General features: G+C 38.0%; 3 protein-coding genes across 3 annotated transcripts; 1 reads left to right on the forward strand and 2 right to left on the reverse strand.

Annotated features, from left to right (window-relative positions):
* Positions 1–19,561: 19,561 nt before the first annotated feature.
* Positions 19,562–23,408, forward strand: LOC140234904 (putative defense protein 3). Its single transcript, XM_072314945.1, has 4 exons — positions 19,562–19,799; positions 20,779–21,004; positions 21,700–21,770; positions 23,275–23,408. Exons 1-4 carry the CDS (start codon positions 19,562–19,564, stop codon positions 23,406–23,408), a joined length of 669 nt encoding a protein of 222 aa, XP_072171046.1.
* Positions 23,409–26,327: 2,919 nt separating this feature from the next.
* LOC140234908 (uncharacterized) lies at positions 26,328–46,003 on the reverse strand. The gene is made up of 9 exons (XM_072314948.1): positions 45,876–46,003; positions 38,188–38,282; positions 37,127–37,284; positions 33,737–33,921; positions 32,925–33,059; positions 31,078–31,187; positions 27,868–27,978; positions 27,619–27,641; positions 26,328–26,503 (listed from the first exon to the last, which is right to left on the reverse strand). The coding sequence occupies exons 1-9, from the start codon at positions 45,963–45,965 to the stop codon at positions 26,328–26,330; spliced, it is 1,083 nt and encodes a 360-aa protein (XP_072171049.1). The 5' UTR covers positions 45,966–46,003.
* A 16,528-nt stretch (positions 46,004–62,531) lies between these two features.
* LOC140234909 (uncharacterized) lies at positions 62,532–107,504 on the reverse strand. Its single transcript, XM_072314949.1, has 8 exons — positions 107,425–107,504; positions 86,060–86,194; positions 83,876–84,019; positions 79,370–79,515; positions 73,718–73,929; positions 68,964–69,011; positions 67,123–67,527; positions 62,532–62,658 (listed from the first exon to the last, which is right to left on the reverse strand). Exons 1-8 carry the CDS (start codon positions 107,496–107,498, stop codon positions 62,605–62,607), a joined length of 1,218 nt encoding a protein of 405 aa, XP_072171050.1. The 5' UTR covers positions 107,499–107,504; the 3' UTR covers positions 62,532–62,604.
* Positions 107,505–144,179: the final 36,675 nt, after the last annotated feature.

Raw genomic sequence — 144,179 nt, forward strand, 5'->3', positions numbered from 1 at the left:
GATGTAGAAGGGAAATCTCCACGGAACTGGTCAGCGCAATTTCTCCTCCTAACCCTTCCTGTCCGGATGAAGATACGCCTATCTCCGTGCCCCAGACGACGACACTAAAAGTGTGCACGTTTGCAAATTTTACGTCAGATTTGTAGGATGCTGCGGCCACACATACATGTACTGTATTTCGTCAGTGTAGAAAGAAACCAATTTTCTAGCCTCTCCTAAATCCATAGCTCGATCATGGTAGTATGTCCATGGGAAGAGGGAAGAGGAATCATTGGCAACAAGGTGAAGTTTCCTCTAATCGAGCCAGGTGACAAGTGAAATAGAACAGTCCCTATGCTACTTTCGCTTGTTGTTGTTGTAGCAATTAGTGTCTTGTAAGTTTATGACGTTTTCTTCATTCAGATGACGCGTACGGGTCCAACTTCATTCTAGTCTTTGTTACAGGCCCTCTCTCTGCATGAATTGCTGGCAAAGTGAGCAGAGAGCCACCACGGACACGGAGACGAAGCCAAGAAATAACCAAGAGGGACTTTAAAACAGGCTAATTGTATTCTCGCCTTTGACTTTGTCCGCCGAAGTTTGATCTCGCCAGGTTCACGTACAGACCAGCAGAGACGACCGTGTCTCTCCCACACCTTACTACTGCAAAGACAAGTCCTTATACTTTGTTGGCGATTTTCCCATGACATACTAGTATAAGATTGTCTATAAAACAGCAATCTAAATTAGTCAACAAAGTACCATACTTTTTTTTTGAGAATGGACTCCCGACACACTTTGCAAACAAGTACCACTAGATATACTCAAGTGTATAAAAAAAAAAATACCAGAATATAAAAGTGGAAATTGAAATCGTGTTCTAATGATAGGTAGATCCTCTTAAGCCTATATACCAGCTTATATCACTGTGCTTGTGGAGATATACTATAAGCTCCATACGGCCGTTTTCAACAATAAAGACACACATATTGTGACGTCATCCTAGGGAAGAGGGTCGAGGGGGCCCCTGCTACCTCCCTATATATTCAGTCACGTGTCTGTACTTCGCATTGATATATTATCCCTTCAACCATATTCACAGAATACTCTTATTCCACAATCACGTTCATCAAACGTTAATAGTTGACTCATCGTGGCTCTATGGCAAACGCATAATAATACAGCGTGAAACCAGACGAAGCCCATATCTCTACAAGCTTGCCTTTTATTTGCTCCTCTATTTTCCAATAACACAATGATTTTGAACTAAAGAAAAAAAAATGTTTTCTTAATAGGTAAATATGCACATGCTCATTTTCTCTTCCACTCAAATGTACAGGTTGTAATCGTTGTATGTGAGAGACTTTGTGATATTGGAGATAAAATTTGATTTATAGATTGATTTGAACAAATTGTAGAAATAAGGATGATGTAAACGTAGTGATAATTACGATAACAAAAGGAAAAAGGGAAACATAATTATGAAGAGAAAAAGAGCATAAACCTGTATGTCACATCAAAATACGAAAAATTATGAAAATTATGATGTTCGGGTACTCATGTAAAACCGTGGAAAGCGGAAATAAAGAAAAGAGAGTAAAGTTTACACCTTGTAGCATCAAATTTCTTGGCCTACAATCGGGTTGCACGCAGTGAGCGATGTACTATAGGTTTCATTATATCCGCGTTCGCATTTTTTCCGTCCTATGCGCAATTACTACCGATGTAAACGCATCTAAATGCGATTACACGTGCGGCAGCGTGTCTATTCGCTTAAAATAATTATTTCAATCCATCAGTACACATGGCCCGGATGTAAATATAGCCGGCGTACGATGGGAGCGTTTGGTGCCTTTCAGTAAATGCTGGTAATTGTGGAAAAAAAAAAACAACCACCAATCATTGATAACTTGAATAACATCTCATTTCGTATAATTAAGTACACATCTCATGTGGTGCCCCTAATAATGCTTCATGAAAACATTCGACATTTCAAACTTCTTTAACTTTGAACATACATCACGTCCAATTTTAATTACACATTTGACGTTCCTTTTGATCGTTTGATTGTACTAAGTGTTTGTTTGTTGTGGTTTTTTTTTTTTTTTTTTTTTTGGGGGGGGGGTCGTTTGTTTGTTTGTTTGTTTGTTTTTACAGGGAATTTGAATATGGAATTGTCCAAGTTGGAGTGGAATTGTATTTCATGTACCTAGATAGATAGTGTCTGTACCACAGGTAAAATTAATTGCGCTGTTAAAGATTTAAGAGCTGTTGACGGTTGACCCACTCTGCCCTGTAGTTTGCCCTACTGCAGCTTATATGATGGGGTAAATATACGCCTAGAAACTGTTTTTTTTTTTTTTGTGTGTGTGTGTATAAAGTATTCAAATTCTATGAATATGGTAGCAGCTTCGTTCACAAATGATCGCTTTAACAACAACAACAACAACAACAACAACAACAACACAGCTTGCCCTGCATAGCAACAACTGGAGAATGCAAAGTGAATTCCTGCCTATGAAACTTAATTGTTCTATTGGAATGAGAAGGTATGAGGTGAATGAGATGGTTCGTCACTAGGCAGCAGGAAAAGAAACGGCCATGAATTTAACATGATATGAATAGAAACGGTTTAAATAATGTCTTATTTGTTGAAGTCAACAGAAATTTCACCCCTCCCACCACTGCTTGTGTTTTTTTTATGTGTTTATGTGATGTGCTTATAGCTTGCAACGTTTTGCATAGATGATATTCAGGGAGTCCATTGACTATCGCACACATCAAGTGCATCTAATATTGTAAGTGTTTTTAACTTGATACCCGATCCATAGACAGTCGACAGTATACTAGTAATCGCTCCCATGCGTAAAATGCTTCCTGATAATGGTTCACACCTGCACATCACGTGCCTTTTAACACAACTGGTAAGTTGGTAATCAAGGTAATTGATAGCCGACCAGACGCCGCGCGAAGTACGGCTTCTGTTCAGGGGCAGGGCTGTGTATTAGTTTATTAGGTAATAGGATATTATTGGTGGTTCTATCTACATAGACATTTCTATTGGGAATCGAGTGCCTACCTCAACGCGGATTTGGCGCATTTTCTGCGCGTATTCATCGTCGTGGTCGAAGTCGGATCCGTGTAGACTTCCGTCCATCTGGCTGGGGGAGTACAACGAAGTCACCATTAGCATACAGGTGAGGCTGAGAACACAGATAACCACTAACACGGTGTTAATCCGGTAGGGACTCCGACAAGCTAATCCCACACCGTGTAACAGCAGACGACACGCCACTGTTTCTCTAATGGCAGCCATAACATTCCGCCACATGTTACTCATAAATCCCCGACTCCGGTTTGAAAGAAAGTCACCATAACCAGCAGCGCTTGTCCACTTCTTGTCGGCCTTCGCTCTCACAGGCTGCAGAAAGTCTATCCCTTGCCCTTCCTCGTCGGGACGAAGGTGCCTACCTTGTGTCATGCCCGTCCCACGGTTTCCCCGCTCGCTGTAATAGGGATATCGATGTGCGGTAATAAGTCCATTGTCTATGTGCGAGTTTCTGTCACTTTCACGCTGATACCTCTCTATTCGATTCGTACACACGCGCGAGTATAAACCTTCCTCTGATAAGTTGGATTGAATTGGACAAAGAGCGATTAAACATCGAGTTTTCAAGATAAGTTTCACAGTCACCGGTCATCCTTCGTTTTTGAAGAGGTACACGTTGTCCCAGTGTACACACAAAGTTGCGAAAGTGTGAGGAGGAGGGTGTACAAGAGAGAAGACGGGAGAAGGAGAGAGAGCTAGAAAGACAGATTTGTTTAGGGTCAACCAGAGAGTGACCTTACGTATCGCGCTGACTGCGCAGTCTACCGCTTGTGCACAGCACGGCCTGAAGAACGGGCGTGCTGCAGTCTGCTGAATTCCCGTGCGTTTTGTGCACGAGCTGCCGCACGAAAAGACGCAGTACGGTTTTCCTTTCTTCTAACACACAGGAAGGCTTGACTCACGCGCCCATTTACTGCGGTAAATGTGAGTTGCTGAGTAAAGCAACAGGCAATAAGTTTCCTCATTGTGACGGATGTTCCACTTCTAGTTATTCTGATGGGGGTGGGGGATGATATGGTCTGAGCTGTGTCAAGGGTTCACATACTAATTTCCTCAGTAATCTCCTCCTATTCACAATGTTTATAACGACTTCATATCGCTTTCATGGGTGCTATCATCTTAGTATTGACATTGTAAGATGGAGAAATAGGGAGTTTATACCTTAAAACAGAACAAACCTCATGTAATTTATAAGTGTCTCTTGATTGACCAAGTTAAGAATTTATCCCCATTTCCTGCCCCAATTATACTGTCTAGATATACGACCAGTCCAATCCAAACCCTATGAACACTTCCCAGCTTTATAGTCTCATATCCTTTTATTAACAAGACCATCAAACCTCCAATGAAACTTCCATTCAGAACCCAACCATCTTTGTTATTACTTTGGTTAATCTCTACTCAATAGTTAATCCTTCCCTTTGTCCTCAATCAAGTTTAAGTAAATTCAAACCAACTGTGTTTACAATTCCCACCACCAGTCCCTTACACAGTACTGTTCAATGAACCTATAATCCCCACATCATAGACCCTCTCCTACTAATCTCTTAACTTCTATTCATGTCCCTATATATCTTATGCTTCTGGAGTTGAGGAATCAATCTTACTCCGGCCCCGACTCTGTTCGGTCATGTGCCAAGAAGGAGTGGAACAGTATTCTTTACATATACTATCGACAATATTCCATCGTCAGTATTATGCACCATTCTGGAATTCCTGATCATTATATCTAATAAACTAAATTGTATGTCTTGGAACCACCACCTTGTCTCCTGCATTAACTAATGTTCGACTGTGGCTTGACATCGTATACTATAGTTGAGAGTGCACACCACGCTACCAACACCATAAAACCAGCACTCTTACAGTGGTGGCAGCGGTAAACTGGGGCCATCGCTTCCCGCTCGGAGATCGAACTTGTGAGTTCATCTTTCTACATTATATCAACATTGCTGCCCTGGTGTTTTTGGAGAATCCTGTTTCACACCTTTACCTTGTGAGCTGCCGGATTCCATTGCATTTCTCGTGGGTAATGGTCAGCTCCTAAAAACTGCACTCGGTGGACGCTTTGCTGTTTGTGACTTTACCATAATAAATTATACATATGCATACAGAACTCAAGTTTCTACATTGCGTTGTGGATGTCTGCACGCTTCCTTTACCAGTTTCTATGACATCCTTCATACCTGCACTACCTCTGCCCTCTTCTTTTTCTTGGAACGTCCATCGCTAGTGGCCTGCCCAGTTATATCTACTTTGTCATCGAATCCTGTGCTGGTGTGAGATGCTTCATCCTATCTGATGTCATTGTACCCTATATCATCTTCTTCTGTCTCGCTCACGGCCTGTCTTCAGCTCATTGGCGTATCTACCTGATCAGGATCTCCACTACCTCCATATCTTTTATCAGACGGCGTCCATGTTGGTTCCTCCTACACGTGTCCTCCAGATTCTCCACATCCCTGCATAATAATTCCAGTTCTAAATGGTTGCAGCTAAGTTCACTGATTGAGTTATTTTTTTTTTAATTTGGGACTCTGAACACTATCATTCCCACCCCCTCGTTTGCATTCGAATTGCATTGGAATTTTCTTGAACCATATCATGTTGATCCCTGAATCAATTCATCTACACAACACACTGTGTTGTAGATACACTTAATAATTGTAACATTTTTTTTTTTCTTGAATTCCTTGAGGTAACGTGCCCTGATTGACATTTTTGTGTTACCATTGTGTAAATAACATTTAGATATTTTTTTGCCATCTTATTTGTAGTTGGTGTTCTTATCTTTAGTTGGCTGTTTTTCCCCTCATTGTCCTTCTTTTCCACGTACTTTTTTTTCAACACAATGTATTCTTCCCGGGATCATAATTACTCTCGAGAACGATCTCACAGTTTTCGACCCCATTCACCTTCCTATCATTCCTATCGCTCCCCCTATCATTCCCGTTCTCCCTCCCCGGAACGCCATTCATCCTACTCCCATTCCCGTTCACACTATCGCCCTCGTTCTCCTTCTCATGGCTATAGTTCTTCCTATTCCCGACATCATCGCTATCACTCGCGTTCTCCTTCTCCTGATCATTACTCTGACTACTCTAACCAGTCCATCTCTTCAACCAGTCGGTATGGTTACGATCATCGTTATGATGATTCAAGTCATTATCGCTATGGCCCCCATACATTCTCTCCAACCTCCACCAGACTTCATTCTTCACCTCCACCTCCACATGATACCCACGGTGTGAGAAAGCTTTCTTCTCCACCCCCGCCTCCTTCTCCTGGTGGTCATTACAAAGGTGGCCATGACGATTTACCTGTATCTTCATCTTTCCCTTCAACAATAGACAGAGGTCATAATCCATCCCCTCCCTCATCTCCATCACCAGATATACCGATTGAAGTAGCTTCACTTCCGTCATCGGCATCAGCATGTGCCGATTCATCGTCAATTTCATCTCCTCCCTCTCCTCCCGCACCTCCTACTAACCTGTCCTCCTTTTTTAGTGTTCTGTTAGAACATGGTGTACGCCTTCATCAGGCTCAGCACCAGAATCTAATCATCCGGCAGGTCGCTGCCTGGATCCGTTCTGGATATGTACCCCCAAAATCGGCCATCCCTCATTACGAGGAATGCTTGTTCAAGTTCCGGCATCAGTTTGAACGTTTCATAATTCGTGATGGATTGTTGTATCGGCGGAAGAGACATCCGTCTGGAATAATGATAGAACAGGTTGTCATTCCCTATTCTGTGATCCCTACTGTCCTGTCTGTCATGCATACTTCCATGTCAGCTCTTCACTTCGGTACAGCCAAAACAATTGAGCTTATCGAAGGGCTCTGCTACTGGCATGGGATGCGCAAAGACATTGCGCACCTCTGCTCTCACTGTGAGGCCTGTAATTCATATCGCACCTCAGTTTTCCCGCCTCCCTCACTACCACAAACATGTGCAGTGATTTCCCACCCCTCATCCCCATCTCCCCCAACTCCAATCCGATCTCTAAAGTGCACTCTTCCCATCTCTAGCCCACTTTCCCCTCTTTCTATTGACTGCGACATTCTTCCCCTTGCCTCTGACTCCGACGCCCCTACATCATCCTCCACTGGGACTGATTCGGACAGTTCCACCCCTTTCTCCACCTCTTCTCCTCCTGATTTGCCCGAGTACCAACCCCCTCTTCAAGCTCACTGTACTGTTTCCTTGCAAACCCACACATTTCAGCCCCTTCCCCCATCTCTGCCCCATTCTCACTCTCCTCGGCCCTCTCCCAGCCACTTCACGAATTTGGACTCTGTGGTCCCCTCTCACATGTCCATTGCCTCATCACACCTCTTTTTCGATCCACACGCTGTGATCCATGCCGATAGTGTTCGGACACACGGCGGTCAGCTTCCTAATCCCCAAACTGATTATGATCCATCATAATTTATGATGTCATATTTGTGACAGGATATAATGAACCTGTTTTCTTTTACTTCCAAATTTCAAATTTCAAGATTCTCATTTATTATTTAAACCTCATTGAGCATTTGTGGCAAGTTCCCTTATCCCTTCCGATTCGTGGGCACTTGAATTCCTATTTCTTAGTAGTGAAACTTTGTTTTTAATGTCATCTCTATTTTATACATTATTTTTGTACCTTCAATGATATTTTGCTCACTCCTCCCCGTCCCACATGGCTGTTCATTCATTTTTCTGCATTGTCCATACTTTCCATTTTTTCCTTCTCACTCTCTGTCACGTTCAATTGCCCCTTTCTTGACCGTTTTATATCCCAATTTCAGCTTCTTGCTCAACAATAATGTCAGTTTAACTTCTGATGTGAATTTGTAGCATTATTTGGTATTTAGGTTTTTCATTGTTAGAATGTGTATTGTGTTTTATTTCTGAAAGAATTTTTTTAACATGATTAATAAGTGTTTTTACTTTCTAGCATAAATTCCTTAGTTAAGTATGGTTGTAACTTTTGATTTTTGTGAAAAATGTTGTTTTTCTGATCAATTGCTTTTGTATAGAAAAAAAAATGTACCATTAGTAAACTTGTTGCAGTCTAGATATATATGCACATTTTCACCACATATAAATGTCCTGTTGTTTGCCCAACTTTTTTCTTATACATATTATCTGCACAATTTGAATTACTCTTGATGCCAGATATCTTTTTACATGTTGTTCATCAACATCATTATTTACAAGTTTGTTGCATGGTGCATTTCAAAGACACCAACTCTGTATAATTTAGGTCATTTAATCTAATTGCTTCATTCTCCTTTGTCCTCTGTCTGTTCCTCTTCTTAAGTGTTTTTTTTTTATGATTATACTGTTCATTTTTCAACATATTTGCTGTGCACAAGACTAGATGTATGCAATCAGTGTATTCTTCTAGTTTGTAGTTTTGTCATTTATGTTAAGTGTTTTTTTAACGTACGGTAATATAATTTTTGTCAATAGTTGGACCTCTGATTGTTCTTTGAGTTTTACATACAGTTTGTGGATTACTATGATGATCTCTTATTTTCCTATCACTTCTATTTCCATTCTAAATTTAATGTATATTGTTACTTCGGTATGTATTGGTTACTATGCTATGTGTAGGCCATGCTGTTTTTCCTACACCTCTCAAGACAATGATACAATGTATGTCCCCTGGAAAATAGTTTTCTTTGGTGATTTTTTTTTTAGATACCTCATCTGCAAGATTTATGTACACATCAATCTTCTTTTTAATTATTTCACTAATTTGTTAATTATTAATATGCTACTCATTTTGATTATGTTTTGTGTAGCAATCATTTCTATTATGTTTACATGTCAACAGTGTTTTTTATAGTTTTTTTCTCGCCGTAAATGTATTAGAGTTTCTTCATTTGTCAATCGTTTGAACTCTTTAAATATTGCAGTATATAATTATGAAACGAGGACGTTTCTTTTTGAAAGATTGGACGAATGTAAGATGGAGAAATAGGGAGTTTATACCTTAAAACAGAACAAACCTCATGTAATTTATAAGTGTCTCTTGATTGACCAAGTTAAGAATTTATCCCCATTTCCTGCCCCAATTATACTGTCTAGATATACGACCAGTCCAATCCAAACCCTATGAACACTTCCCAGCTTTATAGTCTCATATCCTTTTATTAACAAGACCATCAAACCTCCAATGAAACTTCCATTCAGAACCCAACCATCTTTGTTATTACTTTGGTTAATCTCTACTCAATAGTTAATCCTTCCCTTTGTCCTCAATCAAGTAAAATTCAAACCAACTGTGTTTACAATTCCCACCACCAGTCCCTTACACAGTACTGTTCAATGAACCTATAATCCCCACATCATAGACCCTCTCCTACTAATCTCTTAACTTCTATTCATGTCCCTATATATCTTATGCTTCTGGAGTTGAGGAATCAATCTTACTCCGGCCCCGACTCTGTTCGGTCATGTGCCAAGAAGGAGTGGAACAGTATTCTTTACATATACTATCGACAATATTCCATCGTCAGTATTATGCACCATTCTGGAATTCCTGATCATTATATCTAATAAACTAAATTGTTTGTCTTGGAACCACCACCTTGTCTCCTGCATTAACTAATGTTCGACTGTGGCTTGACATCGTATACTATAGTTGAGAGTGCACACCACGCTACCAACACCATAAAACCAGCACTCTTACAACATGATGTACCTACCATAGTACCAACGAAATCATTTATTTAGGACCTACATGCATTTTTGGTGAATTATTTATTGATCTACTTTTAACATTTTTACCTGTTTCATTCGTTCAGGATAAACATAGTATTATCAGTCATCTAAACGCGCGTTCATTGATTTCATCAAAATAATTATTTCTTTAACTCTTCTCTATGAGTTATGTATTCACATTTACGCATTTTTGATGCGATGTTGTTGATATCAATAAACCATTTCAATCCCAATTAATTCTTCTTTGAGTTGTAAGCTCTTTCATATTTCATAAGATGTCTCTCATTATGTCACAAAAAGTTGGAAACTCGAAGTCCCATCTCAACTAAAACTAAAACTATACCATAAAGCCAAAGGTCCACTCCGTGGTTACAATGCCTGCCCGGCGTTTACCAGGTTTGTCATGACGAATTTGTGAGTTTCGGTGCAGAAAGATATACAAGCATCATGGATCGTCAAAATTTCGCAACGATATCGAGTGCAACCACGCCTATTCAAATGAGATCATTCAGTAGCCCTACCTCTTCATAATCTGTACACAAATCTTCTCAAAATGTTCATGTTTTGACATGAAATAAAAAAGGACTTGATTATAATATCTATCACATCAACAGACTGCATGACAGGAAGTACTTGGTAAATCATTGACAAACACAATCGTTTTCGATTTCATTGTGTTAAAAAAAGAAAATGCTGCAGGCATTATCATTTCGTGACCGTGCACCACAAAACGAACATAAAATCGCACACACTGATTTTGCGTGAGGACTGAAAATAAGTGAAATGGGTCAACCGCTAGCCGATCTTGACTTTTTCACATTTTCTGAAAGAGCAGGTCTTCTTCTACATTATGCTAAAATTTGGCATCATAAAACGGACGGGAAAGTGTGTTTTTTAGCAGTTTATCTCGAACATTTTTGGTAGAATAGTGATTAGGTGTGTCTTTAGAGTCCCTTTTTCATTTTTGAAAAACCTTGTACACACTCTTCACTTTCAACTCTAATAACTTTTGAAAGGATAGTGCTACTGCTTTGAAAGTTGGCATTAATTATGGACAGAATGTGTTAATGAGGCATGCTAAATTTCAGTTTAATCTGATAATCTCTTCATTGTTGTTACTCTGGTGGTTTACTTGTTTACCTGTTTATTGTCCCATTCATCGCACAGCCAGCACGGTTTGGTTAGCGCTTGAATAGACCAGGGAGGTGGCCACCTCCCTGAATAGACACTGTACTTCAGAGCCTCTTTTCTCAGTTCACACTTTTCCTGAGTTTGTGCTTTCTTTCCAATATTTAGATAGGTTAGGAGAGTCTATTTGATTTGAGTTATATCATTTTAAAGCTTAAAGTCTGCTCTTTCAGAATGAAATATGGTCTTAAATAAAATTTCATGTCTGGCGACTTTTTGTTTGTTTTGTGGTGCATGGTCACATTTACAGTATACGTGTAGACGAACATTATTTCTTCAAAGTCAGTTAATATCATTAGTTTCGTTCCACTGGCTTCACATTCTCTATTGCAATTAACTATAGAGTGTACAAATTATTGTAGTCTGCGAACCGTCACCCATAGCAACCAACCGACCTTGTGTGTGCCCGTATCAATCATGAAACAAAGTTAGTTCGTATAGGGAGGAGACAGGGGCATCATCTCAATAGTTTGTAGTTGCAACGCTGCCTGGTAGTCTGCTGATGTGCGAAATAATAATGTTCGATCTGGTTTCAGTTTCAGCATCAGTTTGATTTCAATTCTGATTTTTTTTTCTTTTAAATCGAAACGATACATAATAGTATTATACATGTAGACTTTGTTTTGAACAAGTATGCATGATAGATTCACAGTATAATAATCACGATAACCTTCATAAAAACGATGAAATCAAAGAAAATTAAAACTCGTGTTGTACTAACTGAGAGAGAAAATGCAGGAGTCTGCCATCTTAAGCAGGTGCATGATACAATCAGAAAAATAAAGACAAAAAGTAACATACACAGAGATGAGCAATGCCACTGAAACTTGACTCGTAGGCTCTACTGAGTCTATAAATTCAACGATGGGAAGCGAGGTGGGAAGGACAGAAAAAGTGTATATTAGATGGAGTTCCGGATGTTTGTTTGTTTGTTGGTTTGTTTGTGTGTTTGTGTGTTTGTTTGTTTTTCTAGCTTGAATGGATGGAGTTGAATAATTTGCTGAGAATTTCTTAGTGCACCTGTTGTGTTAGCCTAATGGGTTATGATTCAATATTACGTCAAGCAGTGATTTGCGCATGCGCACTTGAGTGGAGTACAGACAGGTGCTGTCAGCAATGACCTTGGGGAGCTAGAGGCACGTATTGTTTATCTCCTCGAGAGTCGAGGGGACGACTTTGAAGAGAAAAGTTCAAAGGATAGTCTCTCTTTTCCAGACCGCCATTATGAAGGAGACACCTGCTGATCACATTAATGTTGGGTAATTGAACTTTGACGGAAACGAGTAGTCCTTACAGAAATGAACAGTAAAGAATGACAAACCTGACGTCACCGCTATGAAGCAAACATACAAACAAACAAACAGACTACAGCATGGTCGATTAATGAATAAACAAGGGTAGTTATAAACAGATCTAAAGGAATTTACCAATTTTAGTGGGGTCCTCACATTGTATTTATCTATTTGTTTGTTTATTTTGTTTATATTACCATGCAGGGTCGGCATATTCACCTGCACAAAATAAAAACTGCTTTCCAAGGGCACCGCGCGGATACATGTTCAGTTCAGTTCAGTTCATTTCAGTTTTTATTTCTGCATTTCAAAATCAATACGAATCAACAAATCAACAAAATACTTACATAGTCATTTACAGAGCTAATATTCGTAACGTTTGGATAATACATACATTTTTTTTTTCAAGAACGAATATCATATATAAAAGGAAGCAATAGGAAATGATAAAAATGAAATGCAGGGGATCATCATCATAAGCTAAGCTTGACGAGGAAGATTTGCATGATGTATTCGTACATCATGCAAATTAATGTCACATAGGTCCTATGTACACGTATTCATACATCATGCAAATTAATGTCACTTAGGTCCTATGTACACGAATAGGAAGTTATATCAGGGAGGCTCACCTCCCTGGTAACAAAACTAGAGAGTGTATCAAACAAATATTATGCATGTATAGGCCCATACCATGCAGCTACAAAGTCAGAATATCAAATGTATTGGTTGAAGAGGGGAAAAATCCAGATATCTGCATACACTATAGAAAAGACCATAATTACGAACAGCGCTTTGCACTGACTAAACAATATATTGTCTTTAATAGCCAAAAGTCTGCACACCTGGTACCGATTCATGGCCAGACAGCAATATTATTAATCAGCGAGTGTATAGAGAACAGCTGGACACGCGAACAAAAACTATTAAAGGGATCGAATTCCAGGAAAGTAATAAGCTAGTCTGGTATAGGAAATAGTAAAATCTTGCTAACTGTACAACAGTGACAATTTGTTAGAAACAAGAATCTCTCCTTTTTACCCATGCTCCATGCCGTGGAAAAGTTATGCGCTCTATATCAGAATAATTGCTTTACAAAAGACACAAACCGAGCGAGCTGTAGCTCGCTGTCCCTCTCAACACTTTTGGCAGCATTATTATTTAATGTGTAGAGAACAGGATCGACACACGAACAAAAATCATTAAAGGGGAATTCCAGGCCAGCAATAAGCTAGTCTGATATTAAAGAAATAGTAACATCTTGCTTGTACAACAGTGACAATTTGATCAAAATCGGATAAAAATTTGGGAAATTATGAAATTGTGAAGTTTCGCTATTTTTTGCATGATTTGAGAATGGGGCGTAACTGCGTTTGAACGAAAAAATGGAAAATTCTAAACTTTATGTACAAACGACTTAATGGCAAGTTCTGAGGGGATGACACCACCACTTTACCATGTGCATATTCATATTGATTGCTCAAGAACTGTTTCCAGAAAAATTAGCAAAATATTCAACAAAAATTCACTTTTCTAGCATAATGAAAGAGGACTTGACTTCAGAAAGCAGAGGGAATGAATTATGTCAGTATCAAGTTGATAGAATGTGGAATTTGCATGAAAAATGAATTTTTGTGGAATTCCCTTTATATTTTATTTATATTGTTGTCCCACACATGACGTCATAACCTCTAGTAGTGTCCTCATCCAGCGGTTCCAATACCAAAACTTTAAAAATTCATAACTTTTGAATCGATTGTCCGATTTTCCTCAAACTTTCACTGATGCATTCTACTAATGTTGCTGCTTTCGATCAATCCACATTTTTTTTTTTTCGGGTTTTGGTTTCCTTAACTCACTGAGTTTTAGTTAAAATTTGACACATATATCATTTTAAACCACACGTCTTAAAACGGAAAGCACCTCTTTACGGTATATGTGCCCTAAAGGCCGAATTTATCATTACTATTTCATGTTTTGTTTGTTTGTCGTTTTTCTTTAATTCGAATATAAAGTTTACTGTAATATCATGGTATACCTTTCATGCTGTTCTGTTGAGCTTATACATGTCAAACATGAATTCATTTGTGAAAAGAAGGCTGATCCATTGTTGTGAAAACTTTGCTCGGAGAAGTCCTATAAACGCTGCTCCTCCTAATATGCTATTTTGATGTGCTGGAGACACAAACAGGATCCATGCGAAAACACTTCTTCACAATACATGTCTCTATGGATATCTAATTCTAAGTTAGTGACTAGACGAATCGTGTTTGTATATACTGAAGCCATTTTGGCAGCATTTGAGAAGGACAACCTTCCAGAGACAAAATGTAAACTACATTACAAACAACACGAAGCCTTTGAAATGCGACCAGCAATCTCTCGTCCCACTTCGAGCTAACATCTATAGATTCGATTGCAAGATTGCCGAATGTGCTTGTGGCAACTCTCACCGTCCTCCCTACATACTCATACAAAGGCGGAAGGTGAGACCATTGAGCTACTGTATAGCTCAAGGAATGATGAGACAGAAGACATACATGTTTACATACACGCACGCACGCACACACACACACACACACACACACACACGCACACATACATAAACACACACACACACACACACACACACACACACACAAAATACTAAATTATGTAAGTCTTGGTTTGCGACCGCGAGCAATCAAAGCATGCACAATAATGTGCAGTAATGCAGCGTACGATATCTCGTCTCCATGACGACTCGAAAAGGGACAGTTCTATTCCCCCTTGTATTGACTGTAAGGACAAACCACTGAACCCCGTGCATGCACTAGGATTTGTCACCCTTTTTTCGTAGCTTTTCACAGTTTTTGAGAGGAAGATATCCACCTCGTTGATACTGCTACTACTACTACTACTACTAATAGTACTACTCAGGGGCGGATCCAGGGAGGACCAGAAACGGCGCACGCCCCCCCCCCTTTATTTTTTGTTGAAACAAAAGAAATAAAAAGAAAAAAATGGGGGAGGGGTGCGTGCGCCCCCCCCCTTTATTTTTGTAAACACGCCCCCTCTTTACGAAATTCCTGGATCCGCCTCTGCTACTACTACTACTACTACTACTACTGCTACTACTACTACTACTACTACTACTACTACTACTACTACTAATAATAATAATAATAATGATAATAATAATGATAATGATAATAATAATAATAATAACAATTGTCTTCTTTATCCAGGGTGGCCTCTTCAGTGTTGCCACTGTTCTACCAGAGGGCCGTGTTATCATTATTACCCTAGCGATGCAAGGTACCAGATCATTATCACTCACCAGAGGCTGACGTTTCCAGAAATAATAAAATTGATTGAGTTGATTTGAACAACATTGAACAAAACAAAAAAAAAAAAAAAAAAGTATGCTCATGTAATGTTCGTGTAATGCTGGGTTTCCACTGTCCTACGATCCGCCACGAACGCAACGATTGACCAATAGTAGCTGAGCGCAGAATTCTGTTTAATCACGACTTGCGCCACTCGTAAACTAATGGTGATCTTCAGATCTTGAAGTCATTAGTGGCAATCGCATTGATTGTAGACAATTTTTGAACCGTCGAAAACTTGTCTACGATCAACGCGATTGCCAGGACTGACGTCAAGATCAGACAAGATTACCACGACTACTTCGCGATTAAGACCACGATTTCAAAAGTGGCGCAAAAAAATAATTTGATAAGCATAAATAGAAATTCCACAATTAGCTGCTGCTAACGGCCAATCGTGACATGCATAGCAGCTTCCACGACAGGCTGTGCGAATCCAGCATTAACTACGAACTCTTCAAGCTCCAAACTTATCATCGTCATTACGACGAAAACCTGAAGTTCGCCTCCAAATATTGTTGAGACAAAGAGAGAAAGAGAAAATAAGAGAGAGTACAAATTCAAGGCAGGAGAAGAAAATTACTGAAATTTCAATTATCAAACAAGTTTAATGTAATCTTTTTGTTTTGTTGAAAACGCAAGAAGCATTAATCTAAGCTGCATAACACATTTTATTGTAAGTAAAGATAAAAACTGCTCAGAAGGTTCAGATCAAAATTTAGATTTAGGCAAATAAGAACATTTTTATCCAAAGACTCCATTCACTCTGTAAACAACAAGCGATCAATCCTTTACCTGTTTAACACTTGGGAAAAGCCTACCCACGTCTTATGGGTAATGTCATGGTATGTTTTATGTCTGCGGCATAATTATTTTAGGGGAGTTCAGCGGTGTTTCTCATGATCCTGGGACTTCTTCGCTGGATAAATATTTTTCACCCTCGACTTGACATGAGTAATTTGCGGTCATCAAACCCTAGGTAGACTAACGAGTCTTTATATTAAACACGCGGAAACGAGGGTAGAGGGACATGTTGTAGGATTGGTTGATGGATTAGTCATGCAGATTCATGTTAGTTCTCATGAACATGAGGAGGACGTCAACATTCCCTAACGGCTTGTGCGTGTAGGGCGCCCTCTTGCGATATCAAGGGCAAAACATAAATCCTAATTCAATCTACGCGTATGTGCGTATTCCAGCCTCTCATTTCTATACTTGTCCGCACAGAGCCTATCCCTGTGTCATTCACTGACATAATTATAATTGGAGATATCTGATGATTGTTTTCTGTGAAGCTTTCCCAAAACTCCGGGTTTTTTTTTTTTTTCTTCCTCGATTAAAGGGACATTCCAGACAATTTTCATAATTTCACATCATGTAGTACAGAAATCGGCAACTCCATGTAGAGATTTGTGGAATTTATTGTGGTTTTCGAGCAGAAACAATACTTTGAAAAGCCTAAAACAAATTACACTGAACAAGGATGATGACATAGGGGGTTCACATATTTCGGATATATAGCAGTGTAATTCCATTACAATACCGCTTGCTTTCGAGTTCACTTGTGTATAATCTAAGCATGCCTTCTTCTTTTGTTCTGCTTCCTTGAGCCCCAACTCATGCATTCTTATGGTGACTCTGCCATGTCATCATCCTTGTTCATTGCAATCTGTTCTAAATTTTGAAAATATTCTTATTCTTCATCCCAATTATCTTAAATGCTGAAACTCTGTCCTCAGTATAACTAATTTATAGTTGTTCAAATGTAAAAATCTGAAAACCATCCGCAGGTCTCCTTTAAAGGGTGTGTACAGTTCTGGTTGAGGTTAGGATTAAGCTTTAAACGTTTTGCGAGAAATTCACAAACCACTCTTTAAGATGTCAAAGAGCATGAAATTCTAAGGGTATCAAAAGTTTATTTGATAAAAATCGGTTTTGAAATGGCTGAGATATCCAAAAACAACGTGAAACAAAGAGATCCTAAGAAAAGGTGTTGCCTGTTGCCTTTTATTATCATCACTTTTTTTGGATATCTCGGCCATTTGAAAACCAATTTTCATCAAATAAACGCTGAATCCTTCTTAAAATTACATGCTCTTTCATATTTCACAGGAGGTTTCTCATTATCCCACTTAGGAATGTTCAAAACATGAATCCCCACCTCAACCAGTACTGTACAGTCCCTTTTAAGACTCAGTTCTCACTTTGGCTTAGGACAAACTGTGTTAGCGTCAGAACGGATAGCATCGACAAGTCTAGAACTGTCACTTCTTGCCAAGTCAACTTCGGATGAAATATCTAGTGAAGAAACAAAGATGAGTGAAAAAGGAGGAAATGCAGATGATTCCACCTTCTGACAAAAGAAAAAAAAAAATGTACACGTAAATTTCATCGCAATCTTTCTTTCATGCCATGCCATGCATGTACTGCATTGTCATGCGATAACCATAAGATGGCGCTCGTCATGACATTAATGGTAACTGCACACTTCAGCTTTCCCGTTACACCATAATATTATTCACGTTGAATTGATAACATACTAGTAGATTAAAATCAAAGAAGCATGATGGTTGAGGGGTTAATCAAACCCAACTAGTTAGGGGTCCATACACTTAATAAAGTAGGCACCCAACTGTTTCAATCACCTGGAGCTGATGATCAAAGGCGTCGCCTCACAAAGGTCAAACTTACCTACTTTGTGCATTTTTACTGTGAATGAAAACAAAGTCATTTTAAGAAGGAAAGCCTTTATCCTTAAACTTGTGTTATGTTACAATTTGATTAGCAACACTGATACCAACTGGCAAAAGGGTTGCAATTGCTATCTTATTCATCAGAAACACGGTTTTTATTTCATTCTTTTTTTGTGGGGGGGGGGCAATTGTGTGTTTCTCTCTATTCTCTTTACTGAAAATGAACTTAAGCATGCTGTTAACAAAAACATGAGTAGAACGATAATCAATTTTATTATCATGTGGGCCTATAAACGAACTTTAATGATACTCTTTTATTGATCGCAGATACAGGCTCTGTCTTTGCACGAGGGTCACAATGGTGGAGCATTAGGCTTCACATACAAATTAAATATCCCTCAATAAAAGTTAAAATATGCCTAACTTAATGAATACAAGCAGTTACAATGTGTGTAAAACCATATCTAGGTGTCATAAAAGATGAAAACACTATAAATTCTCCCCACATGGTCAAATTGGGTTTTATAGATAGCAGCTTATCATCGTCAGCAAATTTGACCGGACTTTGCCATACTCTATTTGTGTATTTTACTTCATAATCCACAGAGTTCATCAAGACTTCTGTACTTAAAAATTTCTTGTTTATATTAGCACCCAATATAAAGCTACTCTTAGTATCGTTGTAAGCATCATGTTTATATCTATAGAACATCCATGTAAGAGCCTATATCATATCGTGTATGAAGAACTTAATCGCGAAATCGGCCGAGAGCCATTTTTTATTGTATTTTTAAAGAAGGCCCATCGTCGGATAGAAAAAAACAAACAAACAAACAAACTCTCTAGTAACACCGACCAATCATGTAACATAACAAGGACAGAGAGAGAGGGGGGGGGGGGGGGAGATTGAGCATATATGATGTGTCAAGATAATATACATATAAATATATAAATATAATATATAAATATTAAAAAAAAAACATAAATATACCGTGATTTGACCTTTGCAAGACGTCCGTGATTATTAAGAAGTTACGTTCGTTTGTATAATGGTACAGATTATAGAATGTCTATCTCATGGTCCAAAGGTGAAGTTTTGCACCTCGTGACTCCAGCACAAAATTCCATTGCAGGACCCAAACTCTGGCCGTGTCCATTCTGATTAGATTGAATCCGTTGTCGATCCTTCACGCTTTGAAATCAATGATCTCAACACCATGGCGGTTTCCAGAACCTGGGACCTACTTCGACTTGTCTGTATCTTCTTGCTTGCTATAGGACTGGTAGGCAGGGAGAGCTGGGCCTACCCCACCGGGGCGCCAAAGCAGGCCTGTGCCTTGGCTAGGCCGTCCCATCACGCCCAGGACAAATCTCAGATATCGCCGCAGCCGAAACCTTCCCCATACTCGTTCGTAGTGAACGCTAAGGAGTACAAAGTGGGACAAAAGATCGAAGGTACTTCACTGAGTATTAATAATTAAGTCATACATTCTATATCAATTTGCCGTCTTTACTGAACGAGATTTGTAGTGATTTTGTTCTGTGGTGGCATTAATTTCCTACTAGCACTTTACGGGACGAATTGCAGGGTTAGAAAAAAAAATCCATGCGAAGAGATTTCTAATTTCTAAATAGGGGATGGTTAAGAGCAACTTGCAGACTTGAGAAATTGAGAATGACTTAAGTTTTGTTGTTTGTTGTTAATGATACTCTGTATTTATATGAATAAAGCCCCATGCTATCATTGATTTTGCAGATGAGAAAAGAAAATCCAGTTTTAGTGCTTCAAAATAGTTCTAAAATGTGAATTAGGGATAAAAACAACCAGCATATTATAATGATTGCAACATGAATATACTTAGTGTTTGTGGACACTTCACTGAATGACGAGGGTCAACACCATCGACAACTTTGTGTCCTGGGCCTCGAGACAGGAGTAATCCAAACATCAAATTCTTTATTAATTTATTACTTATTATTCTCTATTATGAACTTTTATTAATTCTTGGGATTATCTATTACTCAAAGAAACAAATTATATTGCTGTTAAACTCAAAATCTACTGCTCCGTGTAATACCGGCCTACCCGACAAAGTGACAGAATAATCAACATGTTGATTGCGGTCACTCACCAGGAAGAAGAAGAACTGTACCCCGACTTGTATGACCTACAGTACAGTGCTTCTCAACCTTGTATAACCCGAGGCCCACTTTGGTTCCTGTAATATGTTGTCAAGGCCCAGCATAGATCGAATACAAATACGGAAAATCTTTTCCAATTAATCTTTGGCCGATATCGCGACCAATCGGATGGAACTTCGCGGCCCACCGGTTGAAAAATATTGACCTTCTATAGTCAATAGTATATACGGAGTAAGTAATGATATGCTAAAGGGCGTCACGTTGTTTCTCCCGCATACTCCGTTCATCCCAGTAACCATAGAGACCAAGGAAGTCTTCACAGGGTTTATGATCCAGGCACGGCGGGCTGGTGGCGGAGGGACTCCGGTGGGTAATTTTACCGATTTGCCGCCAAACTCCAAACTCCTCGGCTGTAATGTCTCAGACGACAGCGTCACCCACTCCAACCCTGGTCCCAAGCAGTCTGGGATGACTTTTACCTGGTCCACCAAACAACCTGTCGGCACCATCCAATTCTTGTGAGTACACACTAAAAGAATACCTAAGGCATCATTATGGCGACAAGTACCCTTGCGTATCTTTTCTGTCTTCATTTCCTATGTTGATAGCATTTTTTTTTTTTTTTTTTGGGGGGGGGGGTTTGTTTTGATATTCCTGTGATTCGTTTCATTCATTTGTACTTTAAAGTGGAAAATGTTATGATTTTATGCACGGAGCCTTTGGAAAAAAAAAAAAGCTTATGCTGAATGAGTGTTACTGTGTTGAAAAGTTTAAAATGAACCGAATAATTAACTGTGTAACATCAAGACTTGCAACAGTCCTCAAATGGGAAAATTACTCGTAAACTAACTAAAACTTACAGAAACGTGCTGGGAATGCTGAATATCTTCAAAATTTTACATGATGTATATATACATATATATATATATATATATATATATATATGAAAACTCCGTGTAAAAACTTCTTTTTACATTATATATATATTATATATATTATATATATATATATATATATAATATATATATATATATATATATATATATATATATATATATATATATATATATATATATATATATATATATATATATATATATATATATATATATATATATATATAATGTAAAAAGGCTTATATGTGACCCTCAGATACTCTGTCGAGCCCTCTTACCCTAACTAATTATAATTAATCCCTCTTGTTTCTCTGCAGTGGATCCGTGGCCAAAGATCACGACACGTTCTGGGCAAACATCACATCATCCAACATCACGCTAGCATCGGGTGAGAACTCCTTACTGCTTAAAATACGCACCTGTTTTGCAAATGATATTAGAATAAATTGTTTTTTTTTATGAGTTTGTATTTTTCAGATTATTCTGTGATGTTTGTTTTGTTTGTTTGTTTGTTTGTTTACATTTGTTTTAGGGGAGGATGATTATCAGTTACCTGTGTCATCAGCCAAGAAACTTTTTCCTCAGATGATTAAAATTGTCACTTCGTTAATTTCCTATTTCACTCTTGAATTTTGATAGAATCATTAATGGTCCTGAGTTTGTGTAAAGTTAATGAAAAACAACCAAATAAATCTAACCTTTTTATATATTATAAATTAGAGGTAAGATTCCGAGGTGCCATTTTGAGAATGACACAAGATAATTTCCTGCAGCAAACTTTTCCAGAATTTGATGGTTAACAGTAAATTATAACGTATTTGGAGGTATACGCGTGACATCATTGCATATCCATGTGTATCATGTATTCATCGAGAGAAATAAGACCTACAATTGTCATTCGTTGGTTGTTGTTTTTTATATTGGAGATTCAAACCACTATAAAAACAAAACAAAAAAAATAGTTATGATTTCAAATTCATTCAAGTAAAAAAGTGTCTGAAAAAAATACTAGACAGGCTCTTAAAATCGAGCATCGGAATTATGTTCATAATTATTCAGGCATACTATAGGGCGCTACTGAGGGAAATAATTAAATAATGATATCATGAAAGTTTTACTGGCAAAGCTCCGATGTTACTGCGGGTCTTGACTTGAGATATCCAAGTTTTGATAATCTTCCTACTGACAAATTTCGTATATAAAAAGTCCCACACCCCCATCGCCCCCTGAATGAGGAATATGGTTCAAATTCTTGTAGTGCGATTATCATCAGACGTTAGAGATCTTCATCTTCATTTTTACGTCAGTACTATATAGGGATGGTACAGTATTGGTTGAGATGAGGATTCAGCTTTTGTCTTTTGCGAGATACTTAGAAACCACTTTTAATGTTAATAAACTTTGAATTCCTCTCAGTGATATATATGCTCGTACATATTTCCTAAAAGGTTTCTCATTATTTCAAAAAAAAATATCATCAAACAATGTTGAAAAACTTAAACCCCATCTAAACCGAAATTATACCGTCCCTTTAGGATGATATTCATTTCATATGTGACTGACATATCTCAATCCATATAATAGATCATTTTCCATATTTTGGGATTGTAACCGCATATTGAGTTTGCTCTTATACTTATCCGATGTGTGTATGGGCACGTGTGAGCGATTGTTTGTATGTGGGTTGTTTATGTTTATAAGTTATGTTGCATGACACGTAGGCCGCGACTGGATGACATAATCGAGGGAAGTAACCCGCTTTGTATTTATTACTGCTAACTTGTTGACTTCAAAATTAGAAACATCTTTGATTGATATGTATACAAATTGCGTGAGCGGTCTGTGACAAGACGATACTAAACTAGTTGTTATTGTTATAATTCATAATGCAGATACACGAGGCGGTCATCTTTTGTTCGATGAGGTTGAGGACCAGTCTAGAATGGCCTGGGTGACCACTCTGCACAACAGGACCAGGTCCCTGGTTGGACTGGACCAGGAACTATTAAAACGACGAGGCCATTGAAACCCAACATGACAATTCAATTCGCCATTTGTGACATTTAGAATATCGCGTTGAAAGAGGTTTCAAAGAGTATAATAACACACACTCACACACACGCGCTCAAAGTTTTGCTTTTTGAACACTCACGAGTGGAGTCAGTATAGGAGTCAAGAATTATCACCTCTACCTCCTTATACAAACATGTTATGCGGGGTGACGTTCGTTATTCCGAAGGTGCGTAAATTCGAAAATGATAATAACGTTCATTATTTCGAAGGTTCGTTATTCCGAAACACACAAATTCCCTATGCCTCCATGTTCGTCTTTCCGAAAATGATACAGGACTTGTAATCTGAACATTTCTGGCGTTATATTTCCAATATTCGCAATTCCGAAAATGAAAAGAGGGCGTGTATTCACGAACCTTATTTCATTTTCGGATTAACGAACCTTCGGAGTAATGAAGCTTATTTCATTTCGGATTGATGAACCTTCGGAATAACGAAATATATTATAATCCTGATCGCTTGCTCTACGCAGAGCGTGTTATCACGTACGCTAAAGACAAGCCAATTCATTCATGTTTATGCTAATGTTTTCTTGTCATATTTGTGCTTTACATTTGCAATGTACATACAGAGGTACTTCGACTGACATAAATACAATCACAGACATAATTCTGATGAAGAAGAATTTTTGTAACAAGGCGGAAATAATCATTTCGCCACTTTTGCCCCCTTGGATTACAGAGTACACTTCATACTGTGTCTGAAAATTGTGCATAGTATAGTATATTATGAGTTGATATAATAAAAGAGAAGTATACCGTCAGTCACTAAGACATGGCGATTATCTAATTCAATCATGCAGTTATTGCTACATTATTCAGGCAACTATCTATTTCACCAGTACTGAAATGTCTACAGCAATACTTGTTCTTCCGTCATGATTTTTATAATTCCATGCAATCTTTTTACGTCTATCGTGTCTATTGACAGTATTTTATCTGTAAACGGAGCATTTTCATTATAAATCAAAAGAAATGATCATTTTCGCGAGCTCCTATAACGTGGACTCAGTTGAATAACCTTGTTTGTTTAGTGTAGTATAGAACACGCATACTTAAGAACTACAGTCCAGTGATGTTTAAGGGTTATAGGGTATCTTAGTTTTCATTTGGGTGCTAATAGTAAGGAACAATTCAAATAAAGTTATATATTTACAAAATTCAATATAGTACAAGATATTCCAATCATAAGACTTGATGATTATGGAGGGTACAAATATATACATTTCCTCTATTTGGACAATAAAGCGTGAGAAAATCCTTCAGTTGTCATGGTTGTCAAGATTTCTTGTTTGTGCGACTTTCGATATTTCTCATTACTTAATAGCAAGTGCCGAATCAACTTTTAGTTCAAATGATTGACGCCATTTATCAGTGACAAATGAAAGAATTCTTGAAACACGCTTTAATATTCCTTGAATACAAAATGCGTCTTTCAATAAGCCAGTTCGGGGTTCCACTTTGAGCATGAGCAGAAAAAGGTCATCTGTACCGGCAGAGCATGTTGGTTTTTTATTCACTGAGATAAGCATCTGTGATGTAATGATTATTCAAGTGATCATTATGAGTGGTGCTTGCCAGCACATCCACCTGACAGCAAAAGTGGTATTTGACAATATCAATAGAAAAAGATTGTTAATACATTCAATGCAAAATAATGAAATGGATGCTTTCCAAAGTGCTAATTGATGGATCATTCTGGTCACCTTGTCTACGCAAGTTCATTCTTTGTTTGAACATGACTGATGAATTCCATAAATTGTTACGTCGGGTAAGCTGAAATACCTTCTCTCGCTTGAAGAATTGTGGAGTGCCTAATCAACTGAGAAAGAAGAAAGGTCATTTGTACCGATGTGTCCATGAGCTAACCCCGAACTGGCTTATTGGCTTTACCATAGGGTCAAAGGTTACTCTTTATCTTGGAAGTGCGCCATCAGGGGCTAAGACTCGAATGTTTTCGAACGTTTCAAGAACAGATCGTGGTCAAAGCTACTCCCAACTTTTAATGAAGTCCGGACCACTATCAAAGCGTAATTTGAAACAAGAGGAGAGCGATCTGCTTAGAAACATGAAATCACTTTTGTACGAGAATCCAATGTCTTTATCAATGACATGAGGAATTTATGCGGATTTACCCCTTTTCCTACCCTCTTATACGCTGATTGCCGTAATATATTTATGTTAGCAATATTAAGTGCAACCTTAAAGTCTATTAACCCTTTGTGTGTCAAGGAATTTGGACACTGTTGATACCCACATGGGTTTTTTTTGTGCCGGCTAGCACTCAAAGCACATATATAGGGTTAATGAACTTTTTCGAGGAGGTCTTGTATTGTAATATCATTCTCTGAGAGTAAATTAACCGTGAATCTCCAAAAAAAAAAAAAAAGACTCAAGAGAAATAATAATAATCATGTCCTTGCATCTGGGAGTAATTAATGTATTTGTTGTTGGTTGCTATTGTTTTATTTCTAATGTTAACTCCATATTGCTGTGCAGTCTCTGTGTGATAGAGAGTGAGAAGGAAAAGAAAAATTGCAAAAAAGAACAGTGTTGTCATGGTTTCAAATCTGCACTTTTTTTTTTCAGGAAATCTATTCGGTACAATTACGTAAATGTTGTCACTATAAACAGAGTAATAGCATCATCCTAATAGACAATAAGAACTGAACTTGACTCTATCCAAGCATCAATATAATATCACATGCCCTCCAGCCTGTTCCATGTTGCGCTGTTGATGGGTGTTTGTCGTAAATAAGAGATTCCTGGCGGGTTTGACGCAAGTTGGCCGCCAGCGCGCGAACAGCACACATAAAACCCACTCTTGTTCGTCTGTATAATGCTACCACACTGGCTTTCTTCTCGCCATTCGATCAGGTCTCTTCAGCAGAGATGCGGGGAACAGCAAACAGAAATGTCCTATTAATACTAAAAAGCATTCGGTTTAGTAGATCGAGTCTTTCCGTAGAGCGATACCACTGTTTGTCCTCTGAAAACATCTGTGGGTTAAGACCTGACGACCCCACGCCTTCGTCTCTTCGATAGACACCTGGCAAAGAACAAAGTGAACACAAATCTTATAATTTGGCAGTGTTCACGTGTCTACGATGTCTTTAAAAAAATAACGAGCTGTAGATCTGCGTCGCGAACGCTAACACGACGCTGATTAGGCAAAAAAAAAATAAAAAAATAGTGCTTTGCACAAGCGCGAGACAGCTGTTTCTGTTGTCCAACCCGGGAGACAGCGTCGTCATAGCGTTCGCGTGGCAGATCTAAAGCTAGCTATTGATAAACACACACTTTCATCGTTAGAAGACATGAGGTATCACAGCACATGTTTGACGTCATTTCTTAGCCTCGTGAACCCATGAACCGTATATATTTCTGATAGCATAATTATAATAAGATATCTACTTAGATATTTATTTAAGTAGAGAGAGAGGGAAAGTCATCAGCATCACTGAGACAAATCCCTATAGACTCCGTGTTTCTCATTTGAGGGATCACGTTTATAAGGCTTTCTCTAATCATAGATATGTGGTTTTTTCTTTTCTTCTCATTGGTATAGGCCTACATTGAAATTCGTGAAAATCCTGAATGTAGTAAAAACATGATTGCTTTATCTATAATATTCGATCAGATATCGAGTGCTGTTAAGGGATGAAATTAATTTGTATCTAATCAAAATAACAACCAACTTACTGCAAATCATGTGATAAAAAGATTTTATTTTTACAGGATGACCAGAGGGAATTAATTAATTTTAGTTAATGTTGATCAATTTACTATCACCAAAAAGAATTTCATCATTATGGCGAAAAAGATGATGTATCGAAACTTATACTGCAAATACCTCACTACCCTAGATACGGATACATATAATTCACTTTGAAATGTTTAACAAACATTGGGAATCCTATGTTTATAATGGCCCATAAGTAAACTTTCAGAGTTCCTTAACATTCCATCTTTGGAGTTAAAATAGTATCTGTCTTGTTTCTGGGGATGGAGAGTTCAATACCAAATTTCTATACCCTCTAAACTTGTATTGCTCTGTGTGTTTTTTTATTTATTTGTCATTTTTTGTACAGTTCATCTCTGACGTTCTTTCATAGAAATATTTACTATTAAAACACTATTTTTTTTTTTAATTGGAGGTCTCACCTTTCTGCGCCAGGAGTGTCTCCCTGTGACAGACATGGCGCATTAAAAGACTCCATTTTTATGATGATTATCATTATTATTATTATTATCATTATTGTTGTTATTGTAAGTATTGTTATTATTATTATTATTATCATTATTATTATTATTATTATTATTATTATTATTATTATTATTATTATTATTATTATTATTATTATTATTGTTGTTGTTGTTGTTGTTATTGTCATCATGTTGTTCTTTACTCACTTGCATGTGTGTGGATCTAACGTAGAGGGAGGCAGACAGCGCTCATGATGCTTGTCTAAGCATTTACACCCACACAGGTCCTCGTCGAAATGTTGCCGCCTCCGACAAGTTCTGGGGACAAAGTAGCACAGAGTATTGAATGTGAAATATCATTTCCTAGATAACAACATTTCAACAAACAACTTGAAATGTAACACACTGAATATGATAAAGTTCCAAATGGAATAAGAAAGTTATGACATTTCAAGGTCCCTTGTGTTTTCATACTAAAAAGTGATATTGATTTAGCAGCAATTACTAGTAATAGTCACATTATTTGAAGTTGTACGTGTTAGCGCCTGACAAGTTTTCAAATAATTTGGAAGCTAATGCTATCTCAATTGATTTGCTTGTTTACATTAAATAAAAAGAACAAAACAACTTCCGTTGCATCAAGTTAATGTAGAACAGAAATAACAAAGCGATGATAGCTTTAGGGGGAGAGGTTATAGAAGCTGGTATCATAATCGGTATTACATGTAATACATTTAGGGTTGACTCGATTATTACATTTAGCGTTAAAACGTATTACATTTAGGGTTGTTATTACATTTAGGGTTAAGGTGTATTACATTTAGGGTCGATATTACATTTAGCGTTAATATTACATTTAGGGGTGATACAAGGTGAGTTACCATGGTTACAGTCAGTCCGGAGAATGGAGTTCTGCGTTTTCGAAAAGTTTGTCGGAATGAGTCAGATAAATGAGTAGTCAACTCAGGAGTCAAAAAGCGAGAAATGTCGAGTTTAATTGATTTTTTTTTTTTTTTTTTGGTGCATGCATTTGAATGTTTGTTATTATTATCATTGTTGTGGTCATCATCATCATTATCTGTTTAGGCTTATTTACAAAGATATCTATTTATTTATTTATTTATTCATTTATGTTTTTATGTTATATTTTATTTATCTATTTATTTGTTTATTTATTCACTTGGCCATACAAATTCAATATATCTAGCGTACATATAATTAAGATGTCACGGAGTGACACATGGCCTATTCTGGGCCATTGCCAATGATAATTATCATTGTTGGGTGTGGTGAGATGTGATGTGGTGTTAGTGGTATTAGTGGCGGTAGTGGCGGTAGTGGTAGTAATATTGGTGGAGAGGTGGTAGTGGTGGTTTTGTGGGAATGTAGAGATTAAATGTGACGTCATGGGGTTGCCCGGATGCAGTGTGGAAGCGGCGTAGATAGATATCGAGGCATAAGGTCGAAAACCGTGCGCAGTATTTTACAAGTAATGTATATATGTACGTATGTTATGTATAATGTTTATAATGTTTTGGTGAGATAGTGAGAAACTTCTCATGGAATATGAAAGAGTATGTAATTCCATGAGCATTTAAACGTTTATTTGATGAAAATTGATTTTGAAATGGCTGATATCCAAAACAGAGTGATACTAATAAAGTGTGGGACCCACATTTTATTAGGATCGTTTTGTTTTACTTTGTTTTTGGATGTTTCAGCTATACCAAACCCGATTTTCATCAAATAACATTTGAATTCCTCTTTACATGGTATGCTCTGTACTATTTCATAAGTGTTTTCTTGGAATCTCGCAAAAAAGTTAAAGCCCAATTTTCATCTTCACCAATACTGTACCGTCCCCTTAAGGAGTTTGGTTGCAAAACGAGTCAACTCCACTCTTATCAATTTGAGATAATTATTTGCGATTAAACCAGCTAAAAAAAAAAACAACAACATGGGATATTCTTTAATCATGGAATATACTTCAAGAACTTCCCATTTTATGCAACAGAAGAATCATTGAAAGAGGGAGACAAAGTGAAGAAACTCGCACCAGAAGAATCATCATTGGAAAGATTTTACTTTGTTCTGTCTGATGATGGACTAACTTTAAATTGTTTGAAAATGATCGTACGTCACCCGTTTTGCGGTCAAACTCTTTATTTGTATGTACATTCAGTCAATATTACGTAAATTACATATATATATATATATATATATATATATATATATATATATATATATATATATAGGCCTACATACATATGGAGGAGATGCAGTTTCATTTAAACTGGACAATCGCTCCTAAATGCTTGTGAATTGTAAAACTTGTATCACTCTTCGTCTTATTTCCAAAATGAAAGTTAACCTCAACATGAGTGGAGTTTCTCTTTATTGTTTTGTGTGCTAGGAGTGTCAATTGACGCAGAAAAAACAACAAAACAAAAACATATCATTGTGCACACTGTCCAAAGTCCGTGACACAAAAAGGGTTAACCGCTGAATATACCACAGTTATAACTCTTATGCCAAGCTCTGCAGATGTGATATAGACCGAACCGTTGAGAGCCAGCTTGAGGCTCTTAAGATTGGAAGACAGTGCCTACTCCCTCTGGGGTCGGGTCTGGGTTGCTCATTTCGACTTCATATTGGTATTTGGTAAACACAGCCAAACTCAGTGGTTTGTATCCTACCAAACGTTTCTCGAATCATAAATCAGTGTCCCATTCACTTGTCAGGGTATGACATGTCTCGACCTCTGAATATAACCTGGGACTCCTCGTATAATTCGGAATAAGAAGTATGATTTTGGAGAGAAAATTGCATCAAATGAAGTCTCCAGGCAACGGGGCATGGGACCGCCGAGGAGTGACCTCTCCGGTAAATGTCAGGGTTATGTGGGTCGCTGGATGACAGAGGGAATTGTATATAGTCGTTTTTGTTCACATGGAGTTTTCCCAGCCCGTCCCAATATTATGTACAGATGTGTACAGATATCTAACATCCCATTCTAGTGGTTGTTATCAGCTAAAACGGTTGTTACTCATTCAGTAGTCACGGCAACCACATTCGTCACTCTGGGAACCGTTTATGTGGACGTTCGCAGTGTTTAGATTCTGCTTGTCAAAGTGATCTCTTCGTTTGCTTCTTGTGCGCAACACCACAATAAATGAACATATACCAAAAAAAAAACCCGATTGTTAGAAAAATACAATCTTGTTTCTTCAGAACGAAACCTAGTCGTAATATCAGTCACATCTTGACAAGTGATTTAAGATACCCTGAAGTGGTTTATGTAGCCATTTGACTACAGTTAACTGAACGTAGTCTTTACAGTACCCACGCGATTGATTTCCTGTTCTCTGTCTATCAGAACATATCAAACTCTGACTGAAGAACCCCGATCAAACTTACCTCTCGTTCAAGGGAACGTTACAAACGCAGTCACACCGTAGTGGATCCCACACCATTCCCGCGGGACACTCGTATTCTACGACGCATTCACATTGACAATTCCTGTACACCTGCAATATCAGCAATGTGTCAAGATTCAGAATGATTAGAATGAAAATTGAAAAATGAAAATGAAATTAGAATGAGAACAAACAAAATTCGAGTACACACACACACACACACACACACCTACACACACAAATGGCTTTTAATGTTGTAAAGGCAATTGTGCATTTCTATCGATAGCAATATTGAAACAGTAGAACACTTTTTATGTTGTAATCTACATTGTACATAGGATAAAATGAGAGCAATGAGAATGGCTGAGGCGCCAATAGAATTAAACATTAAGAAAAATCATATTTCCTTTTTTTTTTTTTTGAACGTTTTTGACGTTTTCTCTCAACAGTTTTGCCCTTCACTAAAGCATGACGTCTGTGGGAAAATTTCCCTTTTTCTGTTTACACCGTTTTACTTCAAAAAAAGCGATATGGACGTGAGGTAGCCTGTTTCTTTAACCAGGTTGATACAACAATTTATCAATCGCAAAAAATAAGTGACACAAGCTGCATTTATATAGGAGACAGTCTATTCTTAAGAGCTCACGTGCAATTCAAGCACGTCGCCTCCTCTGTACAGATGACACTGCCGATCAGCCAATAATAATTTTTTTGTAAATCTAAGGAGGCAGCTCACCTAGAATCTCATTGCTGAGGGGATGGTAGTTTTAGTTGAGATGAGGCTTCAGGTTTCCGGTGGGTTTTGTTTGTTTGTTTGTTTTTTGTTTGTTTTTTGGTGAGATATTATTGAGAAACCTCTTGTGAAATATGATAAGAGCATACAATTCTAAGAGGAATTCAAAGTTTGTTTAATGAAAATTTGGCTTCAAATGGTTGACAGATATCCAAAAGCCGAGAGGTCCTAACATAAGGTGGGACCCATCTGTCATTAGGACCACTTTGTATAAATTTATTTTTGGATATCTCAGCCATTAAAAAATATGATTTTCACCAACAATTGACAATGTTGAAGTAAATTTTGAATTCCTCATACTATGTGCTCTTTGATATTTCATAAAGAAGTGGTTTCTAATCATCTCACGAAAAGTTAAATCTGAATCCCCCGTCTCTACCAAAACTACACCATCTCTTTAAAGGGGAAATCCAGTCAAATTAATGTAAGTTAGTCTGATAAGAAAGAGTAGAATATCATGAGTTCAACGGTATAATTTTGATCGAAAGTGGATGAAAAACTAAGGAAGTTATGTCATTTTGAAGTTTCGCTTTTTTTTGGGGGGGGGGGAACAGTTCTTGAACAGTTAAATTGATATGCAAATCGCAAAGTGAGCATGTCATTCCCTCACATCTTGCCATATCAATTATAGTTTGTACTTAAAATTTTGAAATGTCCAGTTTTTCAATCAAACGTAAATTATTATGCCCGAGGCTTAAATCCGGGTATATTTAACTGATCACTATTCAGAAATTATACAACCAGGAATAGCATGTTTCACGCTTCAATGACAGAAGCATTGAATTTTCGTCATTACTTTTGGACATGATCAATGGAAAATTGTGAGAGTATGACATGGTTAGCTCACTCATTTGCAAATTCATATCCACTGTGTAAGAACTGTTTTGCAGAAATTAGCAAAACTTCAACATTTCATAACTTCCTTATTTTTCATCCGATTTTAGTCAAATTTTTACCGTTAAACTCGTAAGATTATACTCTTTTTCATGAGACTATCTTATATTTGGACTGGATTTTTCCTTTAAGACCAGCCAAACAAGCAGATTAATATTCACCTCTCTCGTAGGATGACAGTCGGAGGGCTTCGTGCGGCATTGACACTCACAAGACACGTCCTCGTGGACCTGTAGATTCACTACACCAGCAAACTGGAGCTGGGTAGCGTCTGGGTTCGACATCAGACTTAACACCTGTTGATTTTCAGTCATAATGAGAATGAATAATAATAATAATAATAATAATAATGATAATAATGATAATAATAATAATAATAATAATAATAATGATAATAATAATAATAATAATAATAATAATAATAATAATAATAATAATAAATAATAAAAATGAAAAAGAAATAGTAAAAACTCACAGAGGTAATAGTAATAATAACAATGATCACTATAACAACGATGGTAATATATCTGATCTTTTCTATAATTTTGGTATTCAATTTTATATATCATTCAGATGACTTACAAGTCTGATCATTCAAATTAGCGATTCCCTCTGACTTTCTCTTTCATAAATGGTAATTCAAATACTGAGTATAGGAGCGCTATTTCATGTTCGGTCTTGACGTCTTTAAAGAAACAATCAATGATATACATAATACGTATGTAAACAATCAAACACTTATACACGTAAGAGCAATGTAATGATATGCGTAAGCAAAACCTCGAACCCTAATGGTGTAATCTCCTACAGGGTAGGTTGTGAGGTCAAAGTTCACAGTATGAGGGCGGCACTGCCGCTTCTGTCGAGGAACTCGAACCGCTGTCCTCAATTTTGAGTTGTTCGTCTCCCCTTCCTCTAAGCCACAACATTCCAGTGGTATGATTGACGGTGTGCTACCATGCACCCCCCTCACCTGTACATCAACCTGTCTACTGCTGTTCGGGGCGCACTGAAGAAGCTCGGTGGAACAACAGCCTCCGCACCGATTGACCGTGACACAGGGCGGCCAGTATACCGCATTCCCACTAGTATCGACCGCCGTGCCAACCGGTAGTTCGACAACCTGCGGCCTGGGAATGCACGTCGGTAGCTCGGCCACTGATATTGTTGTGGGTAATGTCGATCAGGGAACGATGAAAAAGACGAAAAAAGAGAAGGACGTGTACGTATTTATGTATCCATTTTTTTTTTTTTTTTGATTGAGTTAATTATTCATAGGAAAATCTTTTGTCGTATCTATTCTATCGGGATCCCATAAAGAACAGTAGTCTTTCTTTAGATACAGCTGAATGGCACAATCCTTCCGTATTCATGCATATAATATTCTTTTTACACGTACTGTCTCTGCGGTATGCCTGACATCATAAGATTTGTTTAACTATTCTTTGTATTTCTCTCTTTTTTTTTTTTGCTTGCATGAATACTGACATAAATAAATACAAATCTAAACATCTGTAATTTAGAGCGAACAATATTTTTTTTTTTTTTACTCACCACGCCCCCCTTGATGAGATCATAATCTATATTTTGTTATCATCTGCGGTAAGAAACAATCTTATTTATCAGATAACTAAGCTGAACTAAGTATTAGAGTTGAATTGTAATCAAAGGTAGCGCGTACTGCGAAAAAAAAATCCATACGAATAAAAAAGAAAAAAAAAAGAATCGCCGAGTATTCTTTTGAACTTTAATTCTAATCAGAATATTCTGAGCCTATATAAGTCTATTCAACTCATAAAAATTGGATGTCGAATCGGAGGAAAAAATGCAATATTGAACATGTACTAATCTTTATTTTGCTTATTCTGTGCTTCGAAACCCAATGCTTTCTTTCAGACTAACACAATAACTTAAGAGTACTAAAATTGCATAGTTTCCGACTTTAATATTGTTGGAAAATCAACCTGTATGAGAGACTATGAGTTTCGTGATGCACAGACCATTCGACGAAATGAGAATTAAACACGGGTTTATAAAGGGTCATGATAATGGAATCAAATAGAAATTATTACACCTCGTTGGAATATTGTAATGAATGGAACACGATAGCGATACGCTCTATGTCAGTTGATTCCTCTTAATATTCTGATTGTCATCATCGCTGTTTACCTCAAAAGATATATAATTCCTTCGGGGAAATAGAGCGAAGAGACATCAATGCGACATTAGAACAAAAGTAAAAGTAAAGAAAGAACCCACCCACTTGACAAATCCCATCCTTTTTTTCATTGATAAAAAACGTTTCAAATGTCTTTATTTTAGGGGTAGATGAGTGTCACTCTTTCATAATTAAATCTTTTAGCCCCCTTGACACCAAACGTGACACGATTTATTAGACTATCGTGTCCCCCCTAAAGACGAGTCGATTTCATTTGTCATTCCGACCGCAAACTAATACGCCCACTCCTTTTCGCGCCACAAACAAACATCAGACAGGGCAAAGCTGCTTCTTCTTAGAGGGTTTTTTTGGTGCAGTTGCGAACTCGACTTGTTGATTATTGGTATGACAGCTCATCACAAGCCCCATACATGATTAACTCTCATCCAGCACGTGGGCGCGTCATTCGTATACCCGTGAAATTATTTACGTGACACTGTCTCATCGTCTGGAACAGAAATAGAATATCCCTCTCGAATTTTCACTGCATACCATTTTAAATAAATAATTTTGCCCTGCAGCAATGTATAATTACAATGATAATGTGAACAACATTTTATATCATAATTAAAAACTCCCAGTTCAGAAACAATTTTAGAATAAAAGAATAAAATATCGATAAAAGTCGCTGGCTTATCGCTAGTTACCCCCGACCATTGACAAGCTGACTTTAAAAAAAAAAATCCTGGACGCAGTCATACTGCTTTCGGTTGCATTCAGTATTATGTCGCAGCGATTCGCGCGTTTGCAAACATGTTCACAAAACCAACAGGTAAGGGTTAATATCAAAATTACAATCTCTCCTAATCGGTTATTACATTGCATTATGGCAAGTGCAGATATATTTCTGAACGCACTCAAACAGCAGCAGAAATGACTTAACTTCGTAATATTTACTCAATTTCCCATTTGCCTTCACATCGACATTGTAAGTTCTTTCCCCATTATATTCCTACAGCGCTTTATTCAAAATTTGTCACACAAGCTGTCTTTCACATCCAGAAACTACTTCCCTTTCTCCCTAAAGATTCCGGACATTGGCGTGCGAGATTGAAAAGGTGACACCGAGGGGGCATTTCATGAAGCATTTTGTCCGACAAAGTTGTCGGACAAATTTGCTCTCAGCCAATCAGATGCAAGGATTTCAGTAGCTTGTAACAGTTTGTGAGAAAAATATCCGACCAAACTGCTTCATGAAATGCCCCCCCCCCCCCCGAGTTTCTGCTTAACTGATGTCGTGTAGTCGTGTCCTTACGACGTCAACACAATGGACAATTGACATTGACATTTATTTCTATACTTTCTCTTATAAACATGACACAAAACACATACATTGATATCTGGAATACGTGGTAATTGTTTACACATAATGCAATTATAAGCAAGATAGTGTAAATAGTCTTGAAACAAAACTTTCAAATACAACCTTATGCAATTCAGGTACGTGACTTTGAATATAATTATGACATAATTCTAGAAAACAAAACAGAAAATATTAAAAGCGTCTATGCAATGAACTAGATCTTAAAAAACAAACAAACAAACCAAACAAAACATATGTCTCCCAGAAGAAAGAGAGAGAAGAAAATGTATAGACTATAAGAGAAATTCAAGATATGAAGTAAGGCATGGATGTTCTCACCAGCTGATAAATCGGTGCTGGAAAGCGATGATACATGCCGTGGAAGACCTGCGAACGAAAGTCGAAATTAATTAACATTACATTGGCCAGATTTGGATGAGCTCATTCAAGAAATCAAAATGGAACGAATGAACATAAAAAAACATCACGGCTTTATGCGAATGCAGTGGAAAGTTGAAATCAAATTAATGTTTTCTACTACTCATATAACCGACCCACTGACAGACGTATCCGTAAGACCATTCAGACACAAACTCAATGGCATTTGTGTAAAACTATAATGCCTATAATAATAGATCATTTTATGAACACACAAACACACACATAATACATCAACGCAATCATCATTTTCGCACATTTAAGTTGCCTTGTCGGTGTTTGATTTAAGAAGCAGAGGGCAACAGGCATTTAATTGGACGTATTCATAGGAAGACATCACCATTTTATATAAAAGTGCATAAGTGCTTATGTAGGGTGATGTAAGCAAGTGAGGATTTACCTACCGATTTGATCCTCTTTGAGAATGGACTGTGACGGCGTGCGAGTAATCAGGTCTTGGATGGGGATATCTTCGTCTTCTCCGGACTCTTCCGAAGACTGCCGACTGGTGATCGGCACTGTCTTCGGCGGTATTCGTCTATCTACCGTAGGGTGGATGATGCGAGATGGTGCAAGAGGAACTAGGGGGTTAAAGACACAAAGTTTCAATGTTATCACAAAGTCCTTCCTTCGGCTCTCACGCACAAAATACCTGAATATTCATTGCGCTTACAAAGGAATACTTCCTATACAAGTGGTAGAGTTCACTTGACTAAAGCTATTGACCGGTTCACAATCACAATTATTATTTTTTTTTTGTGATGTATGTGCACACCTTTATATTTTTCCTGACAACCACACACACACAAAAAAAAATCCCGAATCTTTTATTATTATTATTATTATTATTATTATTATTATTATTATTATTATTATAATGATTATTATGATTATTATCACCATCATCATCATCATTATTAACCAATTCGAAGGGTATATTCAAGCAACTGTTCATGGCTGCTTAGCCAAATCACAATAGTTTTTCACAAGATACATGTAGATTAGGTAACAATGTAATGTTTCACTGTTGTTAATGTTTCACAATACAATAGTGCATTTAAATAATTTGCATATGCATTTCAAGTAATGTCTAATAAAGAAGCAAATGACGGCTGCAAATTCGATTCCATACAATGAAATCTATAACAAACAGATTCAACGCATCAAGTTTATTGTCACTCAGTTGGCATGACATAATCTTAAAACATGAAGGCCTATCAAAATTTATAGGAAGTGTACAATACTACAGAATTGTAATCATGTACAACTTCTGTGCTGATGAGCACTTTATTTCTCATGTACATTCCTCGACTAATAAATCATGTCATACATTACATTACATTACATTACATTACATAGATCGATACCAAGAACGTAAAATATCAACGAATATGAAAATTATAGCATTATTTCCCATACCAGTTACCCCACTGATGGTATAGTGAGTGCGTAAAATATGCAGTTTAAGGCCTCACCTTCGTTCAGATGTACGTCAACCATCTTCATAAGATCGTCCACTGAATGAACATCCTTTAGTTGATACAATAAAGAAGATGGTATCTACAACAAACAATAGAGGAAAAAAATAAGGAAATGTCAATCGTCTAAAATAAACATTTGCAACAAACTTGCTGTTGGCAAGAAATGAAAAAAAGAACAAAACAAACCAAACAAACCCGGAACGTATATTGTAAACTTGAGGTTGAAATAATTGCGTTTCACACTGCAGTTTTCTTCAGTGTATTACCTCTTTGAATGTTTGTGTTGAGTATTTTCATTTCAAACTATACTGATTATCCCCAGTGGGAATATAATCCAGTGGCGGATACAGGGAGGACCGCTCCGGGCGCACGCCCCCCCCCCCCGTCATTTTTTGTTGAAACAAAAGACATAAAAAGACAAAAATGGGGAGGGGGTGCGTGTGCCCCCTTTAATTTTCTGCTAAACGCGCCCGGTCTTTACGGAATGATATTCGTGGATCCGCCCCTGTAATCAGTGCTCCAATTTGCATGAATAGGCCTATCAAAATTGAAAATGTGTCTATAGTAATCCAGTGTTGGTGTTGTCGATATTGTACCTGTAAAACAATATTTATGGTATAATAAATCATTGTACTTCTTAGGCACCAAAGCACCCAAGCAAAACAACAAAGTGATTCTTGATTTGACTGACTTTGGATTGATTAATGTCTCCGTCATCACTTCTTTATCTTGATTTGAAAGAGAAATCTATGATATCGAAAGCAAAGACAGACTTGCACAACCCTGTGTGTTATCTTGTGAAAAAAAAAAATGGCAAGGCTTGTAACGATTAATTTGATGATTTAATCATTATATCAAGGTGAGCTACACTAACCTTTCAATGTTAAGTCTTTGTTTGTAGATACATAAGTGTATCGACGAATAGAGGATAATTTTTATGATAAAACGGTTGCAATCATATCCGCGCGCAGCAGGGGCGGATCGAGGAATTCTGTAAAGTGTGTGTGTGTGTGTGGGGGGGGGGGGTTGGGGAGGGGAAGAGGCACAAAACAAGGTGCCACTTCCTGGTAAGCTGCTGACAAGCCCCCCCCCCCCCCCTACAAAAAAGAAAGACCTGAGCGCAATCTTCTGATGCATACTTTTAGTTTAAAAATAGGAAAAATTTGAAGGGGGTGCGCCCTCCTTATTTATCGATTTTATCTTTTAAAAAAGACAACAATTTACCCCCCCCCCATCTACCACTGCGCAGAGAGTTATATACAGCAATTGAAGATGTGGACTTGGGATATGATAAGTAATGGGTATCCTATCTCCGAAAGGTTTCTCATGCCACTCAAATGAGCGTATACTCAGTGTTATGATTATTACGACAGCGAAACGAAACACTGATTGCGATAAAAATCGTGGGAAAACAACGGAAAAAACAGGATGACACATCGGAGAAAAGAAGGATATGAGTTCATTATCCGGATACATGTTTTATTTCGTCAGTTTGAATTATCAGAAATCCTGTCGTTATGTTTATCACACTCATTAACGGTCATGACGGAAGTAGAATTTGCGATGAATGTATTTGCAGGTAATGGTATGTTAGCAACAACTCGGTCTGTTGGGGCAGCTAATACAACATGGATACACCTGTTTGGTGTGACTGAGGAAATGAAATCCATAAAGAGTTTAAGCCCCAGCATCTTTTCCGCGTTTTCCGACTAGCTGACATGTTGTTATTAGAGGAACAACTTGTGATTGTATTAAAGGACAAGTTCACCTTCACAGACATGTGGGTTGAGTGAATGCAGCAATATTAGTAAAACGCATCAGTGAAAGTTTGAGGAAAATCAGACAATCAGTTCTAGAGTTATGCACTTTTGAAGTTTCTGCTCACTGAAGGCTGGATGAGAAGACTACTATAGATTGTGATGTCACATGAGTACAACGACATAAAGAAAATAATAAAGAAAATTCAACATATTTTCACTTTCCTCGCTTAATAAAAGGTCTTTTGACTTCCCTCTTTCAGAAGGCAAGGGGAATATTATTACCCTTAACATACGCATGGGTGTATGCAAGGGGGGGTCGGGAGGGTCGTACGACCCCCCCAAATTTTCAAAAGGTCCACTTTTTGTAAAAGACATTTTTGTTTTTTGAGGGCTTTTTACTCTATATAGGCCTACAACAGGGAAAAAAAAAGTGACCGGTGTTCCAGCAAATTGTCAAAAACCTCGTAAATTTCGTAACTTAGTTTTAATATGCCATAATTTACCTTATTTCTAAGCCGCACTGCCATGCCGAAAAAGTCACTTTTGTATGCACCAAATGGCCCCATTTTAAGATATAAAATTCAAAAACTCCCTACCGTGGCAGGGGGGACACCCCCCTCCCACACCCTCCCCCCGCTCGGTCGCTCCGCTCCCTCGCAAAGGTAAAGGTCCAAAAATTTTGATTACGACCCCCCCCAGAAAAAATCCTGGATACACCTCTGATACGTCTGTGACAAGTTAAGGAAATGAAGAGTTTGTTCGCAAAAACCGATAAGTCCATTTTTGAAGATTTTGAAATACAATCACTGTCATCAAGTACAGAATAATACCTTTTAAGTGATATATTGGTCATTACATATAAAGGTAGATTTTTGAAGTTATGGTCAAAAGAATCAAAAATTTTATTATTATTATCTTTATTTTTCTTGACCTTTAATTGCAAATATATCCATTTGGCAAATATGGACTTATGGGTTTTTGCGAACAAACTCTTCAAATGTACACTTTTTCAAAAAGTTAAATTTTGTGAAATTCTCTTTTTATTTTCTTTATGTCGTTGTACGCATATGACATCATACACTGTAGTAGTCTTCTCATCCAGCAGCAACTGCGCAGATACTTTAAAAATTCATTAATTTTGAACGGATTGTCCGATTTTCCCCAAACTTTCATAGATGTGTTCTACTGATATTGTTGCATTCACTCAGTCCACATGTAATGAAGGTGAACTTGTCCTTTAAGTCATGTATAACAGGTTATAGTTCTAACCACATTTAAAGATTCCGACCTATTTTGTATATCCTGGTTCTCCAATATTATTTTCCTGTAAAGACCTTCTTTTTTAATACTCGAAATAACAGCTGTATTAAGAAAACATTGCTGGCCTGTTTTCTTGTTTGCATGCTTGCTTGTTTTGTTTTGTTTTGTTTTTCTTCAGGTGACCCAGAATGAGAAACTATGACTTTGCCAAATCTTTACGACGGATGTGAAGACAAAATGGATTTTGCAGGGTCTTTCCCTGAAGTGACTGTATATGAACGTATAAAGTACGACAAGAACGCTATTGATGTTTGAGAAGCAAAAGGGATTAAGTTCATGGAATTATCTAGTGTCAGCACACAAAGGTGCTAAATGTTGCGTTTGGTATCGTATTGTCATCAATATTCGTACTCATCACTTTTGTACTTTGATGTCATTCAGCATCGTCTCTGGTCTTGCCTTGTATCTCCTGTTTAATCCAGGAGGCAACCTAGGCCTTTTATGTCACATTCATTTCTTTATTTATTCATATAGATAAAGAAAGTTGAACGAAAATAACTTTTCTTCTGATGAAGTTTCTCAAGTGAGTCGTTGACCTTACCACAAGCTATGCATCATCCGAGACCCTCGGATATTTATTTCTCCTTGTTTCTTTAACTCTTGGACCAAAAGTGACTGGGAACAGTTCATTTTCACTCGTCCAAGCACCCACGCATCTAACCTCTTCATCCCAATTTGAATCTGAACTCAGCTAGAAAATAAGGTCCTAAGTGACATGTGTGGGAAGATCAAGCTGTTGGTGGAAAGCTGAAATCGTCAGAGGCAAAATGGCGCATCAACCAATGTCAACACGAGGGAGCAACCCAAGCTTCCCGCCCCACAGAGAGCAAAATGTTTGCCTGTCTTCAAGTCCTCTTATCCCATCAACCCTTAAAGTCTCCTGGGTCCTGATCTAAAGGGAGTGAGATTCTACCAACACTTCCATCTTGATTCTCTTCTCTGCAAAGTAATTTAATTCTGGAGAGTGTTAACAGATATTCAATCATTTTGAGTAAAATCGTTGTAAAGGTTTCAAATGTGTGGTCCTTTTGGACATAATCGTACCATATTCCTCTTTCCCTTCATCCATAGGAGCCGAAAGCAATACAAAAGAGCTAAAGTGAACGCAAGGCACACTGGCGTCGCAGGTTAAGAATGGTAATGAGAAAGGTCTCCAAAACTTCAGTAACATTGTTGGCGGTACGTGTGTTAGCTGTACGTAGCACATGTGGAAATGTTTAGCTGAGGCATAAATAACCATACCAATGCCGTTGATTTTGTTTTGTTTTGGGTTTTTTTTTTGTGGCAAGGTCTAACAACATGTGTTTACAGTTCAAGGGGACAAAAAGGCCGCATAGCCTTTCTTCCCACGAAACAAAAGTACGGAAAAACAGGAGGGAATTAATACGTAATCATTTTACCGCATTTTGTCAAAAATTTTGTCAAAAAAAATGTAGATGTGTTTTAAAATAGATTTGACGTTATTAAAGTCAAGTTGCTATTACCCGAGACGTTACTTTCAAGTCTGTTTTGAAGCCATACTTTTTTATCTAAAATGTTACTGACTGCTGACAGAGTTAGGAATTATTTAATGAATCAATGTTCTTTTGTGAACCATTATTGTCTCGATGCTGTTTAATAGAATGCATCGCTGTAATTTCATGATTCCACTCTTCATAAAAGTGATTCTTTTGCTTTTTCTGCGAACTGTTTACAAGAAGCCCCTGATGAGGGTGGAATATAAAACGAACCGGAAAAATGGAAGCCAACAACTTGACTCATATAATCATTATTTCTCACTGTTTCAACAAACACATCGATTCTCACAATCTATCATCTGATATTTGCAGACGGAAAGGGAGGAGGAAGAGGCAGATCAGCCATTGATAAGACCCCGAACTTTGATAATCCCATCATTTCATTCGAAGATTTTAAAAAAAGGAGAAAATCTCTGACGACATAATGAGTAACGATCGAGCAAAGATCGCGTCGTGCACAACGTAACGAAATGTTGCCATATGTTCATCCCTGTTGATTGATAAAACGGCGTCACATTCTTATCCGACACATAATTATACGACTCATATACAACTCTCCACGGGTCATTGAAGGATGTCGCTGCCTCGTTTCTGCAAGGAGTTACGTCCCTTGGTCTTTATCGCGTCGTGATGAAGTCGGGTCGTTTCAGACTCTCTTCAACCGTATGTGAACGTTCCTATTCGAAGTTTTAAACTAAATGAAAGAACAGCAAACTAACTGCTATAGAAAATATCTTAAATATTCTGTTCAGAAACTTAGATTGTGAGATTGTGGAAATATTATGTTTTCCAAATTACAAATCTGAAGAGAGGTTACCTCTATTTTGTTTATCTTTTTTAAGTTTCGAACTTGTCAGCTTACACCATACATTGTGTGACAACGTGTTTGGAGTCAATTCATGGTGCTTACGGTCGAATTTCATACATGTTTGATCGGATCTGAACCACTCCCCCCCCCCCCCCCCCCAAAAAAAAAAAGAAGAGTTTATTTACAGGGTGGCTTCCTTATTATTCATAGTGGTATAACTTTGGAAACATTTTTGCACACATACAGACCTACTGGAATAATTGGAATAAGAGTTGGCCTGTTCTTCTACACTACTTTAAATGTGAGCAAGCTTAATTCTTCCGTGTGAACAGGGTTAGCAGTTTCTCACAGTTTTGGTTATCTATCCGCGTTTTCCCGCGTTTCCGCCAAGTCTTTTTCCAAGGAAAGCTAATTCTCCATTCGATCCGTTGGACTTCGATCTGCCTCGAATATCTACGTAACAATCTCAAAGGGGTCTATCTGCCTATAAGACGAAATCTATATCCTAGAAGCGAAAGCGATAATCTCTTCGATTTGTGGGATAATGGGATTAATCAACGATTAAAATCATCTCCCGACAAACGGATTATTTTGTTCTTTCATTATATTGAATTCGGGGATTGAAGCGTATACTGTTCATATAGGTCGTATCAGTATACAAAGTGTCATGAACATTGAACAGGACTAATCAAGAATTAATGATCGTCTGAGCTCCCGCAGAATATGAACGAAAATTTTGCTGGAAAAAAAAAATTGCGAGAGTTTTTCTTTTCAGGTCTTTGTTCATTCATTCTCCACTCGTGGGAAGGATTGCCCTTTCAACCATTAGGGCTGATTTTCAAAGGGGTCCGTGCCGTACATTAAAAACAGCAACAACAACAACAACATAATTTAGCATTTTATCAGTGCAGACAAAGTAGATTAGGGTGCATATTATGGTTATTTTCACAAAGTTGACACAGAAAAACAAAAGATAAATACAATGACGCAAATATTCATCAACACTAAAATCGAAATTAACCTTTGCCATTATGAAAGCTTTACTATACAAACAAAGTAGAAGTGAAAAACAGAAAGGCTTAAATTCAAAACACTTATAGAGTCAATATGAGGATGAATAATGAACGAGCCATTATGTATTTGTTAAACTTCTATAGTGTGCATAATTGGATTGTTTGTTTGTCGTCAGGCCCTATCAGACGGACGATTTGCCCAAGACGACAGATTATACGCCAAAATATGATTTCCTTCGCTGCTTTGATCTGAGCATGTGCGTGCATGTAGGCTACGGGATGCAAGCTTGCGACATGTTTGCAAGTACACTTGTAAAACATGCAGATTGGGGGGGGGGGATTCCACAAAACTGTGATGATAAAAGGTGAATGTATTTTATGTAGCAAACAGCCCCATATACACACACTGTTACAAATTTTGAAATCGTTCCGAAACTCACTTCCTGCCCCGCTTTAGCACCCGGAACTGCAGACATGGCAGAGGAGTTCCTAAAATCGGCAGTTGAGTAATATCGGGACAGTGTTTATATATATATTTTTTTCACAGTTGTACGCTATATATTTTCTTGTTTGAGATAAAGGAGATATATGCGACTTCTTGTATGTTCATTCCAAGCACGAACTGCGAACGGTATCATCGTGGGAATATTGTATTGTGACAACATCCAGTAGCCTCCCTGATAAACGGGCAAGGCCGCGGCCTCACCAGACGTACTTGGCTCAAAGGAATTGAAAGTGAATATACAGACGATCAAATCCTGTCTAGGTACATACACACACAAAGACAAAAGATGCTGACACCAATTAGCCAGATAACCGCCACAACGATTAATGTGTTTGGAACCATTTTTAAAGAGTTTTGATCTCTCTATGTAGAACCCTCTAGAGTTCATAGTTCTGCAGCCGCGGCTAGCAGCAATAAAAAGCAACGACTTGCTCTATCGACTAATTATTATTTAGTTATAACACAAACTTGATGGTGAAAGAATACAAAAGGCAAACTCTCAGCTTATGCAGGCCACGAAGGACAATGGTCTGTAGTTAACACCTTGTAGGCTCGCGAAATACCAGATTGTATTTCTCTCTATCCATCTCCCTTCCTTTCTGAGCATATTATTTATATCGGAACTTGGAATAAGATGTCCAGAGTTCTTTGGGAATGTTGGTGTAAACAGAATTAAGATTGCCCTGGCCAGCTTTGATCGAAGTAAAATACAAGTACCTGGTATAGACAGGACTAAAAATGGAACTCACCTTGCTATTCACACATACTATGTTGAAGAGAAGCAAAAGTGCAAGAAGTTTGCAAAACCATCCGAGAAGGTGGGCGTTATGGAAATGCATGATTCCCAAAGTGCTATAGTGAAGCTTCGCTTTCTGGATGTCCAGGGAAAATGAAATCGGTCAAAGGCAGTGTCACTGTCCGTTGACTGTCTCGTAGGTCTCTACCTATCACCTGAACTAGTCCAGTCACTAATAAAACTGCGAGAGTCCAACGCACTTTAAATCAATAATCGGAAAACCAACTTCAGCTGGGTACAACGCACACCCGAGGCCGACAATGCCATTCCGCAGAGTTCCGTTCATCGAGCAACCCACGCAACACGCAACACGCGCAACGCTGCTCGCGCGTAACCCTTACGAATTCCCCAAGTTCCTTTTCGCCGAGGCAGACATATAAATCACACAACGCGAATAGACCGACATGTTCCCACGTGATATAATTCTATCCCTTGAACTAGTGAAAGTATCATATCTCTGATTAGATGTAATTATCGCCTTGTGCTTATTCAACGTTTCCTACTGTCCTTCCTATCTTTGTGTATGCGGACCTTCCAATAGTCATGCAGTGCGAGGGAGGCATGCAGAGATAGGGAGAGAGAGAGAGAGAGAGGGGAGGAGGGGCGGGCAGGTTGAGTTGCTGTAACAGAGTTGCTGACTTAACCGATGCGATCCTATTTCTGCGTTTTCTTTTTGATTTTTACTTATCATTGTTAATGTTTCATAGGGTAGGTAGGCCTATAATTATGTTCTTCATAACTTCACAATGTTGAATTGATATTCATATATTTGCTTTTGAGCCCTTTGTACATCAGCCTATAGTTCGTTTCTGCTGGAGAATTCTTAAAAGCCTCTTAATCGATAGTTTTATGATTACATAGTTTTTTAACATTCTTTTTCTCTGTTATTGTTGTTGTTGTTGTTGTTTTATTTTTTGTTGTTAAAGCACATTTAATGAATTTAATCAGTCCGGGCTCCTTAGAATGCACGACTCGTATCAGGACAATCAGTACCCCCGGAGGGCAATTACCCATAATGGCTAAATACTTTTAGTGATAAGGTTAGAGTAAAGATTAGTATTAGGGTTAGGTTTAGGGTATAGAGTTTGGGTTAGGGTTAGGAGTGTAGGTTCAGGATTTGGATTAGGGTTAGGGTCAGGGCAAGGGTAATTGCCAAAGGGTAATTGCCCTAAACCCTGCATTCGATGCCGATATGGTAGCAGAACAAAAGAAGAAGACGTGCATAAATTCAACGCAGGTGAAGTTGTTATGCAATGGTACATCCCTATATCAATACCAGTCTCCTATGTCATTGTCCTTGCTCAGTATTTGTCTTCAGCTTTCAGAGAGTTGGTTTATCTGCTCAAGGAACACACAATAAACTTCACTTAAATATTATTTACATGGCACTATCGATGTACACGTGTATGTACTACATGATGTGAAATTCTAAAAACCGTCGAGAATTCCCCATTATGATAAAAGGAATTTCAATTGCGTGAATAAAAGCTGTGAGACAAGCTCAGGGCAAACTTATTCAATTTCTTGTTAGAAACATAGGTCAGAAGTAAACTCGTTTCAGGCATGGGATTGTGTCTGCAGTAGTTTTACATTCTGCCATTTGCTTGACTCTTTCGTAATTTTTTTTTTTTTTGGTGAGGTCAACTGTGTCGCACCTTTTTTTTTCTTATTCTGTTCTCTCACACCAACAAGTTAAACTAAGCAAGGAATCCATTAATTGTCGTCCATTTGTACCTCAGTAATGAGAGTCAACGACAAAATGCCTAGAAAAAAATGGGACAAGGATGACGAATCATGTTAAATATTTCTTCCTTTTTTTAAAGGGGCTGTACAGTACTGATTAAAGTGGGGATTCATGTTTTTTACATTTATTTCCTAAGTGAGATAATGCGAAACCTCTTGTGAAATATGAAAGAGCATATTTTAAGAAGGATTCAACATTAATTTGATGAAAATTGGTTTTCAAATGGCTGAGATGTCCAAAAAAAGTGATAATAATAAAAGACTACATGCCCAACTTTATTAGGATCTCTTTGTTTAACCTTGTTTTTGGATATCTCGGCCACTTCAAAACCGATTTTCATCAAATAAACTTTTGATACCCCTTAGAATTGCATGCTCTTTGACATCTCATACTGAATATCTAACAAAATGTTAAAAGCTAAATCCTCACCTCGACCAGAACTGTACACACCCTTTAATCATGTGCAATCCAATTGTCCTTAAATTTCTTTCACCCGTTTGTCACTTCGCTCGCCGACATACATGATATTTGTTTTCAATCAGATACGTTACCTTTGTGGCTTAAGATGTAATGATAATGTCTTATTTATTCAGGGTAGCCTCTTCAGTGTTTGCCACTGCTCTACCAGAGGGCCTTGCCATAATTATTACCCAAACATTGCTATAAGGTACCATTTTTTTCACCTGAGTCGAGAGGGCCATGGTGGGTAGGGTGGGTAAAAACATCTTGTCCAGGGACGCAAAGCACTATATAGCCGGGATTCGAACTCGGGTCCTCCAATAGGGAGTCGGGAGTCTTATCCACTAAGCCACAACGACTCCCTCCCCCTCCTCCAGCTCTTAGCTGATGGTAAACGTTATAGGCCTACTGGATACATCTTAAGATATTTTAGCTATTCCATACCTTGCATTTAAGATCTAGGTTCTATAAACCTAATAAAAATGGATAAGGTTTCATGAGGCATTTAAAAGCGTAATGCATGCTGCGACTAATTTATACCATAATCTTGTTCCGTCTCGCTTTTTCTGACTTTTTCTGACTTTCTGACTTTACCATCAGTATGTGTTGGTGGTCAATTCACAAAATACCTGGGTAAACTTCATTATGTGTTCACATCGGTATATCTATCTCTTCATGGTGAATCCCGTACTATCTATAGGAATATTTTGCGATGACGTCACCGCGGCAGAGCTGAAACGAGGATACCCCGGAAAGAACATGACGTCATACTTACCTGTCATTTTGTTTTTACTCCGTGGGCAGTTGGGTTAGATCATCGATAAAGCATGTGACTCATTCTTTGTTTGCATATAACAATCTCTCCAGCCCACCCAGTAACGGAAACAAGCTTGGCATTGGTGGACAGCAAAAACATTAATAGAATATTGATTACCGACATAAATCGACTAGTGGCGGTAGCGTCCTTTAACAATTTCCCTCTATTTTCAATAAAATACATAAAGTGAGCGTTCACTACTTTTTTTTTTCATGCGAATGAAATCATGTCATTCAGAGGTGAGTCCACCTGTGGAACACAATGGAGTTAGTTGATACCTTCCGCTGATTTACCATCCATTTATACATTTTATCAAAATTGTTTATTCTGTAGACCGATTTTGCAGGATAAGAGTTGTACCATGGAATTAAAGTTCGGAATGAAATGCTTAAAGCTCACTTTATCTTTTATATGTTGAAAATTGCTCGAAGCATTGTCATAGAAATTAGTGTACAGGTTGTGAATATCTGTTAATTATGTAAACCTGCTGTCTCGTGTTGAAGAGATGTGAATGTATAGACTAAAATAATGTAGGAATAATATGTGCGAAGTGGCGGAGGCGTGTCAGCGCCATATAGCGACAATATTCTTAGATTTATGTTCAGTCATTCCTCTGGTGCAGCGCAAGGGCATACATGTTCAATCTGAAGTCATGATTATTTCAGGAATTGACATTATGATATTATCTCTTTGCGTTTGAGAAATTTCCTGGTTATTATTATTATTATTATTATTATTATTATTATTATTATTATTATTATTATTATTATTATTTATTCGGCTTTCATTCACAAATATCATAATACATATTTCAAAATCAAAACATGCACTGGAGTGGTAAGCGTGCACCAGGTTGGGCAGTCCGGGTCTGGAAAGAGCCAACTAAATGACTTGGGCCCTCAGGCCATCCTCCCCAACCCAGCTGGTGCACCCAAAACAGTCAGTTTACAATATGAAAAATGATATGGTAGAAAAGACCCAAGGGCCACATTAGTTTTTGATTGCTTTTATCCCACCAGAAAACTAAAGGATGCACATCAGTCAAAGTCTGATTTCTTGTATACATACTCTTGTATTACGCTGTATAGTTTCGTTTTTTCTTTGTTGCTTGATTTTTAACTTTTATTGTCTCTTGCAAATGCTGAATGAAAGAATGAATGAATGAATGAATGACGATGATGATGATGATGATGATGATGATGATGATGATGATGATGGTGATGGCGATAATAATGACAATAATAATAGTAGCAGTAATAATATAATAATAATAATAATAATAAAATGATTTACTATGAATAATTGTTTGTGAAACACTGGTAAAGAAAATATTAAGCGCAATATCATTTTGTATCATCATCGTTATCATCCATCGTCTTGGTGTTAACAGTCATGTTTTGCGTTGCACACAATATTATGGTCACAGGAAAAGAGCTGAAACACTCAAATTTCAAGCATTGTTAAGAGCATGAATATCTGTCTTTAATACCCTTCCTTGTCAATTTATCGTGCTGGGAAAATGTAGAATTTGATTTTTATCAATTACGTGGCATGAGTGTTGTGTGTGTAAAGTTGTGTGTTTAATTTTCTTTTAAGGAATATCTTCACAAGTTGATGTTGTTTTTTTTTTTTTTTTTTTTTTACCAATGCATGATCCTACGCATGATACAGCGTTGCATGAAAGCATGCCTTACTATGTTTCAATAAAGATGACTACCTACTTTTGACCTACTTGTTCAGCTGGAACTCCCGCCATGCTTAACTATTTTCTCACTGAAATGCTTATAAAAGTCATGTATCAATAATAAGGATACGTCCTTCGCAATTTCCAATGCGGTTTAATATATCATGTGAAAATATTCACCGAGGGATATGAATTATTAAATTTGAACCACGATTCGATCTTCACGGCCAAAACAATAAATCTTGAGCCGCCGCGTTGGAATTAGTGGCCAATCAATATAAATGTTATACATAAAAGATGCGCCTCGCCCATCCATTAAAACATAACATGTGATGACGCATTTATTGTTCTTAGAACAATGTTAACATTAAATGTGAATTGTTCAAATTGATGACATTCTCCGGTCGAGTTGTTGTTTTTTTTTTTATTGCAACTGAGAGACAATATTTACGTCGATGTAGAGCAATTTGTCAATCATTTACAATGTGAAATAATTGAATGTTACGTTTGGTTTTCTTACCTTCTATACGTCGTGAATTAAGGTTAATTGAAACCACCGGTTTGTTATGATATTATTATGTGTGTGTGTGTGTGTTTTTATATCGTTATCATTATATCATATTCATGACAAAATGTTTTCTTCATATCCTGTTAAATGAGAGGTTAAGGCTTCTACCAAACTTGGGTAATATTTGCTGGTTAGCTTTCGTCCACTCCTGTGGACTTCCTCAGGCCAAGTGGTCACAAAGTTCCACTTATTGTCTGCTTGTTTCCTGATCATTGGACGGAAGATCGGTGATGAAGTGCGCCCTGATTTTTTTTTTCACTTTTCTCGGCAAAAAAACAAGCAAAAAAAAAAAAACAAAAAACACACACACACACACACAACAACAACAACAACTTGCAAGCAAAATCCCTTGAGGTTGGTATAGAAGCCTTAACCTCCTTTATTTTTTTTCCCATAATCTTTTATTGATTCCATATTCAATACAATTTCATGATAAATCAAATCATATTTATTATTGTATATAACCGATCATCCTCAAGTGATGGAAGTTTTCTGTATGATTTCTTCTTTTATCGTAAAATCTCACGAAAATGAATAATATCTTAGTAAGACTGATTAGAACTAAGCATTTAGAAATTATTATTATCAGCGGAGGAAATCATGAATATTTTATTTCTTTTATATTGACAATGATAATCATGATATATCATTTTTAAATAGTTATAACAATAGATCATGATAGAATAATGTCAATGAGAATGTTGATGACAATGGTATGATAACGATTTTTAAATTCAGTTTCAGCTTTATTGTGTTTCATTTCTCTTCTTGTACAAAGGAATTCATGTCAAAATAAAAAATTGACATCAACATGTAAGCAAGATTATTGTTTATATTCAACAGAAATGAATATAATAATTATATGTATCATCTTAGGGTATACAGGTAGAGGAGACCGTTATCGATAAGAAATTCACTTGACACAGGCATCTTTATAGGTGATATTGTTTTGTTTTGTTTTTTTTTTTTTACAATCCTCCCTTGTCTTCAACGGAAAGACCAGAACACTTATACACAGATAAACAACTTTAACTTTTGAGTGTTGGTCGTTTGGCAGAGGACAACACAATATAGCACGACAGAAATGTAATTTAGGGGACAAAACTTTTTTATAAAAATGACACGTAAAGTATTTACAAGACTTTAGATAACAGTAATACAAAAAAGCTTAAATTATTATAACAATGACTGGATATCTTTAGCACCAAATCCACTTTGTGAGATGCTTATATAGCACTGTCAGTAAAGTCGGAATTCAGTGTCATTCTTGTATTGAATCCGAGTTATGATAAATCTGTCATATTGAATTATTCGATATCGGTACTTCAGCATCGCTCAAAATAATGTATGTGAATTTCCTCACCAACATCATCTTCAAAGAATTTCATTGGCGCCACCTTTGATATTGAGAGTGTTTTGGACCTAATACAAGTAGTTCTTGCGGATGTATTTTTTGTAACCTCTGATATTCTTATATCTGGTGTGCTTAATTATGTCAGTTCTACTACCAAATGTTGCATCAAAATAAAGCTGTGGCGATTAGTAGATGGTGGTTTTGATATTGGATAGTAATACGTTTGTATCAATTTCCCCTTGCTAAACCATAAACCTGATACACATTTTAGACTGTTCACTATGCATCTTAATGAGTGCATTCAGGTGTCCGGACAATAACGATTGTGTGATCATGTATCGTCACTAACAAAAGAATCGTTTCCCTCATTTCAGTCTGGTTTCGGTGATGTGCCCTTTTCAGACGGAAATGTCTTTGAATAAATACAGATAATGAGGAGCAGCAAACCTGAGATCATAACACATTTTGTGTCAAAAGATGGGTAATTGCTGATTCGCAACTTTTCGCACACGCATAAGACCTTGCCTAAAATGGCAAGATATATCTATTCTCTATACCATTACCGTCCCTTTTTGCTCTGGAATAAGCTGGAAAAAAGTGAAATATTGACATCACAAATGATAATCATTCTGCCAAAATGTTAGCTTTCTTTTAAAAACTGCCTGCTTCTCTCAAGCGAAGTTTGAGGTATTATTTCCTGACATACACCACAACTGTACATTCACTTTACTTGATTTTGGTGAGTTATCTTCTTCTGCGCATATAGTTTTAAATTTCTCGAATCTCCGTCTTGTGCTTCTCCCGGCTTACTGGCGATGACGATCATGAGATCAAAGCAGTGAATCATGCTATACAGTGGCGGATCCAGGGAGGACCGCAACCGGCGCACGCCCCCCCCCCCCCTTTATTTTTTGTTGAAACAAAAGAAATAAAAAGAAAATAATGGGGGGAGGGGTGCGTGCGCCCCCCCCCCTTAATTTTGTAAACGCGCCCCTTCTTTACGGAATTCCTGGATCCGCCCCTGCTATAAATGTCTTTGTGGCACTTTTGAGATGTACGGGTGCATGAATTATTACCGATTATACGATGAATGTCCATGTGTATTAGGTCCATGGCTGAAACAACGGCACTGACGTAATAATATGTTGCAATCATATCAGTGTGCCAATGGTAATAAGAGAGTTATGCAACGACGCTGCTTGGTGCTGGTCGTGTAAAATAGCAACTCTTGCTGGAATTGCAACTTCCAATAGCAACAGCCAATCAAGAAGCTGGATTCTTGTCATGACCATGACAAGTACCATTCAAGCAAGAGTTGCTATCATATCAACTTTTTTATGAAATGGCCGGGGGCCCTGGAGTCCGTAATGACAAATACCCTATGGAAGAGTGGAGTAGACTGCACTTGAAAAACGGATATGGAATGAATAACCGACTGCAATTGATTATTATCTATAATAGACATGATAGAGGAAACACAGAATTGCTGTTAATGATCAAAATATTTTTTGTTACATGTTGCATTCTATAATACAGTGTAACGTATAACAGTATTCCTGGAAGTATGATACAAACTGTATTACTTCATTTATCAATGGCAAAACTGGCAAAACTGGCAAAACAAACGTTTGTACGTCTCGTGTACGATACTGTTTGAACACAGCTGAGTCATATCGAAACAAGAAGACGAAGTCATAGAATACTATGAGCACTCTTTTTGTTTCGTTGTTTTTCCACGACATTGAGTTGCATAATTCCCAGGTTCGCTGCGGTTTTATACAAGGGCAGTACCCTCGATGGTGAATCAGTGTCTGTACTATTTGTTTGTTTTTTATGCACGATGGATATTTATTAGTTTTTGTTTTTATTGTTAGATAATGATTGAATAATCATCCTGGATTCGCACGCAGCAAAAAACAAAAACAAAAACAAACAAACAAACAAAAAACAAAAAACGAACACTTCCGGGTATATTCCAATTCTTCCTCTGGTCTGTGTTCAAAGTCTTTGTGTTCAAGGCTTTGTTTTTGGCCGAGTACAAAGTTGTTCATTGTATTACTAAATATGTAGCTGCAAGATAGATGTCATCAGAAGAATACATTCAGTTAGTCATGGCACTGCAATAAAATTGGAGGGATTAGGCTTATCATAATATTATCCACTCTGGTTGGTGGGTGGGTTGGTTGATCGATCGATTGATTGATTGATTGATTGATTGATTGATTGATCGATTGATTACGGAGTGTAGTTTCAACAGTGATCGTTGTTTGTTTGTTTGTTTTTTGTTTGTTTGTTTGTTTGACTGTCAGTCAGTATTACTATGAAACCAAGTTAAAATAATTTGATGGATGGATATCACTTTTTCTTATGGATTTTATGTTAAAAGAGATAAATCTTAGTGGAGATCTGTCTATACAGTTTGATATAAGGCTTGTAAGGTAATATCTACATTTGCATATAATCAATTATGTGGTGACATTGTGGTTACACTGATATAGTGTGAAAACATGGGAATTTGTAAATTTCTATGTCTTTCTTCGACTTCTAATTTTTGCTTTATTCATCGAAGCCAACTTGTATTATGCTACCGGCGAGGGCGCTATTCCAAATATACGACGATTTCAAAGAGTGCAGGGACTGTTACACCACTATTTTTCAGACCTGTTGGATATACGTGTACATTCCTACATTTCTCTATAGGATCTACGTATATCTATTATTATAATCATCAAATAACAAAACGAAAACATAACCTCCTCCCTTGGCGGAGGTAATTAGGCCTACATTCTGGTTTCATGTAATACATTTCAAAGATTTTCTGTACATGCATTTGCATGCCACGTTCACAAGTAACGCATTATTATTCCTCTTGCATTAATTCAAGAGTGATGATTGGTGATAAGCAGCTGGTTGGTAGAACGTCATTCAGTTTAGTTCACATACAGTTAAGTGTGCTACTTCAGGAAAACCTCGCCATAACGACAAGAGGATTTAGTAAAAGATCATGACAATCACGCTGTCTAGAAGATTATAAGCATAGATTCCTCGCTTTACCACGGTATACACACAAAATAATAGATGAGTCGGGACCTGAAATAACTTCCACATAATGGGGTATTATAACAGACGTCTTCAAAAAAAGTTCCCTGTGATAATAATTATTTGCTTGGGGGCGATGCTACCATTTTTTGCTTGTTTGCTATTGTTTTTTTTTTGTATAAGATCTGTCCTAAACGAGGAATAGAAATCATCATTCAATGCAAACCAAATCGTACTTGTGTTTATTGGTTTTCTACATTGTATTTGTTTTGTTTCTTCTTTTTTTTCAGGAAAAAATTCCATGGAGTCTTGTTTTAACTCTCTGCATATCACACTTCTTTCCAGTCCATAGGAATATGTGTGAAATTTGTGCACATTAGACTCATTGGCAGAGAAAGGGTTAAGTGACATTCCATGCGCTAATCTTCTCTACTGATATGGGTTCATCTATAGTCAGACCTCTCCTATCCTGACATGTCGGAATAATATGGGAGACTAGATGTTTAAAGGGAAGATAAACCCCAAGAACAATGTGGATTGAGTGAAAGCAGCAACATTAGTAGAACACAACAGTGAAAGTTTGAAGAAAATCGGACAATCGATGCAAAAGTTATGAATTTTTAAAGTTTTGATGTTGGAACCGCTGGATGAGGAGACTACTAGAGGTTATGACGTATGAGTGGACAACAATACCAAGAAAATATAAAGAAAATTCTGCAAAAATCCATTTTTCATGAAAATTACAAATTCCATCAACTTGATATTGATATATGTTAGGGGTAGCAATTATTCCCCCTGCTTTCTGAAAGCGGTTGGTCCATTGTTTTTTCATAATTCTAGAAAAGTGAATTTTTGTTGAATTTCCTTTATATTTTCTTTGTATTGTTGTCCACTCATACGTCATATCCTCTAGTAGTCTCCTCATCCAGCGGTTCCAACATCAAAACTTTAAAAATTCATAACTTTTGCATCGATTGTCCGATTTTCCTCAAACTTTCACTGATGTGTTCTACTAATGTTGCTGCTTTCACTCAATCCACATTGTTCTTTGGGTTTACCTTCCCTTTAATACATGTACACGCAGCTGCCTACGCAACGGTAGCTTCATGTAACCTATTGCAGGCAGCGTACAATGAAACTCTTCTTTCATATCAGCGCAAAATCTGGGAGTACGTGTATTGAAAATGTCTGAAAGCATGTTATTTTAGATGGAAATTTTATGTATGTTTAATATGTTGCCAGGAATGATATGTAATTCATGTCAGTTTGTGTACGAATTTTGTTTGAATTTGAAATCCCTCTCTTCGCGTAATCATTAGATTCAAATAAACTAACAAACAAACAAACAGAGCAACACAAACACACGGCGAAATCGCATCCAGATAACAGATTCGGATAAAGGTTGCCGGATAAGAGAGGTCTGACAGTATTTTGTCCTCACAGAGACACTTTCACACTTTCTCAGTTTCAAGGGGAAAACATGAAAACATTATGCACATCTATGATGAAGGACTATCATGTTTTAATACTAAAGTTGGATGCATGTCCTCAGTAATGATATAGCTTACCATGAGTCACAACTACAGTGTACTATCAGAAAGACAGAACTGATATTTGGAAAAATTATTCACGGTCAGCATGCTCACCATTCTAGCACGAGTGCTTGCTAAAAAATGCCAGCATTACTTTGAAATAATAAATCTTTGCTTTAATACCATTTTTATACAAATACATATAAATATATCAAATAAATATATGCTGGATGGGTCAATGCCAGGCATCCATTTTTGACCCATACTCATGCATTCCGTAATTCATATTAAAACTAGAAATGTCACTATGGCAACTGGTATGCCTCCGCCATAATGCATGGTTCTCATAGGTCTAATGTACAATATCTTGACAATGTGTGATGACAGTTTCACAAAATTGGCATATTAAAATGACAGGTTTGTGACAAATGTGTTGATTGTCCATTTTCCTTGAACTAGGTTCAATTGGATGAATGGCTATATTGTCTAAGAGGGCAGGTATTTGGGGATTTGAGGATTTTTACTTGACTTTTTTCCCTTTCATAAGTTTAAGGAAGAAGTGAAATTTAGCACTATCACTTGACCTTTGACCTTTTGCCCTTATGGAAAGAAACTTCCAAGAGAATTTCTATTGGGTAATACATGCATACATTAAGTTTCAAGAAAAATCCTGCAGGCATTACATAGATAAGAGGAAAAAAAGTTAAATTTTGACCATGATCTTTGACCCTGACTTGGCCCATGACGCCTACATTCCCTAGATAATCACTGCCAGTCAATGCATGCATATGTATTAAGTTCCATGAAGATCACTTTAACCATTCGTGAGATATGGAAAAAAAAAAAGTGAAATTTTAACATTTTCACTTGCCCTTTAACCTCACCACCCAAAATATTACCCAAAACTCTCTCTGGAGAATCTTTATTTGGTAGTTCATGTATAGACTAAGTTTCAGGAAAATACCTTCAGGCATTGCATAATTATATATGGAGGAATATAATATAAATTTTGTGCATTTATAAAATAAATTTTGTGCATTTGACCTTGACCTTTGACCTCGAGCATGTGTGCCAAAAGTTGATAGGCACAACTTCGCCCACTCATACATATACAAGCCAGGTTTCATTAGGATGCCTCAAACGTTTTTTTTTTTTTTTTTTTTTTTTTTGTTACGCTGTCCACAAAATTGATTACGGACAGAAACATAATGCCTCCGGCAACACTTTGTGGCGGAGGCATTAAAAAAGTCATAATAAAAAGACAAGAAAAGGCATAAAACATGATCAAAAATGTGCGTGCACTCCCAGAAGGCACAAACATACTTAACAACAAAAATAAAATATTTCCACTAATTTTCACTCACAATGTTTGCATATGGTCAGGATTGGTATGTCCAATCTCCACTGTATATCAAATCAAAGATAGCTTCTCTGTTGACAGGCCTACATCCCCAGCCTTTCAGCATGTATTTGGGTAGTCCTATTCTCAAGATTTGGAGTGTTTAATTAAACTTATTTTAAAGTAAATCCATCATCAGATCGAGAGAAATGATCTTTCCACTGATTTGTCACTTGTTACAAAAGAAGAAATATTTCCAAAGTTATGATAAAAGAAGTCCCATACATTAATATTATTTTCCTTGTTTTGTTTTGTTTTAGGTTTTTGTTTGTTTTTTTTTGCATTATTTGCAAATATCTCAAATTGATAAAAATGGAGGTAACACATTTTGTGCTCAAACTATTCACTTCCAAAAACATATGTGACCAAAAAGAATGTATATCTTGAAGGAGACCTCTGGACGATTTTCAACTTTGAAGTTTGGAAAACTATAAATTGGTTATACTGGGTACAGAGTTTCAGAATTTGTAGTGATTGGGATGAGGAATAAGAATGTTTTTCAAAATTTATAACAAATCACAATGAACAAGGAAGCAGAGCAAGGAAGCAGAACACAAGAAAGCATGCAAAAATTCTACACAGGTGAACTGGTTTACCAAGTGCCTGTGTGTGTCTGAACCTTTGGCCGTCAACTACTGTATACTGTCTATGACATATAATTGACATTTCCTTGTGGTAGTCATGACACTTTGTGCAAAATCATTGACATCTCAACCCTCCAACAACTTTTACATGCTGTAGACACCAAATACCAGAACACAGCCAGCAGACGTGACAAACATTTTCTTCCTAGAGTGAAACTTGGACAGTGAAGGCACATGATTTTAGAAAGTTCTTAAGCATGAATTAGTAGGAATATTTATCATCATGTCATGGAAATGCAACTCCAATTCCCCCAAAGAAAAAAAAAAATTCACTATGGTGATTAGACATCTGGTATGCTATTTGTCTGGAATCTAACTCTTTATGTGCCACATTGGCAACCCCAAACTCAGTCAAAAGCGCGCCAAGTTCGCATATTCTGCTCAAACGCACAAAACTGTCCAAGCCGATCGACAAATCACCAATATGCCACATTACAATGAAAGCGTTTTTCGTGATTCCATTCCTGTCACATGTACATGTAGTTTGCATTTTATGTGGTGATTGACTATCAAGCAGTGTTCCCTACTGGATTTGCGAGTAAATTGTGAGTTTCAGTCACTGTTTTTGTGCGCAGAAGAAATGTCTCTACAATATTTGTAGCTACTGGTCATTTTAAAGAAAAACAATCATAGATTTGTCATATAATCTAAATCAAAGCAAAGCTAGGCATTTTCTCTACAACTTTGCTCATTACATGTCAAGGACAACAAAAAGTCATAAAAGTTACATATCATAGAGATCTGAAAAACAGAATGTTTTCCCAAAGCATGGTAACATTGCTGTCTCTAAAGCACACTGTCATGCAAATTCTTAATACAATTCAGCAAGAAATGTGGTTGGCACAGCACACACAAGGAATGTGACAAGGGAGCCTCATTTGGTGAATCCTCCATTTTGATTTGTGGAAATTGGGAGCAAAAATTCACAGATTGCCTGTAGTCCCATAGTACTTAAGTGTGCCATAGTACTAAATCAACCATACAGTACTAATTTTCTTTCTTTTGGTTCGAAGTAGTATGTACGTACATGGACCTACTACAAATGGACATTCATCGCTCGTTAATGAATTCATGCACCTGTTTTTGTCAAAAGCGTCACAAAACCATTTTAAGCGTGCTTTCCTGCTTTGATCTTATCATCACCGCCGACAACTAGTCTGGATAAAAACAAGACGACGCATTGAGAAATCTAAAAACTACATGCGCAATCTTCCCTTAAATCAATAAAAAGGCATGTGCAGTTGTAGTGTGCATTGGGAAATTATCGCTCAGGTAATTCCATTTGCGAAATGCGCGTACTTTACAAGAGAAATCAATTATTTTGACAGATTGGTTGTGATTTGTAATCTAATTTCCCCATTTTTCGCACATTGTTCCAGAGTAAACATGGACAGTAACCGTAGATGACATGTATGCCCTATCATTAAGCCATGTTACATTCTTGTCCACAAGTGTCCACTTCAGTACTTTTAAATTTTGTGGCAGGAAAACTGTCATGTTTTCGGGTTTGCTGCTCCCTTTCATCGGTGTTTATTCAAAGGCAGTTGAGTCTGAAAAGGTACCTCAGCAAAATAAAACCGCAATGAGGGAATTGGTTCTTTTGTCAGTGACGATGCACGATTGCACAATCGTCATTATCCAAGCACCTGAATGTACTCCTTAAGATGCACATAATCGGGTGGCGGCGGTGTTGATGGGATCAAAGAAAGACCTTCGTTTCTAGTCCATGTATAGTAGGTCCATGGTACGTACAATTGTACATGTATTGTACACACTCTTGGTACACTCTTGCGAGGTGGATTGCATGTGCAGAGTGGTGAGTGCATGAAAGTGGCAAGGCCTTCAGTGTGTTTTGGAGATTCAATTAAAGTTATTTGATGATTATAAGATGGAATTAGGTAATTCTTAAGCTTTGTCTTAAATGTTCTGACCAATTTTGACTGTTTGATGTGATCCGGTAGGGGGATTCGATACATCTGGCCCGCAGCGATTTATTGATCGTGATTTATGGAAATTCTTGGATTAGTAACATGAAAATTGTCAGACATTCAGGTTGGATATTTATGTACATTTCTTTTGTAAAAAAATAGAGTATCCGTGTTGGCAAGATAGTGGGAACCCGTACAGATATGACAGGTTTTCTTTTGTAAATGTAAAATCATATTAGTGTTCAATTTAGAGCTATTCCCCCAGACTATATTACAATAGGAAATATGTGGAAGTACAAGTGAATTATAAAGAAGAAAAACTGTGTGAGGTGGGAGATAATCTTTAAGTTTTTAGAGAATACCGATGACTCCAGATATTGAAGAAACAAACTTTTGAATGTGTATTTTCCAATTAAGATTCCTATCCAAATAAACGCGAGAAATTTAGTGGAATCCTTTTGCTCAAGCGGTATAGAATCAATTTTGATGGTTAAATTTGTAGAATCTGGTATGGTTTTTGTTGTAAAATGAATGAATGAAATTCATCTTATCAATACCTATTAATGACAATTTTTCCCCTAATTATCTTATGCACACAATTCCGACTAATGCACTCAGACCTGTGCATCATTTGTACATTGTCCCATTCAATGCACAGCACGCAGCTTGGCGAGATTAATTAAAGCACTTGAATAGACCTTAAAGGGGCATAGTCCCGGTAGTGTAGAGGGCGCTGTTGATGATACTGCCGTTCACCGTTAGCATTGATACGAAGATTACCGAAGTTGAGCTGTCCTCAAGAGTAAAGTGCGTAGGTGTTGCTAAGTAACGTTGCCTTCGTTGTCTTCTCTGCGCATCGCGCAGTCTGTAGTAATGCCAGGGTGCGTGCATATGAGCCTGTTATTATGACATCACAAAAGAAGTTTGCTAAAGCTGTCGTCCCCCTCAGCCGAATCATGAGCCGAACTGTGATCCGACCACTGCCTACAGTGAATCGGACTTCTTCGGACTCGGGGAAGTGGGCCAAAGCGTAAGCGCTAAAGAGGAGTCGATAGCGTACACGTGTAGGTCTCTATAGGAAACCTGGGCCGTGCGCCCGCGTACGCATTTGACTAAAACACCGGGACCATGCACCTTTAAACTTTACCGCCTCTTTCCTCAGTAAGCACTTTTCTAGAGTGCGTACACTGTACTTTCTTTCCATTATCTATCAAATATGTTAGGAAAGTCCATTTGTATAATGACTCTACATATTACATCAACTTCAAGCTTAGAGTCTGCTCTTTGATCAGAATCTGCCCTCAACTAAAAATTCCATGTCTGGCAACTTTTTGTTGCTTTTGTGATGTAGGGTCACAAATACACTTCTCGGTAACGATTTTCCATCATTACTGGCTGCCACAAGTGCAGTGGCCCTCCTCCTTGCCATTAGGCGCAGTTGGTGGAGGCCCTATGGGGTGGGACTGTAGAGATCTTGGGGGAGATAGGCCGGGAAGCTCGAATAGGTCGGTATACTAGTCTTCCTCATCACTTTTAGGTGGCAACAGTCCAGAGGTATTCTGGTTTTCCTGCAGAACAACATAAATCACATTAAAAATCACATAAATATGATTCTCCTAATACACTTTAGGTCTACAGTATGTCTTGACAATGCGAGATGATAGGTTCACATTCATAATTGGGGGAAAAAAAAATAAATGACATGTTTGTCACACAATGTCTTGAGTGTTTACTTCCCTTGAACTAAATTTCATTTGGAAGGATGGCTAGATTGTTTAACAGAGCAAGTACATGTATTTGAGAATTCAAGCAATTTCATTCGACCTTTGACCCTTGCCCTTTGATCCCATGACACACAATTCTTCAAATATTCACTAATTGGTAACATCCATTTTCATGACAATACTTTGAGCAATTTTCAAAATATGGGGAAAAAATATGACATTTGAACATTTTCTCTTGACTTTGACTCCATGGCCAAAATCTGTCCCCACAGAATCATTGTGCAGTAATACATGTAATAGTAAGCCGACCGCTATTCGACCACCTGCCAGAATCCGTTCACATCACTTATTACAAGCCAGCAAATTCTATTGTCACAACACATGCATGCATTTCACATCACTTCACACAATGGCATTGTCATTCACAACAATAAAGTCATTTAGACACCTTCAAAAATCCATCAAAAATACCAAATTTTGCAATAAAAAATACAAAATTGGCGCCATTTTTCCAAAGCATGCGGTGCTTAAGTCCAGTGTTAATGTAAATTAGGGTCACCGAAAAATAGCAAAAAATCAAGAAATATGCTGTTCTGTTGCAAATTTTTTCGCTTACCGCAAGCTTAGAGTGTGATGGTATCGGCAAAAATGCAAAAGAAAAACGAAACCTTCGTACATGCTGAAGCAATGACTACAAACAGGGATTGAATGCAAGTGCCGACTTGCCAGAATTCTGCCATCAGCGTGCACCGCTACATCCCCTTTACGAACCTTACGCCAACAAGGTATGCTGTGCCGCATTTTCAGTGGCCCTATATGCCCATTGACATCAAACGCGCATATAGCGCCCATCCGAATTCTGGCCAGGGCAGACGGATTCTGGTTGGTTATCACAGCGATATATTTTGGGGTTTTCTGAAATTCTACAATTTATTAAACGCAATCAACATTGCCATAAGAGTAGTTTAATATATCTAACATACATTGTGGTAGATACGATTTTGTATGAATTATATTAGTTGAATAAATATTGCAGAAAAGCTTATAGGGAGGGTATAGTTTTCGTTCAGATGGGGATTAAGATTTTAACTTTTTGCAAAACGATTAGAAACTACTTATATGAAATACTAAAGGCATACAACTGCCCCCCCAAGGAAAAACGCAGTATCTAACATTTTTGGCGATTTTCACTTTTTTGCATAAATATAGTCAGTGGGCAGTCCTTCTTCATATGACATATTCAGATTTTTGAAAAAATGTTTAGAAAGCCACTTTTCCGTAACTGCCAAACGCAGTATCTACACTTAACTTGCACTTTCCCCAAGGAAAAACGCAGTATCTACATGATGAATATTTCCCCAAGGAAAAACGCAGTATCTACAAAGCTAGTCTTAATTACCAGACACTGTTATTTATATATGTGAATACTTTGCCGGTTGTTCTGTAATTTGAACGTAAATTACTTTCTTTAGATATACTTACTCAATAATAAGACATAATGTTCAAAATATCTAACCGAAACAATACTGATTAGTAAATATTTTGATGAGATCGTGATCCTAATATAAAACACAGTGTGTGATTAAGACTAACCGAGTGCACATTAAACAATACAACACAACACTGACAGCTTGCAGCTAGCTGCACTGATGCTGTGCAGCAGTCAGCACAGGGCCCGGCTAGTCAGCATACAGTGGGAGTGTGTACTTGGAATAAAACAAAATGTTGTCGTGGGGAAAATTACTCGTGAGCCTAGCCCTCAAGAAAAATTTATCTGCAGATAATGAGTAAGTTATTCAAAACTATTTCAATATTGAAAGAATAAAGCTGATTGTTTGTCACACGAAGCGAAGTAAACACAAATGCATGTTTGTCACACGAAGCGAGGTAAACACAAATGCATACATTTGTGTTTACTTCGCTTCGTGTGATAAACGATCAGCTTTATTCTTTCATATTCTACCTCAATGATGAACATTATCCGTACTATTTCAATATTAACTTGTTGTGAAGTAACTTTGTTATGCCTAGACCCTTGTCAAAATTCCTCAGGCTCCGAATCCGAAAGTTTCGTCGAAAGGCAATAGATCTAGACTCTATTTGTGTTGTATTATATGTATCGGATAAACGTCAGGTTATGTAACATGTTACACCCTCCCTTAGATCTAAGTCTAAGTAGGCCTAGGCCTATTTTAGACTTGTCTAGACAGTAACGTTTGAGTCTTGCGTCTCTTTTCTAATGTTAGACTTAACGTTAATCAGAACTTTCAGGGTCCGTATTCCGAAAGCCTAAAGAAAGATCTAGTGTAGGACTTGAATAGGCCTACTCTAGGGCAGGCCTGTAGTAAAAGAAGTCTAAAACTTAACCACTTTTTAGAATCCTAGACCTAAGTCTAGTGAAGTGTCAATGTTCAATTATCTACTCCATACCATACTGACTGTCTTAAAATTACATAGTTGACAATAGATTAGGGTCCATGTGAAAAATAGGTACCCACGGTAAATGGACAAAATAGAGACAGTTAAGAATAAGTTGTATTTTAATTCTTATCGGATCTAGACAGTATCTAGACCCTAGTGAGACTGGGTTGCGTAAAATGCATGCATGATCCCATGCTGCATGCTACATAACTTACAACTAAAAAAAAAGTTACATTACAAATTTACATGACATTAAACTTAGGTTCAATCCAGAAGGAATAGGCCTAGAGTCAGAGAGCGGATGTCACTTCATTCTACACCGGTTCTAGATGTATTTTTTTTTTTTCTAATCAAAGAGTCCTGGCTCGTGTAGGGCTTAAACCTTCTGCAGTTCTAACGTTAGGCTATTTTTGTTTTTTCTGTGAGCATCGTGCATGTATAGCCTGAGGCGGTAGACTCGTGTAGCCTGCTACGTAGCCAGCATAGAATAAACGATATAAAAACTAGACCTAGTCTAGATCGATCTAGGTCCAGACATCCGATTTAGATTTATTTTGGTCTAGACAGACTGTAACCTAGACTGTACAGATCTAGATCTAGTATTCTAGATGCTAGTTAGCGGCTAGGCCATGTAGCATCACATTACAGCCCTGGCAAGCTTCATATTAAACACGTATCGACGTAACGTTAGGCCTACAGCAAGATCGGTCTGGGATACACTTTTAAGCAAAACGTTCCAAGAACGATATGTTATTTAATAATCTTATGAAGCCTGTTCTGTAATTAGGGCATAAATGGGGGGGGGGGGGGTGGAGGATGCATCCCCCAGGGCCCCAGGAACAATGATGTATACATGCATACATAATTATGGCAGAAGATTAATCCTAGTCATTCCGCTGTAGATACTGCGTTTTTCCTTGGGGAAATTCGTTCCATTGTAGATACTGCGTTTTTCCTTGGGGAAATCAGTCAATTGCGTGGGGTTTCCCCAAAGTATCTACATTTTCATCAATAACTGAAAAACAAAACAAAAACACAAAATGATATTTTCCAGGAAAATTGGTAGCTAGATAGACTAAAATTCCACAATGAAGGAATTTTTCAAAAGAGTATATTTTCCAGGGGCTTTGGCAAAAATATAAAATGGTGAATATCTCGGTTGTTTAGAAATGGAGCTGGATGTAGATACTGCGTTTTTCCTTGGGGGGGCAGACAATTCCACGATGAATTCAAAGTTTATTTGATGAAAACTGGTTTAGAAATGGCTGAGATATCCAAAAATGGTTCCATGACATTTGCTCCTGCGACAACTGCTCCTACGAAATCTGCACGCTCACAAACATAACCTTAAACCTCATCGTAATCCTCCCATCAAACTATAAAACCTAAACCCTATCACAATCCCATTAACCCTAACCCTAAGTCCTTGGAGAAAATAAGACAGGAGCAAATGCCGTGTCATCTACCCTCCTACCCCCCCCCCCCCAAAAAAAAAAAAAAAAAAAAAAAAAGACGACACTTTGTTTTACTTTGTTTCTGGATATTCCAGCCATGTCAGAATCGATTTTCATCAAATAAACTTTTGGCTCCTCATAGAATTGTATGCTCTTTAATATGTCATATAAGTGGTTTCTAATCATCTTGCAGAGAGTTAAAATCTGAATCCCTATCTCAACCAAAACTACAAATCCCTTTAAGTAGCCAGATTCTGGTCCGCTTACATTATACTTAGTTTGATTTAGTTTATGCATTGAGTAAATGCCAAGGTATGGAGAAAAAGTATACTGGTACATTTGTACTTTAAGCATTGATTGTGTAGTAGAATTTTAGCATGTTAACCTGACCTTTGACCCCATGACCCAAAAATTCCCAAGAGAATCATCTGACCTGCGTGGTGATGAAGGCTGGAGGACTGAGCAGGGTGTCCTGTGCTGCAATGAGCACAGTTGATGCCGGTGCAGACAAAGCCCTGCCAGGTAGTAATCTGGTGTTGGAAGTGGGTCTACCCATGTGTTGAGGCACAGGAGGACTGGATGTGGATCCAGATGAACAAGGACCATCAGCAGATGGGTATACATGGACCATAAAGTCCATGGAATGACTACCCAATCCTGAAGTGGATCGCATCCTTGGTGTGGGCTTTCTCCACAGGTGGGGTGGTGGCTGCCATTGCTCTTGGTTCCTCTGTTCGTGCTGCTGTCTGCAGGCCTTCCTTCTGGCCAGCCACTCCAAGAAAAACCTCTGAAAGTCCTCATATTCTTCCTCAGGACACTTGCTAATCACCTTCCTTACCTGAAAAAACACAAACAAAAACAAAAACAAAAAAATGAAATGACATCATTAATATATGAACACGACTACAATTTAAAGGGTGTGTACAGTTCTGATCGAGGTGAGGATTTAGCTTTTAACGATTTGCGAGATATTCAGAAACCACTCTATGAGATGTCAAAGAGCATGCAGTTCTAAGGGGTATCAAAAGTTTATTCGATGAAAATTGGTTTTGAAATGGCTGAGATATCCAAGAACAAGGTGAAACAAAGAGGTCCTAATAAAGTTGTGGCATGTCGCATTTTATCATTAGCACTTTTTTTGATATCTCAGCCATTTGAAAACCAATTTTCATCAAATAAACGTTGAAAAAAAATTACATGCTCTTTCATATTTCATACGAGGCTTTTCATTATCTCACTTAGGAATGTTCAAAACATGAATCCCCACCTCAACCAGTACTGTACAGTCCTTTTAAACAATAAGATACACATTTTTTTTTTTTTTTTTCACAGCCATGATGCAGTTTATAAAAGAAGTAAATAAATTCACGTCAACAGTTAAATCCACGAAATACCAAAATGTATATATGTGACCGTGCACCTCAAAACGAACATAAAGTCGCACACACTGATTTTGCGTGAGGACTGAAAGTAAGTGAAATGGGTCAACCTAGCCAAACTTGACTTTTTCATATTTTCTGAAGGAGCGGGTCTTCTTTTACATTATGCTAAAATTTGGTATCATAAAACGGGCAGGAAAGTGTGCTTTTTTAGCAGCTTATCTCGAACATTTTTGGTGGAAGAGTGTGATTAGGTGTGTCTTTAGAATCCCTTTTTCATTTCTGAAAAACCTTGTCCACACTCTTCACTTTCAACTCTAATAACTTTTGAAAAGATAGTGCTACTGCTTTGAAAGTTAGCATTAATTATGGACAGAATGTGTTAATGAGGCATGCTTAATTTCAGTTTAATCTGATAATCCCTTCATTGTTGTTACTCTGGTGGTTTGCTTCCTGTTTTTTGTCCCGTTCATCGCACAGCCAGCACGGTTTGGTAAAGATTAAGCGCTTGAATAGACACTGTACTTCAAAGCCTCTTTTCTCAGTTCACACTTTTCCTGAGTTTGTGCTTTCTTTCCAATATTTAGATAGGTTAGGAGAGCCCATTTGATTTGAGCTATACATCATGTTAAAGCTTAAAGTCTGCTCTTTCAGATTCTGGTCTTAACTAAAAATTCATGTCTGGCGACTTTTTGTTTGTTTTGAGGTGCAGGGTCACATATAGTGTACTCTTTGTTATTTAAAAAAAAAAAAAAAAATCTTGCTATAACGAAATAAGAATTTAGGTCCCCAATTTAAGGTCTGTCTAGTGTTCGGCTATAGCAAAATTTCGATATATTGAAAGAAAACTGTTGGTCTCGAGGACTACATTAAAAAGGGAGTCTCCTGTACATACATATTCCATGAAGGCAACCCGCTCGTCATCCTGCTCCATCAGGCATACCTGCCAACATTTCAAGATGAAATATCTTACTCGTGGATTGCAAAAATCTTATTTTATATGCAAACTGAAGTTCAAAATCTTACTTTCGGTCAAATCTTCAGAAAATACACATGAAAGGTATATCTAAATAATTTTTAAAAATATAAACGTGGATTGAGTGAAATCAGCAAAATTAGGAGAACACATCAGTGAAGTTTGAGGAAAATTGGACAATTGATTCAAAAGCGATGACTTTTTTTTTTTAGGTTCTGGTACAGTCATCGCTGAATAAGAAGATTACCACATTTCATGACGTCATGTATGGACAACAATACAAAGAATATAAGCAATGTTCAACATATTTTCACTTTCCTAGCATAATGACACAGCTCCAGACTTACCACTTTCAGAAAGCAAGGGGAATGATATTTTCTAAAACATATGTCAGTACCAAGTTGATGGAATATGTGCTTTTCATTAACAAAGCAACGGCCAAGCAATGTCTTACCTGCATATTGCAAGTTGTTATTACAGTGTTTTTCAATGTAAATTTATATTGACCTTTTGACCTCTGACTTTGTCCTAACGAACCAATATTCAAACTTGACCTGTGGTGAGAGTTTTGCGGCCATAGCTCAAAGCTGTGGAAAGTTACTGAGAGCACACATACATGTATTACCTGTACGAGCTGAAATTTTCGCGTACAGATATTTTCGCGAATTGCTACTAGGACATTTTCACGTGTTGTTAATTTCGCGGTTGCAAGGTCTAACTGTACTTATCTATTCGCACGTTGTTGTATTTTCGCGTGTTGTTATTTTTGCGGTTCAAAGGCGATTCGCGAAATTCGCGAAAATAAAACCACCACGTAAATTTCAGCTCGTACAGTATAAGCAATGTTCAAAATTTTTTCACTTTCCTAGCATAATGACACAGGTCCTGGCTTACCACTTTCAGAAAGTAAGGGGAATGATATTTTCTTAAACATATTATGTCAGTACAAAGTTGATGGAATATGTGCCTTTCATTATAAAACAAACCCCGAGCGATGTCTCGCCCACATATTGCAAGCTGTTATTATAGCGTTTTTCAAAGTAAAAGAAAGTCATTGACCTTTTGAACTCTGACATTGTCCGAACAAACCAATATTCAAACTTGACCTGTGGTGAGAGTTTTGTGGTCATAGCTCACAGCTGTGGAAGAGAGCACACAATATATGTCATCCTGCATCACAAAACCAACAAAAAGTCGCCAGACATGGACATTTAGTCAAGGGCAGATCCTGAAAGAGCAGACTCTAAACTTTAAAATGATGTAGTATAACTTACTACGAATGGACTTTCCAAACCCATCTAAATAATGGAAAGAAATTATATACTCTGGAAAAGTGTGTACTGAGAAAAGAGGCTTTGAAGTTCAGGGTCTATCTCAGTGCTTAATTTCACCAAGCTGCGCTCTATGCAGTAGATGGTACAAGAAAAACAAACAAACAAACAAACAAAAAACAGGATGTTGAAGTCTATAGCAATCGCAGTTAAGGGATCATCAGATAATGCGGAAATTCTGCACACTCTATTAACACATTCTAGTCATGACTAATGCTAACTTTCAAAGCAATAGCATCATCCTTTCAAAAGTTCAATAAAGTTGAAAGTGAAGAGCAAAGAGTATAGGAGTGCATGCACGCAGTGTGCCAAGAGGGCTTACTCTCGCGATTGTACACATAAACATGTGTAGTACACACTGGAGCTCAACGGCAGCCATTTCAGGAAGCAACCGCTGGATTATCTCAAGCGTATTATACATGACCTATAGGAGAGATTTCTGCCTCCCCTTCATTTTCTCAAGTTTAGGGGGACAAACAGTGGTATAGCTTTGTTTAAGACCTCTAAGACCATTTAGAAGCATCATTTATCCCTAAAAATAGAAAAAAAAAAATGAAGAAATGCCCATTATTTTCGAATCTGTAGTCCCTCAAAGTTTGAATTATACGCACTACTGAAGCGACCTTCTCTCCCTCTCCCTCTCTCTCTCCGTTCCTCTCTTTCTCTCTTTTGCCCCTGCTGTTTTGGCCTTATATCACACCTTGGGGGGGGGGGGGGATGAATCCCCCTGGAATTTTTCCGAGGATCATCCCCCTTGATTTTCAAACTTTAATAGTATTCTTAATTAGTACATACTGGACCCAGGTTTTGGAATTCGCTTGATGCAAGCATTAAACATACTTCAAGTAAATCAGCCTTCAAGCGTAGGCTAAGTCTCATCTTTTAAATACTTTATTGTGTTGATTCATGATGTCGTTAAAACAATGTTAACAATGTTAATGTCAATAACTGAAAGTAAGTCCTGTATGTTATATTACAGATGCATATACTTTTATGTCAGACTTCCCTTTAAAGAAAAGAAAGAAAGTATCAATGTATAATATTATTGAAACCCAGTTGTCTTCGTCATGTTTTGTTTTGTGTTTTTTGTGTTTTTGTTGTTTTTGTTTTGTTTTTGTATGTATTTTATCGTCTCACATAACCCTTTTTTATCCTTCCTTTCCACCCCCTCCCTTCATTCCTACCCTTGTTTTATGTAAATAATCTCCCTTCACCCCATTACACATAGCCTCCCTTGTCTATTCCCTGTTTCCGTTTGGAATTGTGTACCTTTTGTTATTTTTTTTTCCCACTACGTATACATATATATATACACAATGTATTTTTTTCCATCTTTTATTCCTGAGGGACCTTGTCTCACAAGCTATGCTTCACTAAGGTCTCCTCGTTTGCCTTTCTCAAAATATTTGTTACCCTTTCTTTATCATTTCTGGTATGTAATCATATACTTATCTATCTTTTAGTGATGGTGAATTCTGTAATCTCATTGGTCAATCAACCACTGAATATATCCCGTATTACGTGATATGACGTCATGATACTGTATTACACAGCCAGCTGCGCGTGTACCAAAGACGCTGATAGGAAAGTGCGCGCTAATCCTGTACAAAACAAATGGACAGCGCGCGGTCCTCAAGCGTATTGCACACATATCCTGAGACCACTAGACGCTTGATAAACAACAGCAACTTATCTGGCTACTGCACTGCAGTATCTTGGCGTGTACGTGTACGTATTTGTATGCGCGCATCGCATGCAGTAATCAGCTCACGAAACGTAGGCCTAAGTCAACATGGTCATGGCTGACAGCCGGCGATTTCAACATCATTCACGAGGGGAAATCAGCGAGAAGAAGGTTAGCACTTACACTAAAAGATAAAATCGTTACCCCCTGCTTGTTCTTACGAAATACGGGAAATATCTACAATCTGGTGCCATATTCCATTCAGCCTTCAACCTCATGGAATATGGCACCAGACCGTAGATATTTGCCCGTATTTCGTGAACAAGCAGGGGATAACTAATAGTATTTGCAAAAATTTTAGTATTAGTTGTTGTTGTTCCTACATATTCTTGAAAGAAAGTGTCAATGTTATTGTTATGTTATTGTTATATTGCCTATTGTTGGAAGAAAGACAAATGAATAAATAAATACTAAATACTAATACTAATTTTCTTTTCTTTTTTAACATCATTTATAGAGTTTGTATCTGCAATGCAAACATGTTTAAAGATTACAAATTTTTTATTACAAATTCTCAAATATTCAACAAAAGGTGTGCATCACACCATTGAATTTCAATCCTGAAAATGCATAGGATCCCTCCCTTTGGTCCACCTGTCATAAACTTAACACATTGAAGACGTGCATATTATGTGGATCCTAAAGAGGTCATGAATAATAACAGATTTAGCCATTTATATTTCCCTTACATTTCCTCTTTTTTTATCCAAAAATGCAAATATTCCACCAAAGTGTGCATCAAATCGTATAATATCAATTCTGAGAATACAAAAGCTCCATTGTATGGGATGGAGACATCCCCTAAGTCCCATTATCATCTTAGGTCATTAGTTAGCTCGAATTCTGAGGGACTACAGATTGAATAATAAAGGGCATTTCTTCATTAATATTTTGTTCTTAGGCAGGAATGACACTTTTAAATGCCAAAATGTGGTCCGAAGTACTTCTTTTACCCTGTATGCCTCCCTAACAGGGTGAAAATCAAAGGGAGGCAGATACCACTCCATTATAGGGTCACGCAAAAATATGTACACGGTTATTAAGAAATGAAAAGGGCCACTAAAGACATAGCGAATCACACTAATCTACAAAAAAAAAAAAAAAAAGAGTTCTAGAAAACTGCAAAAAACACCATTTGTCACTGGGTTCATGACCCCAAATTTCAGAATTGTGTAGAAGAAGAATTCTTCTTTCAGAAAATATAAAAAAACCTAAAAATTGACTAGGATGACCCATTTCACCTATTTTGAGTCCTCACATAAAATCGGGGGTGCCACTTTTTGTTGGTTTTGTGATGCACAGGAACATATGGCACTTAAATTAGGGAAAGTTCATTCACATTTTGACCTTTGACCTTTAATAACATATTTCACCAATATTTGAGCTTGACTGGCATTTTTAGGTCATGTACCTGTGGTGTGATTTTTCTCTTTTTTTTTTTATTTGGGGGGGGGGGCACAGCTCAGAGCTGTGAAAACTTATTGAGAGTACACCACAATACTAAGTGTATAGTGCTTAAAGTTCATTGCCTATTTGACCTTTGAACTTGTCGGTCTGCACCCATTCTTGAACTTGACTGGCATTTTTAGATCACGTACCTGTGGTGTGAGTTTGTACTCCTTAGTCCGCACTGACGGAAATGATGCCCCTTCTCGTGTCCCTCCTCCTTCCGGAGTTTGGAAATCCACCTCAGGAGCCTCTTGTACCTCCTCTGAGACATCCAAGTCTGAAGATTCTTTCCTGGGAGGAGGAGTGGGAGGCTTTTTGGCTCCCCAGGCTGGGGCTTTGGATGTAGTGCCCTTACTGTCATCTGGCATAATGAAATGAAGTGTGATCCACTGCAATTTTAGAATGATCTATGTGAGCTGAGATGAGGCAATGGGCAGAGTTTGACCTTTGATTAGACACAAACTGAATGCTGATAAACATATTTCAGAAGTTTTTCAGTCCTTTCATTCACTACCTGTACTCTATGCAGACGTTACTCAGCGTTTGATGCTCCGTATGCTAGGCTAAATGAAGACGTGTGATACTCATACTTATTAAGCATACATTTTTCAGATGTATTTACAAGTAACGTTACTTATGCTTTTCAGTTCAAGTGTTCATGGCCAAAAATTCTGAATTTGCCACTATCTGACACAGTTTGATGTGAATATTAAAGTGAAAACAAAGTTCTGGTAAGGGCCTGAGAACCCGTCTGGCACCATTTCATATTTGCTTGCAATATATCGAAAGAGTCTACAAAGAAACTTACCTGGCTGACGCGGTTTGCCGGAATGATGAGTCGTTTTGGAGTATTTTGAGAAAAATAATAAAAGTCGATAGACCGACTTTTATTCCAGAAGGCTCCAGACAAACTCGGTCTCAGGGAAAACTCGACCCTATTTCAGACAATTTACACACAGTTCGTGATCGCCATGTTCATCAGTACTCTATACTACGGGTTCCAACCGAGGCCTTGATGAGCAGACAGGAAAGTGCGTGCTAATCCTGTACAAAACAAATGGACAACGCGCGGTCCTCAAGCCCACTGCTCAAGCCTATATAGTATACGCACATCACCTCAGTTGCCGTGACGCGCGGTCTTTGAAGTTTTTGTTATTGTTTATCAAGTGTCTTTGATTGTTTTTAGAGGTGCTTGAGAGGCGCACACTAATTTTGCATGCGCGCCAAAGAGGTTTTTGATGCGCGCGTTGTAACAACTCGGACCATTACTGCAAGTAGCCAGAACGCTACAATGTAGTTTATACAGGCCGCTCCCATATATGCATAGTACAACGCTGTACAATCCAGTGGGACAATCAATACAACTCATCCCGCCGTCAAGCAAAGCGAGGCCGAGTTATCCCCGAGTCCGAGTCTAGCCTGACCCCGTTCGGGTAAGTTCTGAGACTGAACGCTTTTGGTAAATATTTCCCATTTTCATCGTTACCCATTGAATATCTTGTTATTACAGCGTTATTCCGCACATTTCCTAGGCATACGTTCACATTTTGGAGCAAAATTTGACAACTTTTGCAGGCGTACCAGAACTTTGTTTGGGCTTTAAGACAGAGGCAGACAAAATCGTTAAACAGCAGTATGGGATGGGATGGCTGTGTCTTGGTAAAAGGGCATTAGTCGAAAATATCTCTTTTCTTTTTTCCATTAAAAATTTTTTTAAGACCAAAATTTTCACTCAGCCTATTCTCATGAATCAATGAGCTTTTATTCCCATGGTAGTTAATGTTGGACCTATTTCCTAGCTCTTTCAGAATTTTCTTCATCTTGCTTTTGCAAAAGGGCCTATCTTGAGATAATAAAAACCCTGAATTTACATGACTTTGTTGTAAAAAATTTGCAGAAGGGCCTATCAAGAAGTTAGCACTTTCTGCCAAATCAATCAATTGAGAGGCAGAAAGGCCTATCTACAAGATACACCCCTCTTCCAAATTAAGTCATTGGTAATGTATGAGTGATTGTTTAGGGAGAATGGTCTATCAGAGATACACTTTTCTGCCAAATTAATTCACTGCTAATATACAAGTAAATTGTTTAGGCAGAAAGGCCCAACTACAGAATACGCCTTACAGTGCTATAGACCGATTCAAGCGACTGTTCATGGAAGTGCGCCCTCTTAAGGCGACGCCATAACTGGGGGCCAAACAGGCCGGGTCGGCAAGCGCCCTGCGTGCATGGCAAGGGTGCCAGCGGCAGCCAGTGCTTTTAACACCCGGCGCCAGCCGGCCAGCTAGCTATCTCTGGCGCTGGCAGCGATCGACGCATCTGGATTTGTGACAACTAGAGTCTACATTTTTTTTTTTTTCGCTAGCTAATCAAGAATAAATAAAATTAAACAACTTATACCGACTATGAGCGAATGGGTAGATGACATACGGCTGTAGCCAAAACTTGAATTTCAAGGTAAATATCGGTACGATCCGTGAATGTTTGTAGACTCTATTTCTTTGGCGATGACTTGGGTACTCGCGTGTTAGCCCCGTATATTCACATTTGTATAAGACTTGCAAGAGAATAAAAACCGCTGGGGAGAATTATTGCTAGGCGCAGGCAGACGTCTTGCTAATAAGCCTAGGCTGTTGGCAAGTTAACTGATATAATCAAATACAAATAATGAATAAGAATCTTGAGCTAGATATGGCGCAATATATTGCAAGCTATCAGTTAACTTAACCTTTTTAGGGCAAGCTTTTGCCTTTGCTCGGGAGTGTCGGGCCAGCAGGGTAGAATATGTCTAACGTTAAATCTTGTCTAGAAATCTAGGCAAGAGTCCAGACTAGATCTAGACCTATTGACTTCTAGAACCCTACATCCTATATCATTTTCGGTTGTCGATAACATCAGGCAAGCCTAACTGAGTAAACCAAACGGAATGTAAATCTAGGCGTTTCTAGGCCGTATATGCCTAAACTTAAGTTACGACTACGTACGTTGCCTGATGTCTACAACTGAAACTTCTACTGTTTTAGGTCTAAGTAACCTTGCATAAAATCACGCTAACGCCTAATATTATAATCTACAAAAGTGATTTTCAAATCATATTTTCTTAGTATGATTATGAAACAGATGTTTGCCACAATCCATGGTTTAATATTTAAAGTATCACTTAAATATCAAAAGTCAAATTCAGAGTTCCAGGCCAAAATTGAATAGGCCTATGGTCAATTCAGTGCTGAACATTGAAGAAGTGAAAACAATATAAGAATTTAACGCATCTTGAAACATTTATTTAGCTGTAGTGTAGGCTGTAAAATGTTTGTCATAATAATAAAGTCTAGCCAGGAAGTGGATTCTAACTTTGGCAAGTAGGACACCAAGGATTAAAAAAAAAAAAAAAAAAAAAAAATCGGTGAATTATCAAATTAGAACTTTGATCTAAACTTGTCTTCTAAGATGAACAACATACTTTACGAATATGCAGTGATAACCTAATTAAATAGAGAATCTAGTACTGTCGACATAGTTTGTTTCGAAATCTGTGCATTTTTATACCGTTGAATTTCACTTAATTGTCTTTAATTTTGCCTTGATTTATCATGTGTCAGCGGTGTCTGAATTTCACACTCTGCCGTGCAGCTTCCATTTCCATTTTTTTTTCCTGTTATTTGTGCACCCAACAACTGCACAATGTGTTTTCCTGATCCTTCCTTTGAAGCTTTCAAAGTAGATCAATATGTCTGAATCACTCAATTTGTCCAAAAGAAAGGCATTAAAGGCCGCTGAATAACTTTTCCACACAGTGAGTAAACAATCACAATATTTGCGCGGCGCCCGGCTAACTATGCGCGATGGGTACGCTAGGCCGCTGAGCTGCAAGTGCAACTCGCTGGGTAGCTAGCTCGCTGGAAGCCCCCCGTTGGCCCCCAGTTATGGCGACCGTTATAGCGCCACTAGCGGCGGTAGGTGAATAGGTCATCGAAATTGAATCGGTCTATACCTCATGCTGCATGCGTGCATTGCATTGGTGAGACTACGTCCATAATCTCGGGCACAGTCAGTGATTGCAGTATTTGACAATGCAATGGACAGCAATGTAATGATTGATGAAATCATTAATAATCAGTGAAATAATTTGGCCCATGATATTGATTTACAGCAAAATACTGTAAAAGTGGTTTCTTTCGCATACAGATACTTTCGCAGTTCCCATCAGTGCCGACTTTTTTGCATGTGTTTAAATTCGCGGTCGGCAAAAATCTGTGAATTCACAGTCTGCAAAAACTGTTTTATTTTGCACATGAAAACTGAAACTATAATCCAATTATTCTTATTAAATAGAAATTAAAATCAAATGCAGGCTTACCTGAAATCCCGTCTCTCGAGTTCTTTATAACATGCTTTTACCTACATTGCACAGTATCGCTGTGTGTGTGCTGACCATCAATACACTCAATGCGCGGAATCTTCATGTGTGCATGTGCGCAATTTAACAGCGTTGAAACAAGCGGCGAGTTCAAAACATTTTCGTGTGATGTTAAATTCGCTGTTCAACCTCAAAGCGCGAAAAGTGTGAAAATAAAACCACCGCGAAAGAAACCACTTTTACAGTACACTATCTAGGCTAGTATACATATGTCCCACAAGCAAGTTACAACGGAACCCTCGGCAACCATAACTTTCAAAATCGTGAACCAATACAAATACAATTTCAGGGTATGAAACTATAACTTATTACCCACATCTTACAGAGAGCGCCATCCGATTTGCTTCAGTGGTCAAAGAGAAATAATAATAATAATAATAATACATACAATTTCTATAGCGCCGTTCTCCACTTTGATTAAATGCTCAAGGCGCTTTACAATAGGTATATCAAAGCAAACAGATTGAAAATACAAGTACATCACAGTAATAAAAGAAGATGAAGAAGCAGAAAAAAAAAAGACACGAAAGTCTGTCTTCAAAAGACACTGGTCTTCAAAATGCACTGCTAAACAGATAGGATTTCAAATTACTCCTGAAAGATGTTATAGAGCTTGAGTCTTTCAGCTCACGAAATGAGGATTTTTGTAGAGTATGTAGGGGGCGTATCCAGGAATTCTGTAAAGGGGGGCGCAACTAATATTTCTGGTGCCACTTCCAGGTTTCATTTCATTTTTTTTCTTTTTATTTCTTTAGTTTTTAATGAGAAATAGAAAATTTAAATGAGAACTTACCTGTTTGAAATTTAAATTGTATTTTATGAGGAAGGCGAAGGAAGAGACTACGATGCATAAAGAGTAAACGTAGTCTCTTTCGAGACTTCCGAAATAAAATAAGGGGTGGCGTGCGCCAGTTGCGCCCCCCTCTGGATCCGCCACTGTGTCAGAAATCCCTTCCCTCCAAGTTCTGTCCATTGTGTTTACACATAAATATGCATTTCAAAGAGCATTCAAGTGCAAAACTTGGAAGAATCAGACCAATGAAATATTTTACAACGATCCACATTTCTCTGTGACCACTCAACCAAATTAAATCGAGTTTTCTGCAATTAAAAATATAGGTAAGATGTTATATTTTCAGACCCTGAAATAGCATTTGGACAGTTTAATCATATTGGAAGTTATCAATGCGAAAATCCGATTGTAATTTTTTTTTTGAGGGACATACTGTACATGCATGCATACACATGTTGCTGATAGTAGGCCTGCTGCAAGACGCTGCTTGTGGAACCATGGAATGAGGAGCCCTGTTGGACATTCCCAACACTCGCATCTAGTTAAATGTGCATTTTTAACCATTGGCTAGAGAATCCAGAATAGACTCACCATCACTTCCATGGAGACTGAGCATGAAATGGTTGGGTTCTTGCAAGGTGGACAGCAGGCTGTAGCCATTCCCAGAGTCACGAGATGGATGCCAGTCATCTCCTGCACAAACGACATCTCCATGGTAACGCCTGTAGAGGAATAAGCTATTTATAAAGACAACAGAATGAAAGACTTCATCTGACAAGCTTTGTACTGTAGTAGGAGGAAAAACCATTCCAACAAACACACACATGTAGATCAATTATTTATCGCTTTGTCATCATTAAAGGACAAGTTCACTTTCATTAACATAAGGATTGACAGAATGTAGCAATATTAGTAGAATACATCATTGAAAGTTTGAGGAAAATCGGACAATCCGTTCAAAAGTTATGAATTTTTGAAGTTTTTGTGCAGTCACTGCTGGATGAGAAGACTACTGCAGTGTATGATGTCACATGCGTACAACAATATAAAGAAAATATAAAGAGAATTTCACAAAATTTTGTCTTTTGAAAAAAGTACACATTCCCTGGACTCGTTACTGACATATGTTATGGGTAATATTATTCACATCGCCTTTAGAAAGAGGCAAGTCAAGTGCTCTTTTATTATGCGAAAAAAAGTTATGTTGAATTTTCTTTACATTTTCTTTATACTGTACTGTTATACCCATATGACATCACAAGCCTTAGTAGTCTTATGCTCCAGAATCCATTCTGAGAACTCTTAATAACACCCAGTTGGCAGATTCCCTCCGGACTTGGTATATTTTTAGGGAAGGGGCTTCTAGGGAAATCTTAGGGAAAACTTTCTCAGATATTGGGAATTGTCAGTCATTGTGGTTCAATAAAAAGATAAGATCCACATCAAAACAATATCTGTATTATGATGAATGGTATGATAACTAGAAATGTCGCTATGGCGACTGATGCCTCCGCCATAATGCATGATTCTCCCAATAGGTGTATAGTACAATGTCTTCACAATGTGTGATGACAGTTTCACATAAATGGCAAAATACTGATATGACAAGTTTGTCAGAAATGTATTGAATGTTCACTTTAATCAAACTGGGTTTGCTATAATTGTCTAAGAGTGCTGGTACACATATTTGGGGAATTGAGGATTTTTACTTGACTTCTGACCGACCCTGTTATATGTTTATGCATTGAGTAATTTTCAAGGTATGAAGAAAGAGTGTAATTACAGTACAAAATAGATTTTTTTTTTTCATTTAAACCTGACCTTTGATCCTTAACCTTTGACCTTTGACCTTCTGGCTGGAAATTTCCCAGAGAATCTCCATTAGGTAATACAACATGTACATATTAAGTTTTAAAACTAATAATGCAAGCATTGAATATACACTAGTATATGAGGGAAACAGTAAAATTTTGAGGAGTTGACCTTGACCTTTGACCCCTGACTACTGACCCATGACCCCTAAATTCCCTAGATAATCCCTGCCAGTCAGTACATGCATATGTACCAAGTTCTATGAAGATACATTAAACCATTTGCGAGAAAAATGAAATTGCAACATTTTCACCTAACCTTTGACCTTTTGACCTTTGACCTTATGACATGAAACTCTCTCTGGAGAATCTTCACACAGTAGTACATGTCTACACTAAGTTTCAAGAAAATACCTTCGGACATTGCATAGATATGGGGGAAATAGCAACATTTTTAGCATTTGACCTTGACCTTTTGACCTTTGACCTCTTGCCAATGTCACTTAAATCTACTCAACTAGTTGCCCCATCATACATCATCCTTGGACCAAGTTTGGTGAAAGCTGCTTCATCCAGTCTGGAGTTATCGCGCAAACAAATACAATTTCATGATTTGACCTTGACCTTTGACCTTCGACCTTTGGCCGATTTCACCCAAAATCTAATCAAGTAATTGCCCTATCATACTTTATACTTGGACCAAGTTTGGTAAAATTCCAGTCAATATTACTCAAGTTATCGCGTAAACGAATGCGGACATTGCATAGATATGGGGGAAATAGCAACATTTTTAGCATTTGACCTTGACCTTTTGACCTTTGACCTCGTGCCAATGTCACTAAAATCTCCTCAACTAATTGTCCCATCATACATCATCTTTGGACCAAGTTTGGTGAAAGCTACTTCAGCCAGTTTTGAGTTATCACGTAAACAGATAAATTTCAGGATTTGACCTTGATCTTTGACCTTTGACCTCTGTCCGATTTCACTAAAAAAACTAATCATGTAATTGTCCCATCATACATCATCCTCCGACAAAGTTTGGCGAAATTTGCTCGATCCAGTCTTGAGTTATCGCGTAAACGGATATAATTTCATGATTTGACCTTGACCTTTGACCTTTGGCCGATTTCACCCAAAATCTAATCAAGTAATTGCCTCATCATACTTTATACTTGGACCAAGTTTGGTAAAATTCCAGTCAATATTTCTCAAGTTATCGCGTAAACGAATGCGGACGGACGTACGGACGGACGGACAACCCGAAAACACAATGCCTCCGGCACCACTTCGTGGCGGAGGCATAAAAATGTTCGTAAGGTTTCGGATTTGTTGAACCCACCTCTCCCTGGACACAAATTATTTGAAGAATTAATTTTAGATTTTGATGTTTCTCATAAAGATAGAAGAAAATATACATTTTTGTTGAAAAGTATACCAAATTTTTGGCTGGAATCCACTAATGCAGAAAATACTGACAATGATGTTGTTGGTATGGTTGTTGATATTAAGCTTGTTCAATCTAAAAAAGTCCCTAAGTATGCATATTATGTAATACAAGAAAAATGTACCCCAGATGACCGTTATGAATATTGGAAAAGAAATGTAACTATTCCCCCAGACTTAAATTGGGAAGTGGTCCATAATGTGAATTTCAAGTGTTCAATCGATACTCGTTTACGCTCTTTTTATTTTAAAATTTTTCATAAAGCTATTGCTTTAAATGATTTTTTGTTTAAGATAAAGAGAAAAGATTCGCCTAACTGTACCTTTTGTGGAATATTACCTGAAACAATTGTTCACTTGTTTTGCGAGTGTAATGTAGTAATGCCTTTATGGAATGATTTGTTGCAAATAATCTTAAAACATGATAGTGATTTTAGTCTGGATAATTTCAAGAAAATGTTTGGAGTTTCTTCAGATAAATTCTTATCTTTTTTGTTTTTGTCGTTAAAATATTTCATTTATATATGTAAATTTAAAAACATTAGACCCAATTTTGAATCTTTTAAGTTACACTTGAAAATTAAGAAAGAAACAGAGTATTATGTGGCTAAGAAACGAGGTAAACTTCATCTTCACTTTAAGAAATGGAAATTTGAGTTGTAAAACCCAGTAGATGTTTAACCCGTTGAGGACGGTTTGATTTTGCTACAACACGCATTTCCCATAGACACCTGCCCGAGTATACGCGGGACTCGTCCTCAACGGGTTAACATAGACTGTATTTGTTAGGGTAGAACCTTCAAGATGTTATACTGGTGACTACCACAATAATTTGTGTATTGATCAAAATGATACTGCGTTTTTATGTCTTATTGATGATCTTATTTTCATTTTTATTTTTTGTTCCATATGTTCATAATTATTGTGTAATTTGTATTGTTTGTAATCGAGAAAATCAATAAAACATACAAATACAAAAAAAAAAGCCTTAGTAGTCTCCTCATCCAGCAGTTCTAACACAAAAATTTTAAAAATTCATAACTTTTGCATCGATTGTCCAATTTTCCTCAAACTTTCACTGATGTGTTCTACTAATATTGCTGCATTCTCTCAATCCTTATGTTTATGAAGGTGAACTCGCCCTTTAAATTAGCATATCTTTACATATTTCATGCATTTCTTCCTGATTTTGTGGAAATGGTACCATTTACTACATCTCCACAAAATTAGAAAGAAATTTCAAACATTTACAAATATTAGAGGGAATCAGGAACTTAAATCAACTGAACTCTAATGAGTTGCCAGGTTGATCATCGCTTAAGATGTGCTTTTAATACATGGCTCCCATGCATTCTGTATTCAAAACAGAAATCCTGTGCTGCAATTGAAGTCCACCTCATTGACATATACATGTAAAGCACCAATTATTCAGTGATTTGAACAGTATTAGCTATGATAAAAAGAACAAAAAATCATGGGTATACAGTACACACACATGTTACACACCAACAGATGTGTATCACAATGGTAAAGAAACTGACTAACCCCTTTCATTTTCTCAGCACTGTCCAATAGAGCTCTGTAACCATGGGTTGCAACGAAATGCAGGTCAGTTTCAGATCATTTTTTTTTTCTTTGAGAAACGCAAATTTTTACTTTGAGAAACACAAATTTCATTTTTAACAGCACAAAATACAATGGTGAAGAAACTGACATATTAAAAACTAATAAATTCTTGTGTGAAGATGTTTTTAACTCCGGTGACAAATCTAAAATACACAACAATTTGAGCATACAATACTGGAAGAGAGCCTCCTCATAAAATTATCCTAAAACTTACCATGCAAGGCCACTGCGGTCTGGACCTCCATCGGATCGGAGAGATCCAGGCTCAGTCAGCTCTTCTCCACTACCAAAATTCAGATTGGTCACTTGGACTCCGGAGTCCAATGCTGCAGACCTAAAAGCACATTGTTCAGCTCTCCTGTTTGAGAAAGGATACCAATAGTTAATGGATACTGGTGGTGTTATACACCAACAGATGGGTATCAGAATGGTGAAGAAACTGACATGCGTTGACCCCTTTATTTTCTCAGCACTGTCCAATAGAGTTCTGTAACCATGGGTTGCAATGAAATGCAATTCAGTTAAAAATCTTTTTTCTTTTTTTTTTACTTTGAGAAACAGACAGCAAACATTAGAATTACAGCACAAGATATATCACTTCGAAGGAATTATAAACAGAAAGCCTTCTTCTTTCTTGTTCTATACGATAGTTTGTCTGCAGATATCAGCCGAAGCTTCGGTTTCCCTGGTAGATCACTCTATTGCAAATCAAGTCAAGCATTTACTACACTTGTACGAAGAACAAAAAGTTTGAATATGTCACAATTTTCCACACATAAACCATGATGTGGCATAATGTTAGCATCTTTATCAAAATATGAAGTAATTTGCAATGAACAATGGCAAACAATCACTCCCCATTACTCCAGAAAACCTTTGGTTCATCCAAGATAATTGTTTTAATACAAAGGTATGCAGACATAGAGTGTATTACCCCATTCCTCTTGGTTTTTACCTTTGAACGATTTGCAGGGAATAATGGAATATCACAACATTCCAAATAAGAGACCTAGGGGTCTTGCCCTCACATGAGTAAATTGCAAGTTCACCTTTTACGTACATATTTTACACATTTTTGCACACTATCACTTTAAAACGACATACATGTAGCAAACTGGGGTGGGGGTGGATGGTGTCCAGTACATTATATTCTATCCCATTGGCTAAAATACCTGCCAGGTATGTATAAAATTTGTTGATTCTGGGATCCCCAGGGGGTCCCCTGGGATGGGGCATGGTGTCCATTCATGATACATTCTGTCACCCCAGTGATAATGCCTGCCAAGTTTAGGGACAAATTTGACAATGAATTCAGAAGAAGAAGATGATAATGTGAAAATTAGGCCCAATTTGGTTCAACCCCAGAGCCCACTACCAGGTCTGCTATTAACAGACTTGAAAGTACAGTCACCAATCTACCTTACTCAAAGAACTAACTTAGCTTCATCAATATATAGTTCCGCCAACCCCCCAGGGACCCAGTGGGAAATGGTGCCACACTTATAGCACTAGCAAAGAATAGCAAAACAATAACCCCTTGCAACTGATTGACAAATTGCCCTACATTGACGTAAATAAGCACTGAATTGATCAGTGTTTTAGTAATTTTATGTTTTGAGTACGTACACCCATGATTTTTCAACATGGCTACTACATGTACTAAAACACTGATCAATTCAGTGCTCATTTATAATGTACGTCATTAAGTATGGCAATTTGTCAATCAGTTGCAATGAAAACATCTCTATGGAAGAATTTCATGAATTTGAATAATTATGCAGTACCCACTGCATACTATAAGGATTAGAACAAACGCTTGCTGTCAGGCGGAAGCTCGGTGGTCTAGTGGCCATCGGAGATGATGCCTGTCCGGAGATCAGGAGGTCGTAGGTTCGAATCCTGCTCGAGTACGTATGCCCATAATTCTTTATCATGGCTACTACTAAAACAATGATCAATTCAGTGCTTGCTTATTTACGTCAATGTAGGGCACTTTGCTAATCAGTTGCAATGAAAACATCTTGACAGAAGAATTTCATGAATATTGAATAAAACCAATAACCTCTTCTCGGCACCACAATGTCTTGGTTATTCCTGGGGGCAGGTGCCTCCTCTGCTACCTACCCAATATAAATCTCATCTAGCAGGCAGGGAATTCATTGGAAAAGGAACAGGCAAGCAGATGAAAGAATGAAAGCAGACAACAATTGAGACAGTAGGGGAAGAAGAGGAAGTATACTGTAAAGCAAGGAATTTTTGCAGCATGAAATTTTCGCAAATTGCTACTGGCATTCGATGCATATTGTGCAGTTCGCCAAATTAGAATGCAAGCGAAAATGTTTAGTTTTACAGTACCCCAAACTCTGATAAAGCCATCACAATTATCCTCAAACTATACCTCACAATAAGGCCACTGCGGTCTGGGCCTCCATCTGATCGGAGGGGTCTCAAGTTAAATTCCCCACTTGCATTGGGGTCAGATTCCTGGACTCCGCAGCCCAGTTCTGGAGTTTGAGACTGAAGCTCATCCATCCTGTAATACAGAGTGATATGGCAAAGGATAACAATCATTATGGTTAATTGATATTGGCTGTGATTTTGTATGTACCAAACTGGATTTGCCCCCACTGTAGGAAGACAATTGAATGAATAGCCACTCTCTAAGGAAGATATGCTTTTGTGATGGTAATTAGTTTTTTGGCATCCCTACTTGTAAAAGCTGAGTGGTACACAACGACAAAGGTACAGGGATGTGCGAATAAGAATTGTGCAAAGTTTGCTGAAATAAATATCAAAATTTCTCAACAAAACATGTGTGGACAATACTCTGACGATAAATTTGTAAAAAACTAGAACGATCGCAGAATTTGATTACTATAATACCCCCAACTAAAACTGAGGGAGTTACAAATTGTAGCTCAATCCACAATATTTTTCTATACTTTTTATTTTAAAATCAATGTTGTAACCATGGCAACCCATTGTTCAACACTGACAAAAGATGTGTTTTGTTCATTTAAAAATCATATTGGTCACATGTGCCAAATCTTAAGTCAAACACTCAAAAACTGAGGGAGCTATAAAGCACAATTCACAATATTTTTGTGTGATTTTCATCAAATATGCTGTGACAATGGCAACACAATGTTTGACATTGACAAAAGATGAAGTTTGCACATCTACATATATGTGCAAACTTCATCTTTCCATACATGTACTGTGGTGGTCACATGTGCCAAATTTGAATTAAAATGCTCAAAAACTGAGAAGCTCAATCCACAATATTTTTAAATGCTTTAGAAATTGAAAAAAAAAATGTTGTTACCATGGTAATTCATTGTTTGACATTGTCAAAACTAGAAATGTCGCTATGGCGACTGATGCCTCCGCCATAATGCATGATTCTCCCAATAGGTGTATAGTACAATGTCTTCACAATGTGTGATGACAGTTTCACATAAATGACAAAATACTGAAATGACAGGTTTGTCAGAAATATCTTGAATGTTCACTTTCCTTGAACTGGGTTTGCTATAACTGTCGGAGTGCAGGTACACATATTTGGGGAATTGAGGATTTTTACTTGACTTCTGACCGTCCCTTTTATAAGTTTATGCATTGAGTAATTCTCAAGGTATGAAGAAAGAGTGTAAGTACAGTACAAAATAGTTTTTTTTTTTTTGCATTTAAACCTGGCCTTTGACCCTTAACCTTTGACCTTCTGGCTGGAAATTTCCCAGAGAATCTCCATTAGGTAATACATGTATTTTTTTATATTAAGTTTTAAAACTAATAATGCAAGCATTGCATAATATACTAGTATATGAGGGAAATAGTAAAATTTTGAGGAGTTGACCTTGACCTTTGACCCCCTGACTATTGACCCATGACCCCTAAGTTCCCTAGATAATCCCTGCCAGTCAGTACATGCGTATGTACCAAGTTCCATGAAAATACATTGAACCATTTGCGAGAAAAGTGAAATTGTAACATTCTCGCCTAACCTTTGACCTTTTGACCTTTGACCTTATGACATGAAACTCTCTCTGGAGAATCTTCACACAGTAGTACATGTCTACACTAAGTTTCAAGAAAATACCTTTGAGCATTGCATAGATATGGGGGAAATAGCAACATTTTTAGCATTTGACCTTGACCTTTTGACCTTTGACCTCTTGCCAATGTCACTTAAATCTACTCAACTAGTTGCCCTATCATACATCATCCTTGGACCAAGTTTGGTGAAAGCTGCTTCATCCAGTCTGGAGTTATCACGCAAACAAATACAATTTCATGATTTGACCTTGACCTTTTGACCTTTGACCTTTGGCCGATTTCACCCAAAATCTAATCAAGTAATTGCCCCATCATACTTTATACTTGGACCAAGTTTGGTAAAATTCCAGTCAATATTACTCAAGTTATCGCGCAAACGAATGCGGACGGACGTACGTACAGACGTACGGACGCACGGACGGACGGACAACCCGAAAACATAATGCCTCCGGCACCACTTCGTGGTGGAGGCATAAAAATTGGTCTCATGTACCAAATTACATCTAAAAAGCTCAAAAAGTGACAGAAGCAGTTAGCTCAATCCGCAATATTTTTGTATCATTTCCCTAAAAAAAAAAGCCGTTACCATGGCAAAGCAAGGTTTGACATTGACAGAAGATGAAGCTTGTACATACATACTGTAGTAGTCACATGTGCAAGATTCCAAGTCAAATGCTACAGATGTAAACTAGAAATGGTATCGCATTTGGCCCAGTTTGCGTTTACACTGAGAAAAGGCCGCAGCCGAGACCACCTCCAGAGCGTGGCCAAATGCGCGGCCAATTTTTGGCCCCACATGTAGCACAATCTTTTCCTGTTGATATAGAATTGACCACAAAATATTACAAATGGGCTAAAGCTAGAATGCCAACATATAGGATCTGTACATGTAGGTAAAGTACTGTATGTCCCAAAAAAAAAATTACAAAGGGACCCTCCGCAATGATATCTTTAAAAATAGTGAATCAATCCAAATACAAATTCAAGGTATGAAACTATAACTCATTGCCCACATCTTACAGAAAACCCCATTCGATTTGCTTCAGTGGTCAAAGAGAAAAGAGGAATTTTGTAGAGAATGTCAAGAATCTGTTCCCTCCAAGTTCTGTCTGTTGTATTCACACACAAAAGCATCGAAGTGCTAAACTTGAGGGGGGTTCACACGTACACCAATTAGCGGGATACAAATCATGAGATTTGCATCGCGATCGGTATCTTGAGTTTTTTGCACGTGTGGACACAAAAAACCCCCCGACGATTAGCGCGATCAGCATCGCGATGCTAATCCCAAGAAATCTTGCGCTTATTTGCCCTGCGCCGGTACGTGTGAACGGTCTGGTTTAGCATCTCATGTTTTTATATCCCATCATGCAATGCGCACATCACAACAGCGAGGCCTCTGCGAAGAGGTCCTTAACCTCTTTGGCATAACACAACAACAGCGCACGAAACACACCACTGACGCGCAAAAAACAATGGGCAAAGAGAAGCGCAGGCAGTGAAGCGCGCTGTGTGACCCAGTTTGCAGGTTTGGCTGTTATCTCGATTGGCAATTAGCGGGATTAATTCTGTACGTGTGAACAATTGCAAAAAACTCGAGATTCCAAGCGCGAGCACTATCCCGCTAATTTGGAGCGTGCAAAAATCTCGAGATATGGAGCGTGGTCGTCATCCTGCTATTGACGGTACGTGTGAACCCGGCTTTGGAAGAATCAGACTCATGACATGCTTTACAACATTCCACATTTCTCTGTGACCGCTTAACCAAATTGAATGGGGTTTTCTGCAAAATAGAGCTAAGATGTTATATTTTAAGACCCTGAAGTAGCATTTAGACAATTTAATCATATTGGGTGTTATCAATGCAAAAATTTGATTGTAATTTTTTTTGGGGACATACTGTACATGATGAAATAGTGTAAATTCATGAGCATGAAGGAATTCAAACTAAGATGTTTCATTACATTGTGGTGTTACTTTTGTTTGTTTTTCAATACATTTAAGCTTCTAATAGGTACCTGAACCAGGGAAGTCAACACTTACAAGTCTATTTCATTTGATTACATGTTGTAGCATAATTTGTGGGACTGGATATGGGGCTATGAAGAAATTCAAAATCATTTCCATGAATGCACTTGCTCACTAAAGACAACTGTCCCATATGAAAGTTGTGCCATGTCCCATACTAAAGTGTACTTCCTTTAACCTGTTGAAGATGAGTCCCGAGAATACTCAACGGACAGGTGTCTAGGGAAAATGCGTGCTACACACATAGCAAAATCTGTATGTCATCAACGGGTTAATGAAATTAAAATCATGAAAATATGCTTTCTTCTTTTGCCGTGAAACTTTGCTGAAAGACTCTTCAGTATTGTACCTTTCTTCACTGCTAAACAGAACTTGATCATAAGATGTTATTTCCACAGAATTTTTAGCTTGAAATTAATTTTGAAAAATCTACTTTTTTTTTGTGATCCCATATATGTAAGTTGACATATTTTCCCTCATAAAATATTCAACCCAAGGTCAAATGACATCAAACTTTACCACAATATTCTTCTTAGGGATTCTTCTTACCAGTCCTACTGATGATAAACAGCTGTAAAATCTATGTGCTTTTTCATTATTTTTCAAATGTTTGAAATCTCTGAATGTCTCATATGTAAGGTGTGCGATAGCTTAGACTTGCCCTATAATGAAGTCCTCAGAACCGGCGGTTTTCTGTCATTATATCTAAATTTTGTTATGGCTGAACAGTTAAGTACATTTAAAGGACAAGTTCACCTTCATTAACATAAGGATTAAGAGAATGCAGCAATATTAGTAGAACACATCAGTGAAAGTTTGAGGAAAATTGGACAATCGATGTAAAAGTTATGAATTTTTAAAACTTTTGTGTTGGAACCGCTGGATGAGGAGACTACTAAGGCTCGTGATGTCATATGAGTACAACAGTATAAAGAAAATGTAAAGAAAATTCTACATATTTTCACTTTTTTCGCATAATAAAAGAGCACTTGACTTGCCTCTTTCTAAAGGCAATGGGAATAATATTACCCATAACATATGCCAGTAACGAGTCAAGGGAATGTGTACTTTTTTCAAAAGATGAAATTTTGTGAAATTCTCTTTATATTTTCCTTATATTGTTGTACGCATGTGACATCATACATCATACCGCGCCAATATGCCCAGTGTTGCTAAAGTGCAGCATCTCCTGTGCGATTGGCTAGTGCGTCTCACACATATATGCATAATTCGGCCTTTCAGAGACACGACTCTCAGCATTTCAAGAATGTTTTGCCTAAGCGTGCAGGCTACATTGTTGTTGCCACAATAGATATGCTCGCTCTGGTAAACTGGCACCTCGTCTACAACCACACTGTCCACTGTTCACCTAGTCTAATGCCATCTCGTCTAAACTCGCTTCATCTACTACCAACTCGTCTACCAACCATTTTGTCTAAATGCCAATTAGTCTAATTGCCATTTCGTCTACTAACCATTTAATCTAATCTCTAATTTGTGTAAGGCACATTTCGTCTAATACCCATTATGTCTATTGACCATTTCGTCTATTAATCATTAGGTCTATGAATGAAATAATCTACAGCTCATTTTGTCCAATAGCCAATTGGTCTATATCCATCTTGTCTAATACTGGGCAAGTCCAAGATAAGGTCCCCTCAGAAGGCAAAATTTCATCTTTGCTCAATATTGACATGTTTGGTATCATTTTGAAGCTTATGAGTTGAAGTTTTGATTTCCGTGGAGGAAAAAATGATTTTATGTAAATTTATGCAAATTTCAAGGGCTTCATTTGCATGAATGTGAAAGACAGCGTTACGTATGGGACATTTATAAAAATTCATATTAATTCAAAGGAAAGCAAATAATACTTGATTAATATGTGGACAGAAGTTCATCACATAGTTTAACTTGGTATGAAAATTTAGGGATTATGCAAATGATTATGCAAATTAGCTCGTGTCCTATCATGAGATGTCCCATACGTAACAAAATGAGGTCATTTTTTTAGGTTTTTCTGAAATTGCTAAGGTTATTTTAATGCCCTTTTGGAAAGTTCTAATTTATTGTTTAGAGAAATTAAATACCAGAGAAAAAAGAAAAAAAAGTAAAAGAAATATTTTTTATTAGGCATTGAAATAATGTTACGTATGGGACAAATGCGTTACATATGGGACATCCTCATACATATTGCATGTGAATGCATGTAGCTAGCTGGGAAGGTCTCTCAGTACACAAATGTGACCGGCGACAACGGTTTCAGGCAAAAGTCGCAAATTTTGAAAATTCATTTTTTCACTGAATCACATTGCCCATTTCGTAAGCTTTGCATTGATATAAAACACTTGTATTCTTCGGCACCATAAGTGGGCATAGAAAGAGAAATAAAATACACTTTTTAAGTTGCTAGCCTGACAAAATTGCGAGAAAACAGGCTTTGAAGATTCACCTCTTTCTCAAAGACAAAGTCCGAGCGGCGATGCGAGGGGAGAATCACCCATCCGTACGATGGTGCCAATTGATGTTAAGCTCCGCCTCTAGCAACCACATCGCCTTCTGATTGGCTCACTGAGAGAGTCAAATTTCCCGGGCACCTTCCTCGGAGCTCAGCGTATGGAGCCGAAAAACAATGCGTTTCGCTCGGGTTTGTTTACCAGTACGTCTTTCAAGATGGCGAATACGATAATTACACGTATGGTGTACATGTACATGTGTATGGTGCACGCATTACGCAATGGCATCCACACGCCATGTCCGTGTGCATGTAACAGGAGCGGTGGCGAATCCACACATTTACAAATCGCGTTTTCATTGTGGTTGATTTGTCTTTATCATTGGCGACCCTTTTGAAGGCAGAAAATTGCTAGTGCTGACAAGGGTCACGCTTCCTGTTTGTTTTACTTTTACAAGACATGCATATATAATAATGTTGCTTTGCTCGGCGCTAATTGAATTAAAACAAACAAACAAACACGACTCGAAAGTTTGGTGCGAACTTGACGTGTAGTATTTGAATATAATTGGTCACATGTGACCGCTCCTTTCCTCTCATCTACCTTCCATTGAGTCAGTCTGCTGTCATAATTTATACTACATGTACAAGTAGACAAATTTGAGAATATTTACACTGTAGTTTTCTTTTCACACGATTATGTTATGCTACATGATTTTTGTTTCACTTCCGTTGTCGAACATTGCGGTAGAATACTTTGGATAGAAAGCCAAACGAAGAGCACGCACTATACAGAGCGAGCGTATATAAACCACTATACCAAGAACCAACATCGACCAATTGGGTATAGACCAGTTGGGTGTAGACCAGTTGGGAGTAGACCAGTTGGGTGTAGACCAGTTGGGTGTAGACCAGTTGGGTGTAGACCAGATGGGTATAGACGAACTAAGGGTTGGACGATATGATAACTAGACAAAGTGAATGTAGACGAGATGACTTGTAGACGAGGTGGGAGTAGACAAAGTGGTAGTAGGCGAAATGGATATTAGACGACATGACAAGTAGACATTGTGAGTATAGACGACTTGGCTACTAGATCAATTGCTCAGTAGACGAAATGCTCCTTTGACGAGTTGGGTATTAGACAGTACGGGTAGTGGGCAAAGTGACTATTAGACAATATGTGTACTAGACAAAACAAGTTGTAGACCAAATGGGTACTAGACGAATCGGTAATAGATGATTTGCCAGTAGACCAACTGGAAAATAGACAGAGTGGCTGTAGACGAGGTCACTATAAACCCTCGCTCTGTAGTGTACGCTCTTCGTTTGGCTTTTTCTCCTAACTTTTCTGCTGCAATGTTCGACAACGGAAGTGAAACAAAAAGTGAACAGCAGCACTACATGTACATGTAGGCAGCACTAACTTCCAACGTGAAAACAGATACGATGGGGAACATGTCTTGAATGCATCAGAGTCACAAATTGCCACACAAATCATGCAACATGCAATCGAAAACTCACTTGTCAATTGCAACACAATGACATAATTGTGTAAAAAGAAAACTTACAATATTCTCAGAACTCTGTCCTTGGAGTAAATATGGCAGCAGGTTGACTCAATGTACACATAAATGACAATATTACTAAACGTCAAAACTGCACCGAACTATTCGAGTAGTCGTGTTCATTTGTTTGTTTTACTAAAACATTTAAAAAATAAGTAATTAATTATATTTTTCTTCTCTTACCTCCTAAATGTAAGTTGGATCATTTTTGTGAAGCGCTGTGATACAATTGGTGTACATGTTCAATCATAAGGAGCAATAGAAAGTACCCATGTTGTATTGTACCACTGTAATAAATACAACCGCACAATGCAACACATGCATGGCTTGAAAAACAAAACAAAGCAACAGGAAGCGTGACCCTTGCCAGCTCTAGCAATTTTTCTGCCTTCGCAAAGGGTCTTGGATGATGAAAAGACAAATCAACCACTTTATCGTAAAGATGTGTATAATACAAATGCGCCACCTGTTCCTATTTTATGCGTAGCAACGGGCATGGCGTGTAGATGACGTCGGGTAATACGTGCACCATCCACACAAACACCAGCAAGCTTGCGATTATCGTATACGTACCTCTGCATCTCAAAAGACGTACTGGTAAACAAACCAGAGCGAAACGCATTTTGTATTTCAGCTCCATTGGCTGAGTTCCGAGGAAGGTGCCCGGGAAATTTGACTCTCTCCTTGAACCAATCAGAATGAGCTGTAGTTGCCACAGGCGGAGCTTAATCTCGATTGGCACCATCATATGGATGGGTGATTCTCACTTGGTATCACCGCTCGGACATTGTCTTCGAGCAGGAGGTGAATCTTCATAGCCCATTTTCTTGCAATTTTGTTCGGCTTACAAACCAAAATGTGCTTTATATGACTTACTAACGGTGCCGGAGAATACAAGTGTTTTATATCAATGCAAAGCTTTGGAAATAATGCAATTCAATGAAAAAATGAATTTTCAAAATTCCCGACTTTTGCCTGAAACGGTTGTCACCGGTCACAAATAGACATGATGATTTGGGACCTGAATTTTTATATGTTGTAATGTCCACGCTATGGTTTTGGAGGGGAAAGTTCTGCATCACGGGGACTTTCCCCCCGATGTGGGGTCTTGTGGGAATGTGGGAATAGTTTCCTATGAATACTTCTTCTTGACAAGTATGATGAGCTGGCATTCACTCGTGGATTTTTTTTTTTTGCGATGCTTTTCTGGATTTTACCTTTCTAAACAGCAGTGAACCATTCAATTAACCAAATTTGGAACTTTAATATGCAGAGACACCTGGATTAAGCAAGTTCTGTTTGCTTACTTTTGTACAAGATATACATAAATGTACACATATTTTATGTATCGTATCCTTTCTGTCTATTTCTATCTTTCTACCAACTTGCACACCTTTTGTCCGGACATCCTAGTTGATGTTTCGTATACATTGCAATGTACTTACTAGATGGACATTGTAATTACTGTTCAGTGATTAATACCAGTACCTTATACTCGTTACTTTATACGCTGGCATTTCGCAAAGTGTCTAAATTTTCGCGAATCGGGACCTCCAAACGATTTCACAAGTGGTTAAATTTGTGATGGTGGAGTCCTGTAGGGCAAGTCCAAAATAATGCGCGCGTTACGTATGGGACATTCAGACTTTTATGACCTGAAAAATAGTGTTAAAGGCCTTTGATTATATTGAACTTCATCATGGTGATTGATATCTAGGAGAAGTAGAACCATGTAAAAAATGGAGAAAAATGACCTTCACAATTATATTCTAGAAGAGAAAATATGTGCCGTTACGTATGGGACCAGAAAAATTTTGTTTTTTTTGAACATTTTTTTTTCAACCTCAAAACTCTCTAAAAGTATTTCATTCTACAACTTGTAACTCACTGTGATGAAAGTCACAACACTAAAGATTATTAGAGGTAAGTTTCGTGTCATTAGGCAAAAAGCTCTAATTACAGGTTCTAATTAAAGACAGACATGACGTGTTACGTATGGGACAGTGACGTATGGGACACTTTGTCCCCCATTTGTTTAGTGTGTGGAGAACCATGTTTATGGGTATTTTGCATAATTATTGAAATAAAATCAGTTGAAACTACTCAAATACTGATCCAGATTGTCAAGGAAACAATATTCCCCAAATACTTACCATCATAATCATATTTCTATATTTTTATGACCAACCTGAGTATGCATGCCCTTTGTCCCCCAAATGTTTAGTGTGTTGAGAACCATGTTTATGGGTATTTTGCAAAATACCTATAAACAAATGTTTTTGAATTTTTGCATATTTCTAAATGGTAGAATCAGTTGAAATTACTAAAATACTGATCCAGTTTGTCAAGGGAACAATATTCCCCAAATATCTACCATCAATCATATTCTACATTTTTAGGACCAACCTGAGTATATAGGATGCCTGTATTTTTATCAGGATAGTTACTACTAAAAAGTGAATAGTATTGAAGTGCTTTACTTCCATTGATGAAGGGCAGTTTGCCATTCAGTTTCAATAAAAAACAACTTGACACAAAAAATATTAATTTGGATAAATATGCAATACCTGCTGCATGGAACCCCAGTAATCGAGTAGATATATATGATGTCTGTCTAGCAGTCAGGTCATTGATTTGAGTCACACCTCAGTATGTATACCCATGAATTTTGTCGTGGCTACTACTGAAAACTGAATAAGGACAATTTGTTTATCACTTGCAATAAAAAAAAAAAAAAAAATGATACAAAAAACACTGATTTGAAGTAACATCTTCATTATCATCACATGCATGTGTTATACAGTGCAGCTACAGCGTACTAGGTGTTTCAAAAAACATTTCCCACTTTTGATCATTGATAGTCCAAAAACTATTCATCCGATAAAACTGTCATTGATATGAGTAATAGCTGAATAGTGTACAATTTTGTTGGAGGTGATTTGGATGTGAAAGCATGAATCAGTTTCATTTAATCTAAGATTGATTTTGAAGTAAGGTTTCAGATTTTGGTCAAATTTTAACCCTCTGTACAAAAATGAACTTTGCACAGGAACCAATGATGTGTATGTGAGTGTGTGCTGACAATGTCCCTGAACAATGGACATGCCTGAACCACCTGTTGACAGTCCACAGGCGCTCCCTAGGCACAGGAATGCTTAATCAATAATTCATGTGGATTGCCCTGGGCACTGCTAGTCTGAATTCATGCACTGCATGCACATGGAAAAAGTAAGCACATGCTTCCATGTACTCGCAAACACCACATATCATTCCAGCTGGCAATCATTTTCAAATTTTGCTTCACATACATGTATCACTAAATCTGGGATATAAATAAACATAAATGATCTAAAGTTTTTCATTTTAATACAACTGTTTACTTATATTCTGACAAATTTGTCACTTTTTCAATAAAAAAAGATCATTTTTGGTAAAGAGTTCAGCAGCATTTTTCATTGGGGCGATTTGTTTCACAGTTGTGAGTAGATTTATTTAAGTCTCCGTATACAGAAGTGTATACTCTAACTGATTTTCTTTGCTTCCTGTCACCTTGTTTACAACAGAACAGAAGGTATTCATTGGAATTTCGTTTTTCAGAAGTAGGGAGAGCACTGTCGCCACTCAATGACAGTATCGGCAGGCGTTTGACTTTACACAGATACTGCCAGAGGCTGAATAAAGACTAGTTGTGATAGTGGAATTTCTCATGAATAAATAATAAAGCATTCAAACCCTGGCCATTGTTCAGGACCATTGTCAGGGTGTTAACCACACACTCCCATACACACCCATTGACCCCTGTGCAAAGTGAAAGTTTTGTACAGAGGGTTGAAAATAGAGCAAAATCTGGAACCTACAAGTGTAACTGTGAAATTTATCATGGATTTCATGAAACTGATTTATGCTTTCATATTTAAACCAACTCCAACAAAATTGTACACTATTCAGCTATCACTGATATCAATGACAGTGTTATCTGATGTATAGTTTATGAATTATTAAGAATCAAAAGTGGGAAATGTTTTTTGAAACACCTAGTAGCTAGAGCTCTACATTGTGTGGTGAACAGTACCCAATATACTAGTAGTTGAACTGCAATTTTTCATTCTGCTTATTCGGTTTCAGTACCCTTTGAATCAGAGGTCTCTACTTAAAGGGACTGTATAGTTCTGGTTCAGATGGGAATTCTGATTTCAACTTTTACAAGATAATTAGCACTTCTTTTATGAAATATTGAAAGTTAGCATACAATTCTAAGAGGAATTCAATGCTAACATGACAAAAATCCGTTTTGAAATGGCTGAGATAATATCCAGAAACGTGAGATCCTAAAAAAAGGTGGGTCACATGTTTTATTAGGACCACTTCATTTCATTTTGTATAAAATTGCTTGTTTTTTGATATCTCAGTCATTTCAAATTGGATCTCCATCAAATAAACTTTGAATTCCTCTAGTCTTAGAATTGTATGCTCTTTAATAATTCATAATTGGTTTCCAATTATCACGTAAATGTTGAAAACTGAATCCCCATTTCTACAAAACTATACCATCCCTTTAATGCTGATTTTCATTGTGTATTTTGCCATCTCCCCCTCCCCCTTTCTGAAAATTGTTCAGTCAAGTACATGTATTGTTTCAAGTGTCTATAACTCAATTAAGTAGCTGCAAAGTTGGGATGCTTTCTTCAGGATGATTGACCATTTGTGTACTGAGAGACCTTCCCAGCTAGCTGCATGCATTCACATGCAATACACTTGTATGGCGTATGAGGATGTCCCATACATAACACATTTGTCCCATACATAACATTATTTCATTGCCTAATAAAAAATATTTCTTTTACTATTTTTTCTTCTTTCTATGGTATTTAACTTCTCTAAACATTAGAACTTTCTAAAAGGGCATTCAAATAACCTTAGAAATTTCAGAAAAAAACCTAAAAAAATGACCTCAATTTGTTACGTATGGGACATCTCATGATAGGACACGAGCTAATTTGCATAATCATTTGCATAAGCCCTACATTTTCATACCAAGTTAAACTATTTGATGAACTTTTTATGTCCACATATTGATCAAATATCATTTGCTTTCCTTTGAATGAATATGAATTTTAATAAATGTCCCATAGATACGTAATGCTGTGTTTCACATTTATGCAAATATCATTTTTTCCTCCATGGAAATCAAAACTTCAACTCATAAGCTTCAAAATGATACCAAACATGTCAATAGTGAACAAAGATGAAATTTTGCCTTCTGAGGGGACCTTATATTGGATTTGCCCTGTACTGAACGGAGAAGTGTACACACACTACCGGTATGCGTCACATTCACATTGGGATCAGAGTCAATATTCCCGCGTGTCTTTAACCCGTTGAGGACGAGTCCCGAGTATACTCGGGCAGTAGTCCGGGAGCCAGCGGGGGTCAGCCTAGCTGAAAAGGTTACCAATTTTCATGTATATAGCAATTTAGCACATATGCCCCTAAGTATGGAAATGCACGTCTGGCTGGTCATCGGTGGTGGGTGTGGCCAGGAGGGCCAAAAAAAGGACCCCTCAAAATTAGGCTAGCCTAGCTGGAAAAGTAACCCCATGAAAACCACTGGAACTTGTTCGTTACACTTACAGGATAAATGAATGACCATTGCCAGACGTTTTAAGTGGTGGGGGTAGCCGCCAGACGCTCTTAAAGGCCCAACTCCAGCTAGGCTAGCCTAGCTGAAAAAGTAACCTCATGAAAACCACTGGAACTTGTTCGTTACACTTACAGGATAAATGAACGACCATTGCCAGACGTTTTAAGTGGTGGGGGGTAGCCGCCAGACGCCCTTAAAGACCCAAATTTTTCCAGCTAGGCTAGCCTAGCTGAAAAAGTAACCTAATGAAACCCACTGGAACTTGTTCGTTACACTTACAGGATAAATGCATGACCATTGCCAGACGTTTTAAGTGGTGGGGGGTAGCCGCCAGACGCCCTTAAAGACCAAACTTTTTCCAGCTATATAGGCTAGCCTATAGCTGAAAATATAACCTAATGAAACCCACTGGAACGTGTTATTTACACTTACAGGATATATGCATGGCCGTTGCAAGACGTTTTAAGAAGTGGGGGGGGGGGGGGGAGTGTAGCCGCCATGATGCCCTCAAAGACCCAATTTTACCAGCTAGACTATAACCCTGGCTGGAAAAGTAACCTCCTTGACCTGAAACCCACTGGAACTTGTTCTATGTTTGTATCTCACCTGATAAACACTGTCTACATAGTATTCTGGTGTTCTTTCAATAACTTTCCACACTTTTGAGCTATATGATCACCAAATTCACTCCTCAGATCATCTAATGATTGCTGTCAAGTGTTAATATTGGTGAAGTCCGACTACGTCAACAGTCAAAAAGTCAATGAACTAGGCCTATGCCATTTGAAAATCTCTGTAATCACAAAGTCGATATGTGGACGAGACATCACTTCGCTTTTGCCTTGTTAAATGGTGAATATTAAATTGATTTGCAAGCTTCCGTTTCTAATTCATACAGCACCAGCATATATGTCATGTCTGAGAATAGCGGTAAAGAAGATTAGAGTCTTTGGCAACAAGTGCAAAATTAAATTCTGTGCCTTATTTGCTAAACAAACATGGTAGGAGGACAACGACCTGTTAGGCAATATGGCGGACCAATAGCTCTATATTATTAGTGTTATAGAATAAATGACAATGATGTAGTTCTGAAGCATACTTTTCATTAGATGCTTTTGCAATGACTCAATGTATACTTTTAATCGAACTAAGTATATATCCATGACTTGCTCATGAATTACGGCAGAACGATTCCGTGAGGAAAGTTTTCTGTCATGTCATTACGGAAGAAGTGAACGTGTCAATATTTTGATATTTGTTCCATAATTATTTCTGAAGTGGTTAAATGTATTTTCCTAAAACATTTTTTTTTCTTTTATATAATACCTACGTTGCATCCAAATGCCTATTCGTTGAAAACATGCGGGCCATGTATTCAAAGGTCAAAGATCATAGGTTAATGGAAATAGGGCATACATTGTACAACATTTCACTAAGTTGTTGTATTTTTTTGTTTTTTTTTTGGGGGGGGGATTATTCAAAGTGTCCTAAAACCTTGTATTTTAATACATGTATTTAGTTTTGTAGTGACGACTCTTGCTATGTATGATGCCAAACTCTTCCCTCTCATACAAATGCAGCCGTTTCAGGGAAATAATTATGATAATGATTGGTAATGCTGAAGTGGTTCATAACATTCCATTGATACTATGTATAGAACAGAAAGTGAATTTGACAATGGTATATGATATCCGCAATTTACTCTTTGACAGGTTCTATCATCCGATTAATAATGTATAAATTGAATATACAGTAGTCCCCTATTCAGTAACTACAAGTTAGTTAGATAAGCTGCATTCATTTTGCACGCGACCATGGCGTTATAGCCAAAGATGATTGAATTCTGTAAATCTCTGTGTGCCTGCACAGGATCATCCGATTAATAATGTATAAATTGAATATACAGTAGTCCCCTATTCAGTAACTACAAGTTAGTTAGATAAGCTGCATTCATTTTGCACGCGACCATGGCGTTATAGCCAAAGATGATTGAATTCTGTAAATCTCTGTGTGCCTGCACAGGATTGGAAAACGAAACAACTTTCTGTGTATATAGAACAACGAAACAGAAACTGGTGCATGCATTATCTCAGTCACTTTGTTATGCATCATGATGGTTTGCTCATTGCAGTTCCGGAATCTCAGCTCGAGGGACTCGAATTGATCCTAAATCAGTCGGCATGCGTGTATCACCCAAAACAATATCTGGGGGGTGTTTCATGAAACTTTTTGTCAGTGATTTACACCGACAACTGTTAAAAGCTACTGAAATCCTTGCGTCTGATTGGCTGATAGCAGATATGTCGGTGAAAACCTCCGACGAACTCGTTGATGAAACGCTCCCCTGAACACAATTATAACTGCAGTCCTCCATAGTCTGTATTGGTTGTCGATAAGGGCTGGTATCAAGTTGATTTTCATATTATTTACAGTACCGAAGTTGTATTTAATTGTTTTCATCGAAATGCCCGTATATGGTATGCGTATCTCAGTTAACTCTTTAAACCATAGTTGTAATCTACGTGCCAAGAATCTCATGTTTTCAATAAGCGTGAACTCCAAGACATGTCGTGATAAGGACTTTAAGACAATTGGCATCGTCATTATAAAACGAATTCCCCTTTTACAAGACACGTTTTAGATTTTAGATAGAAATATGGATTCGTTTGAATGCATACAAACAGCTTCTTAAATCCTCTTACATTTTGTTTTTAAGATATGGTGTATACTTTAGAAGTGTAAGAAGCATGCTCTTGTTTGAGAGGCTTTGAGTACTGGTAAGAAGCATGCTATTCTTATAGATTATGTGAATAAGTACGCATTCAAGAACGTTTTGAATAAAACGTATCCAGACAACTGCATATCATATTTTCACCTCTTCCTTGAACATGCAGATGTATACTCTTGCCGAGAAGGTTAACTGTTTGATAGATATAGTGCTCACCTTATTGAAAAGGTAATTGGGTAAATTTTTGGTTTCAGTATATTATTCAAACACCACTAAGTTAACTTTTACATTAACATTTTCACAACTCACAAATTCTGCACGCACACACATTTCATTCATGATTCACAAGATCCAAGTTACACTAATCCTATTTACTTTGCAGAGTGCAACAACAACATACATGTAAGTTATATGCTGAGCAAATACGCTTACATCAGTTCGCACTATTCAAGGTTTAGAGTAGTTAAGGAACTGATTCGTACCCGATTTTGTGATGCTAAGTTGCACCTTGAGATGATGGGCAATATTGCCCCTGTAAAGGAGCAGGCAGTGACACTGACTTGCTCCTTTGAAGGAGCAATTTTGCAGCAGTCATGGAGCAAATAAGCACCACATAGGTGCAACATCATACCAATAAGGCACAAGGTTGCACTCTCAAGAGAGGGTACATTCTTGCATCCTTCGGGCATAAAGTTGCACCTAAAGGTACGAGGTTGCGCCTTTTTCAAGGGGGCAAAGTTGCTCCCGAGGGTGTAACTTTCACCCTTTCTTGCGGGTACAAAGTAGCATCCAAAGTTCCAAGATTGCACCCTCAAAACAAGGCACAATCTTGGAACTTTGGGTGTTTCTTTGCACCCTCACGAAAGGATGTAAAGTTGCACCAAGATGTAAAGGCTACACGGGGTGCAAAGGTGCGCCGAAAGGTAAAGGGTGCAAGATAGCACCCTCAAAAAAGGTGCAACTTAGCACCACTTAATGTGGGTGGAAAGATGCACCCTCACGAAGAGGTGCAATCTAGCACCACTTAGTGTGGATGGAAAGATGTACCCAAGGGAACATTTTCGCACCCTCAATAAAGGGTTCAACTTTGCACCCTCTCTGCAGTATTATTTTATACACACGTGAATTCCTTGTTCCTGTGAGCTACGTTTAATATGAGCGTGACCCAGTATTAGACACGTGTCAAGCCTTTGCAGACACAGAATTTTTTTCTTCATATTCTTTAAAGGTCATTTAAAACAAATTTAAATATATATTTATTTCTTTTAAGTTAAGAGGAGCAAATGTGGAGATCATGACCTGTGATACATGTTACGGGTAGTCTATATTTTTACGTCTACTCGTTTTTTTTTTTTTAACTACAAGGAATTACCTATGAGCTAATTGGATAAAGAAGCTGAGCATTCCTTTTTTTCATCAGTTAATGTCAGTGCTGGTGTATTATTCTTGAAAAGTTGGCATCTAAATGTCCACCAAACCAAGTACTTACTGTATAAAATTATATTTCTGTGAGTTACATTTCTTATGAGCATGACAGATCTGTAGACACGTGTCATAGTGGTTACAAACACTAAGTTTCCTTTGCTTTCATCGTTATCAAGAAGCGATTTTGAACAATTTCAGATGTTCAGTTTTTTTCAATTTCGTTACGAGAAGGCAATAATGATTTCATGTAAAATATGTTAAGGAAAGTTGATAGTTTGGTTATTTTATCATTACTCATCTTCGTCTTCTCAACAAGAAGATGATACACATGAGCTCATTTGCTAAAGAAGTTGAAGGATGTTTAATTGCTGGTAGCCACGTAGGGGCTTTTGTCATAACATTTTGCATCTTAATCCCTCGAAACTAAGTACATGCAGTATTAGTTTATAGAAAACATAATATTTTTGTTGTTGCTGTGACTGAGCTTATTCATATGAATTTTAGACATGTTTCTCATATGTTTCTGTCATATGCTTTACTGAAGAACAGCAAATGTTGAGTTTATTGGCAAGAGAGGTTGATCATTACTTTACATTTAAGCTCATTGAAGTGCCGGAGCATAAACTTGTCTTGAAATATTAGCATCCAAAACCCTCCAAACCAAAAACGTGCAATACTAGACACGACAGGAATTCCTTGTTGTTGTGAGTTATGTTTCTTAAAAACACTGATTTTTTCTGCTTTTGCAGTGCACTATGTTCAAAAACACTCTTGAACAATTATCAGATTTCGTTTCTTTCTTAAGAGAAGAAAACGGTGAGGTAATGTGAAGCATGTTCCTATAAGTTTTATTTCGTTAATAATTTTTCTTTACCCATCTCCTCAACCGTAAGGTGATATGGTACCTAAAAAAGTCATAGGCCAAAGGTGTTGAGCTTTACGTCCCCTTTTTAAAGTAAATTTAAGAGCGGGGGCATTATTTTTTTAAAAGTTGGCAATTTAAGCTATGTACACCGAGGACGAGTCTTACTGAATGGATTTCTTGTTGCAGTAGAATTGTATTTTTTATGAGCTTTGTATAGCTTTGTAGAATTGTATAAAGTGTTTGCAAAAACTGTTCATGTATTCCCTTTTGCTAATGTCCAAAGAGTTCATTTGCCAAGTTTTGATTGTCTTTTGTTTTAATCATCAGGGGTCTGTTTTATCATGGTCATAGAGGAAAGAAACTTAATTATAAAAAAAAGCCTTCATATAAGAAGAGATACTGTAGGACACAATTTCATCAAAAGTTGTGATTTTCAACATTTCCAAAATGCAATTGATGAATATTTCTCCCCAGGGCACAGAAAGAAAGTAGTTTTTTGTCTTGTTTTTTTTTTTTTTTTCACGTCAGTTTGTTATAATACCCGCGGGTTTACGCCCATCCCACCAATTTCCATCCGGATACTGTACTCGGCCCTGGATTTTTTTTTTTTTTTTTTTTTTTTTTTTTTTAACACTGTAAAGAAAATGAGAACACTGATGTTTGAGAAAAATCCCGACATGTTTGATTGGGCAATTCTTTTTTGATGTCTATTATTCTTTCCAAATAAGTTTTTTGGTTATCACTGAGGACAAATACAGATACCCTATTTCTTCTACCAAAACCACAGCACTGTATATTCTCATATTTCTACAGTATTTTGTCTCAACACTTGCCCTATTAATATTTCAAAGCATGTTTCCATGTGCGCTCAAGAAACTCCCCCATTAAAGGAGACCTCCGGGTGATTCTCAGATGTTTACATTTTGTACAACTATGAATTAGTTATACTGAGGACAGAGTTTCAGAATTTGTGATAATTGGGATGAGGAATAAGAATATTTTAAAAAATAGAGCAAATTGCAATGAACAAGGATGATGACATGGGAGAGTCACCATAAGAATGCATGAGTTGGGGCTCAAGGAAGCAGAGCAAAAGAATAAGGCATGCATAGATTATACACAGGTGAACTCGCAAGCTAGCGGTATTGTTATGGAATTACACTGCTATCATTTCTGAAATATGTGAACCTTATAGCTGGTAAAATTGTGTCTTTGAGAGCGTCTGGGGGCTACGCCCCACCACTTAAAGCATCTGGCAACGATCATGCATTTATTTTGTAAGTGTAAGAACAAGTTCCAGTGGGTTTCATGGGGTTACTTTCCTAATTTTCAGCTGGGCTAGCCTAGCTGGTCATAAGAGTTTGGTCTTTGGGGCGTCTGGCGGCTATTGTCTGGCAACGATCATTCAATTATCCTTTGATTGTATCACAAGAACAAGTTCCATTGGGTTTCAGGAGGTTATTTTTCCAGCTATATATAGGCTATAGCTTAGTCTAGCTGGAAAAATTGGGTCTTTAAGGGCGTCTGGCGGCTCCCCCCCCCCCCCCCCCCCCAACCACCACCATTTAAAACGTCTGGCAACGGTCATGCATATCCTGTAAGTATAAAGAACAAGTTCCAGTGGGTTTCACAAGGTTACTTGTTCAGCAAGGCAAGCCTAGCTGGAAAAAGTTTGGTCTTTAATGGCGTCTGGCGGCTACCCCCCACCACTTAAAACGTCTGGCAGTGGTCATTCATTTATCCTGTAAGTGTAACGAATAAGTTCCAGTGGGTTACATTAGGTTACTTTTTCAGCTAGGCTAGCCTAGCTGGAAAAATTTGGGTCTTTAAGGGCGTCTGGCGGCTACCCCCCACCACTTAAAACGTCTGGCAGTGGTCATTCATTTATCCTGTTAGTGTAACGAACAAGTTCCAGTGGGTTTCATGAGGTTACTTTTTCAGCTAGGCTAGCCTAGCTGGAAAAATTTGGGTCTTTAAGGGCGTCTGGCGGCTACCCCCCACCACTTAAACGGTCTGGCAATGGTCATTCATTTATCCTGTAAGTGTAACGAACAAGTTCCAGTGGGTTTCATGAGGTTACTTTTTCAGCTAGGCTAGCCTAGCTGGAGTTGGGCCTTTAAGAGCGTCTGGCGGCTACCCCCCACCACTTAAAACGTCTGGCAATGGTCATTCATTTATCCTGTAAGTGTAACGAACAAGTTCCAGTGGTTTTCATGGGGTTACTTTTCCAGCTAGGCTAGCCTAATTTTGGGGGTCCTTTTTGTGGCCCTCCTGGCCACACCCACCACCGATGACCAGCCAGACGTGCATTTCCATACTCAGGGGCATATGTACTAAATTGCTATACACATAAAAATTGGTAACCTTTTCAGCTAGGCTGACCCCCGCTGGCTCCCGGACTAAGGGTCTATGGGAAATGCGTGTTGTAGCAAAATCAGTCCATCCTCAACGGATTAATTTCTCGAATAGCACCCGACTCGCGAAATTCTCAAAATATTTGGCGTATACAGTATTGTCATTGAATACAGCAGCACTTTTTCTGATCAAATCATAATACACCACTGGATATTCTTCACCATTGTCATCACAGGAAAATCTCAAATTCAAAGCCGAAGGTCAAAGAGGTCAAGACACCTTTGATTGAGCTTTGAACATGACTTTCATCACAGCCACACCTACACTGTACTACATGTTAACAATTCAAATCTACATGACGTGCTATGTGATCTGCCAGATCGACAAGGCCAATCACAAGGCCATGGTATATAGATGCAGCAATGGTTATACCTTCAACAATTCACCCATGCATTGCTTACACGCATACACAGGAACCTGGGGTTCTGTGTTATCCCTACATTGTAGTGGGTACCGGTACATACGATCTTGAGGTCAACATGTCAACGATACAAGTGCATGATATAGTGATGATGTTTGTTCCAATTTTAGAAGTCCAATGACTTGCTGCTTTCACACAGGTGGTAAAAAATAAACCCAACTTACCGGAACAATGTTCTGTAGCTGTAGCTGGGTGTCTTTGTGTCACATTGACGCAAGTGAAATGCCTTTGGATGCATGCCTGTCTGAATGTCTACATACAACAAACTTTGCCTTGACAGACGTACTATACATGTATGTACGTCTGTCAAGGCAAAGTTGTTGACCCCAATCACAATATCAGCAGGTTAGATGCTATAAGTAGGCGTACCAATAGAGGGCAGTATTTGGTTGTTTTGATCATGTAATTGCCTTTTCTTTACAGGCTGGGCTTGTCTAACTTAAAGGGGCATGATTTTCTTAATTTCACATCATTTACACAAAAATCAACAAGGAAAAGTAGAAATTACGCAGTGCGTAATATATGTCCCCGCCGGAAGTAGCATTTTGTAACAAAATGTGCAATATAGGTAAAAAAATCAAGGTCAAAGGTCAAAGAAGTCAAAGGTCAAAGTTCTGTGTAGAAGTTTTGAAGCCCTCACCTAGTGCCATCACATAAAGCAAATGGAATCGAAATTGGGTTAGAAATGGCGAAGGAGTAGCATTTTGTAGCCAATGTACAATATAGGTCAAAAATCAAGGTCAAAGGTCAAAGAAGACAAAGGTCAAAATTCTGTGTAGAAGTTTTGAAGCCCTCACCTAGTGCTATCACATAAAGCAAACGGAATCAAAATCGGGTTAGAAATGGCGAAGGAGTAGCATTTTGTAGCAAAATGCACAATATAGGTCAAAAATCAAGGTCAAAGGTCAAAGAAGTCAAAGGTCAAAATTCTGTGTAGAAGTTTTGAAGCCCTCACCTAGTGCCATCATATAAAGCAAACGGAATCGAAATCGGGTTAGAAATGGCGAAGGAGTAGCATTTTGTAGGAAAATGCACAATATTGGTCAAAAATCAAGGTCAAAGGTCAAAGAAGTCAAAGGTCAAAATTCTGTGTAGAAGTTTTGAAGCCCTCACCTAGTGCCATCATATAAAGCAAACGGAATCGAAATCGGGTTAGAAATGGCGAAGGAGTAGCATTTTGTAGGAAAATGCACAATATAGGTCAAAAATCAAGGTCAAAGGTCAAAGAAGTCAAAGGTCAAAATTCTGTGTAGAAGTTTTGAAGCCCTCACCTAGTGCCATCATATAAAGCAAACGGAATCAAAATCGGGTTAGAAATGGCGAAGGAGTAGCATTTTGTAGCAAAATGTACAATATAGGTCAAAGGTCAAGGTCAAAGGTCACAACTGAAATTCTGTGTAGAAGTTTTAAAGCTCCCATGTAGTGCTATCATAGAAAGCAAACAGAATCAAAATTGGCTCATAAATGACAGAGAAGTAGCAAATTGAACATTTTGATCACACACGGACGCACACACGGACGGACGCACGGACGGACGCACGCACGGACGCACAGACACACACACTTACGGAGCCCGTTTCATAGTCCCCTGCTCGAACTCATTCGGCGGGGACAATAAATGTATACAGTAGATTTGTGGGATTTATCGTGGTCCTTGAGCAGATAAACCAATAATCTGAAAAACCCAAAACATAACACGCTGAACAAGGATGATAACATCTGAGGCTCACATATTTACATTTGCTTTCTTCTTTTGTTCTGCTTCCTATAGCTGCCATCTCTTTATCAATTTACATTTGATGGTATTGTTACACTGAAATTCTGTGTAGAAGTTTTAAGGACGTTCCTCAGTTGAAGTGAAATCCATGTCATTTTCTTGAAACTTTCCATACCGTAACTTTGACCCATCCGAAGCCAAAATATGTAAATAAAACCATAGGTTCATGTGCTTGTTTTTCTTCTACGGGACTTTGAAGAATATGACTTACTGCCGTCCTGTACCAAAATGATAGCGTTACAGGATCAAGACCATGATTGACAACAAAATCTGCAATGACAAACTTAAATCCCCATAATTCTTTCAAAATCCACGTTATTTTCTCCAAATTTGCAAGAATTGCAGGAAGGGGTACCCAAAACGAGGAAAAGGTTTTAAAGTTATGGTTTACACTCTCATTCTTGAGCAAGCAGCGCCCTCACGCGGCAGAAAACACCGAAATCTCTCAAATCCTTCTCATCGACGTTTTCTGTTAGGGGTGAGCAAAAGGACAAGGTTCATAAAACTTATGCTGTACATTCAAAACCCATGTCAATTTCACGAAACTTTACCAAATTGTAGACAGAGGCTTACTTATTCCAGAAAAACAATCAAAAGTTGGGGCTCATGTGCTCGTTTTTGTGCTACCAGCGCCCCTATGCGACATATTTCATCGTAAGTCCCCAAAATCTGGTCAGGAACCTATGCAGGGATGCCCTGACAGGGTGGGTTCATAAAACTTATGCTGTACATTCAAAACCCATGTCATTTTCACGAAACTTTACCAAATTGTAGAAAAACGCTTACTTATTCCAGAAAAACTATGAAAAGTGGGGGTTCATGTGCTCGTTTTTGTGCTAGCAGCGCCCCCATGCGACATATACTATAGTACGACCCCAAAATCTGGTCAGGAACCTACGCATGGACGCCCTGGCAGGGTGGGTTCATAAATCTCATGCTGTACATTCAAAACCCATGTCATTTCCACGAAACTTTACCAAATTGTAGAAGAAGGCTTACTTATTCCAGAAAAAACTATGAAAAGTGGGGGTTCATGTGCTCGCTTTTGTGCTAGCAGCCCCCCAATGCGACATTACCAACGTAAGAGCCCAAAATCTGGTCAGGAACCTAAGGGTCGCCCTGGCAGGGTGGGTTCATAAATCTCATGCTGTACATTCAAAACCCATGTCATTCTTACGAAACTGCACCAAATTGTAGAAAACGGCTTATTTATTTCAGAAAAACGATGAAAAGTGGGGGTTCATGTGCTCGTATTTATGCTACCAGCGCCCTCATGCGACATATCATCGTAAGACCCCAAAATCTGGTCAGGAACCTATGCAGGGATGCCTTGACAAGATGGGTTCATTAGGCTTATGCTGTTCATTCAAAACCCATTCCAATTTCACCAGACTTGACCAAATTGTAGGCGAAGGCTTACTAATTCCAGAAAAATGATATTGAAAGTTGGGGTTCATGTGCTCGTTTTTGTGCTAGCAGCGCCCCCATGCGACATATATCATCGTAAGTCCCCAAAATCCGGTCAAGAACCTATGCAGGGATACCCTGACAAGGTGGGTTCATAAAACTTATGCTAGCTGTTCATTCAAAACCCATGTCATTTTCACGAAACTTTGCCAAATTATAGAAGGCGGCCTACTAATTCCAGAAAAACAATAAAAGGTGTGGGTTCATGTCCTAATTTTTGTGCTGGCAGCATCCCCAGATGATAGAAATCACCTCACCGGACCCCAAAATCTGTTTATAAACCTCTCGTGGGTGTCCTGATTATAGGTGGGGTTCGTGAATGTCATGCTGTACATTCAAAACCCGTGTCATTTTTACGAAACTTTATCAAATTGTAGAAGAAGGGTTACCTAATGCAGAACAATTGTAAAAATGGGGGGTTCATGTGCTCTTTTTAGTGCTAGCAGAGCCTCCTTGCGACAGAAATCATCGTAAGACCCCCAAATCTGGTCAAGAACCAATGCATTGATATACCCTGCTAGGATGCATGAATCTCATGCGGTTCAATCGAAACCCCATTTTCTTTAAAAAAAAAAAAAACAAAAAAACAAAAAACAAACAAACAAACAAACAAACAAACAAACAAACAAAAAACGTGTCACAATTGCAGTGATATGGTGAAAAATATTCAGAAAGAAAGATCCATGTGCGTTTTTGTTTTATTTCCCTTACACAGCCATAATGATATTATGTGAATGCAAGCGTGTACAGAAAGTGATAACGGAGGAAGAAAAATAACTATAAGGAAATGGGAGTTTTGGCATTAGTCTGACGGTCCTCCAAAGGAAAAACAAATCTTAATACAATGACGTTGATTGTAGATTGCATGTGTTGGTTGTTGCAGTGGATGGTAAAGTGCGTGTTGTAAGCTATGGAGATGTACCTGCCCCCCCCCCCCCAAAAAAAAAAATAATAATAATTCTTTGATTCTCCTTTTGTTACACCAGATTTGGTAATAAAAAAAATAATATATGAATGGTGAAAGTGATGAATAGTCTTGTTTGATAACACTTTCGTGACCTTGTATTTTGTAACCAAAAATAAAAAAACCCCAATATTTTGCATTACTAGTAATGACAAGTTTAGATCTAATTTAGATTAATTTTTAACAGAGATACTCAGATTGTTTTAGCTGCTAGATCTAAAGATGAAATGTGTGTCATACGCTTGTTTTGTTGTTGTTGTTATTATTGTTGTTGTTGTTGTTGTTGTTGTTGTTGTTGTTTTTAACACCTAGTCCAATAGAGTAGTGAGCCTTAGAACCCGACTAGGGTCTATAAGCCCTTGGTACCTGCACTCGACTTCAGAGACTCCAACTCCCCCGCTTCCCGACGGGAGATCTCCCTCCGAAAGCCCATTTTTGCAAAATCTCCCGTTCTCCCGCTTAAGTTTTAATTTCTCCCGCCCTGGCCCTGTCCTCCCGTTGGAAAGGATTTTTTACTTATTGCCATCATTAATATGTTCACAAAAAATAAGCCTTAGATAGCACGAGAGAGCATCTAGAACCTTAGAGCTTCCAGGGCCCTTAGGCGGGCCCTGGACCCGGCCGCATGCATGGGAACTTCGCACTTCGCGCTCGTGATATGCGCTTCGCGCACATCAACTTGGAGTCTCCCGTTTGCAAGGGGTTTCAGGCGGGAGAATCTCCAGATCAGAAGGTGCTTGGGGTTGGAGTCTCTGCGACTTTACCATGTTGATGACCGCATAATGAACTTCATGTCACAAAACAGATCTATGGATTGAAAATGGAAACAGCTCTGTTCCGCTTCCAAGCTTCGCGATTCCGTCAATCAGTGCTGTGCTACAATGACCATGTATATGCGGCTCGGACCGCTGAACTTTGCGTAGTATGTACAGATTGTAACGCGTACAGTCGGCACGCGAGCCGAGCGAGGCCGCCCAGCGCGGCTGCCCGGCGCAGCCGCGGTGGGGAGCTGTCGGGTATCCGTACGTGCACGTACCACACTCTAGCTCGATCTACTAGCAGCTGCTCAGCTCAGCTAGCTCAGCTCATCACTCGTGCGTGCGCTTCTACGCTCTTTGTTACGTCACTGACACCTGCGCAGCTAGGATGCGCACAAACTCAACTGAGGAACGTCCTTAAAGCTCCCATGTAGTGCTATCATAGAAAGCAAACAGAATCAAAATTGGCTCATAAATGACAGAGAAGTAGCAAATTGAACATTTTGATCACACACGGACGCACACACGGACGGACGCACGGACGGACGGACGCACGGACGCACGGACGCACAGACACACACACGTACGGAGCCCGTTTCATAGTCCCCTGCTCGAACTCATTCGGCGGGGACAATAAATGTATACAGTAGATTTGTGGGATTTATCGTGGTCCTTGAGCAGATAAACCAATAATCTGAAAAACCCAAAACATAACACGCTGAACAAGGATGATAACATCTGAGGCTCACATATTTACATTTGCTTTCTTCTTTTGTTCTGCTTCCTATAGCTGCCATCTCTTTATCAATTTACATTTGATGGTATTGTTACACTTGTAATTCTGCCAAGGGAGGAGGTTATGTTTTCATTACCGTTTGTTTGTTTGTCCGTGTGCACAGTAACTCAGTTGTGAACGGATGTGAATGAAACTTGCAGGAAAGGTTGAGAATGACACAATGAACAGATGATTAAATTTTGGTAGTGATCCAGAAATTTTATGGACTTTTTGAAGGCTGGATTTTTGGTATTTTGGCAGGTAGGGTCAATGAACTTGTAAAGTTCAATGAGCATTTTGAGGTTTTCATACAGTACACGCACTAAAATGTGTGCTCTAGTTTTCTGCTAGGGTGAGGAGTGCGGCGCAGCTGAGGGCTTGTAACGTACGGTAACAAAAGGCTTCTACATTGGGAATTTGGGCAATTTTCAGCATGCATACATTATCGTGTACCTATATGGGTGGAAATCACTGATCCCTATGGAAGAACAAGATCATTGGTGGAAATTAGCTGCTTGGCGGAGGTCTGCATTCTCAGAATGCTTCTCTAGTTCATTCTGTTTCATTATCACAAGGAAGCCCTTCCGGATGAACTGATTTACAAAGGGGCCCTGCTTAAGAACACCACAAATACAGCTGAAGTTTTAATACATGTATACAAAAATACAGTAAAATAATGATAATACTTAATTACAAACTGAATACTTAATAAAAATCATAATAACAAAAAGCATTCTTATTTGACGCTGCTATATATTATCATCCTTGTTCATTGTAAGTTGTTGTGAATTTTGAAAACATTCTTATGAATTCCTCATCCCAATCCTAATTCTGAAACTCTGTACCCCGTATTAGAACCAATTTTAGATGTTCATGTGAAAGTCTGAAAATCATCCTCCGGTCTCCAGAATGAAACCTAGATATGAAATAAGTGGACTGAATAGACTGCAGAAATATTTAACTAGTACATCAGTGAAGTTTGAGGAAAAGGTCAAGTCCAAGATAAGGTCCCCTCAGAAGGCAAAATTTCATCCTTGCTCAATATTAACATGTTTGGTATCATTTTGAAGCTTTTGAGTTGAAGTTTTGATTTCCATGGTGAAAAAAAAATTACATAAATTTATGCAAATTTCAAGGGTTTCATTTGCACAAGAAATACAGTGTTACATAGGTACTGGACATTTGATGCATTACGCGTTACCCCATGGTACTGTAGTACCCCGGGTACCACGTTGTGTAGCGCCACCTCATGTCCACTCGCGGACAGCCGCAGAAAAATGCATGCACCCCAGCACTCCAGCACCAAAATAATTTCCCACTTTTTGGCCCCCAGGATATAACCTTTAAGAAAAAATAAATAATTTAACAAAATAGTGGATTTTTATGTGGTACCCCGGGATACCATTTATGTCATCATTTATGAAAAAAATCATATTAACTCAAAGGAAAGCAAATAATATTTCATTTATACATGGACATTTATAGAAGTTCATCACATACTTTGTACATGTGTAGCTTTACTTGGTATGAAAATTTAGGGATTATGCAATTATGCAAATTAGCTTGTGCCCTTTCATGAGATGTCCATATAAATGTAACAAATTGAGGACATTTTTTTAATTAGGTTTTCTTTTTCTGAAATTACATACAATGGTTATTCAAGTGCTCTTCTAGGAAGTTCTAATTTATTGTTTAGAAAAGTTGATACGTGTACCTTAGTAGAGAGAATAAACAGTAAAAGAAATATTTTGTATACGGCAATTAAATAATGTTAGTGTTACACATTGGGCAAATGTGTTATGTATGGGACATCTTTATGTGAATGTATGAATACCTACATGTACAGTTTTTGTAGCTAGGAAGGTCTCTCAGTACACAAAAAGTCAATCATCATGCAAAAAGCATCCCATCTTTGCAGCCACTTTCGGATTATAAACACCTGTGACAATGTACTTGACTGAACAATTTTTAGAAAGGGGGGGGGGGGAGATGATAAAATACACAATGTAAATCAGCATTAAAGGGATGATATACAATTTTGTAGTTTTCATAGAGATGGGGATTCAGTTTTCAACATTTTACAAGATGATTAGAAACCACTTATTATCAAAGAGCATACAATTCTAAGGGAATCCATTTTGAAATGGCTGAGATATCAAAAAACAAAGTAAAACGAAATGGTCCTAATAAAAAATGGGAACCACCTTTTATTAGGACACCACATTTCTGGATTATCTTAGCCATTTCGAAACGGGTTTTTGTCATGCTAACTTTGAATTCCTCTTACAATTGCATGCTCTTTAATATTTCATAAATATCTGATTTTCACCAAACTTGGTAGGTAGCATCCCTAGGGAGAAAGGATCTCAATTTGTTCAAATGGGCACCATGGCCCACCTGGGGGTCCCCGGGGGGGGGGGGGGGGGGGGCCCAAACCTCCTTAGATTATTAAGGAATCTTTAAAAATCCTCTCTAGAACCAGAAGTGATAGGGCTTAGATAATGCTATGAGTTAGTACATTGATGACTGTAGTTTCAAGTTTGTTCATGGGATTGGCGGAATCAGGGGTGCCCCCCCCCCCCCCTTGGGACCCAGGAGAAGGGATGGGGAGAAGTCCTACAGTTGTAATGGGGCCTGAATTGTACATGTTCATCATCTTCTTGAAAACCTCATGAATGATGAATTTTGACCAAACTTAGCAGGTAGCATCCCTAGGGGGATAGAATCTCAATTCCTTCAAATGTGCACCATGTCCCTCTTGGGGGCCCCTAGGGCCCCCCCCCCCCCCATTAAGGAATATTTAAAATCTTCTACTCTAGAACCAGAAATGATAAAGCAAAGTTAATACCATGAGTTTGTACATTGATGACTTTACCAGGGCTGCCTGCCCCCCCCCCCCCACCCCACCCTGGAGTTGGGGGGGGGGGGGGGGATCCATATAACCTAAGTTTCCAATGTTCTCAGGTAAGAGTGTCACTGTGCAAGAATGCATGAAAGGTGAAATTGCGATACTCAGGTGAGCGCGTGACCCCATCTCTTGTATTAGTGAAAGTTTGAAGAAATGTTATTATCATTTTTTTTTTTTTTTTTTTTTGGTGCAGCCATCTCTGAAGACTACAGTATCAAGAGTTTATGACATGATACATGCATACTGCATGAAGGAAATTCAACATATTTTCCCTTTTCTAGCATATTAAAGAGCACTTGACTATTAAAATGAATATCTTTCAAAGAGCAGGGAGAATGATATGACCCTTTAATAGCATGAACACATACATCAGTAACAAGTTGAGGGAATGTGTACACATGCACTTTTCATTGCAAAATCTTCTGTATTATCTCTGTGCATGAATAATGTCATGAATAATTTCATGAACTGTATTTTTTTTTATATCCAGCAATTTTGGCATAAAAAATTCAGAAATTTATGACTTCGAATGGTTTATCCAATTTTCCTCAATGCAATCGACATTGCTGCAGTTTTTCAATCTGATTGTACACAGTATATTCAGTTTCAGTACCCTTTAGATCAGTGGTCTCTAGGGACTGTATAGTTCTGGTTGAGATGGGGATTCTGGTTGTAACTTTTTACAAGAAAATTAAAAACTTCTCTATGAAATATTAAAATATTAATTATTGGATGGATTGGAAAAACTGCCTTAAACAGCTTTTTTTAAAAATCAAAACTAGTGTTGTCCCTTTTGACCCCGAATTCAGGGTCAACAGGAACAGCGCCATTTTATCAAAAAACATGGTTTTCCCCCAAATATTTATATGTTTTTCATAATGCCAAATTAAAGGTATTTAAGGTGGACATAAAGTCCCCACATACGGCCTTTTTTACGATCAGTGGTGTAACTTTTGTACTCAGAGGGTCAAAATTTCAAACAAAATATTTTTTCATTATTCTGTTTGATTCCTGTTGGAAAGTATTCAAATTTTTGAAAAAATAACATTTCAGACCTTAAAGCTGAAGAGTTATTGATGTAATTTAAGGAAAACCCTGGCACCTGAAGTAAATTTAAGCAAAATTTTGTTTTCATGAATTGCACCATAATGACAAAACTCTGTAGTCAATCTTCACCATGCAAAGTTTATATGGTTAACAACAATATATAGTTTGTGAATCAAAACTATTTGGGGGTTGAATATAAAGTGAATTAAAAAAAAATACATGAGATTTACAAATTTTTGGTAAAAATACCAATTGACATGCAATTTTTAAGATTTTAACTATTTATTGGAGGGCAAGCCAGGTCAAACTCTATACTATAACAAGTCTTTAAGAAGGGCTACCTTCCTATGTAGGTTAAATGAAATTCCAATCATTTCTTTAAATCTTGGATTTTTCACACATGGATGTTTCGGAGGTGACAGTTAACATAATAGAATGTTTCGGAGGTGACATTAATATTAACACTCAGTTTTTTTGAGAATAAGTGACAATAACACAAAACTTCTTCTTTTTATCAATGTTTTTGATAATTATAACTCGAGAACAAGAAATTAACTCTTGTTTCAAGCAGATAAACCACACAGAACAAGTGTTTTTTTACACTTCATTAATTAGCATGGGCACCGGTAGTTTGCCTTCCATTTGGAGGAAGGTTGTAAGCTAAATATTGTAATCTGAAGAAACACGGCATTCCATTTTCTACCTTAAATTGAGATGAGGGTGTGAGATCATTTTAGTATAAATGTTTCTTTGCTCTCAGAACATTTTATTCCACAACACCAGGGAAGAATCACTTCGTTTCGGAGGTGACATTCAATGTTATCATTGTGTTGAAATATTCATTTACAGTAAGAATATGACGGACATATTTAAAGCTAGATATTGTAACCTGAAGAAACATGGCATTCCATTTTCTACCTTAAATTGAAATGAGTGTGTAAGATCATTTTAGTAATGTTTCTTTGCTCTCAGAACATTTTATTCCACAACACCAGGGAAGAATAACTTTGTTTCGGAGGTGACATTCAATGTTAACATTGTGTTCAAGTATTCATATAGTATGTCCCCCCCCCCCCCCAAAAAAAAAAAAAAAAAAAATTACAATTAGACTTTTGCATTGATAGCACCCAATATGATTAAATCAGCTAAAATCTACTTTGGGGTCTTAAATTATAACATCTTAGCTCTATTTTGCAGAAAGCCCCAGTCAGTTTGGTTAAATGGTCTCAAAGAAATGTGGATTGTTATAAAGGATGTCAAGAGTCTGATTCTTCCAAGTTTAGCACTTGGATGCTCTTGGAACTGCATATTAATGTGTAAACACAATATACAGAACTTGGAGGAAAGGGATTCCTGACATGCTCTACAAAAATCCTCATTTGTCTTTGACCTCTGAAGCAAATTGAATGGGGTTTTCTGTATTAAAGGTGTGGGCAATGAGTTATAGTTTCAATCCCTCAAATTGTATTTTAGATTGATTCACTATCTTTAAAGTTATCGTTGCGGAGGGTACCATTGTAATTTTTTGGTGGGGACATAGGTTATGAATGCCAAAAGCAAAAATTCTTATTTGACTTGTATTATGTTTTTGTTTGCACATAGTATTATAAATAGATTAATTCAAGGATGTTCATGAATTCTTCATCATTCTTGATAGCCACCATCCAAATGTTATGATACTGGTGAAAGGTGTTTGGTTCATCTGGGATAAATTTTCTATATACCAGATTCATTTAAACTGTTGACATTACTAAAATATATTTTATGTATCTTTCTGAATTGCTTGAAAATTAACAGCAAATCATATATATTAGTCACTTTTGAGAGTAAAAAGTATAAGATAAGAAAAAATCATTTTATTGTTTTGGAGGTGACACAACACAGAGACAACCCAACTTCTCAGGTGTTAGCTAATACAATTGTGAACATTCATGTCTTTCCTCATGGCTTTAATTTTCAAATATTAGCTCTTTCTTTCAGTTCTTACTTGTTATTTTGTTTAGTTATTCTCTTTCATGATAGTGGATACCAGCTCATATTTTGTTTTAGATTGTAATTCATACTAATCTTTAGCAAATTTTTACAGTTTGGTTAAGACAACAGTTTGTGTTTCCCAGCTGAAGAGAGCAGCATAATGCGTTTGTGTGAACTTATGGGGAAAGTTTTTTTTAGTTCAGTAATTTTACCCATCAACTTCACAGAAGGTCCCGGACACAAACTGGTCTCAAATAACCCTATAAGGGACCGAAAAAGGACAAGTTCACCTCAATAGACACGAGAGTTGAGTAAATACAGCAATATTAGTAAAACACATCAGTGAGAGTTTGAGGAAAATAAGGCAATCCGTTCCAGTTATGAATTTTTGAAGTTTCTGCTCAGTCAAAGCTGAATGAGAAGACTTCTATAGCTTGTGATGTCACACGTGTACAAGGATATAGAGAAAGTATCAAGAAAATTCAACATATTTTCACTTTTCTTGCATAACAAAAGAACACTTGACTTCTCTTTTTTGGAAGGCAGGGTGAATAATATTGCCCTAACATACATCAGTAGCAAGTTGAAGAAATGTGCACTTTTTCAAAAAGTAAAGTTTTTTGAAATTCACTTATATTTTCTTTTTATCGTTGTATGCATGTGACATCATACATTGTCGTAGTTGTCTCATCCAGCAGTGATTGCATCGATATTTAAAAAAGACCATAACTTTTGAATGGATTGTCCAATTTCCCAAACTTTCAATGATGTGTTCTACTAATGTTGTTGCATTCACTCAATCCACATGTATATGAAGGTGGACTTGTCCTTTAAGAAACCATTTTCTTTTCCTTGAAATTTCAGTACTTAAAGCCAAATTCTAAGATAAAACATAATAACAAAACAAGGTAAACACGTCATCAAAATTATATTGAGATAGAACTACAAATCTTGTTTTTGGATCTTTCCCTTTCCAGTCCTGGGGACTTGTTCCTCTGTTCACTTTAGTTGTCAGATAACTTCAATAATATTTAAAAATACAATATCATAAACAGTTGGTTCAACTTGGAAAATGTAATAATTATTGTCATATTTATAAAAAAAAAAGTCACATAATTTTGTTTATGATTACCACGTTGTACATGGAAAAACAACAACTAAGAATTCAAGAACAAGTTGTGCACCAGCTATAGGCATGTGGCCTTTTTGTGGAGTTTGATTATTTTATGATTTTTTTAAGATTGTGGACTAGGGCATGCATGAACTGCCACATGTATCACTTTGGTATCAAGGGAATTCTGGTGAGCTAGGTATACAAAAGTCACTTCTACTGTGATGATTTTGTAGATATTAAATGTATTTGAAAATGTTAATAGATAGTGAAAAGGAACTGAAGTCTTGCCTTTCACTATCACATAACAATATGGTGTTAACAAACAATGTCACCTCCGAAACACAAGAAAAAGCAACCTACATGGAAAGCTGTGATTGGTAAATCTTCACAACTAAATTGCTTAAATTGGAAATCAAGTTTCTAAGATGAAAGCATCTATATGTTTACTTAACTAAAGCAGGAGAATTGATCTTGATTACAATATTATATATACAACAGATGGGTGTATTTTGTGCATTCTCTTTGTTAAAAAAGTGAAAAAAATGTAAATTTGCACTAAAACGTACAGTATAGTAATAAAAATAAGAGTGAGAGTGTGTTAGTTGATTTCTCCACTTTGAGACTTATGTTACTAAAATAAATGAAACCATTGGTGTACATGATATGGTTTCTCTTCAATAGAAATGAGCAAAAACTCTTGTTAACAGTGTTTTGTCACCTCCGAAACAGTAATTCTTAGTTTTTATCAGATCTTTTATTAATCTCTAGAAAATTCTCACTTCCTGTTGCCATATTACTATTTTCATCCAAAAGAGATTCCTGTCAATTGGACAGAATCAAACAAAATTGCTTTGTCTTCGAGAAATTATCAAATATAATACGCTTGTTGTTTCGGAGGTGACAATTGTTTCGGAGGTGACAAGTGTTAACGGAAAATTGTAAATTGCTCCGAAATGAAAACAACAGGCTATATTTCTACTACCTTCCTTCTGAGATAATGTGAGGGGATATGTTACATTTTTGTAAATGTTATGTATAACTGATGTCAAGAATAACAAAATCAAATACATAAATTTGTTGTCTCGGAGGTGACAGAAAAGTTAACGGAAAAGTTGCATAAATTTATAAACACTCACCAAAAAATGATAAGCTATTTGAATCAAATAATCTTTGGATCGAAGTTAAGTCAGACTGATTACTATTCTGTTTTGATGGAAATTAGCAAAGTTGAATATTATAATTGTGAGCAAGAGCTAACTCAAAAGAGGGGTTAACTGTTAACGGAAAATGTCACCTCCGAAACATAAAGTTTGGACAATTTCAGTCTTTAAAGAAGACAAAGCAGAACCTGGTAAACATAATAGTTCTTAAGTTTGGATACCTGTCTATCACCACAACAACAAAAATAATGAAAAGGAATAAACAATTTAATATGCTAGGTCTGACAAAAAAACCATGTCAGAGTGCATACACCAAAAGTGTTGGATTTCAAGCATGTAAATGCATGCCACATCTGAAAGAAAAAGAGAGGAAAGTTCATTAAGGTACCCAAGGTAGACACTGTGGGTGGTAAGTTTATGAGAAAAAATAATGCATATCTGTCTGTGTATAAGAAAGTTATACACCAATTAGTGCCAAAACCGTGTTTTACACCACTGATTGTAAAAATGGCCATACACATGTAAGATTGAGTGTGTGGGCTACATGAAAAAACTTACAATTATGAGAACATTAAAATTGTCCCTATTCACCCCGTTTTACAGTACGAGAGCTTTCATGTCCACTTTCTCATGCTGAAGACATGGCGGCCGACAGATCCGGCTAAACCACTCAACATCAGACAGGGCCAAGATCTCAAAGACAGCAGAGCATGGCGAAATGTCAGTGACATCCTACAACGCAAAATCCAAACAAAACATCTCGGAATAACAATCAAACAAGAGCAACAGGCAGTAAGATCCTTCGACGCCATGTTCAGGTACATGCATATTGCACCGAAAAAATTCATCACAACATCAGACGAAGACAACAAGTTCAGATACCTCTATCAACACACAAGCGAAGAAGACATCGTAAACTACTACTATGTGATCAAGCACAAATCAAACACAACACAGAAAATGAACAACATCACAGCAACGAACACATGCAACAACGGCAAAGATGCAAACAATCAAACAGCTCATAACAGAAGGATACAAGATCACAACGGCAGACGACCTGCCAGAAGTAATCGAAGCCCTCACACAAAAGGGACGAACACAAGAGGCCAACGACCTCTAGCCGCACTTGGGGTACAGACAAAGAATGCAATTGACATGGCAAACGCCTTCATCAATGCCGCAGAAGGCAGAGCCGACACACTCGACACACGAATTGACAAATACGTCAGGCTCTATGGGGAACAAGAGTATTAACTAACTGATCAGTGGGAATCGGTGGGAATGCTTGGGGATGATTGTTCCAATCCTTGTGGGATTCATTTAAGAGTACATTATTGTTGTGTGAAAATTATTTGCTTCAGAATGGTCTCATATTGTTTCCAGGTTTAGCATGCCTGTACAGGTAGAGGTGTCTATGTACAACAATATTTCAATAAGAGTAAGAACTATACAGTCCCTAGAGACCACTGATCTAAAGGGTACTGAAACTGAATATACTGTGTACAATCAGATTGAAAAACTGCAGCAATGTCGATTGCATTGAGGAAAATTGGATAAACCATTCAAAGTCATAAATTTCTGAATTTTCAATGCCAAAATTGCTGGATATAAAAAAAATACAGTTCATGACATCATTCATGACATTATTCATGCACAGAGATAATACAGAAGATTTTGCAATGAAAAGTGCATGTGTACACATTCCCTCAACTTGTTACTGATGTATGTGTTCATGCTATTAAAGGGTCATATCATTCTCCCTGCTCTTTGAAAGATTCATTTTAATAGTCAAGTGCTCTTTAATATGCTAGAAAAGGGAAAATATGTTGAATTTCCTTCATGCAGTATGCATGTATCATGTCATAAACTCTTGATACTGTAGTCTTCAGAGATGGCTGCACCAAAAAAAAAAAAAAAATGATAATAACATTTCTTCAAACTTTCACTAAACTAATACAAGAGACGGGGTCACGCGCTCACCCGAGTATCGCAATTTCACCTTTCATGCATTCTTGCACAGTGACACTCTTACCTGAGAACATTGGAAACTTAGGTTATATGGATCCCCCCCCCCAACTCCAGGGTGGGGTGGGGGGGGGGGGGCAGGCAGCCCTGGTAAAGTCATCAATGTACAAACTCATGGTATTAACTTTGCTTTATCATTTCTGGTTCTAGAGTAGAAGATTTTAAATATTCCTTAATGTGGGGGGGGGGGGGGGGGCTAGGGGCCCCCAAGAGGGACATGGTGCCCATTTGAAGGAATTGAGATTCTATCCCCCTAGGGATGCTACCTGCTAAGTTTGGTCAAAATTCATCATTCATGAGGTTTTCAAGAAGATGATGAACATGTACTATTCAGGCCCCATTACAACTGTAGGACTTCTCCCCATCCCTTCTCCTGGGTCCCAAGGGGGGGGGGGGGGGGGCACCCCTGATTCTGCCAATCCCATGAACAAACTTGAAACTACAGTCATCAATGTACTAACTCATAGCATTATCTAAGCCCTATCACTTCTGGTTCTAGAGAGGATTTTTAAAGATTCCTTAATCTAAGGAGGTTTGGGCCCCCCTGAGGCCCCCCAGGTGGGCCATGGTGCCCATTTGAACAAATTGAGATCCTATCCCCCTCGGGATGCTACCTACCAAGTTTGGTGAAAATCAGACATGGGGATCTCAAAGTGAAGATGAAAATGTACAATTTAGGCCCCATTACGACCCCTCCCCACCCCTCTCCCCTGGGTCCCAAGGGGGGCACCCCTGATTCCCCCATGAACAAACTTGAAACTACAGTCATCAATGTACTAACTCATAGTATTAACTAAGCCCTATCACTTCTGGTTCTAGAGAAGAAGATTTTGAAAGATTCCTTAATTTTAGGGCGTTTGGGCCCCCCTGGGGCCCCCCAGGTGGGCCATGGTGCCCATTTGAACAAATTGAGATCCTATCCCCCTTGGGATGCTACCTGCCAAGTTTGGTGAAAATCGGTCATGGGGTTCTCAAGAAGAAGATGAAAATGTAAAAAGTTTACGCACGACGGACGACGCACGATGCACGACGGACGCCGGACGAAGAGCGATCGCAATAGCTCACTTGAGCCTTCGGCTCAGGTGAGCTAAAAATCCACTAAATATTGCAGCATTCCCTAATTTTTTCCCTAATCTTTAATTCCCTGGATTTTTAGCTCACCTCAGCCGAAGGCTCAAGTGAGCTAAAAATCCACTAAATATTGCAGCATTCCCTAAATTTACATACCATTCTGGTTTTATTCTCATCAAAACAAAAAAGAAGTCTTTATTGTTATTTTGTGATGAAGAAAAATTCTATCAGTGGAGAAGACGTGACGGAGATGATGGGTCCAACAATTACTGGCCTCATATCTTCCTAATCCATTCACCTGAGGTAAGAACTGTGTGTGCTGGTAGAGGGTATGATCTTCTCCCTCATTATGCCACCAAATTCTAAATCAATTTGATTTGATTTTGATATATGCAATTTTGAGCGATCAAAGATGACACTGAATAAAGGTACGATCTGGCTTTTATCACAATTTTTTTTTTTTTTAAATATAATTTTTTTGATTAAAATTGGGGAAAAACCTGGCGAGTTCTTCAATTTCAGCATGTAACTGTCATGTAGCACTGTAAAATCGATACCTAGTTGTAGGGTACCCGACATTTTTCGTTTGTTTGTGACAGAGATGACGCAAAATTGCAGGACACACAATTTTGAATTAATTCCTTTTTTTTTCTTAAATCGTTTGATACTGGTCTATATGCTAATAATCTAATCGCATGCTCTGAAATTAATTAAAAAAACATTTGAAAACGTTTCAACATGCTTCCATCTTGAAATGTGACATAAGGGTATCACTGTGACATGGGGTTTTCAGTGGTACGGATATGGGGAAATTAAAATGATGGGTCAGGATAAACAATTCATCCCTTTTTTTGTGCTGCATGTTATCCTAATTTTATGAGTGTCAGTCATCAAAACAGAAAGTAATGATCTTGATCTTGATCTTGAGCTTGATGGTGTACTGTATGTTGATCAGCCCTGGTAGAGCAACACTCGATCAACTTTGGTTCATAGGTTATTGTGGGAGGAACATTACTCAATGTGTTTTAATAATGTATCTTTGAATAAAATTTTGGATCAGCTATATCAGTTATTGCTACAATGTAGTGGTTAAGCATTCAAGTATCTGGTGGTTCTTGGCAAGAATGAATGTAGACAAGATGGAGATCAGGGTACCGTTTCATGAAAGTTGTCAGCACTGACAAGTTGTCAGTCTCTGACAATCACCATGGTAACAGTCAGTGACCAGAGCATCTCAGCCAATCAAAACCAAGGAATTTACTGAAATTGTCAGAGACTGACACCTTGTCAGCACTGACTAAATTGATGAAACACCCCCCAGTTCTGGAGGGAGCTCAATCTGAAGAGGTTTCCAACTCCTGGTCCTTCTAAATTGGTTCAGGGTTGAATTCACCAGGTCTTTCAAAGGGCAAATCAACCAGGCCATAGATTATTTTATGCATAAATATAATATTAATGCTGTTCATGTGACGCCTATGTTTCAAGCCCTTTGGTCCAAGGTAGGTAGTTTGATAATACTGAAATGACCTTGAGTTTTATTGAAATATTGTTGTACATAAGACACCGGAGCTACGTGTACCTGTACAGGCATGCTAAACCTGGAAACAATATGAGACCATTCTGAAGCAAATAATTTTCACACAACAATAGATACAGTATATAATGTACTCTTAAATGAATCCCACAAAGATTGGAACAATCATCCCCAAGCATTCCCACCGATTCCCACTGATCAGTTAGTTAATACTCTTGTTCCCCATAGAGCCTGACGTATTTGTCAATTCGTGTGTCGAGTGTGTCGGCTCTGCCTTCTGCGGCATTGATGAAGGCGTTTGCCATGTCAATTGCATTCTTTGTCTGTACCCCAAGTGCGGCTAGAGGTCGTTGGCCTCTTGTGTTCGTCCCTTTTGTGTGAGGGCTTCGATTACTTCTGGCAGGTCGTCTGCCGTTGTGATCTTGTATCCTTCTGTTATGAGCTGTTTGATTGTTTGCATCTTTGCCGTTGTTGCATGTGTTCGTTGCTGTGATGTTGTTCATTTTCTGTGTTGTGTTTGATTTGTGCTTGATCACGTAGTAGTAGTCTACGATGTCTTCTTCGCTTGTGTGTTGATAGAGGTATCTGAACTTGTTGTCTTCGTCTGATGTTGTAATGAATTTTTTCGGTGCAATATGCATGTACCTGAACATCGCGTCGAAGGATCTGACTGCCTGTTGCTCTTGTTTGATTGTTATTCCGAGATGTTTTGTTTGGATTTTGCGTTGTAGGATGTCACTGGCATTTCGCCATGCTCTGCTGTCTTTGAGATCTTGGCCCTGTCTGATGTTGAGTGGTTTAGCCGGATCTGTCGGCCGCCATGTCTTTAGCATGAGAAAGTGGACATGAAAGCTCTCGTACTGTAAAACGGGGTGAATAGGGACAATTTTAATGTTCTCATAATTGTAATTTTTTTCATGTAGCCCACACACTCAATCTTACATACAGTGTATGTGGGGACTTTATGTCCACCTTAAATACCTTTAATTTGGCATTATGAAAAACATATAAATATTTGGGGGAAAATCATGTTTTTTGATAAAATGGCGCTGTTCCTGTTGACCCTGAATTCGGGGTCAAAAGGGACAACACTAATTTTGATTTTTAAAAAAAGCTGTTTTAAAGGCAGTTTTTCCAATCCATCCAATAGATTGGATTAAGGAAACACCTAAAGAGAGTTTAAAAAGATATACAAACATTTCAGAGTAAAAAAAATTCCATTGTTAAATCAATCTTTAAGAAAAAATTGCAACAGCCCAACAAAACAAACTGACATACAAAAATGTGACCCATCAGGTCAAAGGTTAAGATTGGAAAGTAAGTCAAAACTTTACTAATCCATTGAAATGCACTCAAATATCAATCCACGAACTTCTTCAAGTGGCAAATCGTGATGTATAATGTCATTTATACACTTTAGATTCAGTGATAACTCTAATGATGTTGGGGTATTTTTGGGAGTTCTTACAGTAATTGTAGTCTGGCACCTGAAGTATGGGTCTGACCCAAACAGATCGTGTTAATGGCATTAAAACATGCAGAAGACAGAGAAAAGGGTCGTGAAATACAAGTGCAAAAGTCCTAGCCTGTCTATAGGCAGTGAAACAATTTCCCAGAGGGTGGGTGGGGGTGGGGTTGCCAGACCCTTCCTGCCCTAGTTAGGGTCAAGACAGCAAAGTTCACTCTCGTCTATCATTTAATGAATGAATACAAAAGTGAAGCCACACACCCCAAGATCTTATTACTCTCTTGTCAAGAGATTTAGGGGAAAAAAAAATTACACTTTTGGAAATAGCTGGACACAACAAACCTTTCAGGGCAATTTATGACATCAAAATAATTAATCATACAAAAAGTTTAAAGGGCAAATCAAACAACACCATGGTGTCCCTAGTATCACCCCAGTCTGATTTTTTTGCCCAAGAGAAGAAAAAACATGTTGTCATCAATTCCTGTTAAAATCTAGTTATTTCAAATTCTAAGGTGTGGTGTAGGACCTAAAAGGCTAGATTCATGCACATTTTCAGCAAATTTCATATAATCAATGGCCACAGGAGCAGAAAAGTTTGACCACCCTGATTTTTTGTGATATTTTAGAATTTTTTTTATTTGGACCTCGACTGTATACCTTAAATAATTTTTTTACATAAGGTGGACCACTGTCTGGACACTAGCTGTTGGATGGTCCTTCCATCCTATGATAAAAATAGGAAAAAAAGTTCAAGCAAATATGAAATATGCAGATTCAAAAAACATTCCTCGGTTTTGTCCCTATTCGACACCTCGTCGTCCCTGTCCACCCCGTTTTACGGTACGCCTGCTGCTTGCGCGGCTCCAAGAATTGGTCCGATGGACCGTGGATTGCTGTTATGATGTTGCTGCATTGACGATGCAGCCATTTCGCAATGTTGATGCAGATCTTAAGCTGTTCTTGGTCCGTAAGATTGATTTGACCCGTTTGCAAGTTTTCGAGACTGAACACTCCAGAGTGTCCCTCCAATTGACCCATTCCCCGTTTGCGCATGTTAAATCGGTTCATGAATCCTACAAAGAATGCAGAAGTATGTGCTCGCTTTCAGGGAGCCACGGATGCTCGAGAGATCCAGCTTCTTGTACATCTCTCCTTGGTGTTGCGTAACGGTAGCAGATTTTCTGCGATTTAATGATAAGATAGTGAGATATTTATTAGTTTTATTGTTATGGTTTCTTTTATTTTGTTTACGTGTTATCATTATTTAAGTTAAAGTAATGTGGACTTACCATTCTCTCCGTTTGGTATGTCCCGTGCTCTCTGTGCTTCCTGTCTGAGATTGGTTGCACACTGAACTGTTCTGCGGTTACCTATACGTCCTCTGATGTGGCTGCTGCATGTCCTGAATGTCGTTCCCGATTGAAGTGTGCGGTAGTCAGTGTAGTCGTGTCGTGGTTGTGTGTCTTCCAGGCTATACTGACGTCCTCTGATATTTGTTCGTCTGTAAATTGAGTGTAAGGTTGCTTACTCCAACAAAGTAGCTGTCCCATTTGATTTTAGTCTGGTTTCTTTCCTCCTATTTATACTGTTTTTAATGTATGACCTGTATTGACCTCTTGTTCTAGGATGTTGTTTCTATTTATAGTTGTTTGTTTATTTGTTTCTATTTATAGCAGCCAATCATATTACAGTATTTATGGTGTGATGTTTTTCTTGCTTTTCATTGGTTGAGAATAATCTAGATCTCTTTCTTGGCCTTTTGCGGTCAATAACCGACGGTTGTCTTATGTGACCTTTGTAGGTTTGACCTGCATATAAACGGTCTTTGCTTGGAAACACTAGTCTACTCATTGTACAGATCGTGGACACGGTCACCACCTCGTGTCAACTGCATCCAAAATGCCACTGGTGGTTACAAATTCCGAGGAATATATATAAGGTTATTCCCCGGATATAGTCCAGTCAAAATACGACAAAAAGTGGGTTAACCCACAACTAATTGCAACAGAAACGATATTCCACTTGCATTTGACCCGGAAGAACTATTTAAAAGTTCCCTAAAATTGGAGTGGTGGGCAAAGAGATTTTCCCCAGTGACTGCTACAGAGTGCGGGGTCTTCATACGCCCTGTATGGTAGCCCTACTACATATAGTCCATCGACCACCCTTTTTGAAACCGACCGCGTACATTGGCGCACAGAACGCTTAGTACGCACTTCACTGCGCGCAGAGCACATAAAAATGGATTGGCTTTGACCGTTGATGAGGATGGTGTGCAGTGGCGTAACTACGGGGGGGGGGGGGGGGGCATGGGGGGGGGGGCACGTGCCCCCCCCCCCCCCCCATCCGCTGGTTAAAAAAAAAAAGAAAAAAAAGACAAAAAAAGAAAAAACCCTACCAAAATGGTAATTCAAGGGTTAGTGAACTACTTTTGAAATCGACATGAAAGGGTGATCAAGCAAAAAGATGTTTTTCTAAGATTTCTTTTAACCATATAATTAATGAGGTATATATAGTGAAACATAGTTCAAAAAGCCCGGAGACGACAAAAGATTGTGATTCAGCTTGATTCCTGGTTGGTATTTTGAATTTAAGCAGGATGTGCGCAGCTGTACTCAGAACAACGGAACGGCAAAAAGAGTCGCTGCAATGTTGCGCAATGTGATGTAGGTTGTACACATTTTGCTATCAAAGCTAGATCATTGATTTTGTAGTGTTGCTTTACATACTAGTCTATATTAAAATGCCTTGCATTGCCAATAATAAGACTTGACCTTGGCTATTTCCTAACTTTTCTATCTACAATATTCTATGAAACACACACACTCACAACTTGAACACAAGCAATTAGGGGATGCTCTATATAAAGTGCAGATTTTGGACATTCTCCCGCTTGGTCACTTCGACGCCCCCTCGCTGGACATACCTCCCCCAATCATGAACATAAACCGACACCCTTGACTACCAGTGGCGGATCCAGGGGGCGCACCGGGCTCCCCCTCCCTCCAAAGCGAAAAAAAATATACATGTAGCTACAAACGACAGTTTTTGGACTGTAAAATGTCAATATTTTCAAGCTCGCTCGCTTCGCTCGCTCGCATTTAACCGTTATACTCTCTAAAAAAAAAAAAATCGAGTGAAAATATTCACTTTTAAAAGAGTGAATACAAAAAAGAGTGGATTTAGAGTGATATTGGAGTGAATTTTGATTGAAAATGTTCATTTCACTCGTTTTAGAGTGACCTCAGGGATTACTCCAAAATCTTCGAGTGATCCTTGAGGTCACTCCAAAATGAGTGAAATTGAACATTTTCACTCAAAATTCACTCCAATATCACTCTAAATCCACTCTTTTTTGTATTCACTCTTTTAAGAGTGAATATTTTCACTCGATTTCTTTTAGAGAGTATGCCATTCTCCTGATGTTACTGCCAGTAATTGCCAGCAGTTGCGCCCGGTGCGCCCCCCCCCCCCTGAATTTCCAAAGCGAAAAAATATAGCTTCAAACGGCAGTTTTGGGACTGTAAAATGTCAAAATTTTCAAGCTCGCTCGCTTCGCACGCTCGCATTTAATCGTTATGCCATTCTCCTGATGTTGCTGCCAGTAATTGCCAGCAGTTGCGCCCGGTGCGCCCCCTCCCCTTAATTTCCAAAGCGAAAAAATATAGCTACAAACGGCAGTTTTGGGACCGTAAAATGTCAACATTTTCAAGCTCGCTCGCTTCGCTTGCTCGCATTCAATCCTTATGCCATTCTCCTGATGTTACTGCCAGTAAAGTTTTGCCAGCAGTTGCGCCCGGTGCGCCCCCCCCCCCCCCCCTGAATTTCCAAAGCGAAAAAATATAGCTAAAAAACGGCAGTTTGGGGACTGTAAAAATTAATGTCAAAATTTTCAAGCTCGCTCGCTTCGCTCGCACGGATTCAATCTTTATGCCATTTTTCTGATGTTACTGCCAGCAATTGCCAGCAGTTGCGCCCGGTGCGCCCCCTCCCCGTAATTTCCAAACCGAAAAAATAATAGCTACAAACGGCAGTTTTGGGACTGTAAAATGTCAACATTTTCAAGCTCGTTCGCTTCGCACGCTCGCATTTAATCGTTATGCCATTCTCCTGACGTTGCTGCCAGTAATTACACTCACTGATGTATTTACTCAATGCTCTCTGGTTCTATTGTGTGTGTGTGTGTGTGTGTGTGTGTGTGTGTGTGTGAGGGGAGTTTTTTTTTAATGATAGATTCCTTAATTTCGGGGTTCTGGGACCTTTTGGACATGGTGTCTATTTGAACACCTTGAAAGTCTATCATCCTTGGGATGCTACTTGCCTAGTTTGTTGAAAATCTTTCATTACATGGGGTTTTTAAAGAGAACCTGGAAATGGTTTTTGAAAATGAATGCATGACTGACGACCGGACGGCAGAAGATAAATGATGGCTATTTGCAATATTAGCTTGAACCTTTTTTGCTGTCTTGAACCTTTGGCTAAGATGGGTTTAAAATCTAATGGATCAAAGTCACTTGATTTCAAAAAAAAACTTTCTTTCGTTTCCAGTACATCATTTTTATTTTCTAGCTTGTGATAATACAGATACCGGTGTGTAATGTGATCTGTGAAAATATAGATCAATGATAAAAGTGTAAAACAAGTACACAAAACTATAGCTTACACTCACAAACAGTGTTTTATGCGTTTACCACAAATTCTGGACTAGGATAGTGTGAAATTGCAGTTGATTAATTTAAAGCAAGCGGGATCTTGGCTCCATTTCATACTGAAGCGTGGTAAGTCTCACGTTTGTTGTAAACTGTGTCGATGTCTTTCGAGAATGCTTCTTATTCCTAGTCACCAATTAGAACAGCATCATCTCACTCCTCGCATATTTTAGAAATACAACATTACAAGTGTCTGACAATCACCCGCATCTGACACTGGTATGGGTTGTGTGCAGTTAAATCTGTTTGCCCTGTAACTATACACTGCCAGTTGCTAACATCCTGTCTTGCAGTTGCATCAGACTTCCTTCAGGAGTTCCTTAATAGCTGCAGCTTTGTCTGTAGTGATCAGAACATATTTTTGATCTTCCTCAAATCGTCCCAATTCCAATGATTGTAGTCATTTCCCTTCCACTGTTTAACTTGAAGAAAAGTTGCTGAGGTGGAGGGAAGGGACCTTTGCAACTTGGAAGAGTTAGGAACAGAAAATGATATCATGTATTTTGTTTTTTATCTGACTTAAGACTGCTTTTTCGCCAATAAAATTGAATTCAGCCTTCATGCTGCTCGCATTTCTGAAAAAAAAAACCCTGTGTGTTGATGAAAATGTTATTAGTGCGAAGACTTAATGCAATAGAAAACATTTCTTTAATAAAACTGCAGATACAACACAAAAAATGGTTAAAGTATAAGACTTATAAGAATTTATACGTGTTGTATGAGCTTGAAGCCGATGAGAAGAATGCTGTCTGTATTGATCGACTGATGAATCCAGAGTTCTAGTAATAGAAATGTTAAGGCATTTCCTTTTTTTTTTTTTCTTTTCTTTGTATCTGGCTGTAAATCACAATGTTTTACATTTTCAGTAAGTCACTGGGTGAAACCGCGCAAAAATATGACGAAATCCATTTCCATACAAATTATCACGGTCATATGATGCTCATTGATAAACATGCCTTTGCCAAAAGTTTTCCAACAAAGGACACAAGTATCGACTAAAGATGGATGCAAATCATCGCAGGTAAGAAAGAAGATGTTTGAAAAAAATCTGCTGAATGATTTAAGACCAATTTTTTTGTACCGTAAGCAGACTTTGAAAGCTATATGAGCTATGTCCAAACTCATGAAACTTTTGTAGAGTAGCTTATGGATAATCATGAACTTGATGACATGCCCCCCCCCCTTTGGCAAAAAAAAAAAGAGAAGAAATAAAGAATTGCAACATAGACACAAGTAATAAGCAGTAAACATGAGGGCAAATTACAAAATATAATACATTAAATATCATGCAATCATGAAATATTTTAACGATTCCTACTACATAATTTGAGACTTTAATATTTGTGTACCGATTGAGCAGCACACTTTGAAAGATAAGTTGAGATTACAGTAAAATAAAGATATGTTCTATTCGATGCTACTTTCAGTTGTTTTCTGTTTTGAGGCTTTATCTCAAGAAAATGTGAGTACAATGTAATACCATATACTTTTAATCAATGCAAGAATATACACACTAGGTGTGGGATAAACAAGGTTATGAATGGTATTATAACAATTTTCCCTTGAAATCTTGGATGTAGCTCGTATTCGTATATCTGAAATTATATTCAGGGTAGTAATTTGAATAGATTTATGCATAAATAATAATGCAATTTTTTAGTGAAATATAGGTAATTATTCCTGAGTGGAACGTATTCTACGTCAGTGATTCTCAGCAGTAAAATTAAGACCACAGACACCATGTACCTTTTACAGATAGAAATATTAGCCTGTAGAGGCATTATGGCGGCCATTTTGCATTTAATTGAATGCAAATATATGCAAAAAATGTATAAAGGGAAGTTTGAAAGTTACTGCTTATATCATAATTGTATTCCCTGACCTAAAAAACATAGGTTTAGACACCAGAATCTATATTTTCTGTGGGTTTTATGTCCAGATATACAGCGCCAGACTTATTCCTGAGTGTACTACATTAATGATATACGAAGATACGGGGTTGCGCAGGCAATATGGCGGCCATTTTGCATGTAATTATATGCAAATATATGCAAAAACTATATAAAGGGATGCTTGAAAGTTGCTACAGATAACATAATTGTATTCCTTGACCTTAAAAGAATACAACCTATGTCTAAACATATTAAGTTTAGACACCGGAATTTACTATCTGTGGGTTATATATCCCGAGATATATTTTATTTTATTTATTTTTTCCGACCTGCGTATCTCAATAATAACTACATGTATACCCTTACAAATGACTTAATTAATCTATATTAAATACAATACATGTAGTTATAAAAAAAAAACCCTCGAATAATATATTATTTACTAATTATTTATCTAGCGATCCACGTCCCACAAGCTTTGCTTTTAAGTGGATCACTATTTTCCATAAACGAAACTATTTTCCGCACGCCCACGAAGTATCATTGTTTTATGCATTGTTCCTCCTAATTATTTTATGTATATAATATATATATATATATATATATATATATATATATCTAATGTTGTTATATAATTTCTCTCGGATACTACATGAATCTTTTGCAAATGTTTGAACAATACATGTATTATTTCATGACATGTTACTTTGTACTATGTTTTGATTTTCGTTGATTGGAAATAAACTATGATTGAATTGATATAGGCATAAATAGGTTCAATGGCGGCCATTTTGAATTTATGCAAATTAGACACTGATCCACCACTCTAATTTTAGGGAACTTTTAATATGTTATTTTAGTTGCTCTTCCAGGTCAAATGCAAGTGGAATCGTTTCTGCTGCAATTAGTTGGGGGTCATTTCATATCATTTCATAATTATACGACAAAAAGTGGGTTAACCCACAACTAACTATATCTCGGATCATATAACCTGCAGAAAGTAAATTCTAGTCTCTAAACCTATGTTTTTTAGGTCAATGAATACAATCATGATATCTGTAGTAACTTTCAGTCATCCCTATAAATAGTTTTTGCATATATTTACATATAATTACATGCAAAATGGCCGCCATATTGCCTGTGCAAGCCAGTATCTCCATATATTTTATCTGTAAATGGCCCCTTGTCGTCTGCGGTCATAATAAAAATTCTATATACTGCTGAGAATCATTAATGTAGTACACTCTAGAATAAGTCTCTAAAGATCTGCATAGATTTACATTTTATATATCTATTCAAATTACAACGTGTATACCTATACCGCGTAATACAGATATACACGTATACAACCTGCAGAACGTTAAAGGCATAATTTACCATTTGCAGATGAAATAAAAAACCAAGCATTAATGCTTCAAAATAGTTCCAAAATGTGAGTAAGGGACAGAAACAACGAATGTAAAAATTTGAATTCATGTTGTTAAGTATTGTTAAATACACAAAATGTGACAATGGTTATAATAAAAATGTTTCTAGACTAAACCGTCTACAGTTACGGTTTATTGGGAAATATAGTAATATCTCCTTATACCTTAAGTTCTACTGCAAAATTCATATATGGTAGAATGTTTTGTGATACAACTGACCTACACATATGCATCAAATGTGATATTTTGAAATTTTTTTAAATCACTGCTCCCAAATTTCATGCCTGCAACCATGCGTTCAAGGGCAAAAATGTTGGCACAATACCATTCACAACCAAAATGATTATCCTTTTACCTACAACAGTTGCATAAATATGCATTGATTAAAAGTACTGTACTACTCACATTACATTTTTTTTTTCTTTTCAGATTAAGCCTCTGAACACGTTCATGTGGCAGGAATTGTTTATCATATCTCGTAAATGCATGTAATCTGATAATTTTCCATCCGAATGCTTACCCTTGTCTTTATTGCAATACATTTTTCATTTATCATTTATTTTCATTTTTCTCTCATATAGCTTTCAAAGTGTGCACGGTACACAAAAATTGGTCTGAAATCATTCAGCAGAATTTTTTCAAACATCTTATTTCTTATCTGTGATGATTTACCTCCATGTTTATTTGATACTTGTGTCTTTTTTTTTTGCAAAACTTTTGGTAAAGGCATGTTTATCAATGAGCAACGGAACGTAAGTCAATATGACCATGATAATTTGTATAGAAGTGGATTTTGTCATAATTATTTTTGCGCGGTTTCACCCAGTGACTTTCTGGAAAATGTATATGCATTTTGATTCACAGCCAGATACAATACTTTTTTCATTTATCATTAGTATTTTCATTTTTCTCTCGTATAGCTTTCAAAGTGTGCACGGTACACAAAAAAGAAAAAAGAAATGCCTTAACATTTCTATTACTAATACACTGGATTCATCAGTCGATCAATACAAACAGCATTCTTCTCGTCGGCTTCAAGCTCATACGACATAAATTCTGTCTTAATTTTACCATTTTTCATGCTATTTATATCTGCATCTTTATTAAAAGAAATGTTTTTAATGCCTTGAGGCTTCGCACTGTTAAAAACTTTCAGCACCACACATTTTTTTTTCTCGGAAATGCGAGCAGCATGAAGGCTGAATTCAATTGTGCTGGTGAAAAAGCAGTCTGAAGTGAGATAAGAAACAAAATACATAACATCATTCTCTGTCCCCAATGTTTCCAAAAGGTACCTTCCCTCCACTTCAGCAGCAGCTTTTCTTCAAGTTAAACAGTAGAAGGAAAATGACATACAATCATTGGAATTGGGACGATTTGAGGAAGATGTTTGATTTAAAAAAAAAAAAAAAATGTGTTCCGATTACTACAGACAAAGCTGCAGCTATTAAGGGTGGGATTTCACGGAGCACGCGAACGATTTACGAAGGACGCGAATGACAAAATCCAACATTCGGAAAAGTTTTTCTCCGAATGTGTTCCGACAATGAAGCCGAAAACTATTCTTGCGCAATTTGTGCGAAGTTTCCACGACGTATGTGCGAATGTCGTGTGTATCATTGCTAAAGTACAGCATGTTACGTACACGAAGAACACGCGACGGAAATGCGAACAACGAAAAATTTTCAATAATCATGGGAGAAAAAATTTAATGTACCCAAGGAGAGGTGGAAGCTGTCTTGAGTTGATTTTTTTTTTAATTTCCTCTATTTCTCCTTTCTTTTTCTCTCATTTTTCTAATGTGTGCTTGCCTACATTTTTTTTTTTCCTAGGACCTATCTCCACTAGTAAAGCATTTGATTTTTTTTTTTTTTTGCAGTTCCTCCAACACATAATCTCTATAGTTCAAATGAAATTTTGCATACTTTAGATTAAAATTAAGCGTATTCTGCGATTTTTTTTTATATCAAACATTCCTTTCTCTTTGCTAGTCTTTAATTTCTTTTGTTACTGTAGTTGTTAATAATTGTTTGATGTTTAGATGTATGCTACGATTTTTATTTGTAGAAAACGTATAGGTCACACATCCCCCAAACGTGCGCTAAACGTTGTGAGAATTTCTCAAAAGGTACGCGAACAGTTTGCGATTACGTCGTAAAATGATCGGAAAAACTTCGCAGATTTCGCGTAACATACGCGAGACATTCTCCAAAGTTTCGGAGTCTGTTTGGAGTTTCACGAACATTTTGCGAACATCGCGCATGTCTTGCGAAGGTCTTGCGCATATGACGAGGCTTTAAAGACACTTTCGAGAACAATTCACGAGCAAATCACGAACAAGTGTGCGGAAAAGGTTCGCAAAAAATTTCAAACTTTTTTGAAATTCTCGCCGAAGTAAAAACGACATTCGCGAACAATTGACGACGCTTCCGAACCCTCACGTTCGTTTGGCGATCTTTTGCAGACTAAAATACGAATGCTGTACCGACGGAGCACGCGAACGATTTGCGAAGGACACGTGTTGCGACACGGATTGTCGCCCCTACACGGATTGTCGCCTCCTGCTCGGGGCGACAATCCGTGACGGGCGCTGGCGGCACGGATTGTCGCCCCCTACACGGATTGTCGCCTGGCGACAATCCGTGACGCTTGTGCAGTTCCCAGTTTTTGACCTCGAAGGCGACAATCCGTGTTGGCAAAAAAATTGTTGCGACACGGATTGTCGCCCCGTCACAGATTGTCGCCCCGGGCTCGGGGTGGTTCCTCCGGTGTTAAGCTTTGGTGGGATGGGTATGACTGGTAAGTTATGCGTATGTGTGTGTGGGTGTGTGTGTGTGTGTGTGTGTGTGTGCGTGTGTGTGTGTGTGGGTGTGTGTGCGTGTGTGTGTGTGTGTGTGTATTGTGAGCTGCATGATATGTGATGTGTATGATTTGTTGTGTGTGTGTGTGTCTGTGTGTGTGTGTGTGTGTGTGTGTGTGTGTTTGGAGTATAATAATACAATATGTAGAAACTGTGCATGTGTGGTGGTCATAGTGGTAGTGGTTTGTTTGTCTGTGTGTATACGTGTGCCTGTATGCTTACGTGTGTATGTGGAATATAGCGGCGCTACTGTGGCAATACAAACGCCTTCAGAGTGTATGAGCACGTGTTTAAAAAATTCACACCAGCGTTGATCTAAAAATAGTATGGGTGTGTGAACCAACGAGAGAGAGACCGAGAGAAAATACATACGAGGGAGGTACCCTCCCCAAATGTTATTTGTCTTTGTTCATTTTTCACTGCAGTCATTTTCTTCCATCAGTCTTATAAACTAGAACGTCCATACCACTATTCTTTGTCCCAGAATAGGTTTGGCATGGTTTATGCATGCATGAGCGAATAATTTCCACACGCCGTAAAAAATTTGTCAATCGTTAGTTGATTTTAGCACAAACGAACTGCCATTGCACACCGCTAATACATACGTAATACAAACAAACACCAACAAACACTCAAACAAATCCTCATAATGCAAATAAACCAGCTCAACACTTTTTTCCTTGATATTCATTGATTTCATTCAAATCATTAATAAATCGACTCATTCTGGGTGTAACATGAAAAAAAGTTACAAATGGCAATTCGAAACAGAAATAAATCCATTTGTCAATTTATACCACAAATAATCTCACTTCAACATAGATAACTCGATTATAGACCAACCCTACTAACAATTTCTTCACGAGAAAGTTTTGACATGTAGGGCCCTACCAAACCTATATTCCTTGAATACATTGGTTTGGATCATGTAACACCTTCTTACTTACAAGGGCATATACATAAAAAAAAAACCACAAATACATTACACGAATCTAGAATGAAATCAGTCATAAAAAACCCGACCACCCCTCCCCTCCCCAACCGAAACAAATCTAGGCCTACATCTATCCTAAATATTAAATCCTACCAACATCTGTCATACCATTTATAACTATCCTTCTTCAAATCCAATCCCCAACCCACCAACCCCTGATTAAACAAAACCTAAATCATCCCACACCCACTTGCCCACATTCACCAACCCAAATACACACACACACACACACACACACATGCGAAGGTTCCGTTATTCCGAAGTTTCGTTTTTTCCGAGGCTTCATTTTAATATCCGAAACACACAATTCCCTATACCTAGACCCCGTTTACAGTGCGAGGCTCGGCCGCGGCCGAGCCGCGGCCGAGCCCAGCCCCGCTTCAGTGTAAACGCGCAAAAGGCCAAATGCGAGGCCAAAAGTGGCCTCGCATTTGGCCTCGCTCTGGAGGTGGTCTCGGCCGCGGCCGAGCCGCGGCCGAGCCCTGCCTCTCCTTGGTGTAAACGCAAACTGGGCCAAATGCGCGGCCAATTGCGCGGCCAATTTTAGTCTGGCTTCCAAACCCTCTGCTTGTATCTTTCGCTATTCAGGATATTAACCCCCTCAACGTCGAAAACTAGTATAGTTTAAGGTGGTTTTGTCCTGCAAAGGATTTTTTCCTTCGGCAAAGGCCTTTGCCCGAACGGCGACTTCGTCGCCACGGAATTCATTTGGCAAAGGGTCTGAAAACCAGACAATACCAAATTGCGCTTGTTTACAAGCAGAGCGCGCAGTGTAAACGGACAAAATTGCGAGGCTCGGCCGCGCAATTGACCCCGTTTACAGTGCGGGGCCGGGCTCGGCCGCGGCTCGGCCGCGGCCGAGCCCGGCCTCAATTGCGCGGCCGAGCCTCGCAATTTTGTCCGTTTACACTGCTGGGCTCGGCCGCGCTTTCGATTCAAACCTTTCATTATTTGGTCGTAGTGGCGCTCTGCTTGTAAACTAACGCAATTTGGTATTGTCTGGTCTTCAGACCCTTTGCCAACTGAATTCCGTGGCGACGAAGTCGCCGTTCGGGCAAAGGCCTTTGCCGAAGGAAAAAATCCTTTGCAAGACAAAACCATCTTAAACTATACTAGTTTTCGACGTTGAGGGGGTTAATATCCTGAACAGCGAAAGATACAGGCAGAGGGTTTGGAAGCCAGACTAAAACTGGCCGCGCAATTGGCCGCGCATTTGGCCCAGTTTGCGTTTACACCAAGAAAAGGCCGGGCTCGGCCGCGGCTCGGCCGCGGCCGAGACCACCTCCAGAGCGAGGCCAAATGCGAGGCCAATTTTGGCCTCGCATTTGGCCTTTTGCGCGTTTACACTGAAGCGGGGCTGGACTCGGCCGCGGCCGAGCCGCGGCCGAGCCTCGCACTGTAAACGGGGTCATTGAGGCCGGACTCGGCCGCGGCCGAGCCGCGGCCGAGCCCGGCCCCGCACTGTAAACGGGGTCCTAGAGGTTCGTTGATCCAAAAATGAAATTCGGAATAACGAAATTCGGAATAATGAGCCTTCGGACGAATGAGCCTTCAGAGTAACAAACTTTTGCAATAACGAAATGTAACCCCCTTCCCACATACCGACGCACACCCGAACCGATACCACATTCCTTCCTGATGAAACGATTTCCCAATGTTGATAAATAAGACATAATGGACCGTATGCAGAAAAGCAGCATTTGCCCGCACGCAAGCTCCACTCCGAATTCATACAAATCTGCCCAAACAAACTCATCAAATTCAAAGCTGCTGATAAAATCAATATCAACGTTTATGCCAGCAACAGCTTACTAGTTATCCCTCCCCACGCGCAGCTAAAAAACACATACGCAAAAAACTGACATAATAAACACATTCTTCCATCACACACACACACACACACACACACACACGCACAAACGGACACTAAATTATCATGTGCACGCGCACATACACACTTCCTTGAAACCTCACCATGACTTTTTACATGGCATGTTTGCATGGATGTAGCCATGTAAGTTATGTGTTAGTATTTCAATGTCAAATTTCAATTTCAATTTCAAATGTGCTTCGAGGGCGGGCGACAATCCGTGTAGGGGGCGACAATCCGTGCCGCCAACGCCCGTCACGGATTGTCGCCCCGAGTAGGAGGCGACAATCCGTGCAGGGGCGACAATCCGTGTCGCAACAGACGCGAATGACAAAATCCAACATTCGGAAAAGTTTTTCTCCGAATGTTTTCCGACAATGAAGCCGAAAACTATTCTTGCGCAATTTGTGCGAAGTTTCCACTACGTATGTGCGAATGTCGTGTGTATCATTGCTAAAGTACAGCATGTTTCGTTCACGAAGAACACGCGAAGGAAATGCGAACAACGAAAACTGTTCAATAATCATGGGAGAAAATGTACCCAAGGAGAGGTGGAAGCTGTCTTCAGTTGAATTTTTTTTTTCCTCTATTTCTCCTTTCTTTTTCTCTCATTTTTCTATTGTGTGCTTGCCTACATTTTTTTTCCCCTAGGACGTATATCTCCACTAGTAAAGCATAATAATGATCTTTTTTTTTTTTTGCAGTTCCTCCAACACATAATCTCTATACTTCAAATGAAATTTGACATACTTTAGATTATTTTTAACTGTATTCTGCGATTCTTTTTTTGTATATCAAACATTTCTTTCTCTTTGCTAGTCTTTAATTTCTTTTGTTACTATAGTTGTTGATAATTGTTTGATGTTTAGGTGTATGATACGATTTTTATTTGTAGAAAACGTATAATCCCCCAAACGTGCGCTAAACGTTCGCGAAAATGTCTCAAAAGGTACGCGAACAGTTTGCGATTACGTCGTAAAATGATCGGAAAAACTTCGCAGATTTCGCGTAACATTCGCGAGACATTCTCCAAAGTTTCGGAGTCTGTTTGGGGTTTCACGAACATTTTGCGAACATCGCCCGTGTCTTGCGAAGGTCTTGCGCATATGACGAGGCTTTAAAGACACTTTCGAGAACAATAACATTCACGCGCAAATCACGACCAAGTGTGCGGAAAAGGTTCGCAGAAAATTTCAAACTTGTTTAAAATTCTCGCCGAAGTAAAAAGTTAACAAAAAACTACATTCGCGAACAATTGACGACGCTTCCGAACCCTCACGTTCGTTTGGCAATCTTTTGCAGACCAAAATGCGAATGCTGGATTTTGCCATTCGCGTCCTTCGCAAATCGTTCGCGTGCTCCGTGAAATCCCACCCTAAGGAACTCCTGAAGGAAGTCTGATGCAACTGCAAGACAGGCTGTTAGCAACTGGCAGTGTAGTTGCAGGGCAAAGATATACTTGACTGCACACATACCAGTGGCAGATGCGGGCCATTATAGATCAGGCACTTGTAATCTTGCATGTCTAAAATATGTGAGGAGTCAGATGATGCTATTCTAAGTGGTGACTAGGAATAAGGAGTTTTTCTTGAAAGACATTGACACAGTTTACAACAAACGTGAGACTTACCACGCTTCTTTACTCCTGTATGAAATGGAGACGAGATCTTGTTTGCTTTTAGATAATCAACTGAAATATCACATTAGGGCCTACCCTAGTCAAGAATTTATGGTAAAACCATGGAATTCTTTGTGTGTAAGCGGGTTTACTTGTTTTACACTTTAATCAGAGATCTATATACTCAGAGATCACATTACACGCCTTAAGCATTTGTATTTTTGCAAGCCAGAAAATGAAAATGATGTACTGGAAATGGATGAAAGTTAGTTTTCCTGAAATCAATTAACTTTGAATCATTAGATTTTAAACTCATCTTAGCTAAGGGCTCAAGACAGCGAGCTGATATTGCAAATAGCTATCATCTTTCGTCTGACGTCCGTCGTCAGTCATGCATACATGTTCAAAAAACCTTTTTTTTTCAGATTCTCTTTAAAAACCCCATGTAATGACAGATTTTCAACACGAGAGTAGCATCCGTGGATGACAGACTATCAAATTGTTCAAATAGGCACCATGTCCAAAAGGTCCCAGAACCCCGAAATCAAGGAATCTATCATTAAAAAAAAAAAAAAAAAAAAAAAAAACTAACCATGAAAATAGAACCAGGCGTGATAGAGCTAGGTATATAGTACAAAGTTAGATATCTTGGAGACTGCATATTTTTAAGTTTGCTTTCGCATTTTCATCTTCTTTTTCAAGTATTACGCATACATTTTAGTACGTGTGAGCACCATGTCCCCCTCTGTATTTAGAGTCGCTGCTTTTATGAGACCAGAAGAGCATTGAGTAAATACATCAGTGAGTGTATTAGCATACTTTCAAGATCGTGTGGCAGATCCAGAGGTGACCCCCTTGGGGCTAGTGCCAAATAGGGACCAATTTTCTAACTTTCATCATCTTCACAAAAAGTATGTTCAATTTGTTACCAAACTTGGCTGGTAGAATATCGGTAAATGGGTACCATCCACCCCACCCCCCCCCCCTCCCCCCTCGCAGACAAGTAAGCATGCCCCAAGGCACCTAAAATCTGATCTAGGCGCTGCCTCCTTGGGGCTGGGACCAAATTATAGGAAGTCACAACTGATTTGTGATCTTCTTTTTGAAAACACATGGTCAAATTATCAACAAACCTAGTACTGTAGGTGTTATCGCTCGTGTCATGAATATACGAGACATCATGCCTCCCTGGGCCCTGGAGGTCTCAAAAGGCTTGCAAATATTGCTCTAGAGGTTCCCAAAGTCTTCCAATTTCCTTTCTCCCAAGAGGGTAATAGTCTGCAACAATGCATGAAAGGTGAACTTGAGATACTCAGGAGAGTGCTAGACCCCACCCCCACCCCCCCAAAAAAGCTAAGCCCCTGGGTCTTGTATTCAGAAAGTCAGTGAGTGACAAGTTGTACTCTAATATGACAAGAACATCCTCTATACAAATTTCCAAACTCATGAAACTTTTGTAGAGTAGTTCATGGATAATCACGATCTTGATGACGTGCCCCCC

The sequence above is a fragment of the Diadema setosum genome, chromosome 11 (genome assembly GCF_964275005.1).
Source record: "Diadema setosum chromosome 11, eeDiaSeto1, whole genome shotgun sequence".
Lineage (NCBI taxonomy): Eukaryota > Metazoa > Echinodermata > Echinoidea > Diadematoida > Diadematidae > Diadema > Diadema setosum.

Coding starts and splice junctions, on each gene's coding strand:
- LOC140234904 (XM_072314945.1), top strand. CDS start 19,562: ATGGCGGTTTCCAGAACCTGGGACCTACTTCGACTTGTCTGTATCTTC. Junction 19,800..20,778: donor AGTGGGACAAAAGATCGAAG/GTACTTCACTGA, acceptor CGTTCATCCCAG/TAACCATAGAGACCAAGGAA. Junction 21,771..23,274: donor CAACATCACGCTAGCATCGG/GTGAGAACTCCT, acceptor TTCATAATGCAG/ATACACGAGGCGGTCATCTT.
- LOC140234908 (XM_072314948.1), bottom strand. CDS start 45,965: ATGCATTTCCATAACGCCCACCTTCTCGGATGGTTTTGCAAACTTCTT. Junction 38,283..45,875: donor TAGTATGTGTGAATAGCAAG/GTGAGTTCCATT, acceptor TGTTTGTTGTAG/ATACCATCTTCTTTATTGTA. Junction 26,504..27,618: donor GACACTCCTGGCGCAGAAAG/GTGAGACCTCCA, acceptor GTTCTTTGCCAG/GTGTCTATCGAAGAGACGAA.
- LOC140234909 (XM_072314949.1), bottom strand. CDS start 107,498: ATGCATCCAAAGGCATTTCACTTGCGTCAATGTGACACAAAGACACCC. Junction 79,516..83,875: donor GACCGCAGTGGCCTTGCATG/GTAAGTTTTAGG, acceptor CTTTATAAATAG/CTTATTCCTCTACAGGCGTT. Junction 73,930..79,369: donor CAGTCTCCATGGAAGTGATG/GTGAGTCTATTC, acceptor TCATTATGCCAG/ATGACAGTAAGGGCACTACA.